General features: G+C 44.1%; 1 protein-coding gene across 1 annotated transcript; it reads right to left on the bottom strand.

The window, feature by feature from the left end:
* Nucleotides 1-23,052: 23,052 nt before the first annotated feature.
* Nucleotides 23,053-89,233, bottom strand: LOC119647106 (putative odorant receptor 92a). The gene is made up of 8 exons (XM_038047885.1): nucleotides 89,062-89,233; nucleotides 32,856-33,030; nucleotides 32,625-32,796; nucleotides 32,256-32,471; nucleotides 31,852-32,144; nucleotides 23,551-23,752; nucleotides 23,241-23,396; nucleotides 23,053-23,180 (listed from the first exon to the last, which is right to left on the bottom strand). The coding sequence occupies exons 1-8, from the start codon at nucleotides 89,231-89,233 to the stop codon at nucleotides 23,127-23,129; spliced, it is 1,440 nt and encodes a 479-aa protein (XP_037903813.1). The 3' UTR covers nucleotides 23,053-23,126.
* Nucleotides 89,234-107,820: the final 18,587 nt, after the last annotated feature.

Below are 107,820 nucleotides of genomic sequence, written 5' to 3'. Positions count from 1 at the left end.
CGTGTGGCGCAGTTCGTATTTAATGTGGAGGTCAAGAGGAAGAAGGTGTATGAGTACATTGAGAGCATCTTCCCGGCAGGACTGCGGAGCCCCGGTAGCACCCGCACACGCGTCTCTTTGGATTCTATTAAGCTTCGTTCTATTGTATAGATTGCTTAGCGCCTGCGCACATACAATAGAACCGTATGCCGGATGAAACGTACTACAGCTGTGAACATGGTTCTCCCCTCGGCGGGAGACCTCATTTCTTTACAGAAGACCTCTTGCCGACATAGAAAACTATACAGGTCTTCTTAGCTCGCAGTTCTATATTCAATCTCCAATTTAGTTCCCAGGATCACACTCAGATACTTTACATTGGAGGAAAGAACCAACTTTAGTTCATTTAGTCGCGGAAGGTTGAATTCCGATATCTTTGTTTTACCTCCATTTTGGTTGGATTTTTTACGAGTCTGCATCTTGCGGTACACCTTTCACAACGCTAGTTCCATGATGTCATTCTCAATGGAGGGAAACATCCCCGATACAAACATCTCAAAGCCATCGGTATACGCCATCATCTTCTGTTCCTCCTGTCCAATATTCGTGAAATTTCGTCCAACACAATCAACCAGAGGACCAGAGAGATGGCGTCATCCTGGTGCGTGCTTTTGCTCACAGCTCTGGCCAAGTTGCTACCTCTCAAATCAGACTGGATAATCCTGGTTCTTAGCATGGATATTGTCCAATGTGTAATATATCCCTCCGATCCAATATTGGTCAAGGTTTCTTTGATGGTGTTGCTACTAACGTTGTTGAATGTCCCTCTATAGCAATGAAGGCAAGTACAGTATAGTGCTTGTACTGTAGTGACCGTTCAACCGTGCGAATTACCTCGTGGCGAGCGGTTTCTGGCGAGAAACGGGTTCATTCCATAATCGTCCTTTAGTGGACGTCCAGAACGCGCTCTGGGGCCTTCAATGCAAGTGAAATGAGGTTAATTGGTCGAAGGTCCTTTGTGGACTCATGGCCGCCTGCTTGCTTTTGACATGAAAACCACGCTGTGGTACGCATCCCAAAGAGATACAGCTCTGGGAAATGCACGGAAAAGAATTTCTTGCTGCTTCTATTCCATGACTATGACATTATGATTTTTATGCAGAGAGATTTGGAGTCCTTGTCACTTGCTGGGAAGTGTGTCTGAACTAGCAGCTCCAGGATTTCACCAGAAGATTACGCCCAGGAGTTTTCCAACTTTTAAAGAAAGGATGAGTCCCTATATTCGTTGGGCAGCATCTTACTGAGTTTCGCAGATTCGCTAGTGCTGGCAATTTTCTGACAATGGTTCAACCAGAACCGCCTCTTGGCAGTCTTGATGGCCGACTTGTGCTTCATCAGACATGTCAATATTTGTGATGTTGAAGATCTTCTTGGCTGGACATGTCTTCATTCCACCACGGTGACAATGTCTTCTGGCGGTATTTAGCAGTGCACGAGACTTTGAAAACGGTTTCGAATGTCTTTTTTAGAGCCCCTTTGACTCCAGTTCATCTGTGTGCCAATCCTACCAATTTGCGTATTGGATAGTTTGTTCTTGATAACTTGACTAAACATTCCTCTAGTCGATCCTCCTGGAGATCTCCGAAAGATTGGTGACCTGCGGCAAGATCCTGACTAGAAAGTATCCAACTGTGGTCTAAGAAGGATCTCTGGTTCTTTATTCTCAGAATCTCTAGTTTCTCTATCCTAAGCATCCCATTGTCGGTTAGTAGGGTGTTATCACTCAACTCACAGTTCTTTGAGGCGGAAAAATGAAAGGTTGCTGCACAAATTAAGATTAATGATAAACTCAAAGAGTGGCTCAGAGTGAGTGCATTGGCATTGCAGTTTTTCAACAAGTTGGCTTTCTTTGCTGCTATGGTGGACGTCAAATGTTGCAGTTCTTTTGGCGGAGCTGGTTGGTTGTAGGCCATATAATCCGAGGAGATAAATATATATATACACTTTCTGCCTTCGCTAGCTCTAGTTTGACCACGATTAAGTCGCTGAAACTCAGATCCGGACACAGAAAATCGTACAGACTCCTCTAGATGAGGGTACATGCTCTAATTCTATTTGCTTTGGGGCATTTTGATGGTTCGGTCGCTTCCGATCCAGGGCTTTCGTATTAGGGCAACGTTGATGTTTTCCTCTAGGAGGAAGACTAGCAGATTAGCTGAGGCCAATTTCGAGTGCGATAGATTTATTTGCATTACCTTCAGCATGATGTGCTTGCATAAATAACATAAACAGCCCATTCATTCAAGTGAGGCCAAACAACTAGATGCCCTGACACATGGAGGGAAAATATGCGATGGATTGTATCCACCTTGTTACATCTTGGTCTTCCAAACAGACTGATTGGAATGTATGGGACACTTGGGTACGGCATTGTGCGTTTCTCTCAATTTGGGGGAGTAAAATGCAAATGGAGTGCATGGAAAAATTTTGGCGGGGATAGCAGCGGGACCATTTTAGTCAGAAAGACAATAAATTCTCCATTCCCTAGTTTGTTTGTTGAAGGAGTCTGCCTGGAACTTAGAAATCCCTTGAGCTGAATCGGAAAACATGATGTGTGCCTGTGCCTGTGTCTACTATAAATTACTGAGCTTGGTGCGACACTTCAATCATTAAAAGAATGCTCTTGATTACAGCCCACCTATTGTCCCGCTGGGATGGCTTAGTGGTTAGAGCATGTGCATGTGACTGGTGGTGTGGCTGGATGTCAGATACCAATCAAGTCTATAATTTTGAGTTGACTGATTGCTTCCGAACAAGTGCAGCTAGATAGAAGTCTTCCGGTTTCAGCTACGATCGAGCATTTTTATTTAATTTTTTGTTTCGATTTCAAGTTGCCGCGATAGCTTCTTAGTTTCCATTAGCAATGAATGATATTTCCGTTTCGGCGTTATTTTTTGTAGGCATCGTGTAACAAGCTGAAATGTCTCAAAGAGCATTCCACATTCTCCAATCTGGCCAAGATAGAGGCGTGGAAGTCGTGTACACAGGACATTTCAGTTGGGTTGCATTTAGTAACAGGTAGTCTTAGCTCATGGCCTGATCAGCTTTTTACTGCACTATATTGCTTTAGAAGGACAATGTTATACTAAAAAATTATTAGCTGCTACTCATTCTGGACGTACCGATCTATTTAATAAGTTCTCTAATATAGACCTTTTAATTGTATATCCGCTACCAAACCCTGTACGCGATGACCCTACTATTAACAAAATGCTACAGATCTAGATTGGGGAGTCGAAAAGCACTTCCTCAAATATAGAGTGTTATGCAAACCGTGCCCATTGGATAGTTTGCAGTCAGGGGTAACTGATTCTATTGGAAGAGAACCTTACTGATATCCGGTGCGGAGCCTACCGAGATGCTGGAATGAATTGCGGATGTCATAATGGCTAAAGGGCAAGGACCGCGCAGGAAAGTGGACCTTCTGCCGACTGAAGAGTAGAAGCTAGACAACCTAGACTTAGACCCTATATAGAACTCAAGCAGGACAGCCATAGAGCGGGAAGTCTCATGTCAGAGGAGGAGGATGATACCCCGATATTTGAGGAGAGCTCCAAGCGTTAATGGAGCCAATAGCAAAAAGCGTAATTTTCAGAATGTTCGGGAGTATTTGTATAGATGGTATAGTCATGTAATTCGGGTTAACGAGAATTCACTTTCCAAGATTGGTCTGAACATCGAAGTCGATGATAAACGACCAAAAGGCTGCCCTAAAAACGGTTGCTGGATGGGGATTTAAAAGCATCGAGATTGCATCCAGGTCAGGCATTTGATAGGGTCAAATGGCGAAACGGATCACCACGACCCGACCCCGCTTGTGAATGGGATAAAGGCTCAAGAAAAAGAAGAAGAATAAGTTTGGGTATACTGACGGATCCCTCGGAGCAGAGGGAGCAGGCGCCGGGGTCATTGGTCGTTTATACTTCAAATCAATGGGTAAGCAGACAAGTATATTCCATGCCGAAGTGTACGCCATAGATAGATGTGCCTCCCTCAACCTCGGAAAGAATTAAAAGGGGTAGAACATTGCTATTCTAACTGACAGTCAAGTGGCTTAAGGCCTTTAAGATCAACCCGATGAAACCTAAACTGGTTTGAGAATATCTTAACAGACCGAGTATGCTCATTTCGCTCAATAAGGATATCTGGATATTCTGAGTTCCAGGTCATATTGGCTTAGAAAGTAAATGCTTAGAAAGAAAGAACTGTATTGGAGAAACCTACCAGAACAGTCCATGGTTCCCTTGGGGAAGACAAACCTAACCACTCGAAGAATGGTTTAAACCTTACCAAGAAAAGCCTCCTGATCTTAACAGGAACACTCAATGATCATTGCAGGCGAAAATACCTGGGAACGCTGGGGATACCTACGAACACGGAGAGTGTGTAGTGATATCATTCATCATTCATTTAATTCATTAGTAATACGAAACCTTACCCGACCTCACACAAATAACTTACCCGACCTCACACAAATATTCAAGTTACATAAACAATAACAATCAGTCATTAACTGACCTATATTTCCTCATAAGTCACTAGAGTTCACTTTGTATCTACCGCCGAACAAAATACAAGAAATAAGATCCACTTGAGTCACAACATACCATGCATACATGACCCATATATTATACATAGCTACATAACTATGCATAAGAAATGCATACAGTCATATGACCAGCACGACCCGTATGTTTATAGATTGGTAATTTGAAAGAAAGAGAAAGTTATGACGTCACGATCATATATTGTTATGTACAGACCCAATTGGTCAAGAAATTTGCAAGTAGGTAATTAAAGGAATTTGATTGGTTAGTGCATAGAAAATAAGGAATTAACATATGTTAGAATGTAAGTAAGAATCATATAAAAAGAACTAGAGCCCCGAGGCTCGACACACTTGGTTATCTGCTTTTCATAAGGATAGATAATTGCTATACAGCGATATCTTTCCTGAGCAATTCCAGTGTCATTTAGACCAACGGCAGACTGCTGCTGATTGTAGCTTCCGCAGATTGTTGCGGAGATAGGAAATCTAAAGAAGGTTTTTATTTTAAATAAAGATATAATTCTAAAGTAACTTATGTAGCTCTTCTTATTTTAACTATCTGAATAATTTCACGATGTCGACTTCTCATCCCTACATGGCGATCCTACATCCCTACAGAGTGGCGAAAACTCCACTCTGTGACAGTGTTGGGCACTTGTGCAAAGTTGAGGCACCTATCAGTGTTGAATTATGGAACATATTAAAATTCCTGTCGGCTGTAGGCTTGATCGACTCACTATAGTTATTACGTCTACTGTAACCAGGGAATTTTTGAATAATAACGGAAGCAACGGCGACTAAAATTTGTTACAAAAAATTTTTGGAGTTTTCACCGATTTCTAGTTAACTTATATCTTCCCCCAACCCCTTTTAACTGGTGAGTACAAAATTCGTCCCTTTTCCCGAATTCTGCATAATAGTGGAGCTAGCTTACTAAGTTAATAGTATTTGTCCTTCAAACACTGTTAACAATAATACGTCGCTGACAAAAAGGCGTCATTCAAATCATTTCAGTTACGTGACCTTCGATCAATATCAAGGGGGTGAGGGATGTGTTAAGGATATTTTTCCTTTTCTTCATAATTAACTTTATTGTTTCACCATTTATACTTCGTTGGAAATAATGTAGTTTTCTACATAGCATTTAAGTAAATTCAAGTTTCTCGCTTAACTCTTTTGATTTCAGCTTCTAAGGATTATCTCCAGATTCTCAACGCTGTTTTGCCAAATTTCGACCATTAAATTTCGCAAAGTTTTTTTTTCTTGGGGAAAAATATTTCTTCATATTACTGTAAACATCGGTAGCATTACCGTGCAGGGCCAGCGAACTCCCACCCACTGTTGATGCATTCCAACGTTCGAGGTTCGATCTCTTGGACCGGAACTCTTTTGTTCCGGTATCCGGAAATTAAAGGTAGAAAAACTCGTGGCGATAGAATGGTCAAAAATTCTTTGAATCTTTTATATGCGATTCCGAGAGTAACCACGGATCGATGATTCTGCGACTCGTGTGAATATTTCGGATTAATTTCTGATTCACCAGAATAGATACGTTGACATCAACAAGCTCGTTGGGGGCGCCAGGTCGAGGGCGAGTGCATTTATGAATATGGATTTGGAGTGGAATGAATAAAATATCAGATATGATGTGGACATGGGGACATTGTCACTATCCCGGTTTATGATTCTTTGTGAATTTTTAACCCTTTTTATGACGTCTCTGGTTTGATGATTTATTCCAATGCAGTTAGGGCTCGAAAAATGTTGTGAAATGTAGTTAAAAAGGAATATCTGTTGTTAGAAGGTATTTCATCGCGACTGTATTATTTGATTTTATCCAGTGAAAATACAACACAAACAATTCTCCCAAGTCTCTCCTGGGCTATCCTCAGTAAAACATAATTTTTCCTCATTTATAAGGGTTAGTTCGTCTCCTGCCAAGTGCAACTAATAACATGCACATGGTTTGTTCCCTTGTTTTCATCTGGATAACACGCGAACTCACTTTCAATTTCCACAGGTGTCATATTTCTCCCCTAAGCGCACAGGTAAAACCACCCGCCATGCAGCAGCACTGGCTGCAGTTAATGCCCGGGAAACCACATGCAAATGACCCAACCGCGGATCTGCGGAGTACACACATGTGAACGATTCGATTTGTTCATTGGGAGATGGGCGAATGAACGTGTGCTCGTGGAAGCAAGTAATTACGGGGATCAAATTCGAAGGACAAATTAATGCATGGTTTGGTTCTTGCTAATTATTTGGTGGTATTGGCCTGAAGGTTATACGTTTTGCCAAAATTTCGGATTTTTGTCGTTCTTTGGAATCAAGTGGATGAGTATGAATAGCTGAATGATATGCAATGTGTGCCTGTTCGGAAATAAAAATCTTTTATTTCAAATCGGATGTAGGCTGATCTGTAATTATAATTCCATCTGATTATGATGAACTGCAGATAATACCCTTCATGATATGTGTTTCTACAAAAGGTTAGGCCTTCATATTGAAAATGAATAATGGCTGTTAATCCACTTAATTGCTGAAAATTTGTCAAAGCACTTTGATTAGCTACAGGTTCAAGAACATTATGGATTTGATTAATGAGTGTCAGTGACATGCTCTAATTGGGAACGTGTAATTTAGTAGGAAGGAAGAATCCAACTTTTTTTTTATAGAGATGACATCAGACTTCTTTTGTCCTTAATTTCTAATATCACATGCTCTGGATCCTCGGGTACACCACAGCATTCAGGACTATTCAATGGACCATGTAGCCCGAAACAACTTAGATATTGCTTATAGGAACTACTGCGTTCTGTGAAGAACAAAGTAATGTGGTTGTTTGTGTTTTAATAGACCCTTCGAATATTCCTCCAATCTGCGTTGCTAGAAGTAGTACGACTCTGACCTTGTTACACTCCTGCGTTCTATGTGCTCCTTCATACGTCGTATATGGTACTCTCATTTCTTTGGTTAGAATATGTACTGGGATCGAGCCTGTCACCATCAGTACTGCCTCATCTGAAGTAGTTTTAAAAGCACTGCAAACAGTCAGTGCATCAAGCGGTGAACAGAATTACCTGGTTCCTTTTCTTGCACACATTGGCGACGAGTAAAACAGAATAGATGGCTTCACTCTAGTTAGAAGCAACATACTAGCTGCCCTATGACATGCATACTCCAGGTCTTCCATAAAACTCAGTTTGACGTCAACCATTATCCTCCGGTATTTGATAACCAGCTTAGAGGTGACCGTATGTCCACCGACTTCTACTTTCATAGTGTTCTTTTTTTATGATTTTTTATACTTCATTATTAAGACTGTTTTCGTTTTCTTACTTGCCAGTGCCAGCCCGGCAATTTCCAGCCAGGACTTCACCGCTTCCACCGTCTCCGTCGCGTTGACCTCTACATCTTGTGGCTGTTTTGTTGTAACAACCATTGTCAGGTCATCGGCGAAGCCGAAAATCATAGCCTCTTCTTGGATGGGAAGAACAAGCACCCTATTATAAATCACATTCCACAGCCGAGAACTCAGTGCCAAACACTGTTGTGATTCTACTGTGATGATGTACTTTTAGAGGCCCTCATTCGGTCTCTCTGAGAGATTATTCTTAACTATGCTCCATCCGTGAGCACCTATGCCTGCCAATGCACCTTCAATTTGGTTTCAGTTAGCGGAGTTCAATGTAATGCCTCTTTCAAGCGGTCCCACAGCTTATGTACCTTCTGTCGATCGTCGCTACTGAGTTTTCCGCTGAGCCTTTGATAAAGTCTCCTTGCCCTAGAACATGACTTGCCCAAAATTTGCAAATTAATTGTTCCACCAACAGTTACATTGCCAACTGGGGACAGTCACCTTCTGGGGTACAGTAGCACCACATACTTCACACACCCATGGAGTGATTTGGGTGACTTTCTGTTTGGCCGTGCCATCTAGGTGAACCACCCGGCATTTTGCTAGCTCTTTTTCGCATTTTATTCGCTTTTGATGTGTTTGAATTCACTGAGTGTATAATCCTTACTGACCTTTCAAGCGGGGCCTATGTATGTCAGGTCCACTATAGACCCCGCGCTCCTTGCCCTTGTATGAGGTCCAGACATTCATGGGTAATATTTCGGGCTCTGCGAATACCACGGTTAAGACTGGTTACCAAACTCAATCCAAAAATTGCTAATCTGACTTTCTTAACTTTGACACTTGGAGTCCGATATGTTCGATCTGCTTTTCCAAGACCTCACGAACTTTCAACTTCATGGTGACTTCATCTATGTTCTTGCAAACGATATTAATTTCCGGATTGCAAGCCCTTGAGTCGGCTTCCTGCCCTCGTGACTTTCCGGTGTAGCCGAAGAATTTGTCCACTGCTTAAGCTGGCATCCCTTGGTACGGCGGGTCTGTCGAGAAGTAGCTGATTTCCAACGATATCACACCATTGGACCACAGGCATTACAATGTTATAATGACAATGAAGCCATCTCCAGGCGACATATCAATTAGCGCTGAGCGGTCGATTTTTGGAAATCGATTTTTGTGAATAGCATCAAACCCGTTGGTGGAATTGAGAAAACAATTCAGATGATCAAAACCAAATTGAAAGAAACTTGTAAAGTCTTTCATGTTACGGGAGACACATATAAGCCATTTCATTGATAGCAGGAAAAAGTCTATGATAAAGACAAAGTGGTCGTACCATTCAAACCTATTCCCACAGTTAAGCAGCGTTAAAAGCATTAAATAACAACATTATATCAAATTAATTGTTTTGGAGTTGCTGCCGGGTGTAGCTAACATTTGGCCGATTGAAAAAAATGTTCCTGATGTGGGTGCCAGAGCGCTCAGCCATCGCTGGTAAAGAATAGATCTTTCTTGGGATAGTACAATAGACCTAATATAACGTTGGGTTTCGGTACCTGGAGGCCTCTTCTCCCCTGTTCTCTCAAGCTTACTATGGCGCAACATATAATTACCATCTTTTCTCAAGGTATGATCTCCTCCTAAGCAGCTTATTCATGGGTATCTGAGTCGCATCCCTACCCTGCCGAGACGACGTAAGAGACCTTTCATTTGATACCCCACATGACTATATGAAAAAAAAGTTCTTGATCCGACTTCTTCCCACTCAGAGAACTGGAAGATCGATCCTTCAAATGAAGTGGAGTCAGCTCACAGTCTGCCGCATGCGGGGGGCTCGACTGTTCTTTGCTGGAAAAATCATCCCACAGCGGGTCGACTTGCCGATAATGTTGTGCCGGCTGAACATGTCAACTATTTCCAACAGACTTCTAAGCTGGTCGTCAGTACCAGCATTCTGAGCTTGATGTCATCTAAGTGCATCAAGTGTGTCAGTTCGCGCTTAGCACATAGGCCATACTTTATTGGAAAACCATGCCCTCTCGCATCACTCAGTAGTCATGAGAGGGGTTCAGTGACATGCAAAACCAAAGGAGATTCAATGAATCCCTCTGGAAGATGCCTCTCTGTACATGAATGGGCTCTGAGGTATTTGACAACCTCAAATGAAGGCACTGATAAGGTGGTGTGCCACCCTTCCATGACTGTCGCCAAGAACTTTATTATAATAATAATAATCGTTGGCGCAACAATCCATATTGGATCAGGGCCTTGAAGTGTGTTAGAGCGCTTCATTCAAGACCGTAACGGTACACTAGGAGGCAATGTGGTCAGCATTGCACTCGCCCGAGATTATTACCCTGATTTGACTCAGGTACTCATTCACAGCTGAGTCGACTGGTATCCGACGTCAAATCACGATACAAATTCCACTGCCCCCAGTGAGATTTGAACCGCGACCTTCCGTATGACAAAGAACTTTATTAGTTTCGGATAAACGTGATGCAGATGAAGGACATCGATTAGCCAAGTATGCGGGATGCTGTCGAAAGCCTTGGCATAATCGATATAGCAACTAAATAGGTTTCTTTGGCCAATAGTTGCTTATCCTAGAACTACGGAGTCGATAATGAGTTGCTCTTTGTAACACTTTGAACCGATTCGCAGTCCTTTTGCTCCTCGGACAGAATGTTGTTGGTCTCGAGGTGCGCATTGACGCTTCCGCTAATAATGGACGTTATGAGTTTGTAGAGGGTTGGCAAGCAATTAATTGGTCTTGTGTTTGTATCAGAAGTTCTGCAACCGATCCAGACCTGGGCCCCTCCAGTTCTTCGATTTGTTTGTGGCTCGTCGAACTTCCTCTTCGGTAACATCTGCAAAATTCATGCCAGGCGTATTGGAATGGCGGGTGTCTTCGGCGGCGATTCACTCAGCGTGATGACGGGTTACCCCCCAAAGTACAGCCCAATACTCTTTCGCTTCGGTTACCGAAAACTGTACTGTCTGGACGCTATGTTGGGATTTATTCAGTGATCTGAAAAAACTCCGCTGGTTCCTTTCGTAAGTTGCATTCTGAACACCTCCGGAGTGACTTTCGCCGAACCGCCATAACCGACTGCATATGCTCTAGTGTCTTTAGAATTTCAACTAAGGGCGTTTCACTGGAGATGACATAGTTCCGGTAAACCCTCTGCACTTTATTCTTCACCTGTCTGCTGGCATTGCCTGTGCCGATTTGAATCATTTGTTCTGCCTTAGTGAGTCCCGCCGACGATCCAGACGAATTACCCATGGTGGATCTTTTCGGTCGCTTAAACTAATCACGCGAAAGCGAATTTTCTGACCGTGTAATCCGACAGCCGCAACTGCACCACAGTACACAAGTTATTGTAATTACAAGAGCGACATATCAGCATAAAATCGAGATGCAATCTTATCACTGATTTGACATAGAATTCTCGGAGTTGCTGCAGATGCACAGAGCCTGGGAATACCTGGTGCACTGCGGCGTGCTGTTGTTGATGGCGCCACCTTTGCGCCATCCATCTCGGTCACCAGTTTTCGCGATGACCTAAAGTCAAACACGCTCTCTGATGATGGCCGAGATTATGTCGCTGCGAGTAATAAAGCGGTACTGGTCTGCGACTCGCTGCACAGTCACGTGGGCGAATTGCGCCCGTTGTTGGTGCAACACGGGGCGGTAAGGTGTTGTACCTGCCCCCGCCGTTATTTCGTAGTAGCATCGGATGATGAAGAGGTTCATTTCTTCAGTTCACTTCTTCCGCTGCCTATCCAAACCTGTGGAAGCGGTCGCCATAGATTGTCGCGAAATGGCTGCAGCAGGCGGAGGAACGCTCCTGGTCGTCGTGGTGCCTAGACGTCGAACCGCCCCACGACCTTCTTCTCATTTTTGGTTTTCCATTTTATACCTAACTGCCAGGTGTGGTGATAGCTTCTGAGTAATCTGCAAACCTGCAGAGTTCCTGCGCTTGCCTTACCTACCCTCTAAGACGCAACGGTGGCGTATAGCCATTCAAACTGAAGCTATCTATCCCTCCTCCTTTCATAACTGGGCTTGGGACCGGCTACGGCGGAGTTCTTTTTTATTTTTTTTTTTCTTATTTTAATTTTTATTCATTTATTTATTATTTATTTTTTTTACTGCCGTTTCCTTCTGTTTCATTATTACCTTGGCCATTTGAATATATTCCCAGTCCGACACTTTTTTTTTACATTACTTGTTTTATATTGTTTATCCTTTTTTAGGAATATAATTCTAACTATGAATTAACTCTCTCGTCAGTTTGAAGACTTCTTTCTTTTCTGCTCCTCCTTAACCCCGCAAAACTCTAACTCATGTTAAGAGAGGGGGGAAACCTCAGAGATCGCGATTCAATAATCATCTCAGGCAGAAGAAACATGGATCGAGACTGTGATTCGTCGTGGATCTCCCCCCTTGATCTCGGCACGCAGGTCCGCAGATTTACGATTCCATCCGCACAGTCGAACAATCGTTTTTTTATATTTTCATTTTTCAGATTTTAGGTTGCGTTTTGGTTGACCTCGTTAGGCTTATTTTCAAGATCGTAGCGCTCAAAGGACCCCTCACATTCCCGAACCTGGCTAGCGCAGAGGCCTGCAAGCAAGTGTCGACCGAGCGGACCTTCACCGCCAATTTCACCAGCTTTTTAGGTTTTTTTGATAGCTCTTCCCTCTAGGTTGTCTCCAGTCACTCAGGATAGTCGTTTGATCATCGAAATCCCCCGTAGTTCATTACAACATGTTCCGGGACAATGTTTGGCATTTGTGCAAAGTAGGTTGAGGTACCTGGGAGAATACTTCATACTAGTCGGCTATAGGCTTAAACGGCATACTGTAAATTACAGGTACACTGTAATCAGGCACAATAACCCTTTTAGAACGCAATGCGAATTCCGTTGATAATATTATTATATTGGGATGCTTATTTTTTTCAATTGAGTTCTTAGAGGAAGAAGGAATCAAAGGAAAAAGATAGGGTCCTAAATTTTGAGATACATGTGTATACTTACTTACATCGCACCTCCTGAGATTACTCCACTTTTCCTTCATTATTCAATACCATGCAGTTTTAGACGACATTGACAGGTCCATGGTTATCTGGCTGGTCTTCATTTGAGATTGTGTCGAGCGACTCTGTTTGCCTCCTTCTTCAAATCCCGTGACATTTGAAGAAGGTTCCCATCTCGGTGAAAGAGTAAGCAGATGTCATTATCATAGACAAGGTATTTGAGGAAAGATGTCATGATCCATTGAAGCCCTCCAAGTCCGGACAATGCAACGTTTTGCCAGTTGTTTTTAGGATGGCTCTATCTGCGATCCGCCGAAGTCAATTCGGGTGATTATTTTTTCCTTCCTTAAAATATAAGCACATAACAAGCTTGAGTACCACCTTATGACAGGCCCTAAACTCGAGAGATGCACCACTAATGACAAGATGGTGGAAGCCACATAGAGCCGTAAACTTATCGCTATTGTTGTTGTGGCCCCTAAGGCCTTGTTTTACCAGGAAGTGTTACCAGATCCGACTTTGGCATTCAGATCACCCACCGGGATTGCAGGCTTAACTAGATCGCGGTGAGTTGCTCATAGAAATTCTCCTTCTCCTTTCTATTGGAAGTTCTTACTTGATGTATAGCACTTTACTGTTGAAATTTTCCCTATTCTGATACCAATTCCTAGGATATGAAGTAGCGCTTTCCAGAGTTCCATCATCTTACTTCTCTTAACACCACAGACTGTAAATTCACAGTCGTCATCGAGGAGGGTCTTCTCGGGACGTTGTTTCAATTTTCGTTCCATTTTGAGCGCCTTCTACAACGAGCAAGGAATATTTTGAGTTTATTCCCAATCCCTAACTCACATGTAAGTCAATGAGCCGATGAAGAAAAAGTACGCGTTAATCAATGGTCCCAAGTAATACAAATGTAAATAGAGTGCAAAAATCGTTCTGGTGAGTGCCCAATGCATCCACTAAGCGCTTAATAATTAGTTTCGCGACATTTATTTTAGCAATTAAACTGGGCTCAATGGCCAGCATTGAACTGGTGTCACTTCATTGCCAAGTGAATGTAGCCAGGGGAGAAAGCAGCGGGGAACTATGGACATATTTTAAGGATTATCAAAAGGTGTCTCTATTTATCTGAAATTTTTCCGAATTTTCCGACCCAGTAATGTGCATCAACCATAAATCACTAGGAGCCAATGGAATTACGGCCGAATTGATTTAATATGGAGGCGACCAGTTACACCAAGTGGTTCATCAACTTGTGCTCAAGGTGTGGGACAGCGAATCAATGTCTGACGACTGGCAACGAGGCATTATCTGTTTCATACATAAAAAGGGAGATATCACACAGTGCAGCAATTATAGCGGTATCACGTTGCTGAGTACCATCTATAAGATATTCTCCACTATCTTGCTAGGCCGGATAGCCCCATACGCCCAGAACATCATTGGCCCATACCAAAGAGGCTTCACTCTAGGCAAATCAGCAACAAATCTGATTTTCTCTTTGCCACAAGCGATGGAAAAACTGTTGGAATATGGACATCAGTTACACCATCTTTTCATCGACTTTAAAGCCGCCTATGATAACATAGCCAGGGTAAAATTTTACATGCCCATGAGACAATTCGGTATCCCGACGAAATTGATAAGATTGTGTAGGCTCACCCTGACCAATGTGCGAGGCCAGATAAAAGCAGCAGGATCACTCTCAAGACCAATCGGCATCAACAACGGTCTACGACAAGGGGATGTCCTATCATGCGTCCTCTTTAACCTGGACCTGGAGAAAGTAATCCGTGGTGCTGATGTAAATTCAAAAGGTACGATCATTTTTAAGTACACCCAACTACTGGCCTATGCTGACGATATCCACATCATGGGAAGAACCACCCGAGACGTACAAACTGAATTCATCCAGATCGAGCAGGCGGCGCGAAATCTTGGGCTGCACATCAATGAAGGCAAGACAACGTCAGCACCGAAGACGAATCAACCAACAACATCAAACCGCACTGGTCAAACAGGAAGAATAAGGATAGGGGAATACAACTTTGAGACCGTTGACAATTTCTCCTATCTAGGATTGAAAATCACAACCGATAACAGCTACGATGATGAAATCCGCACACGGTTATTGTCAGCCAACAGAGCCTATTTCAGCTTACAAAGACTGTTCCGCTCCAAACGTCTCACAATAGGGTCAAAGTTTTTACTGTACAAGACTATGATCTTGCCAATCCTCATGTATTCCTCGGAAACTTGGGTTCTTAGCAAGAAAAAATGCGAACTCTCGAATCCTCCGAAGAATTTTTGGCTCCCTACATGAGGATGGACAATTCCGTAGCCTACATAACAACGAAATCTATGAGCGATACCATGACCGTCCTGTTGTGGATAAAATCCGGCTCAATAGGTTACGGTGGGCGGGTTACTTAATCTGTATGGAGGATGATCCAGCCCGGAAGGTCTATGACGGCGATATCTATGGTAGAAAAAGAAGACGAGGCAGACCCTGCCTGAGATGAAGCGATGGCGTAGGTCAGGAAGCCAGACAGCTTTTAGGGACATCGAATTGGTGGACCTCGGCGCAAAACCGGGATGTCTGGAGTTCCTTATTATGGCAGGCCTGGATTGGATACCGGTTGTTGCGCCCTTGATGATGATGATGAATTTATATATGGTTTTCCTCCAATGAGCTGATGATCACGAATTTGGACTCTTTCCACCGAAGTCTGCATATTAATGGTAATCTAAGCGCTTAAAGTAATTAAAAATATTTTCGATTTTTTATCCAATTTCCCGTATTTTTTATGACCCTTAACTATGTAATGCTTTGTATTAGACATTCTCGTATTTTTCACTTAGACTTTTGAATAATTTTCATTTTGTAAAATGGGCTAATGTGTCTAGACACCAATTATGCATAATTAGGAAGATTGCTGATAAGCCTTAAAAAAATATTTTAATAGATTCCCATATAATCTCTTTCAAATGATGAAGGTGTGTGGTCAGTTCTTAATTCTGATGAATGTTCTTACAAACACGTGCGGCAAGAAGTGTTAAAGTTACGGTAATGAGCCTGTCGAATAAGACGTCCACCATTAATTTGTCGTTCGGACTCATCTAGGCTTATTACTCCCCGACCATAATTTTAATAAGTTCCCATCCCATTAATAACTTCCCAGCTATTGACGTTGCCGGCTAAATTAAAAAAAAATTATTCAAACGAGCCCTCTATAAAAAATAAAAAAAAAAAAATTGGAAAGTGATACTCTCGCTTCGACTCATCAACAAAAAGATACTTTCTGCATTTCCATTCTACGTCAAATTTAAAAAAAAGCCCGCAAAGTATCTTATCAGATTCATCATATCTAACGCAATTCAATCAAATTAGCAACTATTCCTCGTCGAACTAGAGGCGTAAACTGGGCCTACTTCTGAGATGTATACCATTCGTTGGTGATGACTTTAGATACAATAAAGGAATAAATAGATAAAAATTTCAAGAAACCTTATAATGGCTTTTGTTTGGTTCGTTGACCCGTTTTAGGTCCTCTGTGAACTGTGAGTTTGGGCTGGGTCGCATAAATTGAGTGAAAACATCATTAGTCGCTGAGGCAATATCTTTTTGTTATGCTAATGGCAATTGACTTTCAAATTTATCATTTGCTTTGACCAATTAAGCTGAAATCAATATTTATTAGTTTTGTGTAAATTGGATGTGGACAGATGTGTTGGAGGACAATGGAGTACAGAAATACAAATTTGAGTTTTGGTTGAATTATGACCAAATCAACCGAAAAGGTTAATTTCTTAAAAAGTATGCATCCATTCAGATATTTTGTAATGCATATAACGGAGCTATATCATAGATTTGACTGAACAATGATTAAGTTCTCTAATATCCAAAAGCAAGCCGGGAAACCGGAAGCTGGATGGTTCAGGTATGAAGAGTTTTGTGTATTTCTTATAAAAAGACATTTGAGTGCGCATATATTCTGTGAAAGTATCCAGTAATTAGTAATTGTGCGATTTCCACCAAACTTGGTAGAATCGTGCTCTGTACTATGGCCTACATTACTGCAATTTCATGCTAATAGGATGGACTTAAGGGGGGTTTTGCTTGATTTTTTTTAGATTTTTCGGTTGGGCAGTTTCTGCGAATGGGCCCATTACAGAAATGATCACTTTCAACCCCCGCCACTTGCCACCTTTCCATCAAATGTCAAAACTAAGACCGGCTTCGGAAAGTACTAACCAAGACTTTTCATTCGATATCCCACATGACTATATTTGGCGAAAAAAAATGTATACACCCCTTTTGAAAGTATGAAGACCCCCTTAAATTCAAGGTAAAAAAATGTAACTCACTGCATGCGTGAGCGTTTACAGTTCCCACCTTTTCACTAAATAAGGTGTCAATTGCTATAACCGTTTCCGAGAAAAATGCGTGTGACAGACAGACAGACAGTAAACAGATTTTAAGAAGGTTCTGTTTTACACAAAACCTTAAAAAAGAAAATAATTATGAAAAAGAAGTACACCACAGCAAAAATTACCGGAAGTAGAAATGGAAAACAGTGTGCTAAGATAAGGCTAATCAAAATTCATAGTCATCAATGGCGCAACACCCGGTATCCGGTCTAGGCCGGCCTTAAAAAGGAACTCCAGACATCCCTGTTTTGTACCGAGGTCCACCAATTTCAAATCACAATTAGATGATATACGTACCAGGTTTATCTTCACCTGAGTTGCAAACGCAGAGCTGCATGCGAACAGGCGCGTGTCATGGGTTGCGGATAATGACCCACCGGGTCAGCTACGAATATCGCAAGTTAATCTTGTAAATAAGTAGCCGCGGACCAGCAGAACGTTTCCCTTTGTGTTCGTCCTCCCTTATCGACTCTTCCCGTTCAGGGGGAGTAAACCTCCTTAACAAATCCGTAATCCGGGGTGAAGGGATCGACGCGCCTATCGGATGAATTGAAGTGACGTTACACTGTATTTCAGCGGCTCCCCTCCAAATACCTTCCCTACCTTTGGAGGTAACCATGGGGCATTGCAACATTGGGGCTCTGTTGCAGGGTTGACTACCTCTCCAATACTCGTGGGAACAAAATTGGGGAAAACCATTCAAATTCTTTTGATGGGACCCCAGGGACACGAAGACAGTACCCAACACGGTTAGGGTCGTTCAACAACATCAGAGCGGCTTTTCGCCCTTGGATGTTTTGGCGGTTATGCCGTCAACCACCAGGGACGGGAGACCTAGGTGTCGTATGGTTTGGATGAACCAACTCAACGAATTTATCGTCCGCGCCGATTACCGTGTCACGGATTTGGAACGGAATCCATCAGGGTACAGACATCGACTACATAACGCGTTCATAACCCGATTTCCGGAGCTACGTCATGTTCCGGAACAGAACATCGTCAACCAGTACCGGGTGATAGTGAATGACAACCGAGTTGCCTTACCAACTAGGCAACAAATCTTCCAAGAGGTTTCATTTGAGCTCGGGCTGGAGTCATCAAATTACCGGACTAGTTAAAGGAGTAACACAAGTACTCCACCTGTAAGGCACTCCATGAATCCAGTAATCAGGAAAAGCTTAGTGAATGGGGATGTCGACCCAATTTATAATGAGGCTTTGACCGCATTGCAGGACGCATTCACAGAATATGGTGAGATTCTCACAGACGCTAGGCCAAAGATCCCAAAATTGAAGTTTACTTCGGCAGCTACTAACATCATTGCTGCCGTTGATAGAATTTTGGCTGATCGTTTGCTAGCGAGATTACTGCTACAGAGGTTCGCAGTCTGATATACGTTGCAGCTGCCACGGTTATTCGTCTGCATAATCAACACCTTAGAAGGAATGACAGAGGTATGCGCAAGGGAACTTTACCGTTCTGGGTATTTCGACCCAACAAAAGAGTCGAAAAGTTGAGAAAGGAGATTGGTCGTGTCACGCAAGCACTTCTTGGAAATCCGTCACCAAGAGTTCACAGATGCGTTGCGAACATCATTGGAAACTACCATCTCTCCAATGATATGCCAATCGAAGAAATCCTTGATATGCTGAAGCAGAATCTTGCGGTGTGCTCCAATTTTATCAGTTGGTATCGAAAAAGCTTTGCACAGGACAGACAACATCTTATTCTCCCAAAACCAACGGCGATTCTATAAAAATCTCACTAAATCAGGTCGTGAAAATAACCTCGATCTGAATCAGGCAGAAGAATTCTGGAGAAATATTTGGAGCGAACTCGACTTAACTGAAGTCGACGTAGAAACAACCCTTCAAAAGGTAGGTAATTGGAAGGTGCCAGGAGTTGACAAGATTCACAACTGGGGTATTTGCAAATCATTTTAATCAGATGATTGCCGATCCTGATTTAGTTCCAGAATTTTTCACCAAGGGAATAACTTCCCTCATCCCCAAGGAACAGGGTACCTCTTGTCCTTCAAAATGTCGACTAATTACTTGCCTTCCTACCATCTACAAGGTCGCCACTTTAGTTCTCTGCGCGAACATCTCAAAACATCTTGATGTTCACAAATTGATAGCTGAAGAGCTAAAAGGATGCGGAAAAGGCTCCCGAGGCTGTAGAGAACAGCTTATAATCGAAACGGTAGCTGTGAAGCAGGCTGTCCACCAAAAATGAAATATCTGGACAGCCTACATCGATTATAAATCACCTTTGACCCCATATCGCATTCATAGTTATTACAAGTGTTACGCTTGTACAAAGTCAACCCGAATGTTGTTCTTCTCCTGAGAACAATGATGAAGAATTTGAGCACGAAACTATCGGTATCCTCACAAACATCAGGAGAGATTGGTATCTCGTGGCATTTTTCAAGGCGACTCTCTAAGCTCATTGTGATTTTGTTTGGCTTTGAATCCACTATCCCATCTTTTGATCGCGAAGCTTTTAAATCCCCATCTAGTGTATCAAGCCACCGTTCTTTCGGCCTGCCTTTTGGTCATTTACCATCGACTTCGATGTTGAGACTAATCTTGGCAAGTGAATTCTCGTTAGCGCAAATTACGTGACCATACCATCGAAGATGCCTTTCTCGCAGTTTTTCCACGATCGGTGCAACCCCATATCGATCGCGGATGTTCTTATTTCGGCTGTGATCAAAATGTGTTACGTCACTAGTCCAACGCAACATCTTCTTTTCCATTAGCGCAAGACGTCTCTCACTGTCTTTTATAGTTGGCCAAACTCGGAATTATAGAGAGCGACAGCACGGACGACATTGAGATAAATTTTAAATTTGAGACGTTTGTTGATACGTCGATCACAAAGGACACCAGTTGCGCAACGCCACTTCATCCAGGTTGCGTTAATGCGTGAAGCAATTTCATAACGTAGTTCTCCATTGGCTGATAGCGTTGACCCAAGGTATTTAAATTGCTCAGTTCTGGGTTCTGTGGTTCTATGTGCGTTCGTTTCGGCTTTTGGCTAGTCTATACAGATCTCTCTCACCATCACGAGTGTCCAGTTTATAGTAAAGATTTTTGTAATGGTCCGCTTGAGTGATAGCGACTGCTTTCATTGCGGGGAGCATGAGATTCTTATAAATTTGCCAAAATCCATTAAGGTCGACGGCAATGATGTTATCAGCACTCATGTTACAAGTCTTTTTATCGAGAAGTTGCCAGAAGACATCTTTCTCAGCATCAGGTCGACCTGGCTGTGGTGCGTACGCGGTGAAGAAGTGAATAGTGCGATCAGCTGATATAATGGTGAGCTCCATCAGTCGATCATCAAATCGTTCGACTTCTTTAATGGCATGATGAAACCCTCTGATATGGCAATGCTAACACCATACTGAGTGTGTGGGCTACCAAAATAGAGAAGTTTGTAGCCATTTTTACCGCGTTCGCGTTCAATGTCGCAACTTTTCGCACCACACCATTGGGTTTCTTGCAGAGCGCAGATGTCAATGCGCCTTTTCCGAAGGGCTCTTGCGAGTTCCTCGGTCTATCCAGTTAGGGTGCTAACATTTACGGTGCAGACACATATTTGTGTTGCTCGGAATAACTTACTTTTACCGTCCATGCGTCAAGGACCCTTGCCCATTTCTCGACAGGACTGGGGCCCGTCCTGCCGCGTCGACTGAGGTGGACGCCTTAGCATTTTTCCGAGGATTGTGACTCAATCCGATCATGTTGTTTCTAATGATATTGACCTGTTGCAGGACCTGTCACCAAGAGAGATTAGGTAGGATTTAGCATAGTGTAATAACTCCAAATACACTCTATTTATCTCTTCCTCTGATCTCAGCATTTTATTTTTCTTTTATTGAAGATAGTACAAAGTACGTTGCCTCAAACCCTCCTCCTTTACCTGGGCTTGGGACCTACTATGTTAATAGCATGGCGGAGTTTGAAAATTATAAGACAGATGCCTCTGTCCTAGTCCCTACTTTTAATTGCTTGGCCCCAAACGAGGGATCCAAAAAAACGTGAGAGTAAGTTGCTCTCCATTTGATTCGGTCCAACATCAAGTGGATGTGGACCTAGGATCCCTCACTATAAGATCTTTGGTTTGATTTATCTTTCGTCAGACTCTGGATTTTGTCAAGGGTCAAGCTGGAGCAAGCAAACACGGCTCCAATTATCAGAACGAGTATGGAACGGTTTCGAAATCTTGAAAATTGTCCATTCATCGACGGTTTGGGTAAGATATAGGATTTCCCTTGAATTCAGCAGCAATTTATTTTTCGACCTCTGTTTTCTTCTAGACTTTATACTCCTTTGACTACATAACCTTCTATATCATCCGTTGTTCTAGGTACAAATCCGTAATCAGGGCACTTGGGGCACCAAGTATGGACCACGCCTTTCTGTATGTTGGAGGAAATCTGAATGACCTTTCAGTTCTTACGATCTTTGTTCCCTTGGGGATGTGTAAGCTGGAAAATTTCCATAATATGGTTAACAGCTTCGACACATTTTTTCTGATGGTGGATCTCTTAACAATTATCCATGCTAGCGAAAAACCATTTAATTTCACCTTGACTGTAATTCTTGACAGCTAACTCTGAAATGATGACGTTACCGTCAACCCAAATATTAGACACCTTGGTTTCTAAATGTTGCTCAATTCAGCTCAATTCATTTTTAGGTATGTTTTTATGACAATGATAATCTCATTCGCGAAGACCATCAACAATTTTAGGCTTAAAAAAACCAAAAAATAACTGACGGTTTCGTCCGGGGCAGAGGCAGACGCTGCCTCACCTCTGCCCTGGAAGCAGCGTGACCGAAAGTGCCAACAGGTGTAAAAACGCTGCCTTTTCTCAACGTCGTGTTTTTGCGATGATAAAAGGGAGCGTTTTTACACTTTCTGCACTTTCGGTCACGCTGCTCCCAGGGCAGAGGTGAGGCGGCGTCTGATGAGTTGCCTCTGCCCTGGACGAAACCGTCAGTCACTTTTTGGTTTTTTTAATTTTTAATGCTTGGGGTGCTATGCCCCAAACTAGGGATCCATGGACTATAAAATGTGGGAGTAAATTTCCGTCCGGTCCACCATCATGTGGATGGGGACTTAGGATCCCGGATATCATAAACACCCCAACTTTAGGCTGTTAAGCGAAAACGACCCGCAAAGCTGATTATTTTTTACTGGTATATTTGTATATAAAGGAACCTTTCCTGGCTCGTTTTTCCAAGAGCGAATGTGTCACCCTCTTTATTAACAATGAAGCTACCACATCAGCAATGAATGTATCAGACAAATTTTCAAGATCATGATGAGATTGAAGAGTCTCTGCATAGATTGTTTGCCAATCTGGATGAAAATGGCTGCTCCTTAACCATTTTTTTTTAAGCTCTCTTCTGGTCCAAGTTCAATGACGTCCCTTATTTCGGTACTTGTAGTTTGTAGTTTATTTTCCCTTTCTGAAAGAGACAATACGCGAATCGAAACCCAACGGCAGAGGTCCTAAAGTCCAAGAGAAAGGCTCCTGCCGCATTAAGTTATCGGCGTTGGATTTTTCGGAAGAGTGTGTAAAACAAAAACTGAAAGTTGTTGAAACATGGTTACTTTATAGTTATGTAATATTTTTACAATTTGTCGTGACTTTGTATGCTGCAAGGTCCTTTGTTCCTTTATTGGTTCAAAGTGCGTATCAGGGTAAAGTATGAGCAGGATGCACTCAAAATCTGCAGGATATAATGATATATTTATTATTTCCTTTTAATTTTTCTTTCCACATCGCCTACCTTGATGAATGATTCAAAATCGAAGTCATAAAATGGGTAAGCACTGATCGCCAGTGGTTTCTGACCTCTCATAATGATGAACTGCAGATCATTTATGAATCCTTTCGGACACCCTATCCACATGCAGTTATAAGCCGCCTCAGCTACTTTACTTGACTGAAAAGGGAGCATGAATATAACATAAAAATTCAAACGGCTCGGCTTAATCGTAAATTCGATCTTGGACCTAATAAAGTACAAAGTACATTGTATATATTCTCCCTTAAGTTTTACAACAGCTTCAGATCTAGTTCCTCTATTAGTCACTTACCTGATGGCTGATTCGATTTCCGTAGAAACACCAAAAGAATATTTGTAATAATGCAGAAAACATGTAGAAAATATACTTGAAATGTGACGATTTTTCGTTCGTTACTGTTACTTCATAGCCCGTCAAACATAAGAGCGATGTGCTGGAAATGACCTGGACAACTAGCATATGGTGGAAAGCTTCATTTATGTAGTTAATGAGGCTGAAACGTTAACGTATTATTTTTTTGATTCAATGAACGAAATGGTCTTTCAATGAATGCGCCTGAATTTCGACAGTTGATTGTAATTTTGTTCGAGCCGCCGCCAGAATTCAATTAAGGATTTTATCCCTTTTTGTTGAATTTAACCGCGAAGGTCTAAGGTTGCTATCCTGACCTCTACTAACCGCAGTCTAGCCAGCTAAATAGCTTAAAATAGACCCTCCCTTTACGCGATCGTGTTCTGTTCTGACGCCTAACGCAACCACAAATCTGCTTATTATTTCTAATCCAACGTTTTTATAATTTTTCGGAAAATTGGACAAATCACTGAACCCTCGATATTCACCAATAGACCTTACAATCATCCACTCAAACTTCAGCTTCATTATATTCATATTCATTTCAGAAGTACTCCCCTATATTTAACTATTAAGGTACGACATCATCTACGTTACGTGACTCAACGCGGTCCCAAACTTCACTGCCCGTCAAAATATCTTTTTATGGATTTGTAGGCAGCAATGCACACTTGAGTGACACTGCGTAACGCAACATTCAGCCGAGCGATGCGACGCAGCTAAGTTGCCTGGCGGAGAATATTTTGCAGTGTCGCGTGTCATTTCCATGTAATGAACTCAGTTGACTGCTACACTTTTCCAGTTTTGGTTTGTACCCACTTGTTAAAATGTCAAAATATGTAGTTGTTTTTAGTGCAGTGCAATATAAATATGCCGTGTCGCGGCAGTTGTACTGAATGTAGTGTCGTGGGTCGTACCTTAACTCATAAATTCTGCAAGGCTGTGGAAGGCCCTTTCACACAACGACCAAACTGTCCACAATCTCTCTTTGCTTGTCCCATAAAACTTTGATTTCCACGTTTTAACCAAAATCAGACTTTCAAAACCCCAACTAGAAACTCATCAACAAAACCAGGTGAAAACTCTGATATTGGCCCTTTTCTCCACCCAAAACAACTTTATATCACTCTCTAACAAAATCCTTGAGGGCATGAAACCTCATTGGATAGAGATAAGAGAGGAATAGGCACTCTTCATAATCGAGTCCCCTTACGGGCAAAATCCATAATTTGGACAAGTCCATTGGCATTTTCTTTCCCCAACTTCTTCCTCAAGGAAACTTCCAACATTGAACTGCATCCTAGTACATGCAGAAAGCTTCCAAAACTGACACCATTTTGGTCAAAATATCAAGCGATCCTCAACCTTTGAAACACTATTATTCGTGAGAAGAAAAACATTCTTGGAAAATATTCTCTTCAAGCTCACTGTTGTCGTCTGTGAATTCCTAATCAAAGTTTCATGGCTGTCACCTCTCTCTCTCTTTCACCTCTCTCAATGGCTAGATATATCAAATTTGCTCTTGGCATATAATTCACGGAGATGTTGCCTCCTGCAATCAGGAGGTATTCCCCGAGATCTGTGATTCACCAATGAACAGCATTCGATGTCAGACGAGACAGTTTTATCATTAACCAAATGGTTCTCAGAGTTGACTAGCTTTAAAGTGATTCAGAGAGGAGAATTGAGAGTATAGCCGCAGCATGAAAACCGCTTTGTACCTCCATCACTTCCTCCATCACTCATTGAACAACATTAACGTCTCAAATAGAAAGTTTACTACAGAACACACAACGAAATAGCGATGCCTAGTAGATGGATAGATGTCGATTTTTGAGCCACCCGATTTTTCAGATTTTTGACCGGGCAAAATGGCGCAATCAATCCAGACGAGCCGACCCCGCTTGTGGACGGAACAAAAACTAAAGCAGGTTTATATATGTTTGGCTCAATTCTAGTTTTACCTACTTAAAATCTGTGGTGTTAGTTGCTAAGAAGTGCTGTGTTGGAAACAGCGTAGGTACACTGCTACCGTCGTTGCTGGAGAGCACTTCAATCGCTCCTACGTGGTTACGTCTCTGAGAATTTACGAGACCACTCGTGGAATTAATTCCACGGCTTTCTTAAGACACGAATTCATTTTGTGACTACAATGGGAGCCTCACTCACAAGTACAACGGTGCCAGTCTATACTGAATGCATGGCTCAGCATTCGTACTGGTGGATGCAAGATCTACCTGAATCTCTATTGAACTATGGAGTACGGCACCCGTGTTGAAATGCAACACCCAATTGGACGCTCGAAGGCTGTTTGCTTGAACGTGATCGCAACTTCCATGATGCCAACCGCAACAACCGAGTTGAACGCATATGAAACAGGATTTCTCCTGGAACATGTGAATTTACGGGCGGTCTCTGTCTCCATGGTAGCAGCATACCCCTGATAAGTTTTCGTGACCTACTGCCACTCCAGACGAATTCCCATACAGACTCGAGTTCGATCGCCTAGTGCATCACCATCAAACAAAAATGATACAGCGTCTCCCGGTGCCAACAATATGGAAATTCTCCTCGGCCACTTGATTTTGGTTTGAGTGACAGGGTTGAACTTATGTGGTGAGACCATGAACACATTTATACGCAAGGGATGTCCGAAAAAGAAGTTTCTTACCCACTAGTGTAGTACCTTGTAGCGAACAGCTGGTCAGACCTTTAATGAGAAAAGTTATGCAAACGCTATCAGAGCTTATTCAGCAATCTTTGCACTTAGTGGAGAGTTAGTGTAATCCGCAAAATCTTACAAAAATTCCAGTAAAGGTGGTTCACTAGCCTATGCCAAGAAAAATAGGCTGGATGACTTCGGGTTTCCATCCTTTCTTTGGGAACCATTTCAGCTATGAAATAACGCCAAGCATCCGGGAGTGACTTGGATCACTATCTCGATGGCATAGTGCTCCGGGTTCGAATTACAACCCTGCCTAAAATCCCCTTTGACAATCAGGTGAGAGCCAATACTGAAGCCATCCACAACAAAGGCCTCCGTAACAGTTGCAAGTGGGAAATGGATGGCGCAATAACCGCAGCTAACAACTACCTGAAGAAAGTTACCATTGATGCGGTAACAAATATACTTGGCCTCAGCCGCACGAAAAGTTGGAACGGCTGGTTCCACGATGAATGTTAGCTAGCAACGGAACGGAAGAATGCCGCATACCGAGTAATGTTGCATTCTCTCACTCTCAACTTCTCATTCTCAAAAAACGCGGGCACGGGCAGAGACTTATCACGAACTGTGTCGAGCGGAGAAGCGACTTACAGACGGAAAAAAGAAACCTGGGAGAATCAATGAATCTATCAAATCGAAAAGTAGAGGCAGCAACCGCACCAAGTGCGCAAGTTTTACCAACAAATCAGCAGGATGAAGCCTTATATACCTCGATGCTCATCCTGCCGAGACAAAGAGCGCAATCTGATTTTCAACCGAATGGGCATATTGGAGCGATGGGTTGAGTATTTTGATGAACTGATCAACGACCATCGATCAACGGCTAGTTGGAGGTCCCGGACAAATGCTGCCACCACCAAGCACGGAATAAACAGTCCATGCAATTCATCGGCTTAAAACCAAAAGTCACCTGAAGCCGATAGAAATACAGCCGAATTGGTTAAAAATAGAGGCGATCAACTACACCATTTGATGCTCAAGGCGTGGGACAGCGAATCAATGCCTGGAGATTGGCAACGAGCCATTATCTGCATCATCATTATACATCAAAAGGGAGATATTACGCAGTGCAGCAATTATCACATTGCTGAGTACCATCTATAAGATATTCTCCACTATCTTGCTAGGCCGCATAGCCTCGTACGCCCAAAACATCATTGGAAAATCAGAAACAGATCAGATTTTCTCTGTGTAGCAGGCGATGGAAAAACTGTTGGAATATGGACATCAGCTGCACCTTCTTTTCATCGAGTTCCATACCGCCTATGACAGCATAGCCAGGGTAAAACTGTACACGGCCATGAAAGAATTTGGTATCCCGACGAAATTGCGTCGTCTTTAACCTGGCCCTGATAAAAGTGATTTGCAATGCAAATGTCAATGGAAGCGGCACCATCCTCTTAAAGTTCACCCAACTACTGGCTAATGCTCACGATATTGACATTTCAGGGAGAACAGCTTGAGATGTACGGTCTATCTTCATCCAGATCGATCAAGAGGCGATTGGAGCGAGATCTTAAGCTACTCATTAATGAAGGCAAGACGAAATACATGGTGGCAACGTCAGCGCCAAAGAACAAAGATTGAACAACATCGAATCGGACCGGTCAAACGAAAACAATGAAGATTGGAGACTACAAATTTGAGACCGTTGAAAATTCCTCGTATCTAAGGGCGAAAATTACAACCGATAACAGCTAAAATGAAGAAATCCGCGCATGGTTGTTGGCAATCAACAGAGTCTATCTCAGCTTTTAAAAACTGTTCCGCTCGAAATGTTTCACTATAGGGTGAAAGCTTTTACTGTACAAGACAATGATCTTACCAGTCCTCGTGTATTCCTCGTAGACCTGGGTTCTAAGCAAGAAAATTTGCGAACTATCGGCCGCGTTCCAGAGAAGAATCCTCCCGAGAATTTTTGGCTCTTTGAGGATGGACAATTCCGTAGTCTACATAACGACTAAATCTATGAGTGATACCACGACTGTTTGGTTGTGGATAAACAGGTTACGTTGGGCGACACTTAATCCGTGTGGATGAGGATCCCACCCGAAATGTCTATAAAGGCAAGATCTATAGTAGAAAAAGAAGACGAAGCAGACCCTGCCTGTGATGGACTTCGGCACAAAACCAAGATGTCTGGAGTTCCTTATTAAGGCAATCCTAGACGGGGTACCGGTTGTTGCGCCATTGGTAATGATGATGATGAGCATTTAGAACATCTTGAGTGCATTTTTCAACGACTCCTTGTGGGCGGTCTTTTACTCAACGTTGAAAAATGCAAATTCCTTCAACCGCAAGTGAAATTTTTTTTTTGCAGCAATCGCCAAGGCACTGAAGGTTGACGCAGTACTTCAGAGCCTCAGGGAGAAAATTTCGGAAGTTTCCTCATTTCGATTCAACCTCCAAAATAGTCTGCGAGGCCTCTAAAAAGAAACCTAGACCATATATTCCCGCCACTTTTCGCAAGGAATTATTCCATGCAATATACGATCTTGCACAACCAGGCATTCGGACAACAAATCGGCATGTCACTAAAAAATATTTCTGGTCCTCAATGAATAAAGATGTTAATTCTTGAGCCAGAAACGTCTACCAAGCGTTTTCAGATGATCCACATCGACATCATTTGTCCCTTGCCAGACTCGCATGGCTTCAAGTATCACCTCACAATCATCGATAGGTTCAAGCGGTGGCCTGGGTAAGACCTCTGGCCGATATTTCCGCACTATCTGCACCGAGGCTCTTTGTCGGGAATGGATCCCGCGCTTTGGAATTGCGTTTCATGATAGATAGGTTCCGTATTCGGTAGACGTCAGTTGCTAATGCGCATGGCTTAGTTCGCTCTTTTTTACGGTTCTATGATGTGGACAAGTGCCTTCAAAAAGGAGATGTATCAGAAACACAAAGCGCGAGCACAAAGACTCTTCCCCTGAGAAAGATAATGAAATGATCGCTTGTGAAGAAAAGGCTCGCACTACCAGCGCATGGCGCTAATTCTACGAAATTGAATCGTGAAGTAAATGGACCATACAATTCATCAGCAACGTGCGACAGTTGTTCAGTGAACGCCAGGATCAGATCAATTATTGTCTAATCCGGCTGCACAGTGGGTATGGGTAGTTTCGGTCATACCTGCGCAACATCGGTAAATTAAGGCTGCGTGATTTCATATACTGCCAAGAATTGGTGATGCCTATCCTACTCTGTGGTTGCACGACCACTAACAGTTTTTTGCGAGGCGGGTACCATACCGAAAAAGTGAGGTCAATCGGACCCGGGTAGCATATTGCTCTCAAGGCATTCTTAAGACGAAAAGGATGACGATATACAGAATAGACGCTGGGTATCTAAGCGTTTCTGTACTCCCAAACTTAATAGGCCTAGTTTGAAGGAAAAAGGGGGGGGGGCAGGACTCCTCATTTTACGCGTCGCCTCTCTACCCAAAAAAAGGAAGTAGAGCTCATGGTTTTGACTGCTTACCGTCGGGTGATTTTAAATATTCCTCAATTTTGTCAGATTCGGTGAATGCACATATTTATTGTTACTTATACTATGGAGGAGCTCAGTATACAATGATACCTATGCTGAAAGATTGTAAGTGTGCAGATGTTGGACAGATACAATACAGAACACCAAAGTAAAGTGGTTCTGAATCGGCATTTTTTGGTGTTGCAGGAATGAAAATTGGCCGTCATTGCTTCTCTTGAGCTGCACATACATGCCTAAACACTTTTCCATCATGCATAATCGGGAACTTTCACCGGAAACCATTGCAAATGGAGAATTGTGTCGATATATGGTTCAGATGTTTGAGACGCTGAGTTAACTGGAAGATGGAAGTAACAAAAAAGTGAAGCGATGGCGGCTTTACGGTTTCTTACCAGGGCAGAGGCAAATCGTCAGACGCTGCCTCACCTCTGCCCTGGGAGCATAATTCATAGTCATGTTGTGTTCTACGAATTATATAAAGGAGCACTCAACATCTGCGAGCCGCTACGGTCACCCTGCTCCCAGGGCAGAGGTGAGGCAGCGTCTGACGATTTGCCTCTGCCCTGGTAAGAAACCGTAAAGCCGCCATCGCTTCACTTTTTTGAAAAGTTTGGGTACAAGCCCTAAGCGAGGGGTCGGTGGACCAGGAAAGAGGGAGTAAGTTGCTTCCCATTTGGTCCGGTCCAGCATTAAGTTGATGCGGACTTAGGACCCCATCATTCTCAAAACGAATGGAAGTAACAGTCAATAGATAATTTTTTTTTTAAGATAGAACGTTCCAAAGGCTGGCTTGCGTGTGTATCAGTGGGGCAATCAGGATATGCCCAACGGCATCTCTGGAGGTCCTTCTGGGATTAAACCCTCTTCATCTGCACATACAGATGCAGGCAAGGAGATGAATGTTCAGGGTGGCCGGTAGTATGAGTGAGGCGGGGAGCTGCCTTAATTGAAGGAAGATTGTTATTCTTTCTAGGCGGTATCCCGAATTACTTTACAAACTAGGAGAGCGTGGCTGGGACATATGGCTTAAACCAGCAATTGATTACTTGATACGCTGACGGATCCCTCACAGCAGAGGGAGCGGGTGCCGGTGTCATTGGTCCAAGGAAAATGTACTTTGAGCCAATGAGCAGGTACACTAGCATATTCCAGGCGGAAATATACGCCATTGACTAATGTGCTTTTAATCTGCAAAGGAACTATAGGGGGCAGAACATAGCTATTCTCACTGATAGCCAAGCAGCGATCAAGGCACTTAGGTCCAACCAGGTGAACTCTAAACTGGTGAGGGAATGCCTTGAGAGACTGAATACACTTGGCTCGTCCAACAAGGACTGGATACTTTGGGTTGCAGGCCATGCTGGGTTGGAAGGTAACGAGGCAGCGGACGAACTAGCCAAGAACGGAGCAGGGATGCCTTTACACGGGCCACAACCCTTCTGTAGAATCGGAAACGGTTTCATGGCTATGAATCTAAGAAATGAAGAGGAACAATTGGTACTGGGCGGGCCTACCAGGGATGGAGCAGTCCAGGGTGCTTATTGGAGGATACGAACCCATACGCACAAAGGATTGCTTAAACCTTACCAAAAAGGACGTCCGAATCATAGTGGGAATTCTCACTGGTCATTGTCGGCTGAACTATCACCTAGGGAAGCTAGGGATATCCACGGACACTGCCTGCAGGTTTTGTGAGGAGGAGGACGAAACCTCTATACACGTCAAAGTAGGTCGAGGCATCTTAATCTTAATACCAGATGCAAAGCTGAAAGATCTGGAAGTAGGGAACATACTGTTCCTGATGGTTATAGACTTGCTTGAGATACTATGATCAATAGGTACACCATAACCTGGAAAAGGGGCACAATAGTTCTTTAAGGACGCGGTGCGATTTTCCCTTAACAGAATAATAATAATAAGATAGAAGCTCCAGTGAGTTTAGAAACCATTCATGTTTTTCTGGGCAATTTTTCAAATTCAACTTCAAAGAAAAGGCGCTTTCATTGAAGGACTCTGATCTTTACGAAATTATCCTTTGATGTTCATGCACAATTCTGCCAAGTACATCCTTGATTTTTGAGTGTGTGTGTCCTTGCGCTCCAAGATTTCTGAAGCTATCGCATACATATTCCAAATATAGACAGGCTTGGTTCACCATTATTATCGTACTCGTATCCATGTAATAAATTTGGAAGATTAAAATAAAACAACACACACTCTGATATAGGTAGATAAAAATGTAGGCATATGATCCAGCTTCCGTTGAAAATGGATATTTTGCACGGAACGGCAGTGCGGAAGAATGTGACAGGAGTGGCTGTAAAATATCATTTTAGGTAATACTCCAATGGATACCAGGAAAATCATTTTGGGTGGCAGAGTATAATAAATATAGTAAATACGTAGGAAAAACTTCTTCTATACATACCTGAAAGGTGAAGGCACTAGATAGAGTAAAAGCAATGATTCCAAGTAAAATAATTAATGCGTATTCTTCTTGTAAATATTCGCAATACTTTTTTCTGTTCCTTTCATTTGCACTTATAAATATAAACTGGGCCCGTTTATGAAGAATATTTATTATTTTCTCAATTTCACTTTGTTTCACATGGAACTCAATCCTTTTGTAAAGAATCATGTAAAACTGAAAAAATCACTCAGTTAGATCAATTCAAGATTCATTGCTTTGACTGTGAAAACCTAGCCGAACAGTCAATTTCGATAGATACATATAACTGGCTTCTTTTATAAATTTGATAGTAACAAAGAAAATTGTACTTCTCTCCCCAAAACTTACCGCAGTGAGAATACAAGCTCCATCCAGAAAATTTTCGTAATCTGATATTGATCCACATAGATCGCAAGTTGCCGTAATTACAAAGATATTTGTCACCGCTAAGATAACTTTATTGTATATTTTGTAAGACGAATTTTCCCTAGTTCTATCCATACACCATATTCCAAGATATCTGAAAATCATTTGAGTTTATTTCAGGAATATCCAGGAAATATGAATCTGAACAACAACCGCAGACCCTTCACTGCAAGCTCCAAGGATGTATGCTTTCCATTATGATGCAGTTGAAGTTTATTAAGAAATACATTCAAACGAATCCAAAGTGATTGGAACATGATTGACTCCTTACTGTTGAAGCAGTGATTAGGGTGGTGGGTTTTATACCATGATATGTTCGGCTCAACCCCTTTAATTGAAGGAAATTTACAAGAATGCAATGTGAATTTTCTCAAGGGCCTAATTTACGGATATTATCCAAGGATTACAAAAATGACTGGTTTGGTTAACATAGGCGGGATCAGATAATTGAGACTTACGTCAGAATAGGGTTTCTTGTTACTCAGCTTATTTCAAAATTGGTATAACCCACTTAGTCACTGTCACAGGTCTATAATTTTTAGTTTTGATAAATATTAATAAAGCAATTGCGTGGCTTTGACTGCAAAATATTGACCTATCTATCTACATATCTAAAATATCTAACTGGGTTTATGTTCTTCCTTCACTCCCTATAAAGCCATGAGGTATAAGTTCGCATTAAAGGCAATACTGTGAAAACGACATGAAGAAATCGACACCGTGTTCTAATTATGAACTCCTGAAGGTTTGTCGTCAAAAAAGCTGGAGAAAGCTAAGAGCTTAAAAAATAAATATCTTAGATTTTTTTATTGGAAAATTTAGGGTATGTCCTAAACATACAGTCAAGGCCGATTATTGAAAGATGGCTCCTATTTAGCTCTCAGCAGCCACGTAACCAGGATCGTGAAGCCTTGCAGTCATAATAACATCATGGATCTGCTACTAAGGGAACTTTGGGCATCTTTTAAGGAAAGCCACAGGTTTCCCAGTCAGGGCAGAGTATAAATCGGCAATGTTCAGCAAGGTTGTGAAACCGTATTTTCACCGACGAAATATAGCTATTTTGACTGAAAATCAAGCCTCCATCAGGTTTTTTAGAATCGGCTGGTGAGTCATTACTTGTCAGTTACTAATTATTTATGTACGATGTAGGCGGAATACCAGTGGTAAGTAGGGTAATGTTTGGATTTGTTGCGACCTGGAAACCTGAACAGCTTTGAAGTTAGACACTGTATGGAGCATTCACCGATATAGTTTGATGTTACCCAACTCGCATATTTCCTGTGAGAAGTTCGCAGATTTCCCATCAAGCGTGACCCCAGGTGGTAAATAACTGTTACGGCACGTCTGACACTGTCCAATTTCGAGGAGATGCTTGACGCAAGGGGGCGTAATCCAAGAGTGATTGCCGGTGGGGACGTAGTCTATTAGATTAGATTAGATATTAGTTCTGGGCTTTAAAGTTGGTGTAAAGTCCTTTTGGAAAGGGGGCCTGCCTCAATTGTGAACTAATTTTTTTTTTTGTTTTCTGTTTGAGCTAGGGTAGGTGAATGCATTTACGCACAGAACATTGGATTCTCGCAATGGTACGTCGTCGGATCATCTACTAAACACCTCCCTATCGACAGAGAGCTAGCTTGTATATGTTTGTCACATCACTTCGGGTTAGCCCCTGAACTCTTCCGCCCAGCGGAGCTTTCAAATCAGGGAATTCCTTTCACCAATGGAAGGGGAGAGGATAAAGGGAACTCTCTCTTGTTACATCCGGCCCGTCCACCGGTCGAGCTCTATTTTCTTTGCAACGAAAAACCCGAACAGGGCTCCACCGGTCAGCGCTTTTCAGCATCTCCTCAACAATGTTGTCCGGAGATAGATCCTCTGCGTTTAGATAGAGCTGCTGACGAATTCCATCTCACCTTCTACAAGAAGAAATTGCTTGATGGGCGTTGTCTACCACTCTATTGTAAAACACACAATCTATAGATCGTGCCTTTCCTATCTTGTGTTGGTAAGACTGAAAACCTCCATGCCTACTTAAGAACTAAGTAAGGAAATAGTCAATCTAACCCCCTTCCAATTTAACCACGCACCTAAGTTGAAAATGAACCCTGCAGACCATCTTACTCAAGTTTCATTTTGCCAAGAGAGTTGTCACTCATCTCATCTGCGTTGCCATTCTCCACCAGCAACCAGCTCCTTGGCTCTCCTCCCTTCCGCTTGTATATGGCTTGACGCTCCTTAGCAATAAGGGTAATGGTAATCACTCCCGCGATCACCATCACGGCCGGTTCAGAGATAATGAGGTACGCAAACGCCAACCGCAAAGCTCCCCGTCTCTGTACTTGCACAAGACGCATACGATATACCTCCTTGCGAAGATCGTCAGCTTTACGCCGTAGACCACGACAGACAGGATTGAACTCATCAGGAGACGTCGCCTGCATGATGTAGGACCCCCAATATTTGTAATTAGCCAACTTAAGGTCGAAACTCCAGCTGCAGCTTCGTTCGCTGCTGGTTTCATTTGCCAAAAAAGCTTATCTTTTAGTCAAGAGTCAGTCCAAGGTACTTTACCTTTGATTTTGACTCCATTATTGACTCGCCGAAAAGTAGGGGTTGCAGGGTTGGAACTCTCCTTTTAATCAGAATGACTACTTAGGTTTTCTCTACAGCAAGGTTAAAACCATGAGCAGTCATCATTCACTATTCGCCGCATCAATATGCCAAGTCTGCTTTGCGCCTGTTCGCGCGATATCATCTGCATAACCGACCAGTGTGATCCTTCTGGCATGTCAAGTTTAGGTAGACTATCATAGAAAGCGTTCTTGAGGTCCGGCCTTAGGATGGATCTTTTTGCTACCTCCGACGTGACCTTGTGTTTTGTGGAACAGGGAGCAGTACCTCAGACAGTCCCTCAATATCCTTAAGAGATGGTTGAGCATTTGGAAAGTATTGTCTACTGTGCCTAGAATATCTTTCCATCTTACGGAGTTAAAGGCATTTCTGACGTCAAGCGTTACGAGGAGCACTATCTGTCGAGCGTGGTGACTATGTATCTCTGCTCGACGAACGGCATCCACGATTTGACACGATGACAGCATCAACTGTGGATCTCCCTGCTCTAAAACCGTGCTGCCGTGGGGATAAGTCTCCGGCAGCGCGTATCGCTTCAGTAAGTCTACATCTGATGAGCTTTTCGAACAATTTTACACAAACAGCAATTTTATACAAAGTGAGAGGTATGAAGACGGCAACTCAGGGTCGTCTTTCCCTTTACTGATTAGCGCAAGCTTCGCCACCTTCCAACGTGAAGGAAAAAATCCTTCTTTCAGGCAAGCATTGGATACGCCGAGCAGTTGGTCTCAAGTTGAAACACCAGTTTGTACATCTCCGCTGGGATACCATCGGGTCCTGGCGACTTTTTGATTTTCATTGAGAGGGTTGCCTGTTCCAGTTCTTTTATAGATAAAAGTGGGCAGTCCTGAGTGGTCTCCTTGCCGACGTCATCATCCCGCACGTAGTGCACAGGAAATAGTGGCCGTACCATGCAGTCCATCTGCTCCAGTTTTCCGCAGAGCCCCGATTTTTTGGGTTACCAGTTTGTAACCGATTCCCACCTCTTCGACCAGATCAGCGAGCCTTGCTTCTGTTTATTGCGCTGTGGAGTCTTCTTTTGGCCGATCTGTACTCTGTTGTTATGGTACATACCTTCTCCCGATCGTTTAGACGCTGTGTCAAACGGCGGAGTCAGTGACACCCTTTCTGGAGCTCTGAAATTTCCGCCGTCCACCAATACGTAGAAGGTTTACCTTGTCTTGATCCCCTATTGGGCATGGAAGCTTCACAGGCCGCCGCTCAGGTTGATAACTGAATTTACGATAGTATCACTTGCAGTACCCTCCAGCGCGGCCCCACCTGTTCCAAGAGTTTCGATAAACTTCCCGGTGTTCACATTCTCGACATTCCAAGCACAGAAAGAGCGTGGGGGTAGCGCACACTGAGAGTTTGTGTCAACCACTTTGAAGGCAATGTGTTGATGATAGCTTGCCGCGAAGTCTTCCAGAACTCGCCACCCGTCCACCAGCGGCAACAGTAACTCAAGCGCGAAGGTTGCGTCTGGAATGCTTCCCTCGCAGCCTGAGCGCCAGAACGTTGGGGTGCATCCAGGGTTTAAAATTACAAGTACTGTTCTCGCTACCATTTCCAAAATTCGTTACCCTCTGGAGTCTAGGTGAGGCATATCCCATTGAAGTGCCCTGGCACTGAAGTCACCCACGACCAGCATCGCACCTTTTGTGCCCAAAATAGCAGCAAACTACTCTAGCAACTCGTGTGGGGTTGCACTCCGGTGTATATCAATTTGTAGGATGCGAATCATGTTGACCGCGTCCTAGCATACCCGTTAGGGCCTTTTAATAATATATTAATAGGATTATTATTAAATAATCCTTGACGCAATAATCCATATTGTTGTGTGTTGGAGCACATCATTCAAAACCATAACGGTACACTACAGGATTATAGTGCTCTGTAAGAAGCAATGTGGTCAGCATTGCGCTCGTCTGAGATTATTAACCTGATTTGACTCAGTCGACTGGTATCCGACGTCAAACCACGACACAAATTCCACTGCCACCAGTGAGATTTGAACCGCGACCTTCCGTACGACAGCTTTCTGCTCTAACCACTCAGCTCTCCGGACACAGATTTGCTGTAAAATCAAGACCGAACATATTTTCTAAGTTGGTCGAAGGGTGCCTCTCTGAGGAGATATTTCCTGCGGCATGGAAAGGCAGGTCGATATCGTCAGCGTAGGCCAGTAGTAGGGTGGACTTAAAGTCGATCGTACTCCTCGCATTTACCTCTGCATCACGGATCACTTTCTCGAGGACGTATGATAGGGCATCCCCTTATCATAGACCGTTGTTGATGTCGAATGGTCTTGAGAGTGATCCCGCTGCTTTTATGTGGCCTCGCACATTGGTCAGGGTCAGCCTAGTCAGTCTTATCAATTTTGTCGGGATACCGAATTCTCTCATGGCGTGTACAGTTTTACCCTGGCTATGCTATTATAGGCGGCTTTAAAGGCGATGAAGAGATGGTGCAACTGATGTCCATATTCCAACAGTTTTTCTATCGCTTGCCGCACACAGAAAATCTGATCTGTTTCTGATCTACCTGGAGTGAAACCCCTTTGGTGTGGGCCAATGATGTTCTGGGCGTATGGGTCTATCCGGCCTAGGAAGATAGCGATCTTATAGATGAGAGTCAGAAACGTCATACCTCTAAAATTGCTGCACTGTCTGATATCTGCCTTTTTATGTACGGGACAGATAATGCCCCTTTGCCAGTCGTCAGGCATTGATTCGCTGTTGTTGTTAATTGGTCGCCTCCATATTTAACCAATTCGGCTGTAATTCCATCGGCTCCTGGCGACTTATGATTTTTAAGTTGATGAATTCCACGGACTATTTCTTCTATACTTGGTGGTGGCAGTATTTGTCCGCCGTCTTCAGTTGGCGAGACTTCCAACTCGCCAATGTTCTGGTTGTTCAGTACTTTAATAAAGTACTCAACCCATCGCTCCAATATGCTCATACTGTCGGAAATGAGATCTCCCTCTTTGTTTCGGCAGGATGAACATCGAGGTGTGCAAGGCTTCATCCTGCTGACTTGTTGGTAAAACTTGCGCGCCTGGTGCGGTTATTCCCTGTACTTTTCGCAGACTTGTTGGTTCTTCCAGGCTTCCGTCTGTGAAGTCGCTTCTCCGCTCACCGGAGTTCGTGATAAATCTTCGCGCGTGCCCGCGTTCTTTGAGAATGCAACATTACTCGGTATGCAGCATTCTTCCGTTCCGTTGCTAGTTTACATTCATCGTCAAATCAGCCATTGTGACTCTTTTTGCGACCGGGGCCAAGTATGTTTGTGGTCGTATTTATGATAACGGTCTTCAGGTGATTGTGAAGATCATTTGTTGATGTTCCATCTCCAGGTCGTTTGTTGACTGCGGTTATTGCGGCATCCATTTCCCTCTTATAGGTGTCGCGGAGGACTGTGTTGTGGATGGCTTCAGTGTTCACTCTCACCTGATTGTCAGAGGGGATTCTAGGTGGTATTGTTATTCGAGCTCGGAGCACCATGTCAACGAGATTGTGATCCGAGTCTATATTGGCCCCCCCTAGATGTTCTGACATTCATCAAGGCTGAGAGGTGGCGGCGTTCGATCAACACGTGGTCAATTTGGTTGAAAGTGGTCCCATCTGGAAAGCCCCACGTATGTTTGTGGACCGCTTTCCGAGCAAACAAGGTACTTCCAACAACCATTTCGTGTGACACTGCCAATTGAATGATCCGCAGTCCGTTATCATTTGTATTTTGATGTAAGCTATGAGAGCCAACATATCGTCTGAATACGGGCTCCTTCCCTAGTTGGCTGTCCCCAAGTATGATTTTGATATCATATCTGGCATATCTAGGGTTCGTTTTACTGCCTCGTAGAAGGTATCCTTCTCGACTCTGCAGTTTCCTCGGTAGGGGCGTAAACGTGAGGCTTCTATTTCTAAACTTGCCTCGCAAGCGCAAAGTGCATAGCCGTTCGCTTATGTTTTGAAAGCCGAAAACAGCAGGCTTCATTTTTTGGTTGACTAAGAAACCTACTCCGAGCACATGATTTACTGGATGGCCACTATAATATATGGTGTAGCGACTCTTCTCCAGGAAACCGGTCCCTGTCCAACGCATCTCCTTTTGACAGGGTATCGGCTAGCTGCTCATCGGCTTCATCTCTGTACAGGGAGCGCACGTTGCATGAGAAAATGCGCAAATCATTATTCCTTTGTAGTTGTCGGCTTCGTCGTTGTGTAATCCGTCCAGTCCGAGGCTCCTGTTGTGGCTTCGTAACTTCGGTTTTCCGTGTAGGGTTGTCAGCCCTATCCAACCCCCAACCTGAAGGACCAGTTGATAAAATTTTTCCCGTTTTTAGGCGCGGGAGACTCGCCTACATCCTTCTCCGTCTGCAGCTTTTCGTCAAGAAAGAGCTCCCAGCGGTCACCACTTGGAGGCGAAGATAGGGATTGGTAGTAGAGCTGTTGGTGTTGGTTCAGCAGGCGTTTCCTAGGTTTTATGCTCTACTGTGGGTAGCAATCCACGTCGGCAATGTGTTTTGCTTTAATCCTTTTCTGTTAAAAGTATAAAACCTTAGTGTGCTGAACATTTGTCATTAGTTGTGAAGTGAAGTATCACCAAGAACATACTGGCTTTGAATGCAAGTACTGCTGTTGTAGCATGCACTCATCATGAATGAAAAGAAACTTTCCATCACTGAATTACCCACTTGGGTATTGTAGGGCATGATTGTTCCCACATCGACGATATATAATACATTCTCTGCCTTTATACTTCCACGACCCTAAAACACACTTTCAAGATCTCGCTGTTTCCCAGGCGAGGAGCAAAGTTCGTGCCTAGGTTCATGTTTTGCATTCCACAGCCACTCCTTGTGAACTGTTGGATCCACTGTAAAATGGCGAATATAAATTACTTTGACTTTCTGAGGTATTTGTACGCGACATAGACACTGCACAGTCCCAGCTGTAGTCTACGCACAATCGAAAAACCGCAAACATAAATTATGATGTTTAAAACTATTTTACATTGGAAGTGGATGTGCTTACGAGGCGACTATGCTTCTAATGGATCCTATCCCTCAAAAAACTCGTTTCCACTGTGAGTTATCATTTCCCTGAACGTAACAAAACAGTTACCATCAATCGGACTCATCTTCATCTCCATCTAAGCGTCACATTGACTCGGAGGCAAGAACCAACCATGATCTGCCAATGGAGCATTGCATTGGAATCATTTAAACAACTCCACAAGTATCTGATATCTGAACAGAGGATGCTGCGACTGCAGATGCCAGGAGAGTTGGGCCAGGCTAGTCGGGGCTGCCCGTTAGCCAAGCCATGTCGGACTCATCGTAAATCAATTAGTCATATGTACTTATAGCTGCGGTTTTCCGAATAGGGAATCTGTTCATCTTGCATGGTCCAGCGCGCATACAAGTGTCCAGTCCATTGGCTGCAAAACGAGGTAATTGAAGTCGCAACTAGACGGAGAAATTGTTATTAATGCTGGGCTTACTTGACTATATGGTCAATTTGCAATATGCAGACGCGTCATCTTCCATAGTTCCTGCAGTTTGGTTCCTGGGATGGGAGCTACGTCGGAATCATGCGCTGCAAATGGACGCTATATTTGGAGGGCCCAGGACAGGGTTGCAGGTGGGCAAAAACCTTTATGAGACATCAGATAAGTCAAAAATGGCAGGTGAATTAGGTTCCCATGGGAATCATCATATGATGATGGGCAGTAGGTGATAATTTTTTTTAATCCTACGAACCGCAAGGTGCAGGAAGCTGAGTAAGGTGCAAAAAGTTGGTCATAGTAGCTTTCAACAGACTTGTTTTCCGTGGAATATTGTTGAAACTAGACTCAAACATGGAAGCATGGAGATCCACTTGTATGGCAACTCAACAATTTTTTTTATAAATCTTTCATTAAATCCACAGCTCGCGGACTTATCACGAATTGTTTGCAATATCGACTTAACGGCCAGCTCTCCTCTGCGATGTGGTTTCGTCCAAATCGCACAATGTAGTGTTCAAAATGGAAATAGCCAAGTAAAAGACCAAAAAGTCCCAGGCAGAAGATCCGTTGCACACAAGAAGATTGTTCCGGCCAGTGGTCCAGTACAAGTTTATCATTAAAAAGAATGTCCTCGCGATGTTGCAGGCAAGCCGCTGGAAGACCAGCAAGACCGGGACACGATTTTCTGGTGAGTTCGATAGTGGTACGCTCGCGGGCCAAGGAGGCCATACTACAAACCAGATATAACAAAAATGATGAAAAATGGCTGATTTGCATATTGGAGGACGTTGCGAGTATTATCTTTATTGACAAGTTGGACGGATAATGGAAAGCCGTTGGAGTAAATTTTCCCAGCCGCTGTTTGGAGGACTAGAAAGTTTCTGGATTATTTACGTCAATTCATTATCTCTGATCGGATGATGGGTACATGCGGTGAAAAGATGATGAAAACAACTATGCAAATGGGGTGGCAAGTTAGTCGTGATCTATGGTTTCATCTAATGAAGAAAATTGGTAGATATTTGCTAATGAGTGGAAATTTTCTCTCCAGAAAGTTTTCCTAAACTACACTATCAGCGAATACTCCCTATATCGCTGTATATCCTGAAGTCCTACTAAGGAGTGGAAATAGAAAAAGTGGGCAATCAGGAGGGTGACGGTGAAAATATTAGAAAAGCTGATTCTAGTTTGATTTACCTTCATTTAAATCACCATCGCTACCCCTCTTTCCACAGGGAACACCTGGAGTATTGTTTCACAAGGCGACTCCTTTGTAAGCCAAGACATCAATGTTGCCCATGTTAGGGTTTGACCACGTTACAGTTATAGCCTCGATTGTGCGGTCATTATTGTTATATGATATTTATCCCAGTTCTCCGGACGCTCTCATCACTCTTCCCTGCTTGTCCAAATCAGCCAATGGATTAGCAGGTAATACTTCTTTTAATCACTGTACTCTATAAGGAGCTGTTTCTGAAGGAATTTTTTCTGCACCTTTGTTCAACACTTTTTCTGAAGTTATCCTACCATTGTACCGCTTTCTTATAATTCCGAGGTTGCTAAAGTTGCCAGATTTGCAGAAATCATTCACAGGATGACATGGACCGCCTTATCCGATGTTGTCCTAAATGCATTGGATATTCTCAGAGCAATTGGTAGATGTGCTGAATTCACTCTTCTTTGGCCCATGGTTTCGATGAATATATCCATCTAGATAGAAGTCGCGTATGTTACCTTATTGCCTTTTCCCATAAAAATTTCGAGTCGTTCCTGAATTTATCCTTGAGTCTGGTATCGATCAATATCCCCAGATGTTGAATGATTAACGTCGGACCGTTCGCAACTGTTGACTGGTGACGTTAGTTATTCCTTGTTTTCAGTACGCTTTAACAATTTGCAGATCTTTTACAAGGCCGACCATCGTTAACTCTTCCGGCAGTCGGAAAGTGAGTCTTTCATTATGTATTACTTTTCAACTCCTCCTGTGACGAGAACTCTCCCCGTAAGATAATTCTTGATTATTTAATAATCCAAGGTAAGTAGTAAGGAGCACCCGATTTGGCTCCATTTTACTAAAACCTGCTCCAGAAGCTTCTTTGCGGTCCAGACGTACCATAATAAAGTATAAAATGTATGACTATCTTATTGAATTCTAGGATGAGTTCACTGAATCCATTTTGCCGCTTTATTAGTAACAAGAAGCAAATGACCGATACACTTCGTGGCACATTTAGGGTCCCCGAAGCTACCGGTAGCCCTTTGCCGACGTACATGGAGTGATGTGAGCATGGCTCCGCGAAGGTGGTAGTTGTGGCGTATTTCAGAAGCCAGATACTTCGGAATTCTGGTCAGGTAGTGTGCATTTTACCGGTATTAGTAGACCGAGTTGTCCGAAGTTACGCTGATTCCACAGTGAGTTCCTGGATCAGTTAAACGTAGGTCAGGCGTCAGGAAACTTTAGTAGGGGCTTTGAATCCGTTCATATCTATTACATTCGATGTTTTGGTAAAACTTTCACGGGGAAACATCGCAAAACTGAGGGGATAGAGATGAAGACAGAGTTGGCTGCTTTTGTGCGCAGCAAGAAAATGCGCCGCTTGGCCCAGCAAAGAAGGCAAAGTGATGTGGCACCCGGGGCGGAGACAGTAACCCCAGGACCATGCAGTGCTACCGTTTCCGAAAAAGGATAAGATGATACTGCTGAAACTGGGCAGATGGCTTCGAATGGCCGATTGGGAGCTCAGTCGACTGTCCTTGCAAAAGCCGAAGAGGAAAGACTAATCAGTTATAATGCGCATGCAGTCTTTTCCTCGAGAAAAGATCAGCAAAAACATAAAATCAGGCTTATGGAATGAATCGCATTTCTTTCTATAGGCAGACATGAAGAGGAACAGGTGACAGTCGAAAAATAGCATCCACCGCATCACCCGCTGAGAGTCCCAAACGTATCGCAAATAGCCTGTAGCAGAGCGAACTGAGCAAAAAACGAAAGAAGGAAAATCTATCTGAAGGAGACTTAACCCAGATAGTCTCCTGGACTCAAAAGAAGAAGGCGGAGAAAGTTAAGAGGCAACAATACGGATCGTCTTCAGAAAACCCCCTGTGGTTTCAGTTAAGGCGGCACGAACGGTGAAGTATCAAAAGGAGGACTGGACCGCTAACTCTACTTATTAAACCAACGGAAGCCAAAATCTTTGTGAAAGCCCCCAACTAGGTCCTTTATAAGATCAAGACGGAATATAGCGGAGCAAAAAGTTTTCCATTCGGCGAATGAAAGGTGTTGGAATCGTCGTCAAATTAGAAGAGGACATCAGACGACTTGGGTTGGGGTTGAAAATATATTTAAAGTCTTCCCTGCTTGTCGTAAGTGGCGACTTATTTGTGGGCTCGCAACCCACAAATTTTGAAACTTTATTGCTATCGAAACATCAACAACGTCTCGGATAGCGACTGAAATCACGGCTATGCCCTTTGGCTATCGAAAACTGAATTTGATTGGTATCTGGAATGTGCACATGCGCCTCGACAACGGTAGCGAGGGTCCTCAGAATAGCAGTACAAGCTGAACATTCTACGCCTAAGTGATGTAAGATGGTGGGACTCTGGATTCTTGAATCACTCAGAGTAACGTGCTTTTGACTCTGGAGAGCGAAATTCTAGTAGACGCCAAGGGGACATTGTGGTCGTGATGCTTGATCTGAATGCCAAAGTGGGCTCTCTGGTCTACGCGATCGAATTTCAGAGAGATGGAAGGTTCGTGGATTTCTGCAATTTTCACCACCTCGTCATTGGCACTAAAGATAGGCACTAACATTAGCCTCGAAAGGAATCACGAGTAGCTGGTCGTTTACGTTCGCTTGGGTGTTGCGTCCGCCATTTCTCACAGGATTGGAGAGCTGGGTCTACCCTCATTCGACAGTGGCAAAGCTATCTTGTTGTTCAGTTACGGGAAGGTGAACAGATCACGGAGCAATACTTGAGCGTACTCTTCACGAAGGAATTGAAGAGAGCTAAGGAGGGTAGATGGAGTTGAAATCAGGGGAGGAGCGAATTATAAACCCTGATAATTTTGCTGCTCGATTAGTAACTTCGAGGCAATGGATGACGAAAGTGGCTCCGAGGTGTTGAGTGGAATTTAGGTATGATAAGGAATGACCGTTAAGGGAGTAGGAGTGGGAAGTGGGTGAGGATTTAAGCGAATAGTGCATAGAGTGACATATTTCTGACTATTAGTAAAGCACCAACGAACTAGAGTGTCTAGGTTGGATTGAAGGGAAACACAGTGTATAGGCGGAAAATAGCTTAAGGTCGTCGGCATAGAGTAAATAGGGTCAAGTAAGGAGGGGGAGCGGGACAAATGTCCCAGAATAGATCCCTGTAGGACGCCAGAGGAGAGGGAGAAGAAGCGAGATGTGCAGCAATAAAAAGAGACGCGGCGGGATTGGTTAGAAAGGTAAGAGGTAAGCGATAAAACAAGTGGTATGGGAACGCTTAGAGATGAGAGTTTGGATAGAAGTATCTTATGATTTGCAATATTGAAGGCTTCATCATAGTTATTGTAAATAGTATGCACAATCAGTCGCTGACCCATCTTTCGAAGATTTTGGGACAGGACGAGAGGGGTGAAATGGCACGGTAATCCTCCCAAAAGCACGATCGTCACTTTTGTGAATGGGGATGATGGGAGCCTCTTTCCACAGACTAGAAAACTAACAATGTTAAAAATAATAGATAGTGAAGGGTTTTGGAAGAAGATTCTAGCAGGGCCGACATTGGCATCAAGCTTTCCAATGAGGTACTCGACAAAGAGAGGTTTAAGGAGGGGAATGGTAGGCGATGCGGGGCAGGCTACATATGCTAAGGGGAGAGAAGAGGAACGTAGAAAGTGGCGGCAAAGTAATTCGCAAGATAGTTTGGGGGGGGGGGGGGGGGCGAGTCAGAGAATTTAATGGACTAAGAGGATAGTTGAACAGGACAGCGGGAGTTGCGAATGTGGGACCAGAAAGGTTTGAGATTTCCGCCCTCCGGTGAGCCTTCAACACTGGTCAGATATTCATTTCTGGACTTACGTATTAAGGGTTTGACCGGACAGGAAAGAAGTGGTGTAGAAGATGTTGAGTGCTCGGCCACACCTTAATGTAGAGAGGAGTTGATGGTTGTCGGGGCTGAGTTCAGACCCTCAAAGTTCGTTTGACGAAAGTTAAACTTACGCGCGACAGGAGAGCGGAGTCAGGATATCTGAGCATCAATCTCGAGGGCGGAATCATGAGTGTCAGGGACAACGTAAGAGGGGGCATGAGAGGACTGGGAAATGCAACGCACAGGAAGGTTAGAGAGGACAAGATCAAGAGTGTATCTAGAGGGGTTAAATTGGAGGGCGGCATAGGTGTGCATGAAAGTGGATAAAGGAAGGAAGGCCGGGAGTAGTAGACCAGCTGAGCATGGGAAGATTAAAGTCGCCACAGAAGATGAAAGGAAGTGAGGGGAACAAAACGATTAGTACTTCTGATAACCTGTCGAAAAAATCCTCGTACAGAAAAGGGCGGCTGGATGAGGAGGAGGGAAAAATGATTTCGGCATGGAGAGGGAACTTAACTTGCTATTAAAGCACCTTCGCCGGTTGTCTTGCCAAGCGCGGTGCAGTCTCTACCTCTACGAAAGATAGAGTAACCTTGGATGAGCTCGGAATCTAAAATCCTGTCATCCAACAAGATTTCAGAAATGCAGATGACGTGATGTTGGAATGCTAAGGCAGACAGTTGGAATTCATAAAATGATAAAATAGTGCAAAGTTGTGAAAATCATTTAAGTTCGGCGAGGCAGGCGGGTCGGCCAGAAATTTTCTCGAATTTTAGTCTTCTAATAAGGTCTGACGAAGGCGTCTGGAGCCAAAAGGAAGATTGGACGATAGCATCGAAGTCGTGGGTATGTCACTTTGAAGAAAACTATCACTCGGTTAGGAGAGCCATCCTTCGTCAGCTTTACACATGAAAGAGGTGACAAAGTTGAGTTGGCCTTGCTTCTGATATAGGCCAGAATGTTGTCGAAAGTGGTGGTGTATGTTAGCCGCGACACCAACAGTTGTTTCGGTGATGAGGTAACATTCAGCAGGGGGCCGCTCGGGCGACATGAGATCATGAAGGGTCACTGATAGCGGGTGTCGATGATGCGCATGAAAAAGGGTGCGGTGGTGCTAATGCAGCGACAGTAGAACAATCGCCAAAACTGCATAGCGGAGCAAATGCTGAATAGAGAACATGTCCCCCGGATGAAGCGCGGTTATTAAGCTGTCTTGGGAACTTGTCGAGCTGGTATGATTTTTTATAGACGGTGCGTGGCATACGTAGGCGGGGGATAAGTCTACCGGGGCAACTTAGGTGTGGCGTCAGTATTGTTGTCGTCGCCGGCAGGTTATAAGCTGAGCCAGGCAGCGACGTGTTAAAAGCGCTATGGCGCTCGATGGGCTTGAGGGAACATATTAGAAGGTGATTTTATGACTATATGTTGAAACGAATTGGTGGACCTCGGCGCAAAACCGGGATATCTGGAGTTCCTTATTAAGGCAGGCCTAGACCGGATACCGGTTGTTGCGTCGTTGATGATGATGATGTTGAAACGATGCTAAAGTCGCCATGTGTTGATGCAGCAGTTGAACTGCATCAGATAGCGTGGTACCGCAGCAGGTGTTACAACGATAGGTAACGTTTGGTGAGAATTTTATGCGAATGTTTACGAACGCAGAGGGAATCCCTAAACATTTGACGTGGAAATTTCCGAAGTTCACAGTACCCATCGCAGTCCAAAAACTTGGAGTGAATAGCATACATTGCCATAACATTTATGAAAATGGGTTAAATACATTTAGCGACGGGGAGCTAACGATGCAAAATGCTATACTGTGCAGTCACTATAGTTTATAGCTGGCAGAATGAAATAGAATTGAAGATATAAAGACGAGCAAAAATAAAAGAGAATATATATGATGTTATAAGTAAATGTTAGACTTATAAACTGTACACCGTGGGGGAGCTGACAACAGAGATGCTTACGATCATTCATTATGTGGGTGCGGAAATCCATTTACAACGATAAGAATGTTGCATTTTATTGTAAGCAATTCTAAGCATTGAGCTGATTCCAGTCAAGCCACTGGATAGTGCCTTCCCATGTACTCGAGAAGGGCGATAAGATCCGAGTCAGTAAAAGACTCATCTGAAGTGGCTCTTGCCCGAACTCCCACCAGAGTTTATTTGGTACCATAGTATATGATTCAGGAGAATTTCTGTAGAATGTGCGCTCTGCTCGGTTATTTGCGGTTGCGCCTACATCGGTGCCGCATCCACTGCTATGAATGCTAACCCTGAACTCGGCATAAACTAGCACCGCTAGTCTAGTCACGGTGGGGCCCTAATCGTCGTCGCCAAATCAATCTGTGTCCGAAGAGGACCGTGAAATGATGTCCACACGGTAGTTACTCATGTGAAACTACCATGATCTTCATAGCAGCTTTTGAGAGTCAGCCGCAATAAGAATAGCAGGCAAGGAAATCATAAATTTTTACTGCAGGATTAGCACATTGAAGGCTTTGACATAAGTGATCAAATTGGCAATTATTTCCAGAATTGAAAAAGAAAAATGAAGCAAATAGTAATTAGCAGTTTTAAATAAAAAATATTTTCCTAAAAAAATAAGGATTTAGGGTATAGGGAATAAGGAATCTCAAAGAAATTAAGTGAGTAAACTAGTTATACAGGGTGCGGCAGCATAACTTCCTTTTTTAAAATGCGCGCCACTCAGTTAGTTGATGTCATAGCGGAGCGCTAGTGGTCTCGTTCAAGAGGGGATACTGTAAAGTTTTGTCCCGACACGGTTCAGTCGCCATCATGCGTTGGAATAGTGAGGAGTATGCCTTTGCCGTTGAGGTTTACTTTTCAAGCGGATGTTCGGTTATTGCAACACAGCGTGCATTTTGGAATCGCTTTAATTTAGCCCCGTTGGCTCCCGTCCCAGACCGCAAATCAATTGTTACATCGGTCACTACATTCAGACAAACTGCAAGTGCGACGAAAAGAAGAACTGGAGTCCCTCGGCCCGTTAGATCACTTGAGAACGTTGAAGCAGTGAGAGCGTCAATGTTGCGATCGCCACGGCGTCCTGCGCGCAAACACGCATCTGCCCTTGGACTATCCGATCGTTCTGTGAGAAGAATTCTTCGTGATGATCTTCATGTTCATCCCTATAAGATGGCGATAGTGCAGGAACTTTCAGAATGTGACTTCAATTCTCGGATGAACGCGTGTGAGCTTCTTCTTGATGTCGTTCCCGAGGGTGCTATTGTTTTTTTTAGCGATGAAGCCCATTTTCATTTGTGTGGGTCGGTTAACAAACAAAACATGCGCTACTGGGCTGACACCAACCCTCGAGAATTGCATCAAAAGCCTTTGCATTCACCCAAAGTCACAGTGTGGTGTGCAATTTCCTCAGCTGGAATTATTGGTCCCTGGTTTTTTGAGGAAAATGAGGTTACAGTGACAGTGAATTCGGACCGGTATGTAAACACGCTACAGAATTTTCTTTTCCCACGGCTAGAAAATTTGGATTTGGGGGACACTTGGTTCCAACAAGACGGTGCAACAGCACACACTTCAAGAGCATCGATGGCTGTTTTGAGGGAACACTTTCCAGAGCGCCTTATCTCAATTAGAGGTGATTTGAAATGGCCGGCACCCTCTCCCGATCTGTTCCCTTGTCATTTTTTTTTGAAATCCCGTGTTTATGTGAACCGTCCAAGAACCTTACAAGATTTGAAAACCAACATCCAAGAAGAAATTGCCAACATAACACCTGCTATGCTAACAAGAGTCATGACAAACGCCAGAAATCGGTTTACGCAATGTATGGAGAATGGGGGACGTCACCTAACAGATTTGATCTTCAAAACAATGTAAATAAAAACTTTAGACATGTACCTACATTATAAAAAATAAATAAATATTTTCCGATATATACAATAGTTTTTATTGAGTTTTGAAAAAAGGAAGTTATGCTGCCGCACCCTGTATTTAATTAAAATTGGTGATGGGCGGAAAAAATCGAATGAAATTATAAGAGGGGATGGTGAGGACCGGGGTAATTCGGGATTCTGAATTGCCCAAGAAAGGCCAATCACTATATGCCTTTGGAGCGTTGCGAAAGGTGTAACTGCGGGCCGCAAGATGCGGGGTCGGCATAAACCCAACCGAAACGGAACTAATGCTATTCACCACCAAGACAAGGCTACCTGAATTCCACCTACGACGGTTGACTGAACAAAAATTGGTTCACTCTTCCAATGTAAAGTATCTGGGTGTAATCCCGGATCCAAAAATAAATTGGGGATTGAACATAGAACTCAGGGTCAAAAAGGCCTTTATAGCCTTCTACGTCTGCAAGAGAAGCTTTGCAAAGAAGTGGGGTCTCAGGCCTAGAATGGTTCTCTGAATGTGCACCGCTGTGGTGCATCCAATTCAGACCTATGACTGTATTGTATTCTGGCAGGCTTTGAGCAAAAAATACAATAGAACGACGTTTAATAGGATCCAAAGAACCGCGTGTGCGGGTGCTACTGGGGCTCTGCAGTCCTGGCTGGCAGATGCTCTCAATGCACTCTTGCATCTCCTCCCACTAGAGCACCACATTAAAAACTTTGTAGCGTGCATTGCCGTCAGACTACGTTAGTCCGGATCCTGGGCAGCATAGTCCCATGGCCTCAGTAACATCCCAGACGATGTACCTCGGGAAATATGGGCATTTCGCTTGGGCTGTACCACCCGAAAGCTGAACTTCATGACTTTGCTGTAGACTTTCCAACCAGGGCAGAGTGGGAGACCGGCTGCGTATTGCAAGGTTATGACATAGTATTCTTCATCGACGGATCAAAGATGGACCGTGGCGTTTGCGTGGGCGTCTTCTCGAATACAGTGTGTCCGAGTCGTATGGTCTCCCGGGTTTTGCCAGTGTATTTCAAGCGGAAGTACTGGCGATACCGGAAGTCTAATGACTGGAGCTTGATCCGAGCCCCAAGTGCAACATAGCAAAGTGGCTATCAAGGCCTTCTACTCAGCGACGACATCCTCCAGGCCGGTGCGGCACGCTCAAGGTCAACCTTCTTTAGGCTCCCGGGCATAGGAACATAGACGAGAATGAGCGGGCTGACGGTTCGGCCAAGCGGGACTTTGCTCTGGGCAGCCCTTCGGCGGGTGCAGTCGGTGTCTCGCTCGCTGGCGGCTGTCAAGGGCCGAATCTACTCGCTCTATTAGGCAGCCGTGGGCCTATCAACTGTATTAAGTCAAGGAGGATTTGTCCCGCTTATAACATAGCTCGATCACGGGAGCTCCTGTGCCAGACGCAGATTACGGCATTGGCCCATAGGGGACTATACTGCCAGGCTCGAGATACCTTACAATGCCCATTTCCGAAGGTGCGCAGAATGGGGGAAACCCTCAGGCATTTTCTCTGCGATTGCCATCTCTAGCTAGAGTCAGGCTAAGGACACTAGGTAAACCATTCTTTGGGAACCTCAGACAGATTCGTGAATACTCTGGATTCTGTCTCCCTGCTCTCATAACATCAGCCACGGTCTTAGGAGTTTGTGGCTTCAAAACGGCGCACCACAGCGCTAATTGGGTCCTTGGAGCGACCACTGATATCTATCTACCCTACATACCTTTAGAATGCGGAATTAGATGACTTAGTGAATGGCAGCCAATAAAAAAGTGCTTTACGAACCATTGGATCATAAGATCTTAAATCGAAGTTCGATTGACTATATTTTAGACTTTACAAAGCAAAAACTAGTACTACATTATGGCCATAAAAAGTCGAATTCTTTCTTTTAAGACCTTTCACATCCCCTTTGAATTCAACTTTATTCAATGATATCTGATATTCACCTTATCCAAGCGAACAATATGAAATAACTATGATATGCAAAATGTCTCAAACAATTCACACTTCATTGGGTACATCCTACGTCCAATCTTGAGCCATCAGCAATTTCGTGGCAAGTGCATTCCAGGCATTCTTTGCCATCGAGAAGCAAATGCTGGAAGCTTTCGAGACGATACGCGTATTATTATGGGATATTGTGCAAACATTGAACATGGCTACCTTCTAGCCAGGTCGTCGCCATTAGGCCGTAACCCAGGACAGACACCGTTTTTACTCGTTTACGGCCAATAATGATGGTATCATCAGTTCACCGTAAGGTCGCTTCCCGGGTAAGCGAATGAATGCACCATGAAACGCATCTTGATCGCTGTTGCTGGCACTTTGGTGTGCGAAGCAAATGCACACGATGCACTTATTCGTGCACCTCTGCCCGGACGCGTGATATGCACTTAATTTTCCACTGAGTGCGGAGTGAAATATGCAACAGGTTGGAAAACCACTAATGTTCGATATCTAATCAATTTGATCACTGGATGAATTGATTTTCGTGAGTCTTCTTACACTGGGGCTGAGAGCATATTAGATAGCGTCCTGATGCAGACTCTGAAGAAAATATGAAAGGTTCGTCTAAGCCTCTTAATGGGGTCGGACACCGTTTCGAGCATTTGGAAATAATGAAGTTGCGATTCTGCGGAATCTCTTCCATTGTTTGCGAAGGCTTCTGCTTCCTTGATGCTTCTACGGTACACATCCAAGCACTTCCTACAAAGTGAAGTTTTCCCAGCTTGTCTCCTGATTGCTTGACTGTACCCTCAACCACAGTTGCTTGTTCCAAGTTGCCTCTCTAAACACATGCTCGGTCACACTCTAATTTATCGATTCCTGCAATGTTGCAATCAATGGGTTGTGAATTTATGACGACAACATTCAATTTGGAACTCATGTTCCAGAGCACAGGTTAGCTGGCTTTGTGGCCTACGATTTCTGCATCTTCATAATGTAAAGTAGCTACCAGACACCGCGCAGTTAGCCCGGGTTTCATGTGGGGCTCGCGTTTTGCGGAAGAGACGTTTTCAATTTAGATTTTATGGTTCTCGTAAGTATGTGGGCTGAAGAAACCACGAATGATATAGTGTAACAGGACACCGTAGCTCATCCTCATAAAGAAAAATTGGTAATATGTCTTCTGGCATAAAAAGACGCCAGTAAACATGAACCTTTAGTAGTATCTCTTCTCAGGTAAGGCGTAATGGCTTCATAATTGCTTAACCAATGAGACTTTTGTTATGATGGTGACGCGATTTATTGCCGAAAACGATAGGCTTACTAGTAATGAAATAAATGATTATAACCCCGGAAAGAGTCAACATTTAATTCTCATTCATTAGGTAATAGGCCATGTGTGAAAGAAGCTGATGATCTCAACGCCGGAATTACATATTATACAGAGAGCACATTATGTGCTTGTAAAGCCGGTAATATATGGATTGTATGGTGGAGTTATTTTCTTCTGTAGAAGGACTTTTGTAGTTGGGAGTGTCAAATGGACTACATAATTGCAATTCTCAGCATCATAGATTTCCCTCAGAGCAAACTACTCTTCAATAAAATCTGTACATATTTTTTTTTTTATGGATGGAGGTGGAAATCTTAGAAAGATGCTGCTACCCCAGGTTGCAGCATTGTGTGGGATTCGCACCCACTGAAACCACCCCCACTCTTCCGCCCCTCCCCGCGGGACCACCGTGAAGTATTACTTCGCGAGGGAGGCTCTGGTTCGCTATACCAGCTCGTCCATGTCGCATCTCCGTCGCGCCGCCTTCCGAGCTCGATCCAACTCCAGGAGTTTCGTCTGCACTACGGCTACTGCCTCATTTACCGCCATCCAGTTTTCCTCCGACTTCAGCATCTCTTCCACCAGATTGGGAGGCTCTATGTCCGCCCTTAAGATGCTGTTCAATCTCCTTTTCTGCTGCAGAAATTTGGGACAATGGAACATAACATGCTCCGGTTCCTCGGGTGTAGCACCGCATTCAGGACAGTTGGGAGACTCGTCCAACTCGAAGCGATGCAAGTACTTCCTATAGCCATCGTGCCCCGTAAGGAACTGTGTCAGGTAGTAATTCAATTCTCCGTGCTTTCGGTCGACCCATTTCTCGATACACGGGTTCAATGTATGGGTCCTCCGGTCCTTGTCGGAGTTATCCCACCGTTGTTGCCACTTGCCACACAACTCTCTCCTGATGGCTTTTCGGAAATCCGCATTCACCTCTACTGAATTTGTCTTCCGTTTTTCGTAGAGCCAGTGTCCCTCGCTCGCTAGAAGATCTATAGCGATGATTTCTGCGATGACACACACTGTCTCCGTCGACGCCGTCCTAAATGCGCTGCACACTCTTAACGCAATTGGCCGGTATGCCGAACTTATCTTGCTCCGGTTGACAGCGTGGTTCAACGCTCCCGCCCAGACAGGGGCCGCGTATACAGGATCGACCTCACCACTCCCGCGATGAGTAGCCTGCGACTATACTTCGGCCCTCCCACGTTAGGCATCATTCTTGCAAGGGATGAGCTGGCATTTGCTGCCTTCCCTCGCGCATAATCCAAGTGTCCCTTGAAACTCAGCTTGGCATCGATCATCACCCCCAGGTATTTGACAACCAATTTAAAAACGACCTCACGATTACCAACCCGGATGGTAACCGCATTGTTCTTCCTACGGTTGGTAATGAGGACCGCCTCCGTCTTTTCGTCCGCCAGGTCCAGCTTCGCCATTCGTAACCATGGCTTGATGGTATGAATGGCTTCATTTGCATAAAGCTCCACGTCCTCGGGATGCTTTGTAATTGCAACTACCGCCAGGTCGTCCGCAAAACCAATCAGCGTTGTCTCCTCCGGCACGCGAAGGCCAAGCACTCCGTCGTACATTATGTTCCACAGCAGTGGTCCTAATACAGAACCTTGAGGCACACCTGCTGTCACAATGTACTCCTTCGGCTCGTCGTTCTTCTCGTACCAGAGAAGTCTGTCCGAAAAGTAACTCAAATCTGTACATATATATACATATGCACATGTATAATACCTCTTGACTACAAATTCACAGGATTACTACGATAGAGGAAAATCCCAAGATCACAGAATTGCCATTTGTCGAATTATGGAAATCAGTAATTAGGGCGGTTGGGGAGGCATCTGAGGGATGTGAATGAGAAGTATCAGCGAATTGGTAGGACCAGCCCTCAAATTCCGTACGGTAAATAGGATGGAAGCAAGGTAGGACAGTTGATAGCCCGGCATATGAAGAGCAAAGCCCAAAAGGAAGGTACGACTAGCGGTTTCATCGAGGGCAGAAACAACTCATCGCACTCTGCCTTACCTCTGCCCTGGGAGCAACCTGGCCGAAGAGGTTAATAGGTCCGGTTCGTTGCCTTATATGAATTCAACATGGGTCTGAATTGTATTGAGACGAAGGACCGCCAATTGGTTTAGACCTAAGCTGGCAAAAGCACAATTAGGTTTTGTTTTCGTGTTGAGCGATTTCTGGGCTCAGAAATCGAAATGGCAAAACCGAAGGAATTAGAGAAATTCACTCACTCCTAACGCGACCACGTGCTTATCGAACGTCACCACCTCTCAGCCTTAATGAATATCAGAACATATAGGGAGCCAATATAGACTCGGATCACTATCCCGTTGACATGGCGCTTCGAGCTCGAGTGACAATACCACCTCGAATCCCCTTTGACAATCAGGCACCAGCCATTCATAAAAGAGTCCTCTACAACACCTAAAAAGGCGAAATGGATGCCACAATTACCGCGGCTAACAGAGGTTCTGGAGATACACAAACATTCTTGGCTCCAGTCGCAAAAAAAGTCGGAACGATTGATTTGACGATGAATGTTAACTAGCAACGGAATGGAAAATGCCATACCGGGCAATGTTGCACCCTCAAAGAATGCGGCGGATCTATTACGAACTCCGTCAAGTGGAGTTCCCAGATAGTATAAAGAAGTCTGGAAGAACCAGTAAGTTTGTGAACTCGAAAAGTACAGGGAGCAATCTTCCACTCGGACACCACCTTGTCATGGTGGTAGTTTACTACTACACTAAGAGTGTCCAAAAACACATGAAGATGGAAACAAAGGATTATAACTCTCCAAATGGCGGGAAGGTACAGAATTCGAATGTGGAAGATAGGCTCTCCACTTCAGTGGAGTGGGATTAAGATGTTCTTCGATGAAAGATCCTCGAGACCCACGGCCTGCGTTATGATGTCAAAGTTGTTAGAGGCAACCATGCTGAGACAATTTTATTCTCAGTGCCTTGTTGCGGTCAACTTACAATACCAGGTTAACGGTAAGAGGAGAAACGTCATAGTTACCTCCGCTCACTTACCCTATGGTAAGAGGTCTAAGAGGTCTGGTAGTGTAGCAAAATCAAGGCCTTGAACGTTTAATAGGTTGTGATGTGAACGCTCAGCATGTTTGTTGGGGCAGTAACAAATGCAGTCCTAGAGGTGAGTAGCTGCTTAATTTTATCACTTCAGCTGGTCTAATGACTGCGAACGTAGAGTGCGCTCCTACATTCGTCGGGTCAAGAAGAAGTGAAGTAATTTACCTAACAATCGGCACTTCAACGTTGTTGGAATTGATTAGAAAGTGGCGAGTGCTAGATGAAGTTTCACTCTCAGATCATCGTTACTTAGAATTTAGTCTGAATACAGGCGAACAGTCTGTAACACAAAGGCGGAATCCTAGAGAAACAGGTTAGACAAAGTTCAATGAACTTCTTGCCGACAAAGTTGAGTTTCCTACGCCACTAAGGACTCTTTTGGTGGCAGAATATTAATTGGAAACTCTGAATAGTACACTTTTAGAGTGTTTTGAAGAGTTTTGTCCTATTTCCCGAGGCCAACGTGGTAAAACGGTTCCATGGTGAAACCGAGAACTGCAAAGACTCAGGAAATCAACCAGACGACTTCTAAATCGTGCTTGCCAAAGCAATAAAGATGAAGACTGGCTAAGCTTCCGGAACTTACAGCGTGAATATACATAAGAGGTTCGTAAAACGTTCGAAAAGGAACTCTTTTAGAGCATACTGTGAGGAACTGGAAAATGAAAGGGAGACTTCCAGGCTGTGCAGAGTACTTAATAGGGATGAGTCGGCCAAATTCTTTTAGAAAATCGGATGGTACTTTCACGAACTCCAAAATTGAGTCTATATAGACTCTCTTTGAAGTACACCACTTGGAAGAACAGGTCTCAGAAGTGGGAACTAGTGAAGCATCATATTCGCGAGAAGGCGCTAAGGCCGCATCCACTAAATGAAAACCAACATGCTTACCAACGTGGAAAGTCCGGTGAGTCTGCATTTTATTCTTTGGTTTCAAAAATAGAGGATGCAATTCTGAAAGGCGAGTAGGCGATGGGGGTGTTCGTGAACATTGAAGGGGCTTTTAACTGTGCGCCGTTCCAAAAGCTCTGTGATGCCGCCAGAGTGCATGGTGTTGACGAAACTCTAATAAAGTGGATCTACGCTATGCTAACCAGAGATAGTTGTGTACTGAAATGAGTGTTGACCGCTACCTAACAACGGAAGCGACGAAAGACTGCCCTCAAGGAGGTGTGCTATCGCCACTTGTGTGGAGTATGGTGATCAACTCACTACTATACCAACTGAAAAATCTGCCAATACACGTTCAAGCTTATGCGGATGACATGGCTGTGCTGGCTGCTGGTCGAGATCTCGGAATTGTGTGAATATATAGAAATATACAGCGGGCCTTTGATTTGATTGACAGTTGGTGTCTCAGATATGGACTTTCAGTAAATTCAAATAAAACCAAAATGGTATTATTTACAAAAAAGAGGAAACTGAATGGTCTTGGTTCTTTCCAGAGATGAAGAGTACCACCCTTCAACTATCCGAAGAGGTGAAATATCTGGGGGCTATTCTAGACAAAAAACTTCTTTGGAACAAACATGTAGAGATAAAGATGAAACGAACTCTCACAGTTTATGGGCTGTGTGCGCGGACCTTTGCCTCGACTTGGGGACTGAGACCTCAGGCAGTAATGTGAATATATGTTGCTGTCATTAGGGCGATGTTCGCTAATGCATGCGAAGTGTGGTGGGTTAAAGTGAAACAAATGAGTTTTCACTGTAAACTAGCCACGCTGCAAAGAACTGTCTGGGTAACACCGGTGCCATGAGGACGACATTTGGCACAGCTCTGAATGCATTACTCATTTTGTTTATTCAGAGCACTGCAATGAGAGCAGCTCATAGACTAACTCGATTAGATCTATGAGAAAACAATGGACGTAGGGGGCACAAAAGAGAAGAAGAGTCATTGGGAAAACTGAATCTAATTTTCGCAATGCCTTCCGATTTTCAGATCCCCGTACATCTGTTTGGTAGAAGATATGATGTTATCTTGGAACGAAGAGAAAACTGGGATGGACCAGAAGAATGCGTATCAGGACCTTATCTCCACCGATGGCTCAAAAACGGTGTAGGTGAGGGAAATTAAATCTCGGTTGCCTTAGCAAAAGAGGCTTCAACTTCCCCTTGTCTTTACTGGGACCAACAATTGGGGTGTGAGTAGTATTGGTTGATGCTGCTATCAAAAAACTGGGAAAACGCTTCCCATAATGACAGGTGACGGAGCCTTAATGCTGGTAGACACATCAAACTTTTCGTTTCAGAACCAAACAAACATACTGCAAACTTTATCGTGTCGAAAAGCAAGAAGACTTGGGCATTCTGACTGCCCATAATTCACAACCTGGGCATATGTTCAGAATAGGAATTATCCAAGATAATACGTGTAATGAAGAAGCACAATCCAGGGAACATTTTCTATGTGAGTGCTTCGCCTATGAACGCATCAGATATCAGATTTTTGGGGCTGATGTGCTCCAACTGCAGTGGGTAACATCACATCCACTAACGGAAATCTTGCCATTCATAAACAAACCCCCCCTGCGCAGCAGATACGGATATCTTCTACATCTTTTCTACAAACAATCGGCAAATCACTCCATCGACTCCATTTACTGGAAGGATGAGATGAATGATGCCTGTCACTTTTTCTTCCGCAGAAGATGGGAGCGCCATCGCCTGTCGGCGGAAGTGTAGCAGTTATTTCCGGACCCCATTATTATTATTATTCTGTCAAGGGAAAGTCGCACCGCGTCCTTAAAGAACTATTATGCCCCTTTTACTGGCTATGGTGTACCTATTGATCATAGTATCTTAAGCAAGCCTATAACCGTCAGTATGTTCCCTACTTCCAGATTTTCCAACTTTGCATCTGGTATTAAGTGTTCTCCTAGATCTTGACTTGCTTTGCACAAGTGCCTGACACTGTTTCGTCATACTCCTCACAACACCTGCAGGCAGTGTCCGTACGCCCTCTTCTCACAATACTTCACCAGTTTTGCGACTTGTTCCGGTGGAGCCCGGATTTCGTCTCCTGGGAAGTATCCCGATGCCACGACTTCCTCTCGAGTGCTCCTCCCGGCTTTCAATGGGACTTGGATAACCACAAGGTCCCCGGCCAGGAACTCTGAAAGACATACATATTTTAAATTACGTTTAAGAATTCTGCAAGCTCTTTTTTCACAAGAGGAGTCTCAAATTACCTGCATGTTTCCTTCTTGCAGACCGCGAATCTGCCCCCCATACACCCAGGGCTCCTGAGTCAGCACTATTCCAATATTCTTCTTGGAACTTGCTATTGTAATTACCGCAGATATAGCTTTCGCATGGCGGAGGTTTGTCTAGGCTATCATAGTTCTGGCCATTGGCTCCGTGATTGTTTGGAGCTCTTCTCCACTGTCGGAGTATCGTGCTCCTCCTCCGACATGGTGCTTTCTTGCGCATCGCTGTCCACCCTGAGCCCTAGGAGTCTTAGGTTTAGGTCGTCCAGCTTCTGCTCTTCACTCGGCAGCAGGTGGCCCTGGTTGACCCAGTCTTTTCCGCTTCTATGGCTTGCGAGACTTCTTCGAGGACCTCGGTATAATTTTCACCCGGTGTCTCCTTCGAGATGTCTTTCTTCGGCTTTTTCCTGTGCACAAGCACGGGTATGTTGCCAAATCGGTAGTTGATATGGCAATTCGGACGTTTGTTTTCCTCCAGGGATCGGTCATTTACCCCGATCGTGAGGAGTTTACCCTTGCCCTACCCTTGCTTCTGAGCGATTAGGAGGCCCATAAGGCCTTGCTTTTCTACTGTCGCGGCTTTTAGGAGAAAAACTGTCACCACGTGGGCTCCTGGTATATCATCCCCAGCATATGCTGACAGTTCCACCCCTTCCCAGCCTGGCAATCTAGAAACTATGGTTCTAATCCACTCTGCAGTGTCTTCCGTTGCGCAGTCCACCAGTATAACGCCTGGTCGAAAGCGTATCCCGGTGAATACAAGTTTTCAAGTCCATCCCTTGCACATCTGCCTGACGACAAGGTTCTCAATGATTTTCTGCTCCTCACGAGTGAGTATTTGCTCGGGAAATATTTTTGGCAGTATGGCCAGTCGAATGCCCTTGATCGCACTAGCATAGCTAATGGCGGGCTTCCTGAGTCCTACGTTCACCCCTGACCTACCCGGGTTTCCTCAAGTTTGGATTTTTTGGAAGCATTTCCTTCATGCGGGCTGATCTCTCCTGCTCCTCGCTTTCTCGGCTCCGGTACAGATGGCTTACGTCTATCCTGAGAATTCTTAATTGCCTTTTCTGAGGCGTTCCTTCAGATAGCGCAGGTACCATTTAACATCGATGCACTGAGACCTGTCTCCTTTCTAACGTCTGATATGTTTATCTCAGACTTACTTTTGATGGCCCACACAGTATACCAATGTTAAACTTGGATGCATTGCTTGACGTCTCAACTTCTCCCTTCTTGGGTGTAATCACCTGGTTCTCAGTATTTAGCAGATGTGCCCTTGCCGGATTAACCAGTTTTTGTGCGGTACGGGGTCCCGCTTTGTTGGTTTTCGTTTTTTTTACTTTATTGCTTGTACTCATTTGATTTCCACCAGTATGGTGGCTAGAGGGCCCGCCCCCCGAAACACGATAAGGTCTAACTTATTCACTGAGGCGACCTGGTATCAGTGAGGCTCCGTTCGAATACAGTCAGTTACCCCCGGCTGCAAACTATTCAATGGGCACGGTTCGCATGACACCCTGGATTGGGGAGGTGTTTTTCGATCTTCCCAATCTAGATCCGTAGCATTTTGTTAATAGTAGGGCCACCTGAGACAAGATGTGGCTATCACCACTCACTAACGGTCTTGGTAGACCCCATAATTGAAACCGTGGCGCAGAGCCAGGACACGTAGAGCAGAGTACCGCTCTGAAGGCGGTGGGTGCTTCTATAATGGGTGGACCTGTCTAGACGTCAATATGTCAAACAAAAGTGGATGGGTCCTTTAGATTCGAAAAGCCTACCGCTACATTTAATTGACTTCGAAGGTACCTATCTATAAAATTTGAAAACAATTTTCCGTATCTAACATGTGATAACTACTTAACAAATTCGTCACATCAAATGGAAGTTACATTTTCAAAGTGCTTCGAAATTTCTTGTCGCCATGGTTTCACAACTCAGTGCGAATTTCGATTCAGGCCCTATATGTGGGATAGACATGATGATATCACCTTATTGAATTATGTAATAAGTATTTGTAACAGATTCTAGATAATCCCATAGCATTCTGCGAGGGAATGTCTCTTTTGTCGAAAATGTTGAAGTTCTACTCCTCACCTGTGAATGGCTAGCAACCATGCGAAACAGTTTACAATAATAACAACTGTCGTCCTTATCAGCAAACATTTTCACAGCAATCACTTGAATTGGTTTGCAATTCGTGTCCAAGATCCCGTCGACCGTTACATTAACAGAAACTTAGATTTACTCAGCGACAACAAGACCACAGCATGCCTTGCCCAGTCGAGACGGACATCTTACACAAACCACTCGTGTATCTACAAGAACAGAACATGCTTGCAGAGATCCATCTTTTTCCAGCCAGGCGAAAAATTGTACTATTAAGAGGCATGAAATAGGGTGTCCATGGAAAATGAGCCCAATTAATTACAGGCCCGGGAAACGACTCAATAAGAACTTATCGAACCGTTCCGGACACCGTACGAATGCACCACGGTGACCGTACAGCAATCAGTACTTGAAGCACTCGAAGATCTGGAGTATCTACTTCGATGTTGTAACCGCTTTCATGATAGACTTCGAAGCTGGACCGGCGACAAATAAGGGAAAATAGAAATGGACAAGGCTTTAAATCAAGAATTGTTATTTATCTGGATCATTAGAGGTGCAAGAAGTGATACCGCCGGAGCGACAGGTGTGGCCTCGCATGTGGCATTGCGGCAATTTCCTAAAATTAACAGCAAGTACTTGCAAATTAATCTAGATTGTGGTCAGAGTACAGGTCCACAGTCACTCCTCGAACCTATTACTCAGGATGACTTGATGTTCCAGCGCGGGGAAGACATCTCATCTATCCAATGCGGTTTCAGTAGCTCAACATGGAGGCTATAAGATGAAAGTGCACAAGAAACCATTTCTCACTGTTGAGGAATTAACGAAGGAACGTTAATTGCCCCACGACAGGTGAAGATACATATTTTGCAGCCATGCCACCTGGGAGACATGGGGAATGACACGTGTGACTGTAGTTGTCGCGAGTTCTTATGATGAAGCACCCAGCGATGTCAACATCATCGTTGGGATGCTCTGGAATACTTCAGATGTTCTTGCGTGGTTAATGCGGTGATGAAAAACTTACATGCAATTAGAATGCAGTGACAGAATTAGGTGCGGATGGAGGTAATGGTCAAGATTTACTGTCTCCTGTCACTTATTAAGTCGGATTAGGTTTTTGCGAACAGTAGTCAGAGCGTTCTGCTTGTAGTGACTCCCGTTGTCAAATCAATTAACATCCCTGTCATTAGGAGACGACAAAATTGCTGTAGTTGATCTAAGGAACCTACCAGGTTGGTATGATGTGTGGTTGAGCAGCCACGCTAATGAACCCCTTTTTTGAAGACGCAGAGGGGCTACTTTTCTTGTAGAGTTCATAAGCGGCGATTTAGACGGTCTCAAGCAAAAAGTTGAAAGAATCGAAGAGATTGAGCAATAAACGATGGAATGTTAGTACTCCATATGTGTATATAATAAAGAATCCTATCTTCACCATGAGATTCCATAGGAGATACGCTCGAACTAAATTTTGTCAATCAGAAGAGCATGCCAGTAGCTCAAGATTGATTAAGTGACGAATAGTAACTATACAGGCCTCATAGCGCCTAATTGTAACTCTACAGAAGAGTACTTCGACACGCACATTGTAGAGTAGAACGCCTAGTTGGCAGTATACCTGCGTCCTATGTAGTAGCCTTGAGAAAGCCTCTCAGTGAAGAGCGAACCGCGAATCATTGGAACACGTTGGGGCACACTGGATGTCCCCGGAGCCGTTGATAGTTCTCTGTCGACGTCGATGGGGTGATGTGAGCTTAGCTCTGCCAAGGTGGTAGTTGTGACGTGCATTATGAGCCAGCTCCGTGGGGACCCTGGTCGGGTATTGCGGATTGAACCGGTGCGTTGTACCGAGCGAGCGCTGATTCTTCCGTGAATTCCGGGCTCAGCTAGGCGTAGGTTAGGCCTCAGGAAACTGGGGTAGGGACTGTGTCCCCGGGTGTATATCCGGCCCGCTCCCTTGCCAGGATGCGCTTGAGAACTTCCCATGGAGAACATACATGAACCAACAAAAAAAATTGACGAAATAGCAAGGAAGGAGGAAGAGCTGAGCATGGTTGGACGCAGCACAGAAATGCGTCGTTCACTGCAGCGATCACCGAAAGAGGCAGCGAGGGCTGACATACCCGATATGGCAACGGGAGGCCCAAATAAAGAGGAATCTTTACCAAGTGGCGCGATTGACGGTGCGGGGATGGAAACCGAGTAATGCCACTGTTCCACGAAAAAAAAAAAAAAACCGGAACAAATGGGTTCGGACACAAACCGGGTGAAGTGCAGTCGACCGTTCCAGCTAGACCCAAAGAGGAAAGGCTCATCAGGAAATGCGCAACAGTGGTAAAGCGCATTCGGTCGCAACGTTCCTCTAGAGGAACGTCAGTGTAGGTGCCAACATGGGCTGATGGAACTGGAGGAACTATTGGATCGCATATCTTACTACAAGCGAACTGAGACGAGACAAAAACACAAACAGCCACACTCCCCGCTGAGAACACAGCTTGTCTGAAACGGACCGTAGATAGTTCATTGCAAAACGAACTGGGGAAAAAGCGGAAAGAGCGTGACGTGCCTGACGTAGAGTTTATCCAAGTAGTTTTTAGGGCCCAAAAAAAGAAGGCAAAGAAGTATAAAATGAAACAACTGACTACGCCGCCAGAGACCCGCCTGTCCAAAGGCAAGGGGGCTGCTAACCAAAAACCAAAAGCAGAAAAGACAGGGAATCGAAGGAGGACTAGACCGTCGGCTTCCTTTATAAAGCCGACGGAAGGCAAGACATTTGCGGAAGTCCTTAGTGAACAACACGGAGTGTTGGTGTTAACTTCGTTGCTGACACCATCGTAAATTCAGTGATGAACCTGATAACGACGGCGTGTAAAGCTTCCATGCCTTGGAGGGCCCCACCCACAACAAGCCTTCTGTCTACTGGTGGACGGCAGAAATTGTCGACCTACGGAGGGAGGGTTATAGGCTCCGCGTTTGGCACAACGTATGCACGCCAACGAGGAGGAATGCGCCATAAAGGTACAGTATAGATCAATCAAAAGGGAGACGCCGCAGCGCTATAAATAAAAGCTCGCGGCTTGTAGAACCTGTTCAACGAGGTGAATGAGGACCCTTGGGGACTTGGCTATAAGTTTGTCACCGCGAAAATCCCTGTATACTAAGTACCGACTAGATGGAATGAATTGCAGGGGCATTATTTCCTAGACATCCTATACGGGTTGCTGTGCGTAGGGGATTGACCCCTTTTCACAGCAACTGGAGTCTCGGCTAATAGCGAATGTTGGGAGCTCTATATTTATATCTACTAGGAGACGCCTCCTTAGAGGAACAACGCAGTCGATTCTGCTCTATGGGTTGATGTCTTTGACAAGGAGGTGCATCGTAAGCGCCTTGCTCAAGTGCAGAGACGAGGAGCTTTGCGGGTGGCGTCTGCTTATCCCATTGTCTCAGGACCCGTGGTGATGGTGTTCGCGGGAGTGATGAGTATGAATGCTTACTTTATAGGATTCTTTCACTCTCCGATCAAATCTTGCTGATGGTCCTATGCCCGGTGAGTTGGGGCACAAGAACACCCTCAAAGTCTTCCCTGCTTGTGGTAAGAAGCAACTAAAAGAGATAGAAATTTGTGGGGTAGTAACCTCCAAATTCTCCAACTTAAGCGGGAATCCCAGCGATAGAAACTGGACATTTTGGGCCTAAGCAAAATAAGGTCGTGGGTCTCTGAAAAGTACTCACCTGCATCTTCCGGCAATGTGCTTGTACTCTCGGCAACAGACGCGACTCCGGGTTCTCAACAAGAAAAATTGTGAAATTGCGTGGCGTATCCTGGTACGTCAGTGAGGACTACACCCACAGCGATCAAAACAAAAGCTCAGGATGAACAGACCTTCATAGAGGTGCGGCAAGACCAACCTAATAAAGCATGCGCCTCTACGGAACGCGTGGTTCATGTGGCTCAATGCATCGCCAAAGCATGTAACGCGTCCCTGCCCAGGAGGTGATCCTTCCCCAGTAGAAGGCCAAACTACTGGTGAAATACTGAATTGGCCAGCCTTCGATCAGCTTGGAACCAAGCCAGAAGAGCGACTCAAAGGACGGTGGGCAGAATCGAAAATCATTCATGGGGTTTTCCCTGAATTTGACGGAAATATCGCAAGTCACCAGTGACGAGCTGTTGGAGATGTGCGGTAGAATAGAAGATAATAAAGCTCCGGGCCTGGATGGCGTATCGAATAGGTCCCTTAAACTTGTCGTGAAATTTAGACCGGACATGTTCGCTGAGTTGTTCGAAGCGTACATGTCCGAGAGGACATTTCCTGCAGCACGGAAGCGGCAGAAGTTGGTAGTACTTCCAAAGGTGAGTAAACTTTCAGGTGAGCCAACCTCGCACAGGGCTATATGTCTTTTGGACACTGTGGGGAAAATGCTTGAGCGGGTAATCTACAACAGATTACTACCGCTTGTTGAGAGCCAGGGAGGCCTTTCAGATCGGTAGTATGGATTCCGTAAAATCAGATGGTCGAATATGCGATTCACGGAAAGGGTAGGACTAGCAAATTGTGGTGACCCTGAACGTGAGAAATGTGCTCAATTCGGCCAGTTGGAACCTAATACGGGAATTTTTGGCAAAGATTGGTTTTTCCGCCTTTCTCGCAGCTATTGTCAACAGCTACTTACAAGAACGGAGGCTTTGGTAGGATACTGATGATAGGGTCGGTGGACATATAAGCTCATCCCTGCCATCAAGGAGTGGTTGAAGAGACGGCACGGTGAGATTAATTATAATCTTACTCAGTTTCTCACGGGGCATGGGGGATATCGCCAGTACCTGTACAGGTTTAAACTAGATACCTCACCCGATTGTCCAAACTGCAATGGGACCAGAGGGGACCCAGAGCACGTATTCTTCTACTGTCCGAGGCCTGTCGAAGAAAGGAAAAACCTAGAGGAAACTCTAGGAGAGTGCGAAGAATGCTAGCATGTCAGAAAGACTGGGATCCGATCAACTTCATGGTCGCATCTATCCACAGCAAACTGCGAAAAGCAAAGGAAACAAGAAAAGTGCGGTTATGAACGCCGCGTAGAAACGAAAGGTGACCAAGCTAAAGGGAGCTGACTCCGTCCGGTGACGTAATACCTTATGGTGGTTCCACGGAGTTTGGGGGGAGTCCGGGGTGGTTTTAGTGGGTAAAAATCTCACACGCTGGCGTGTCCAGGCCAGTGTCATTTGAAAATTTCTACCTCCACAAAAAAAGACAGACCGAAAGACAGCATTTCAACCATTGAAAGGTCAGTGATTCCGCCAGTAGCTCCCACCATCTAAGTCTAATAAGATATGGTTTTAGGAATTTGAAGGACTCTTCACTGCCGCCGCTGAACTTTATCTGCTTGGATAATTTCTAAATCATTAACTATATCTAAATGTATTTCAGGTGGTGTTGCATGATGCACTTGAATATCCATCGATGGCGGATTGATATACTCTTCTATAATATTTATGCAAAGAGTCTAGTTGACGGAGTCTTTGCCACTGTATATTCCTCAACCGTTCGCAAAACTCCAACTGTAGCCCTTGATGAACATACACCAGAGTCGACAGGTGATTTTGCCGCTCTAAATTGTTTACTTTTTGCATAAGTGAAAGTTCAAACATAAACCGAACCAATATCTTCAGCAGCATAAAGTGCAAACCAAACAATCAGAGCATGATCACCGCGACTCGAGGTAGCCATAAATCACTTTCTCAATAGAATTTCTTGCTCCGATCGCCATTACTGCTGTCCGTAATGAATTTATGTGCAAATTCGGATTGACCCAACTTCGGAACAACTTCATCAGCATCAGCAAGCCGTGATCAATTGATTGCGTTGGCACGCAGATACTTAGTCCAAGCAGCTCCTCAGGTAGTCCATGTAACTCAGGTAACGTGCCAGCAGCACTACGTGCAGAAAGGTAGTTTTCATGTTTTCGGTTATCTACCGAAATCTGCTATTTGGGCGCGCGCACTCTTTCAGAATAATTTGAATGAAAAGCAATTGTTGCGGAACAGCGAATCTACAACAAAACACCAATGGCGCGGCTACAGCAAACATCACCTTTAATTAAATGGCGGCGAGGGCCAGGTGCTGTGGTAATGTGCAGGTGATTGCATTTGGTATTCGGCCGAGTCTCCTCTGAATTGGCAGATATAGAAAAAAGATACTCCAGCATAATTTTCTCATAGTTGTTCGGCGCCCATAGAGCAGATTCTATAGAAATCGCTAATAGTTACCTTCTACGGTCCAGTTATAATTGTGTTTTGGTTTTTTGGGGCCTAATTTGTCGGACTGCTCTGAGGTTCTTTATGGAGTCTTCATTGTTGGCTAATAGGCAAGTTCATCATTGAGAAGTAGACGAAGCGAACAGTAGTTGGTCGGCTCCCTGCTGGATTCCAGACGTGGAACCGGTGCTTGCCTTGCTTGTACAAGAATGCTGAGTCCTGATACTTGTGTGCCATACATGCTCCAAATAAGGCACGCGCAATTAAAATCAAATGTTATCTTCCTGTAAACCGATGTCATGGGAAATCAAATGAGCTCAGTCTGAGATGGGTCCCATCGATTGTCTCATTATCTTGTGCAACTCCACTAAGAATCAATCAGATATCGGCTGGCTCCTCCGCTTACAGTAATCTCATCTCGTTAGGAGATGATCCCATAACTCCTTGTTTTCTCGATATCTGGACCAGTTTCACGCAGAGCCAGTGGGGCCCCGGTGCCCGTGGTCGACTCCGTCCTCAAGAGCCTCTTGAACTTCTTTACTCAACGCACACCTTCCATGAATTATTCATCATGCAAAGTTATTTACTGTTCTAATCGAGCCAATTTGAGCGTTTACAGCCCCATTGACGAGCAGTCAAGTGCACTTGTTGCACCGGCAGAGTTGCACTTTCTCGAGCACTACTCCGAATAGTAATTTTGTTTAGTTAAGATGTTTTGCGTTTTTCCTTCGCGGGTGTGCTGCATCGCTGCAGGCTGGACGTAGGAGGATGGCCTTGTAGGGAAACTTTCATGATTTATTTGCTTTCGGTGGTCTATGGGCCGATCTACATGTTTGGATTGATTGGGTGATTTGGAAATTTGTCAGAATCGAGACATTTGAGTGAAGACGAAATGAGGAAGGTTTCAGGTTGAAGAGGGTCCGTTGTTTCAATATGTTTAGATGCTATTTTGGGTGTTCATGTTTCCGACAGATTTTAGAGAAAATTCGGTCGTAGAAGGTACGAAGAGGAAGCTAAAAATGCAAGTCAGTTCCCCATGATCCAGCTGGGCTTCGACACATGAGCTTCTCGTAGGAGTTGGGAGGGAGAAAATTTGCATTCGGGTAATCTCTATTGAATTTGTCATTAGTATTTAAATGTTAAGTTGAAGGGTTAGGCACTGATCTTTCGTGTTTTCCAATTTCTACTTCATAATGCAAGAGAAATTATTGATTGCAAATTAGCGTCTTGAGTTTATTGTGGGTTTTGAGTTATCTCATAGCAATCGTCATATAAAATATATTCTGAGATACTAGGTCCCTCCTGCCTGCAATTGGATAAAATTCATTTTTAAGGTTTTGTTTGTGAAACAAAACCTTATTCACCTTGTGAAACAAAACCTTATTAAAATCGGTTCAATGTGTCTCTGTCTGTCCGTCTGTCTGTCTGTCTGTCCGTCTGTCCTTTTTCTTTTTTTTTTTGTTTGAGGAGGTGGAAATCTTCAAAAGACACTGGCCTGGACACGTCAGCGTGTGGGATTCTTACCCACTAAAACCACCCCCGACTCCCTCCAAGCCCCGTGGAACCACCGTACGGTATTACATCACAGGGCGGAGTCAGCTCATTTTAGCTTGGTCCCCTTTCGTCTCTACGCGGCGTACGTAATCGCGCTTTTCTGATCTCCTCTGCCTTTCGCAGTTTCCTCTGGATAGATACGACCATGGAGTTGATCGCATCCCAGTCTTCCTGACATGTTAGCATTCTTTGCACCAGATTCTCTGGCACAAGCACCTCTCCTAGAGTCTCCTCTAGGCTCTTCCTTTCCTCTACAAACCTTGGACAGTGGAAGAATACATGCTCTGGGTCCTCTGGGACTCCATCGCAGTTTGGACAATGGGGTGAGGTATCCAGTTTAAACCTGAACAGGTACTGGCGATATCCTCCATGTCCCGTGAGAAACTGAGTAAGATTATAATTAGTCTCACCGTGCCGTCTCTCCAACCACTCCTTGATGGCAGCGATGAGCCTGTGTGTCCACCGACCCTTTCCCGAGCGTTCCCAACGCTCTTGCCATCTATTTAACGATCTCTCCCTTTCGGCGTTCTTCGTCTGCGATAAAGGAGAGATAGACTTCGCATTATATATATTCGTCATCTCGTCTGCCAAGATGTCAATGGGCATTATTCCAGAAATGACGAATGCTGCATCATCTGAGATAGTCCTGAATGCCGAGCACACTCTTAGGGCTGTTCTTCTGTAGACTGAACTCAGTTTGTTACCGTTAAATGTAACCTGCAATCGAACTCACTACCCTAGCTATAAGCAACCTGGAAGCATGCCGTGGCCCTTCCACGTTCGGCATCATTCTTGCCAGGGCCACACTCGCAGCGGATGCTTTGTCATAGACATACTGCACATGTGCTTTATAGCTAAGCTTCCCATCTATCATCACTCCCAGGTATTTGATAGCAGGCTTAGAAGTGATGATATGATTCCCAGTTTGAATACGGGCAAAATTTCTTTTACGGCGCTTGGTGATAAGGACCGCTTCCGTTTTTTCCTCCGCAAGTGTCAGACCAGAACTCTCAAGCCAACCCTTAACAGCACTGATCGCTTCGCATGAGTATAACTCAGCATCTTCAAGATGCTTTGCGACAACAACCAGTGCTATATCATCGGCGTAGCCCATCACCGTGGCTTCCTCCGGAAGGGGAAGATTAAGAACATCGTTGTACATGATGTTCCACAGCAGTGGGCCCAGTACGGAGCCCTGTGGGACTCCCGCGGAGACAACGTACTCTTGGGGCCCGTCATCAGTGTCATACCAAAGCCTCCGTTCTTGTAAATAGCTGTTGATAATAGCTGCAAGATAAGCGGGAACACCAATCTTCGCCAGAGATTGCCGTATTAGGTTCCAATTGGCCGAATTGAATGCATTTCTCACATCCAGGGTCACCGCTATGCAATATTTGCTAGTACTGCCCCTTCCGTGGATTGCATTTTCGGCCAAGCCAGTAACCATTTTGATGGCATCAATGGTTGATCTGGCTTTACGGAACCCATCTGATCTGAGAGACCTCCCTGGCTCTCAGCAACCGGGAGTAATCTATTATAGATTACCCGCTCTAGCATTTTGCCCACAGTGTCCAAAAGACAAATAGGTCTACAGGAGGTTGGCTCACCTGGTGGTTTGCCAGCCTTAGGCAGTAGCACCAACTTCTGTCGTTTCTATGATGTAGAAAATATCCCCTCGGACATGCACGCTTCGAACAACTCAGCGAACATGTCCGGTCTGGATTTCACGGCAAGCTTAAGGGCCTTATTCGGGACGCCATCCAGACCCGGAGCTTTATTATCTCCTATCCTAGTGCAGATCTCCAGCAGCTCGTCACTGGTGACTGGCGGTATTGCCCTGTCGTTCAGAGGTCGCTGGCAGCTGCCTACGCCCTCCTCTTGCTGAGGGAATAACCCCTGGATGATTTTTAACAAGAGTGTAGGACACGTGATCCGCGGAGATGATCGGCCTCTGAATCGCCCCGTCACGATTCTATAGGCACTCCTCCACGGGTTTGCGTCCGCTTCTAAACAGAGTTCCTTAAAGCATTCCCTCTTGCTCCGTTGGATGGCGAGCTTGAGGGTTTTACGGGCTTCCTTATAGGCGCGCTCTTTTTGCCCTTGGTCGATTCTGCCTACCGCTCTTTGAGCCGCTCTTCTGGTTCGGTGACAGGCTGATCGAAGACTGGCCAGTTCACCATTCCACCAGTAGTTTGGTCTTCTACTGGGGAATGAGCACCTCCTCGGCAAGGACGCGTCACACGCTTCGGCGATGCATTGGACCACATGGGCAGCTCTTTCCGTAGAGTCGCCTGCTTTATTAGGTTGGTCTAACCACACCTCCATGAAGGTCTGCTCATCCAGAGCTTTAGCGGACCAGCCTGACATCTTTCTCGGCTTCGGGCATGATGATCTTATGCCCGGTGACCCCACCCATAGCCCAAAGAAGATTGCCTGGCGATCGCTGGGTGTAGTGGTTGCTGACACACCAAGACATACCACGTGCCAGTGCAGGGCTGACAAAAGTTAGGTCTACGATTGGGGTAGACCCCCCTTTCTGAAAGGTGTTTACACATCCTTCGTTGGCCAGAACGACTGTCCGTCTGTCTGTCTGTCTTTTTTTTTCGGCGTTGGAAGGTGGAAAGGTTCAAAACCTACTGCTGGCTCCTGCCACGCAGTTATGTGAGACTTCTACTCACTAAAACCACCTCCTTCTCATTCCACTCTCCCCACGGAACTCCTATCAAGTATTGCGTTGCGGGGCTGGATCAGCTTTTAACTGCGGCTCATTATGGTTCTCTCCCTTCCTTGTTTTCGTCGTAGTTCTTCCTGCCTAAGTTGTTGGTGAATAGCTTGCAGTTCCCTTACAACCTGATTCCAGGCATTCGTTGACTCCAGCATGAACTCCACAATGTTTTCGGGTGTTAAACGCCTGTCTTAATTCCCCATGGTTTCGTTCAAACCATCTCCGAATATCCGGACTGATGCGGTATGTCCAACGACCAGTTTGGGACTCATCCCATCGCTGTTGCCACCGTTCGATAAATTCCCACCGTGCCAGCTACCGTCGAAATGCGCTAGACTCTCCAGCTGCATACGTTTTGTCGTAGAGTCGCCGACTTTCTTTCGCCAAGATGTCTATGGGGAGCATCCCTGCTAGTACACATGCTGCTTCTCCTGATGTTCCGATATGCACTGCATACCCGGAGTGCACTTAACCGATACGCCATTGGCATTCTGTCTGTCTGTCTGTCACAGGCACTTTTCTCAGAAACGGCTGTACCGATTGATACGAAATTTGGTGAGAAGGTGGGAACTGTGGACCCCCAGATATGTAGTGATTGATATCCTCCTCTGTTGAGATTTAGGGGGGGGGTCTCCATACATGTAAAAGGGGGCTGTAAAAATTTTGTTCACCAAATATAGGCATGTGGGGTATCAAATGAAAGGTGTCGATTAGTTCTTTTCAAAGATTTGTTTAAAAGGCGGGGAGTGGGAGGGGTGCAAAGTAATGATTTCTTTAACGGAGCCATTCTCAGAAACTACTCAACCGAAAAATCTGAAAAAAATCATGAAGCTGCCACTATACGGTGCCCAGGCCTCAAAATACTCTCCATAGCGATATCTGTTTAAATTAAGTTAATAATAGTATATTACCATATTTTTGGGAAAATTGAGTAAAACCCCAGAGTTATAAAAGTTGGTAGTTGTATAAAATGTAATATGAGGCATATTACCTCCAAGTTTGATCAAAATCATGCCATTAGTAACAAAGTTTCAGTAGCTCAAAATTGTCTTTACCGTGTAAATTTACAACCCGAAGCACTAAATCTGATATGCTTAACGGGCTACGTACAAATGGGATAGTTCTTCACTGAAATATACTCACACAAGAAGCAAACAAAACCTTTCATACCTGAAGCGCCCAGCTTCCGGTTTCCCGACTTGTTTCTATTAATCACCAAAATGTGAAACCCACTTATATACATTGCATTCAGAGAAAAAATGGGGAAAATAATATTTTTGGCAAGGACAATAACCAATCCGAAACGAATTATGTATTTTCAAGGGTTGTGTCGTGGCTTGTTAAGATTAACGGGAGCTGTATCTCTTTATGGTACGTACCACAGTCATGGAGATGCGCACGAGTGAAAGCGGGCCGGCACGGCCTTAAGTCCGCGAAGGAGTTTCGACCAATCAACCAGGGCGATTATGGAGACAACGCCTTTCTCTAAGAAGAATGCGTCTCGAATTGATTGTCATTTTTTTTAAAAAGAAGCCTAACCCAATCTGGATGCCGACCGATCATATGGTTTCCAGATTCGTCTTTAAAAAGACATAAACTGTCGTAATTACCGAAAAGGAAAAATGGTCGACAAGTGGCCATGAGTCTTTTCAGATTACAGACCTAATAATCTTCACCGATGGGTCAGTCATAGAGGATGGATCGGGTGCAGGGGTGTTTTCGGAGAACCCGATTATAGAATTGGCCCGACCCCTTCGGAAAAATGACGACCATATTCCAGGGGGAGATATATGCCATTTCATTGGCAACAGAAGAATGTCTGCGACAAAAAAGGAAGGGTCGCACCATTCGAATCTGTTCCGACAGTCGGGCGGCATTATCAGCACTAAATGGCAACAACATATCAAGCCAGTTGGTGTAGAGTTGTCATCAGGTGCTGCTGAAATTTGGCCGACTGAACGAAACATTCCTGATGTGGGTGCCGGGGCACTCTAACATCGCCGGTAATGAGGAGGCTGACAGACTGGCTCACCGAAGGTCTGGATCCACAATGGTGGGGCCAGAACCAGCTCTTGGAATCCGACCATCTACTGTCAAGTCGACTCTGAAGGGTGAAATTGCAAGGATTCACGCAACCGAGTTGAGAAATTTGGATTCTTGCCGGCAAGCGAAAATCCTTGTGAAGGAGCCTCGGGCCACTAGAGCGGCATTTTTGTTGTCTCTTAAGAAGTGGGACACGAAAACCCTAGTAGGGCTTTTAACGGGACACTGCCCCTTAAACTACCATATGGAAAAGATTGGGGTAGTGGTTTCGGCTGTGTGCAACCAATCTGAGGAGGAGGAGGAGACGGCCCTGCACTTTTTATGCAGCTGCCCGGCATGTTCAGATCTCAGACGAAGACACCTTGGCAAGGTTTTCTTCAATGAAGAATTTGCACACTCTCTGCCTTTTGAGAATGTTCTCAGATTCGCTAAAGCCTGCGAACACCGTAGGCGGGAAGCCATTGAATAGGCAACTTACGGGGATAGTACAATGGGCCTAATAATGGCCTGGGTGCTCGGAGCTGCGGCTCCCCCCAGTTAACAAAACTAAAAAAAAACTAACCCAATCTGGAAGGATTCAAAGAAAGCATTAGGCAAATTGGACCCTTCCAAAATAAGGATTTGATCTTGAGCAAGCTTTTCAATAAGACTACGGAGAAATGTTTCTAAAACGTGTAGAATTTCTTAGACCCCAGGCCGAAGTAAAGGCTGAAATGCAGAAGATTGCTTCACAATATAAAGGCATTGAAGAAGTCAAAATGAAGAATCATATTCGCTTAATCCATGGTTTTCTTGGACTACTTAACTCAGATGCAGGTCAAATAATCATTCTTCCCCTGATGTCTTACCTTTAGCTGCTTTCAATAATATCGCGAAGATAATAACATCATCATCATCATCAACGGCGCAACAACCGGTATCCGGTCTAGGCCTGCCTTAATAAGGAACTCCAGACGTCCCGGTTTTGCGCCGAGGTCCACCAATTCGATATCCCTAAAAGCTGTCTGGCGTCCTGGCCCACGCCATCGCTCCATCTTAGGCAGGGTCTGCCTCGTCTTCTTTTCCTACCATAGATATTGCCCTTATAGACTTTCCGGGTGGGATCATCCTCATCCATACGGATTAAGTGACCCGCCCACCGTAACCTATTGGGTCGGATTTTATCCACAACCGGACGGTCATGGTATCGCTCATAGATTTCATCATTGTGTAGGCTACGGAATCGTCCATCCTCATGTAGGGGGCCAAAAATTCTTCGTAGGATTCTTCTCTCGAACGCGGCCAAGAGTTTGCAATTTTTCTTGCTAAGAACCCAGGTTTCCGAGGAATACATGAGGACTGGCAAGATCATAGTCTTGTACAGTAAGAGCTTTGACCCTATGGTGAGACGTTTCGAGCGGAACAGTCTTTGTAAGCTGAAATAGGCTCTGTTGGCTGACAACAACTGTGCGCGGATTTCATCATCGTAGTTATTATCGGTTGTGATTTTCGACCCTAGATAGGAGAAATTGTCAACGGTCAACGGAAGATAATAACGTGTGCGTAAATGAAACAATCAGGGTCATAAAAGCATAACTGGCGATGGACCAACTTGACGATATGAGGGATGGAGATAGCCTCGATTAGCAAACATAGAAAAAAAACAATATTGCCACCCACATCCCCACTTTAAAGTTCGATTTCAACTTCAAAGCAAATTTACCTTACATCTTCGAGAAAGCGACAAACCTTGGCGTATCGTTAGTATAAATGATGCCAAAAATTGGGAGTACGCAAAGCAGTGGTTGAAGGAGACGGGCGAATTAAAGGCGCAGAATAATGAAGAATAGTTAGAAATATGTCAACGAAAAGGAGGCGTCTAGAGCAGAAAAATTCGCAAAACTGTCACTGAACCTAAACACTTTAAAAATGGATTCGAATATGACACCGCGCGTGAACTTCGACCTGATGAAAAACCTTCGTTGTCAGTTTTGAGAGCATTCCTCAGCTACCGCTCGAAAAGCCTGCATTCTTCCTAGGATGGTATACACCATTTCGATCTACTGATCCCCTTTCTTTGTCTTGTACAGTCAGCATTACAAAATTTTTTTATTTATGTATGATCTATTCACTGCCACTTCCGCCTTTTAGTCTACAAACACGCAGGTATGCGCCTTGTCTATCGACAAAAATTTTAATTCAAGGTTTTATAACGAGCACCTTCATTGCCATTTGTGGTGAAGGTTTGGAGCTTTCCAGGAAGGCAGACACTTGCCATATGCTGTTTTCATTTAACACCACAGCAAAGAATCAATATTTCACGACTTTAGACAAAATTAATTACAGACACATCCTTCTTGGAAATGATTTCTTTCCTTGTCCATGCTTCCTTTAAGGAGGGTGTTATAATCGGCAATGAGCTTTTCATAGAAAACTTTTCCTTCTTTATCGGCTGCATGGGACCGAATTGCTACTCGTTCGTAGTGCTAATAGCGTGAGATTTACGGTAGCCACTTAAAGCTACCTATGTTTCTACCTTAAATTATTCATCTATGTTTTCTTTCTTTGCCGGATGGGCTGGTCTCTTTTACAATCCAACCTAGATAACTCCTCCTTGGGAGCCCTTACTTTAAAGGTTCGCCGCGAGTTTAGATGAGACTGGATTGGCGAAACTTTCCTTTTCTTCGTGCATAGCTTACTTCCCACTCCGATGCTGATGCTACGCCTTTTGAAGCGTCATAATTTTTCAAAAGTTGTGGCTGACGCGATTTTGTAACACGTTTAGCGAGCGAGGACAGTTTGTTTCTCCCTCCGTATCCTGGGGTTCAAAATTAAACCATGCTGCTTTGAAATAAAAATATCGTCACTTTAAGACGGTATAATTTTTTGTGGGGGATTGGCCACCACACGTTTTTATCGGGGTAGGAGAGGGCTTCGGTGAATTCTATTCATTCATTTAGATGTCATCAAGTAAATTGTTGCCTGCTCTATCACATTTTATAGATGCATATGTACCATGTAAGCAAACATGCTGGGGTTTGTCTACTTTTTCCGAGAAATTTTTTAATTCGGTTCAGGTGAACCATACAAATCTTCACTGTTGCGGTTTTTTTTGTTAATTAAAACGAAATTAAGAACTTGGTATCCAGCCGGATTCCTATGGTAGAAAGTAATTCGAATCTGCATTTTATGGAAAAATGAATTGGATTCGTATAAAGTCAAATGAGAGCAGAATAAATACCAAGAACCAATCTACAAAGTTAGGCTAATTAGCATTACTGATCGGATGTTAAGAGACCCCAATGAGTTGGCCCTAATATTCGTTAATTTACCAAACATTAGTTTCTGATCAAAAGTTATGTAATTTACAGCGTTCGGCCAAATATTTAATTTGTGCCGAATCGTATAAAATAATTGGCATTTTCGAAATGTGAATGGTTCCAATAAAATTAGTAACAGACATTTTACGATAATCTGATTCGACATGTAGATATCGCTGGATCCTTGGAAGTTTAGATGGTATTCGATAATTGGCTTAATTTCATTTTAATTAAAAGGGAACCGAAGATATTTGCGCTGCTTTTCACCCAATCATCAGGGAGATGCTGGGCTCAACAACTTAATGGTCAATAGGGTTTAACTGCTTTTCTTGGAATTGTGATTGAATTCTTTTTAGTAGAAAATAAGTATATTTAAATCCTGAAATAGAAATTTACCAATGGAATTCACTTGAGACCTCAAGATCCTAAATATAGACGGAGCTATACCTGAAAATTGGTGAAAATTAAAGGTTGGGTTCATCTTCGTGATCATGGGCATTTGCAGACAACTTTCCAAACTGGCGGATGGACAAAAAGTTGAATAATGGATACGGGCTGTCGAGTTAAACAAGCGGGAGTGGGTTTTACTGTTCCTTCAACATCCATAAGCATTTTTCCGTTTGCAAACTCGTCACAAATCATCACTGCAAGCTAGACTACTTTTGTCACTATTTTTGAGTGTTTTCTCCCTTCATCTTGAATGGACAAACATTTATCACTCTCACACAGCAGCGATAATTACAGCCTGTCTTTTGACCGCTTCTAAATGTTGTTAGGCGTGGCAGTAATAAAAGTACAGGCTCTGCACTGCAAATATTGCGACGCGCAGTAACCAGCATCAAAACCCGATCTATTTTAGTCGAAAATATCCGCACCTACAGGATTACAGTACCCTGTAGGAAGCAATGTGGTCAGCACTGCGCTCGCCCGTAATTATTAATCTAATTTGATTTAGATACTTTTTCACAGCTGAGTCGGCTGGTATCCGACATCCAGTCACGGTATATATCATGCTGCTCTGCCATCATCAATAGCGCACCGGTCTAGGCCTGCCTTAATAAGAAACTTCAGATATCCCGGCTTTGCGCCGAGGTCCACCAATTCGATATCGAAAGGTGTCTGGCGTCCTGACCTACGCCATCGCTCCATCTCAGGCAGGGTCTGCCCAGTCTTATTTTCCCTGCCACCAATGAGGTTTAAACCGCGACCTTCCCTACGTCATTCTAGTAAATTAAGAACTGAGCCATCCGGAAAATTTCTTTATTATCTGCATCAATCCGTTAGGCAAAATTTCAACTGCCGAGCACCATCCGCAACACCGAACATATTTGCAGAATGGTGCACTTCTGCATGGTGTGAACCAGATTGTAGCGGTGAGGGATTTTTAGTAGGTACAATACCTGTAGCTGACAATATTATGGGAACTACAACCGCCCTTTCGAGACATCAAATTTCCTTGACATATCGAGTCGATAGCTAATAGTTCACCTTCTTCTCAACCTAGTTCCCTTCAATGTTGCTGTTATGAGAGATGCCAGCAGCAATAATATGCGCGCAGAGACTCATCTAGTCAACTAACATACCAGTCCCAATACATGCTGTAAGCAGAACTATCGAGTACTACCTGTTGTTCCTTTGGTAAACCGGACATGTTTCCGTGATCAACATATGCTTATATACAATGTTCTCAAGAATCTCCTTAACTTACATGCATGATCATATATTGTACCGGCGCGCGGCATAACAGTGCAGCCAGAAATGAAGAGGTTCAAAGTCTCTAATGCAACACTGGTCGTTTTACACTGCTCTTTTATTACAAGCTTTTTATAAACCCGGGTGGTGATTGGTTTTGAATGTCATGTATAAATCGCTTGATCTTTACGAAGACCTTCCCAGCACCAGCCTTTCAACATTAACGAGAGAGGATCGAGACTACTGGAGTACCTGGTTGGAACCGAATTGCAGATCCTCAATTTGTGTAATGAACCCACTTTCTTCAATGTGGTGAAGCAAGAGGTCATCGACATCATGGCGACACCCCCTGACATTGCTGCCCTTGTCGGAGAGTATCGAACGATATCAAGCTCTCGAATTACAGGCGTATTAATTTCATAATGGGCATAGGTTCACCTCTATCCATTCCATCTACGTAAGACAGATTGGTGACGTACAAAATAGAACTAAGCACCCGAGTTACGATCCTTTGGAGACGCATCAGATCCATTGTTGAAACTGAGAAAACAACCTAGATGATCACAACTAGAATGGAAGAAGCTTTCGCACTTATGATGCCAAAGAAGGGTAAAACACCATGGTGGAACTCGGATTTGGCGAAACAGAAAGGAACGACTCTTCAACCGAGCTCTAAAGTCTGATTCAGCCGCTTGCTGGATTCGTTACAAAGAGGATCAAATTGCTCTAAAGATGACCATAAGGTTGGCCAAACGAGCATCATAAAGACTCTTTTGCGACCCTCAACCGGAAGCTTAGTCTCTGGCATGTAAAATAGTTTCACTGGAACGAGTGAAATCAGCATTCCATAGATACAAGTCTGCGGGTTTGGATGACATTATTCCTGCTCTAGAGAAAATGGATGCTCTGGGTCTACACATTTGGAATATATAGAACACGCTTATATTCCAACCAACTGGCTTGATGTGAAGGTAATAGTTATTCCCAAACTAGGGAAACTCCCAAAAAGCTTCCGACCGATCAGTTTAACTTCCTTTCTGCTAAAAGGGAAAACTTGAAGATTGGTTCAAAAGGTATATATGCTATAGGTGACCACTTCACTGTAGGGAACATGCCTACTAGGAAGGCAAATCTACGAAGACTGCACTCCATGAACTCATGGCAAAAACTGAGAAGGCGTCATTTGTGATAATTTGAAACGCGGCAAGACAGTTAGTCTGTTGGATCCGTCAAATGCTAAAGTGGAGAAAGATCCACATTTTGGTTGAACAGAAGTCTATTTAGGGGTTTTATCTCTTCTGTTGTGTTCTTGCTATTTTTCTTGGAGGACACAAAGGTCTTCGCAGAAGTATTTGGGGACGATCTAGCCGTAATAATTATCTTCAAGTTTGCGGGTACAGTATGTGACCGCCTGAATGCAACACTGCATTAATCGACAGTTGGTGCCTCTATAATAGACTCACGGTGAACGCTAGGAAGATTGGACTAGTTACCTTTACTAGGAACCTCGGGTAGAGCAGCAGGGGCGGCGATCCGGAAATGGTGCAAACAGTCAAATATTTAGGAATGCATTTCGACTCCAAATTAACGTGGAAGCACCATACCCCAGAAACATATCTGAAATCCTGCAGATTGCTCTGGTGTTACATGACTGCGATAGGTAAGACCTGGGGACTTCTACCAAAACGACTTTCTTGGATGTATACATTCCTAATAAAACCCATTTTGATGAATGTATGCATCGTATGTTGGCGGAGACTGAACTCTACTAACAGAATAAAGCTGGTGACGCAAATTCAGAGGCTCGGTTGTAGAATTCAACCGGCTTAGATCTTTAGAGTTAACCCGTGGCATTTTTTAAAGATAGCATTTTCGCTACCCTGCAGCCAGACATTGTCCGTATACTGGTTTTATCCATTGCTGGGCAATCGTAAAGAAAAAGCCTGAAGGTCTCTCCCTCCTCTCCGTAACTTTGACAAAGCAAATTGTACGACATGCTGAGTCTGTGGGCATGGTCCTTTATAGGTCAATATTCTGTGCAAACTGCCGTAATTCTGTTGTCTCATGTCGAGGTTAAACTCAAAGCTCTCGTGATCGGGTCTTGGTATAGAGGGGCAAAATCCTCCTTAACTTGATACCTGGGTCGGGCTCCGGTAATGTTCAACATGACATTGAAACCGCCAATCGCAAAGATACTCGGCATCTAGGCGCTACCATAACCAGAAACAGGTTTCAACTGCTTCGCCACAATCTATGAGCCTTTGCCGTCTGATTCCGCCTTTCTTACGCCGACAGTGCCCAACGAGAGACTATCAAGAGCAAAGCCCCGCCTGCGAATTCGCCGGCGCGTTCATTACCATCTGTGTTCTTATGACCGGAAATCTTTAGGAAGATAACTTTGAGCGTGCCACCCAATTTACTCAACTAGACCTTGCAGTACTCCATCGGTCTGGAGGATGTTGCCACTAAGTATAAAGTCTTAATTGGCGCTTGGTTGTCGGATCATGGCCTAGCCAATGGAAGGCTATTAGTATCGACAGTACTTTCGCCTGGAATACACGATTAAATTTTGAAAGACTGTACCTATCAGCTACATTGTGTGTATCCAAGAAAACCCAGCAACAAATTCACAACATATTACAACATATTACTTCGCTGTCCAGCATCCGGACCCATGTAATGCGGCAGCACTGCACTCTACAACGTATTTAAAATGAATGTCCAAGGGGAAAGTGTGCCACTCGGGATTATAGAGCCCCATGATCACTTGCACACGAAATCCTTTGAATATTATTAAACTTCATTCTATTATATTTCGTGCTCAGCACCTCTCACTACACAGAGAGTTGTCGTCGGCTGAACACCTCCTTTCCATGTAAAGGTCTTCCTGCCGGCGTAGAACTCACGAATTTGCCAATTTTTATCCATTCAGTCGTGGGAGGGGAAATTCGGGTGACCTTGACTTGATGATAGCTCCATTTTCTTTGGATTTTTGCCAAGTTGCCATTTTGCAGCCCCCTGGTAGACCCCAATGCTGTTTCCAAGATTTCACTTACAATGGCGGGGAGAATCCCGGTCACCAATATCACCAAATTGCTGGGATGCACTCACCTTCACCTCGCTTCAGTTCAATATATCATACGTAGAATTTCATCCATCACTATCCATTAGAGCACCGGAGAGGTGGCGCCCTGGAATCTTCTTCTGGTTTAAGAGAAGAACTAGTTTTTTTCCAGATTCTGCTAATTCCTTTTCCTTAAAACTCTGGTCAAGGGATCTCCCAGGTCCGATTGACCCATTGTGGTTCCTAGAATGGATACTATTTAATGCGTAAGACACCTCTTATTCTGGTTAGAACCTCCTTGTTGGCTTCAGTACTAAAGTTGCAGAATTCTTCCTCTTATCCAGGAAGTAAGGGTGTATTATTTGTAGTATTACCTGGTGAAGAGCGGTTTCTGTAGATTTTCCTTTCAGGTAGGCGTGCTGAGATTTGGAGAAGGGAATGCTCTCCATATTCTGCTTTAAGTGATTGTCCAGAATGTATTCTAGGGTCTTCAATACGAAAGAAGTAAGGCTAATTGGCCGCAAGTCTTTCGCGGATTGATGACCCTGGCTACCTGCTCACGGTATGAAAACCACGCATGCGCATCTCAGCTCAAGTAAATCTGTACAAATCACGACACAACCCTTTTTTGCTGTTTGAAACTTCCAACTTTTTATAAAGAAGCATAGGTTACTATGTTCCTTTGCCAAAATCTAACTGACTCTCGCTGACTCACTGGTGCTTTCAAACGAATTTTCAATGGTGGATCTTTTTGGTCACTGACAACAATACACCTGAAAGCGTTTATGATTTCATAGCAGGTGCCGATGATAGAAGTTCATTTCAACAGTCCGCTTCATGCGTTGGCTTTGTGAACCTGTACAGATTGTGCGCCTGGCCATAGTGGCACCTAGACGTCGAATCTCCCCGCAATTACCAGTTTGCATAGAATGCTGTCCATAAAGGAGGCTCAACCCAGCCACCAAAGCAAACGGCTGCCGCCGCATTTTATTTTTAAATACCAAATTTGGTGGTAGCCCTCTCAGTGGACAATCTGCAAGATCATTAAGCTCCTGGACTTTCCTCTGCTACCTCCAGAAATGCGGCGGTGACCTAAAGTTTTCATCCCTTTTCCATTGACAATCCGGTCTGGGGCCGGTTGCGGCGGAGTTTTTTCGTTATTATTTATTTATTATTGCTAGACCAAGACCAAATTCCGGGAAATTAGGGAAAAGAATTATGGAACTGGAACTACTGTAAATAATCAAATAAATCACTGCTATGCGTAAGAAAATAGGGAAACAAAATGCTTGGCACGCCGTGAAACCCGGGAGTACTATAGAAGCGTGGTTGGAAGAAGCCAAGGCAGCGAGGGGACCCTAAAGGGCGCGCTCATTAAGATCTAGGAAAGGTATTAGATGAGGTCCTTCTCATCCGATCATGGCCTTTGCCTCGCGAGTTCAACGGGTCTACGTGCCCAATTGAGCCGTTTTGGTATTCCTGTTTAGCATTTCAAGGTCTGACTCTTTTTAAGGCACTGTACACATGGAACGCGAAATTTTACTAATGACAAGAAAGGGGTAGGGGTAGTTTCAAAAAGGATCCATATTACTAAGCCTGACTAGCATAGAGTCATGCAAGTACGTGTCAGTGGGTGCTGCATTTTTGCTGGGAGACCTTCATGGTCAGCTTCGTCAATTATTTTTAAGCTTTGGGATAGTTTTACCCTCGTAGTTGACCATGGTTAACCCGGATGCTCACTTTCGTATTTATAGTTCATTCCAAGTTATTCCCAATTTCCCTATTCAACCTTCTGCTCCTGCTAAGCTAGCTCTTCGTAATGCTTGGTATCAAGTGGGTGAACACTGATAAGCGTAAATTAATGCTAAGTAGAAATGCATTGTGCTGCAAATTAAGAGAGATGACATCAGTGTGAGATGAAATCGGTGACGAATATCTGTTAGGCCAGGGAATGATCGAACGTCAATTAACTGCATCAAAAGTTGGGTAAACAGTTTTCTAATTATCATCTGCTTAAAAATTTAGATGAAATGAAGTAATTTCGGAATAATTTCAGGCCATTATTTTATATTTCTATTTTATGAAATTATTCCCCTAAATTTCATGGTCTATTTTTCGTTGGACCGCTAACTTCTCAGCTCATTCAATCAATTTTATATAAAGCACACATTTTTAATGATATTCCAATGAATACTTCATCGAATAACCTTTTTTTCGTCAGTGGAAATTGTTAACAAATTTATTTACCTTAGAGTTTATTATCACTATATAATTATGCCCACATTGCGGTTCTGCCATTGACGAAGAGGTTTTTTTGTTGATTGAAAAGAACTTGATACCTCACTTTTGTGGGCTAATCTGAAATAAAAGTCGACGCTTTTCTGAACTGTAATTGAAAACCTGTTCTGGAATTTTACTGGATTTTCACAAAGAAAATAAAAGCATCATTATCTACACATTATGCACGACACGAGCTATAATAAATTATGCTTTAGTTTTGAATATTTTGATTACGCAGAAAGTCTAAATTGGGCGATATATTTATATCTTCTTATGGGAGTGGATATGCAATACAGGGTGGAGTGGAAAAAAGAGATAACTTTTGCATGGCTTTCTGATTTCTTCACTACTACTGTTAAGGGCTTAATTAACGCGTGCTCTATATGGAATGTGTAAGCAACGCTAGTAACTAAATCTGTAAATATGGAATTAATAACTTCTAATGTCAATAGGAAATCCGTCCCATTGGAGGTACATATTTATGGAGTCCGTCCACTATTCAAGGTTTTGTTTAAAATAAAACCTTATTCAAAATGGTTTACTGTCTGTGTGTCTGCCCGTTTGTTTTTTTTCACGGATGGAGTTGGAAAGAATTTCAGAAAGACACTATCGCACCTGGTTGCAGCAGTGTGTGGGATTCTCACCCACTAAAACCACCCCCACTTTCATGTTGTGCCCTAAAAGGAGTTGAGTCCGGTCCTCGTGCCTTCGCGAAATCCATTCCTTAATATAAGGAATCAGAGTGTGGATCCAGCGACCCTTCTGCGAATAATCCCGCCGCCGCCTTTCTGTATTCTGCATCCTTTTCAGGTAGATTTATCCTCATTTTCTCGTACAGACAGCGTGTTTTACTTGCTAGAATGTGTAATGATAAGAGTGGAATAGGAGATCAGATCGATCATCCTGAGTGGTCGATAACGACCTAGAGGGCAGAGCTATCCCAAAAATCTAAACAAATTGGCAAAATTGACCGTGAAGGTCCGCCCACAAAGATTGAAGCTCTATCAAAGTGCTCGGTCGACACGTTCTTGCACGCCTCTGTGCTAGCCAGGCTCGGGAATGTGGGGGGGTCCTTTGAGCGCTTTGATCCCTAACGCTTCATTACTCAAAACAACGTGCCTTTTCCGATGCGTGGGTCCGCACCGGATTTTAAATTCGACTCTAAGTAGGATTTCGCGACGGCCTATCGAATGAAAACCAGAACGCGAGCTAATGTTGGAAATTAGAAAAAAGAAAAGAAAAAAAAAACCGGCTCGACCGCGCGCGTGGAGCCGTAAGTCTTCGGACCCGAGTGCCGCGATCAAGGAGGGGAAGATCCACGACGGATCACCGTCTCAACGGCTGTCTCTTCCGCCTCAGATCTTATATGAGGCGCGGCCTCTGAGGTTCCCACCCTTCCTCGACATCCTCCGGCTAGTTATTCATTTAGAGGATGTCCCTTTCTTTGTCTTCCACCAAGCACCAAAAAACCACTCTCCTCCAGACCAAAACTCTTCCACCGTTCTTTCTTCCTCGATTTCCAAGAAAAACCCTCCTTCCTTTCTTAGTCTTCCACCAAGCACCAAAAAACCACTCTCCTCCAGACCAAAACTCTTCCACCGTTCTTTCTTCACTTGTCCACCCCGCAACCTTCTCGCTGTGCTTTGTTCGTGCACCGCTTCTATTCCCGCTACATAGCCTTTCTCACTCGGCAATGTTGCGGCAACATGCGCATGCGCCTGCAGATGCGGCAAATCATTCGCCTCCTGTCAAGATCAATTCGCTCGAATGCATTGAATAATGTGCAATCTGCGGCGAACATTAAGGCAATTGCACACTATTAAATGCATTGTTTAAGCAAATTAATTAAGAAAGAGCCGAATGAAATTCCGCTCCCGTCGCGCAGCCGCGGTTACTACAAATGTCCATCGTGATCATTCCTGCAATGATACACGCCGCCTCGCCTGAGATTGTCCTGAAGGCGTTGCACACCCTTAGCGCCACTAAGCACTAGGTTGTGTTTACCCCCTCTCCGATTGCTCTCATAAGCCCATACTTCCTCGCAGACCGATGTCACATATGGCAAGGTGAAGCGAATCTCTTCTGCCACAAGTATGCTGCGGATATATCTTGGACTCTGCTGTGCTAACGATATGCTGGTAAGTGCCGCTTTCGCACTGACATAACCCAGGTATCCCTTGAAATTGATGTTCGCGTCAATCATCACTCCCAGGTATTTGATAACCGGCTTTGAAGTGATGATGTGACCGCCAACACGAATAGTAATCGTATTCCTTTTCTTACGGATGAATCAAGGCTGCGTCCTTATTTTGTCCCAAAAGGCCAAACTAGACCATCTCCAGCTACACTTTTATGGCGCCTATGATTTCCCTAGCGTACACTTCAACTTCAACTTCAGATATTTTAGCGAGGGCAACCACGGCTAGGTCATCTGCGAAGCCGATTAACGTCGCCTCCTTTGGCACGGGAAGGACAAGGAACCCGGTGTACATCACGTTTCTCAAAAGACTCTGGCTGTGACGGTGCACTGTCTAGCTCTTTCATAACTAACTTTCGAAGAGCTTAGTCAAATAACTAGGGACGCCCGCTTTAGGCAATGAGGTTTTTATCGACTCCCAGCTGGCTGAATTGAACGCATTTTCGACATCCAATCTTATCACAGTACATTTATTAGATGGCATCGTGACTCAATCCAGGTTCAAAGCCATGACTACGGCGTCGATCGTTTTCTGAGAATGACGAAAACCAGACTTTTGCTAGGTCCCTATATTTTATGATAGGGAGAAGTATATTGTAGAGCACCCTTTCGAGCATCTTTCCTACCGTCCCAGTTTACCTTGGGCGATATGATTATGGGCTTCGGGTGTAAAACTAGTTTTTGCTATTTCCGTCTATCCGGGAAAACGCATTCTATCATGCATGCCTTAAATACGCACAGTCGGGTCTAGTCTTAAAAGCGAGTTTAAGGGCTAGCGTCCAAACTGGGAGCTTTGTTATCACCGATTGTCTGGCAATCTCCGCAAATTCCTTCTCCGTTGCCGCAGGTATAGTGAAGACCTCAACACTTGTTTATATTTTTTGTGCTCCTTTTTATGTGAGAGAAAGAGCGCTATCAATATATTGAGAAGAAGATGCGGGTAGGCCGGTTGTGGTGTTCGCTCTCATATCTTCTTCATAACAAAGTTTTGGTCTACCTCGACGGTTCGCGTATACTTCCCGTTTTTCGACGAAGTTTGTTCTTCCTCTAGATCGTTGGTAAATACTCCTTGTCGGAAGTATGCAGGCCGCGCCACTCCGCGAATTCGTTGTTCCATCAATAGTTTGACCGTTTATGGGTGAGGATTTGCCATTCGGTATGGTAGCATCGTATGCTCTCGTTATGTGTTACCTTTTCTGAGGTCATTCCATCTTTATGAATGATTTTCAACTCCGCGGGAACGCACCTCGTTGCGTTGCCCATTTTCGATCTAGAAGAAAATTGCCTGCCGATTGTCATGAGTAAAGTGTTCACTGACGAATCAGAAAATTTTTCTCGCCATTGTGATGCTTCCATATGCCAAATCCATTCTTGAGCCCGAGACTGTTCCAGGAAAAGTAGGTACATTTCCGGTGTTTTCAAGTGCCAAACCCAGTTGCGCTAAAGCCTGGAGCAAAATAGATGATCTGTGAAAGTAGGAATTGCGCTGAATTGCAATGCTGGAAGTTGATTTGTATCAAATTTTTTCTAAATACCGGCTTTTTCTCCTTGTAAAATATATGCTCAGGGTTAGCTTTACACTGCTCGAATGTACGGTCTCCTCCTTCACATTTTCTCCCCCTTTTTGACCTATTGCAATCGCCGCAGCATTTCTCCTCCATATGGCCAAATTCAAGGCTACTGAACCAGGGCTTGAAAAGCACCTGCTCTCTGAGTTGGCAAATGACCTAAACTATTTTAACTCTACCAGCCACCAACAGTGTTAACGTCGCTTCACTCGGTAAGCTTATAGTTGCCGTTGGCGTGCCTCCATCTGCCTTCCTGTGGACTTGTTCAAACCGACTGGTCCGAAATATTTTTCTAGAGTCTGCTGGATGTCCTCCTTGGTAGTGATTTCACCATTTCTTTACATTATTTCCCAATCCTCTTCTGTTGATTCAGTACTTGTGCCTCTTCTCCTAAAAAATTTTCAACCTTCCCGAGGAAATTTTCAGCCATTTTTCCCAAAGGTTTCTTAAGCTCTGGCATCAAATTTCCTTTTTGGGGACGTCTGATTTTCCTGGTGTTTTTTCCAGGGTCCATCAGTTCCGAGTCGTGTTTGACCTTTCTAAGAATATCGCCATAAGTTAAATCTCCTTTTTGTAGAAGGGTCAATTCGGACTGTTATTTTCTTTTGCGTGTCGCGTTCTTCTTTCTGCCAACCTTGGTCCACTCTTCTCCGGTTTCTTTCTGGGGCTCTGTCACTCTTAGGTGCATTGAAGTCGTTGCAATGTTTTCACGATTTTGGACACTTTGTTGGCTTTGCTTTTTTTGGTGAAAGTCCTTTTTGGGTCCTGCGATGTTCAAAAGAATCGTTCAATCTTTCTCTACTCCTGTTTTCAATTTTACCGCTGTTTGTATTCTGATTCCGTGCACTTCCGCATTTATTAACTTTTCGGAAGCGTCCCTGATTTGCAGCCTTCAACGACGTTGATTTCGAAGAAGATCGTAGGATTGTCGAACTTCTCCCAAATGGATCAGGCACTAGTTCCTGTGAGATTTCCTGACTAGGTATAGTCATTTTACTATGAGCCGACGAACGTCCAGTCTGCGAAGCATCTTTCCGCGGCTTTAGAACATGCGTGTTCGGGAGTTATGTACTCGTTTTGAACGCTTCCTTCCCCAGCATACTTTTGTATTAGATGCAACGGTGGCCAAGTAATCCACCACCGAAGTACTGAAGACGAGGGATGGCGACGACCGGGAGCCTCCTTGCCCAACTTCCAAAGCCACCGCTTATGGCGTTCCGAGCCCTGCACCGTAACTTTTACTCTCTTTTCTTCCTCGATATTGGCTTCTTGTTTTGGGGGTCCTTTCCATTTTGGTCCACGGGCAGGTGTTTTTCTCCCATGGCCATGAACGCTCAACTCAAAATACGAACAAGTATATGTTCGTAGGCATTCGCCGAACATTCCTCTATCCGCACAAAGGAACGTGATTGATGGGTGATCGGACAACTCCTTATAGGTCCGTCTATCAGTCTGTCACACGCACTTTTCTCAGAAATGGTTGTACCGAGTGACACCGAATTTGGTGGGAAAGTGGAAACTGTAAACACCCATGCATGCAGTAAGTTACATCGTTCCACGTGGAACCTGACGGGGGGTCGCTATATATTTAAAAGGCGCTGACCTTGTTTTCTCCGATTTTATTGAACCATAAATACAATTTGGGTCTGAAGTATATCAACTGCCGTTCAGGCCTTAACTGGCCTAAACCTAAACAAACATTTTTGTTTCAGGATTGGAATTGGACCTTTCTCCTTGTACTTGCACAAAGCTAGTGGTCTGTGCACTGGAAGATAGAAGACACGTCGTACTAACTTCAAGTACGGCCCGTCATCAAGCGGATGAGGATTCAGTACCAACTAAAATTCCTTCTCTCTCATTCAAAGTAAGACCTGGGGGAAATCAAAAACTACAGCTGACATAACTACTCCGGTTTGCTAGCTACCACCCTGTATTTCACAAGAACAGATGTGCCTATTATTAGTCTGCTAGATTCACCTGGCCAGCTAACAGTCTGGAATTCTATAAAAAGCACATAGATGCGAACTGTCTTTTTTGTGACCATTGATGATCTTACCGAATATAAGTTTTAAAAGTAAAGTTAAAAGAAGTTCGAATACGAAATTATCTAACCAGTTTCAGATGAAAAACAACGTCAACTAAGGGATATCGGTACTCATATGGTTCACGGACATCACAGGTTCCATGTTGGTTGATTTTCAGTGCGTTTTAAAATTTTATTACGGATATAAACTGAAATTGTTAGACTTTATATCTAGATCGGCAAATGAATAGATTTGTATCTATCTGGTATCATAAACAATCTATTCATGTTAACAACAAATTCGTTACGATGACATCAAGTGTTCTAGAAATAGAATCATCAACTTCCTCTAATAAAACATTACCAACTTTTTTAAATTGTTTGGAAAACTCCTGGGAGCATCATATTCGGAAGCATAGAGGATAGTGCCGCGCTTAATATTGGAAAGCTTCGTGGAAATCCGTCTATCAGTATCAAAGTTATAGTAAACTCCGTCATTCTATTAACATAGTATGCTGGTTCCAAGCCCTGGAAAAGAAAGGGAATTTGAGGCAACGTACTTTGTACTATCCTCAGTAAAACAAAAATAGAATGCTGAGATCAGGGAATGAGATGAATAAAATATAGTTGGAGTTATTGGACTACGCTAAATCCTACCTACTCTCTCTTGATGACTGGTCCTGTGACAGGCCGACCAAGAAAATGCATCCAATGTCATTAGAAACAAGATGATCGGATCGAGTAACAAGCCTCGGAAAATGCTAGGGCTTCCACCTTAGTCGACGCGGCAGGACGGGCCCCATTCCTGTTGAGAAATGGGCAAGCGCTCTTGACGCATGGACGGCGGTCAGGACGTAAGTGAGTTAGTCCGAGCAAAACAAATGCGTGTCTGCACGTTAAATGTTGTCACCCTAACTTGAAAGACCGAGGAAATTGCAACAGCCCTTCGGAAAAGGCACATTGATATCTGCGCTCTGCAAGAAACCCGATGGTCTGGTGCCAAAAGCTGCGACATAGAACGCGAATGCGCGGTGGCTATAAACTTCTCTATTTTGATAGATCGCACACTCAATACAGTGTTGGCATTGCCATCTCAGAGAGTTTCCGTGATACCATTAAAGAGTCAAACGATTTGATGATCGGCTGATGAAGCTCACCATTATGTTAACTGATCGCACTTTATATTTCTTCATTGTATGCGCACCACAGACAGGCCGACCTGATGCCAAGAAGGATGCCTTCTGGCAACTTCTCGATGAAAAGGCTTGCAACGTGCCTGCTGACGACTATATCATCATTGCCGCTGACCTTAATGGTGATGTGGGTGAAAAGGTAGACGGTTACCGACGGTGCCATGGGGAAGAGGGTTTGGAGCGCGCAATGAGGGTGGCGAGCGTATAATCGTTTTTGCGGACACCCATGATTTTGTAGTTATAAATAAATATTGTAGTGAGAACAGTGAAGCGCAAATCGATGATATTCCCATAAAACGCCGACATTTTACCACCGTCATTGATCGCAAAACCGTTTCCTATGAGACCATCGCACCCCAATATTGGCCGTTGATTGCCGTCCTGCGAATTGGTACACTGCTCATTAAATGGTGGCGATTTTGTGAGAAGAAAGAAGAAATGATCTCACTTACGCGATTGCCAACCATTATGAATGTGGAAAAATCGTGGAACCAAATTAAAGACACGATCCACAAAACGGCTTCTGCAAACCTCGGGGTCAGCAAGCTAGGTGAGCCGTAAATCAATCGAGATACATGGCTACAAAATGACGATGTTGCAATGAAGGTCCGCGAAAAGAAACGCCACTACCACAAGTTTCTCAACGATAAAACGCTCACCAATTGGCAAATTTATAAGAATGTCAACTGGGAACCAAAGAAAGTGGTCGCTGTCCCCCAGCGGTCCATTAAAAAAGTCTTTACGATAAACTGGACACTCGGGATGGCGAGAGAGTTCTACATCGACCTGCTAAAAGCGATAATGAACGTACACAGGATATCGAACACTTCTCTTGCGTTAATGCCAAGAACGGTACTTTGCTTATCAACAGTCGAGTCGCAACGGATAGATGGCGAGAATATTTTCAGCAGATTTCAACTAAAGGATTTGCTCATTCTCCAGCGATTCTCTGCGGCGAGGAAGATGGGGCGGCAACCCTACCGGCCAAACCAAAACCAAGTGGCCGAGGAGAACCTCCATAGTGGTGGCACCAGGAGACGTTGTAATCACTTTAGTTTGCCGTCCGTGATTCAGTAGGCGAATGCTCCAAAGGCCTAATCAGGGCGATCAGACCCGAGTCTGCACAGGGACTCATCTGAAGTGGCAAATTGGTCACGAAACCTTACCAGGGGTATATTGGTACCATGGGAACCGGGGAAGCCCCTGGACTCACATACTTCGGGTGAACTCCTGTTGTATGTGAGGACAGCTCGGTTATTTGCGGTTGGCCCCCCTAGTGGGAGTTTCATGGTGGTTGTGGTGGTGCTCAAGCGAGAACAGACCTTCGGGCCTCGACGTGGTGTTGCGTATCAACACGGGTGCCGTACTCCATAGTTCGGTAGAGATTTAGGTAATTCTTGCATCCACCAGTATGAATGCTAAGCCATGCATTTGGTATAGACTGGTACCGTTGTTACTTGTCTCAGCGGGGCTCTGATTGTGGTCACAAAATCAATCCGTGTCTGAAGAGGACCGTAGGATTAAGTCTCACGACAGGTGCCTACGTAAAACACTATGGGTTTCACTGTCAGCGCAACTGGTGCTTAGAGGTGGCGGGGAGGAAGATGGGGTGGCAACCCTGTCGGCCGAACCAAAACCAAGTGGCCGAGGAGAACCCCCATAGTGGTGGTATCGGGAGACGCTGTATCGCATTGGCTTGCCGGCCGTGATGCAGTAGGTGAATGCTCCAAAGGCCTAATTAGGACAATCAGATCCGAGTCTGCACGGGGACTCATCTGAAGTGGCAAATTGGTCACGAAACCTTACCAGGGGTATACTGGTACCATTTGAACCGGGATAGCCCCCGAACTCACATACTTCAGGAGAATTTCTGTTGTATGTGCGTTCAGCTCGGTTGTTTGCGGTTGGCCCCCTAGGAGAGCTTCATGGTGGGTGGGGTTGCGTTCAGGCGAACAGAGACCTTCGGGTCTCAGTGTGGTGTTGCGTTTCAACACAGGTGCCGTACTGGTTAGTTCACTAGAGATTTAGGTAGGTCTTGAGCCACGCACTCGGCATAGACTGGTACCGTCGTAGCTTGCTTCGGCGGGGCTCTGATTGTGGTCACAAAATCTTGCTCTTGTTATAGACACCGCCACAGGGGGCATCCAACATCCAACGCCCTATACACTGCTTTATGTATATGATGTTTTCCTAGCGTCTAAATGCAAAAATGATCTCAAGCAACTTGTCCAAAAATTAAATGATCACCTCATGCCACACGGTCTCAAATTGAATTTGAATAAGACTGAATTTTTAACCTCCGATCTCTATGAAACAGACACAATCACTGTCAGTGGCAGTGACCTGCCTAGAACTGAGCGATTTAAATATCTCGGGTCAACGCTATTAGCCAATGGAGAACTGCGTTATGAAGTTGTTTCACGCATTAACGCGACCTCGATGAAGTGGCGTTCCACAATTGGTGTTCTCTGTGATCGACATATCAATGAACGTCCAAATCTAAAATTTACCACAATGTCGTCCGTCCTGTCGCTCTCTATGGTTCTGAGTGTTGGCCGAATATAAGAGACAATGAACTGCGTCTTGCGGTAATGGAGACGAAGATGTTGCGTTGGACTAGTGGCGTGACACGTTTTGATCACATCCAAAATGAGGATATCCGACGAAAAGGCAGGCCGAAACAACGGTGGCTTGATACGCTGGATGGGGATTTAAAAGCCTCGAGGTTGCATCCAGATCAGGCATTTGATAGAGCCAAATGGCGAAATCGATCACACCTGTGAACGGGACAAAGGTTGAAGAAATAGAAGAAGAATATCCGTTTTCACGTGATACTGAATTTGTACAGAAGCGATAAATTTGACCTATATATAGCAATGGTGCGATTTCCACCAAACTTGGCAGCTGCGTGCTGTGTGTTATAGAATACATTGCTGCGGTGTGTTTCTGGGGTGAACTTAAGGGCGGTTTTGGAGTCAATTACTAAAAATTATAGTAATATACTATTATAGTAATATAATATTATTATTAACTTTATTTGAAAAGATATCGTGCGGATGATTTTTCGGGGCCTTGGCACCATCTACATCTAGTGGCTGTCTCTTGACTTTTTTTTCAGATTTTTCGGTTGGGCAGTTTCTGAGAATGGGTCTGTGAAGAAAATGATCACTTTCGACCCCCAACACTCCTCACTTTTCGAACAAATTGGCATTGGAGTTTTGGAAAGTAGTAACAGAGACATTTCATTTGATACCCCACATGACTATACTTGGTTAAAAAAAATGTACACACCCCCTTTCGCATGTATGGAGGCCCCCTTATATTTGACGTAAAATGATGTATGTGTCAGCGTTCACAGTTCTCACCTTTTCATCAAATTTGGTGGCAATTGTTATAACCATTTCTGGGAAAAATGCGTGCGGCACACAGACACGAAACCTTTAAACTGCCCACCTAATAGCAGCAAAAGGTGAAAGGGCTGGGGAGAAGTAATTTCTTTATATTGTATATGGGACTTTAATATTTCACTAGAGTGTCAATTATTCTTGATAATTATGATGTCAGCGTCTTATTTGCATGGCTTCAGATGCAGTAAATTCACTCAAAATTGATAAGTTTGACTTGTTATAATTTTAACACCGGTGACGGGTATTCATACGATGAACTTAAGGGAGGTTTTCCAGTCAATTTCTAAAAGTTGGTAATATACCATTAGTAAGTTTATTTGTGCAGATATAGAAATGGGACCTATTTTGAGGCTTAGATTTTATTTAAGCGCACCATTCTGATTTTTTTGAGTTTTTTGGGTTGGGTAGTTTCCAAAAATGAATCCTGCCTCACTTTAAGTGTGCAGATTTTGACTCTTTATTCACGCACTTTACAGTCCACATCAGTTTCGGATCATTTGATACCATACATGACTATATTCAGTGAAAACTTCACGTAAATTGATGTCGCTCATTGCATTCGTGGGATTTCATAGCTCCCATATATCCACCAAATTTCGTTTAGATCGGTTTAGCTGTTTTGCAGAAGAGGGTGTTTGGTAGACAGGCAGACATTGGATCGATTTTAATAAGGCCTTGTTTTACACAAAACTTTAAAAAGGAGGAAATATTTGGGAATATCACTAATTCACCTCAAACAAAAACTAAATAAAAATACATATAAATGAAGTTTTTTGTGAATATTCAGGGAGACTCCTTTTCATTACCGTCTCAGCTCAAACTATCAAAGAAACATTAATAAGTCTTTGTTATTAATGTGAAAATAACTATATCTGCGGCACCTTTTCCAGGTGCAATTACGTTATCGAATGGTAGGTTGAGTTTAAGAGGGGGCCCCCATTTATTCAAAAGGTTCGAACAAGAAGAAGGTCGCCTTTCCGCATTTTATTTGAGCTTCCTTTCCTATGAGTGGCTGACTGAGTACATATTACTTCATCTTCGATTAGAGGACATGCAGATAGTCATTCATGGAAACGCATGCACTAAGATTGGATATGAATAATGCAGTCGAGAGTATTGGAAAAAACATTCAATTCTACAGAAGCTATTTGGGACCTCGACATCAGAAGGTTTTTACAGTAAATCATTTTGATTTAGGGTTCAATTTATAAAAACATTGATTGAAACTAAGGAAAAAGGAGATTCACAGTAAAACAGTAAAATAGCCAATGCTTGCTGAACACAAGGAGAACTTCTTACTGAATGGAATAAATTTGATGTAATATCTAAGAATTTTATGATAACTCCCGTGTCATAAAAACAAATGATTACCCAACATTGCGTTCATAAATCTATGTTTGCCTTTTTCTTTTTATTTTCTAATGGAAGAGTACTATCAATAAATGTGAGGTATTTCCATTGACACGGAATTCAATCTAGCATCAGTAGCTAAACCCTATGCCAAGCGCCTAGAAGATACCGGACGACTCAGTATAGCTCATAATATTCCTCTGCAAGCGCTGAGCCGTGGCGTATGTGCATTTTAATGGTCGCACTCTAAAGTCCTCTGACCCATTGAGTCGGGCACGTGGAAAAGACGCTCCCTCAGCATATGCTAGTAACCAGCGAAAAGAAACAGAATCCAATTCCAATTCTATGGGAGGGTCAACATGTCAAGTAGTTCCTCAGTGGATTTACGAGTATGCCTTCAAATTTTGCCCACTTATGCTGACCATCATAACTGATTAGACTATCGTTACCTAGCGCCACGGCGATGGACTCTTTGGCATGTTATCAACGATATCGCTCCGAAAGCTATACTACGTTTAGGTGTCTCATAAAAGTGTTGAGGAGGACGACGTAAATGAAGATAATTTGTTAAAAGTAAACGAAGAGATTTTTCGAAGTATATTGTACTTTTGACATTGTTTGTATAAATTGATAGTGTGGACTTACATAGTAATTGGCAGACTTAATTCAAAGACACATTCTTAGACACTACTCAACTGAACGATTTTAAAAGTATCTTCTCAAATAAACTTATTAATGGTAATGGTTCATTCATTGTAGTGTCCGCAGCTTCGTGGCATGTGCAAAGTTTCATTCGCTTTGACCAGTGGCAAGCAAACGGAAAGATTCATTGCTAACCTATCTAATATACTCCTTCTAATTTACAATTTCCTATCCACATTCACCTATAAAAAAAATAATTCCTAAGATGATCATTTATTTTCTTTTCGACAATTTTATGCATAAAACCCATATTTTAATATAGAAATTCTCTAAAATAGCAAAACGATCATTAACATTTTTTTGTTGTTGCTTCACCTTGCATTTTTAGTATCTGTTATCTATTGGGGCGAAAGGTCTCACATGCAAGTCATGATGTAGACCGCTGGTGTTGCAGAATTATTGTTGCAGTGAAAATTTTTCATGGGAAGTTGAGCTGATGGGTTTATTGAGGCTGCTGGATATTTGGCTGTTGGGGGAATCGATTGGTTGGAATTCCTCATATTCCTCATAGACAGGGTAGGGGGGAGTGTCTCATTGACAGCGAGATTTCAACATTGCGGAACCCTGGTATGGATGGAAAAGTACGTCTGTCTGCAATGGTGTTTTTTTTTGGTACCGTCAACACCCCTAGTAGAAAGTAATTAGGCTATATAGGTGAGTTTTTGGCCCCCTACATGAGGATGGACGATTCCGTAGCCTACACAATGACGAAATCTATGAGGGATACCATGACCGTCCGGTTGTGGATAAAATCCGGCTGAATAGGTTACGGTGGGCGACGAGACAGACCCTGCCTAAGATGGAGCGATGGCGTAGGTCAGGACGCCAGACAGCTTTTAAGGATATCAAATTGGTGGACATCGACGCAAAACCGGGATGTCTAGAGTTCCTTATTAAGGCAGGCCTAGACCGGATACCGGTTGTTGCGCCGTTGATGATGATGATGAGTGAAAAAAGTGTGATTTACACTGAAAAATGTTATCCCTGAGCACCGAATCGAGACAAAGCCATCCTCTTGGTTTTGGGTAAGAACCCTAAAGGGGGTGCTGTCCCGAACCCATATGGCGGCGGTATCTAATATGTATTCATTGATGAATACTAAATCAGCTTTGGTTTCCCCAGCGAACTGCGCTAGCAACTCGTAAGCGGTTGCACTCCATTGCATATTGATTTGTAGGATGCGAATCATGTTGACCGCGTCCTAGCTCTTTCCAGTACTGCTCTGAAGACTGGACACCGGCCCGAGGCCGCAGTGTGCGCAGCGTTCTCATCAGACACGCCGTGGCCCCCACAGCTTTTCTTTTCATCGCAGGTGTTCGCTTTATGTCCTGAATGACCGCATTTACGGCATGATGCCCTTTAGTCAGATCCCGACAAGTTGCAGATGTGTGTCCATAATACCTCTATAACATTTGGTTGGAGGGGCTCGGGTTCGTATCCTACACACTTCCCACCCAATTCTGATTTTCCTGATGTTTAGAAGGTTCCTCGCGTATTGCTCGGCAAGATCCACCACAGCAAGTTTTTGGCTTCGGGGGTTCGCAGTGGTGATACCAATGCGGACATTGGTTACCTCCGGACATTCGCTTTTGATTGCCTTTTCTACCTTGTTCTTTTCTGTGGGGCTGGATGGGGATTTAAAGCCCTTGAGATTGGACCCAGATCAGGCATTCAATACAGCTAAATGGCGAAACTGATCACGACGAGCCGACCCCGCTTGTGAACGGGACAAATAATAATAATAATAATTGTTGGCGCAACAATCCATGTTGGATCAGGGCCTTGAAGTGCGTTAGAGCACTTCATTCAAGACCGTAACGGTACACTAGGAGACAATGTGGTCAGCATTGCGCTTGTCCGAAATTATTACCCTGATTTGACTCAGATACTCATTCACAGCTGAGTCAACTGGTATCCGACGTCATATCACGATACAAATTCCACTGCCACCAGTGAGATTTGAACCGCGACTTTCCGTACGACGGCCTTGCGCTCTAACCACTATCTGGACAGCCGGGACAAAAGCTGAAGAAAAAGAAGAAGACCTTTTGACTACTTCACAGAACGTAACTTTATTTGTTATCCTTGGACCTAGTTCGACTAGGACTCCACCATACTTCGTTTAACGAATGAAAGACACTTCTGCTCCGCTATCTTCGGGTTTGATTTTGTAACGGATTTTATTGAGTACTTCCGCAAAAGTCTTACCCTCGGTCGGTTTAGTAAGCGGAGCTGGCGGTCTAGCCTTCCTTCGTCTCCCTACCTTTTCTTTTGGTGGTTCGCTCTTCGTGTCCGCCTTAGTTTTAAGCAGAGGTTTTCCTGATAACGCGGCGTGCTGTTGTCTCTTGTCCCCTCTTCTTCCTTTGAGCCCTGGAGAGTACGTGAGTGAAGTCTGCTTCAGATGTCCCTACTTCCTTTCGTTTTTTCCTCAGTTCGCTCTGCAATGGGCTGTTTGCAATCCGTCTGGTATTCGTGGTGTAATCATCGGGAGGCGCGGTTGTTTCTGCTTCCCACAGATATTCTCTTACTCTCTATAATAATAATAATAATCGTTGAGGCAACAATCCATATTGGATCAGGGCCTTGAAGTGTGTTAGAGCACTTCATTCAAGATCGTAACGGTACACTACAGTACACTGTAGGAGACAATATGGTCAGCATTGCGCTCACCTGAGATTATTATCCTCATGTGACTCAGGTACTCATTCACAGTTGAGTCGACTGGTATCCGACGTCAAACCACGATACAAATTCCTCTGCTACCAGTGAGATTTAAACTGCGACTTTCCATACGACTCTACTGCTCTAACCACTCAACTATCCGGACACACTCTTCATGTCCGCCTATAATATGAAATTCTGTCCAGGAGCTCCTCCAGTTCCATCAACCCGTTTTTCATCCCTTTGCTGAGGTTTTTCTGGAGGAACGTCGTAGATCGCATGCACTTCACAATTGCCGCGCATTTCTTATTAAGCCTTTCCTTACCAGCTTGCGTCAGAGTAGCCAACAGCCCTCCCACTAGAATAAATTTGGAATTATTTGGTTATTTTCAGCAGCTTCCACTGTACCCCTTTCTACAACTATACCACTGCGCAATACTGTCTGGGTTTCCGTCTCCGTTGCAGGTGCCGCATCACTTTGCGAGTTCTCATCTCCGTCTGTGTATCCCGATGTCAGGTCGGGCATTTCAACCGTTGCTACGTCCTTCGCTGGGAGTTGGGGTGAGAGACGCATTTTCGTGCTGCATATAAACGCATTTCCACTATCTCCTCGTTAGTTTGTTTTTGCTGGCCATTTAAATTTTTTAACTGCGTATCATGTGCAAGATCCTTAGCTGGCACAATACCTGCATCCTAGGTAGTAGCCTCGGTGAAGAGCGAACTGCTAATGACCGATGCATGCCGGGACACACTGGGAGTCCCCGGAGTCGTCGAAAACTTTTTGTCGTCGAGGGTGTAATATGAGCCTAGCTCTGCCAAGGTGGTAGTTGTGGTGTGTATTAGGAGCTAACCTCTTCGGGAACCTTGTCGGGTAGTCTACATTGAACCGGTATTATTAGACAGGGTTGCCCCGAGCGAACGCTGATCCGTGCATGAGTTCCGGGATAAGCTAATCACAGGGGTTACGTCCCTGAGGGTATACCCGTACCTGGGTGTTGCGGCCCGCTCTCTTGCACATGATACGCTGTTAAAAAACTTAAATGGCGAACAAAAACAAAACAAACGAGGAGATAGTGGAAATGGAGAGTGAGCTGGCTGCATTTATACGCAGCACGATAATGCGCCGCTCGCCTCAGCGCCCAGCGAAAGAGGCTGAAATACCCGATGAGACATCGGCATGCGCAGAAGAAGAGGAGGGCTCGTAAAGTGATGCGGCACTTGCAATGGAGACTGTAGTCTTATAATATATAATTATAATATATATATAATATATACATAAATGGTTTCGGACATAAGCCGAGTGGGAGGGCTGTCGACTACTATGACTCAAGCTGAAGAGAAAAGGCTCATTGGGAAATGCGCTGGAGTTGTGAAGCGCATGCAATCTGCGACGTTCCTCCAGAAAAACGTCAGCAAAGGGGTGAAGAATGGCCTATTGGAGCTGATGGAGCTCCTGGACAGAATATCATATTATAGGCGGTCTTCGAGAGTAACAGAAAATCTGCGGGAAGTAAAGTGCTCTAACAATCCAACATGGATTGTTGTGTTAACGATTATTATTATATTAAAACTAAGCGGACACAAAGAATGGAGTACCAAAAGAAAAGGTGGGGAGACGAAGGAGGACTAGATATTATGGCGACGAACGGCAAGACTTTTGCGAAAGTCCCCAGTAAAGTCCGTTACAAGATCAAACCCAAAGATAACGGAGCAGAAATGTCTTCCATTCATAAAACGAAGGTTGATGGAGTCCTAGTCGAACTAGGCCCGAGGATGATAAATAAAGTTACGCTCTGTGAAGCAGTCAAGGTGCTTCTGGTAGAGAAAGCTTTGGATTCCAGCCTGGAACCCACGTGTTCTCCGGAAATCCGAGACCTTGACTGCCTCACAGAAAAGAACGAGGTAGAAGAAGCAATCAAACGCAAATGTCCGGAGGTAACCAATGTCCTGTTTGGTAGCACCTCTGCGAAGTGCCGAGGCCAAAAACTCGCTGTGGTGGAAGTTGCCGAGCAATACGCGAGGAAGCTTCTAAACAGCAGAAAAACCAGAATTGGTTGGGTTGTGTGTAGGATACGAATCCGGGCCGCCCCAACCAAATCTTGCAGATGTTTGGATTATGGGCACACGCCTGCAACCTGTCGAGGATCTGGCAAAAGGGGAACATGCCGAAAATGCGGTCAGTCAAGCCATAGAGTGAACACCTGCAATGAAAAGTAAAGCTGCGCCCAATGCAGGGATCGCGATGTGTCTCACGAGAACGCTGCGCACATTGCGGGCTCGGGGCTCGGTATCCAGTCTTCAGAGCAAAACTGGAAAGAGCTAGGGCGCGGTCAACATGATTCGCATCCTACAAATCAATATGCACCGGAGTGCAACCGCATACGAATTGTTGGCGCAATTCATTGGGTAGACTGCTGATTTAGTATCGAAACATGAACATAGCACGTACCGCCGCCATATGGGTTCGGGACAGCACCCTCTTTAGGGTAAGAAGCCAAGTCTGGGGGGATGGCTTTGTCTAGATTCTGTGCTGAGGGTAACGTTTTTCAACGTCTATCTTACTACGAAGGAGATGACGTCGGCGCGGAGGACTGTCCACTTTCCTCTATAAAAGAGTTGGAACAGGCAGTCCTCTCTACGAAAAACAAGAAGGCGCCACGACCCCATGGTATTCCAGTAGAGGCATACAGACTGGTATTCCAACCTCCGCCAGACCTACTGATCGGCGCATTCAATGCTTGCTTGAAAGAGGGCATTTTTCCTGCTTCTTGAAAGGTGGCGAGGCTTACGCTGGTCAGCAAAAAGAAGTAGACTCGCTCAAGCGATACGCGCTGCCGGATATTTAAGGGGATTCATAGTCGCCGCACTCGAAGTTTGGTGCTCCTCGCTTGGCGTCAGAAATGCCTTTAGTTCCGTAAGATGAAAATATATTCTAGGCACACTGGTCAATACTTTCTACGTGCCGAATTGTCTCTTACGGATATTGAGGGACTATATGAGGAAGCTCTCCCTGGTCTATGAAGCGCTAGAGGTTCAGAGAAGGATGGAGGTCACGTCGGGGGTAGTACAGGGAACGATCCTAGGGCAGGACCTCTGGAACGCTACCTATGATAGTCCACTTAAACTCAACATGCAGAAGAGCCGCTCCTGGTAGCGGTGCTTGTTGCTGGACGCACTGTCGAACAGGTGCAAAGCAGCCTCGATATAGTGGTGCGACGGGTAAGCGGATGGATGACTACTCAAGCGCAAGGGAGAAGAGCTAAAGGAGGTAGTTGCTCCTAAAGAACGGCAACGCACCCTAGATGAGTAACAACTCTTGGCAAAATGAAACGAGAAGCAAATAGACTGCGTGGCTCATCGCCAACTTAGATCCGTGGCTGAATCGGAAACATGGTGAGACTATTTCTTTACCCAGTTCTTAAGTGGGTATGGAGGATTTCAGTCTTATTTGCACAAGATTGGAAAGGCACGATCTCCAGATTGTGTGTTTTGCAATGGAGTTGTGGACGACGCCCATCACACTTTTTGTTCTCGTGAAAGATGGGATGGGATTCATCAGCAGCTCTATTTAAACACAGGGGATCTCTCTCCAGACAACATTGTCGAGGAGATGTTGAGGAGTCCTGACAGGTGGAGGCGTGTTGCCAATTACGTTCGAGTCCTTCGCGTTGCAAAGAAGATAGAGCTCGGCCGGTGGAGGAGCCGGATGGCAGGGGTTCCTTGAACTGACAGTTCCCTTCATCCTCTCTCCTACCGTTGGTGAGAGGGATTCCCTGATTTGAAGGCTACGCAAGGCGGAAGAGTTCGGGGACTAGCCCGAAGTAATGTGACAAACGGTCCCAGACTAGCTCTCTGACGATGGGGTGGTGTTTAGTTGGTATCCCGATGACGTGCCGATCAGGGAGTCTGTGCGTAAATGCATTCACATACCCTGCCCAAAAAAATGATATTGTAAGTACTGCACGTGCAGCCTATCCTCCTATCAGTCTTGTCCCATCTCAATAACAAACTTCTCAATAAGCTTTACACCCACATGATACCGCAAAAAATTTGGAAGATCAGATCAAAATATACAAATGTTTGCAGTTACTTTATAAATATGTTCCCAAAGAATATGACTTGGGAATCATATTTACATGCACCCAATCTCAACTGGACCCTACCTGAATAAGAAAATCCCGTAAAGCTATTAACGCACCTCCAAGCTACACACCAAACTTTAATGATCTCGTTATTGTTTGCTGCCTTTATCATAATGGACGAGTAGCCGGAAGGCAATAATGAAGACCTCTTGGAGTTCGGAGCCGATAAAGAAAGAAACTGACGCTGTCCTACCCAGGTGTACTCTTATCTTCTTGGCCGGCCCACGATCAGGTCTTTCCGGGCTCTTGATTGAGGCATCAGGTGTAGGGCGGAACGAATCGAAATTTCGCGCAGTTTTCAATAGAAAAATTGTATCTGCGTCAGGAACTCAACGGCTGGCCACAAGTTAGCCAATATATATTTTTGGAAGAATGGATAATGGAGCAGGGTTTGGATTGAATTATTGCAGATCTTTATTCATTGGCAACAACGGCCTTTGGATGGATGGGCTCCGGTGAAGATGATGAGTTGCGCGTGGTTTACTACACTTTTGGGGGCTTAGGCTGCATAATTAAGTTGGAATTGGTGAGTTCTTTCCGTTAGAGTTGCTCCAGGTTATTAACGTGGATAGACTGACGAATGTACCTAAAATCTCCCCCAATGGAGACTAGATAGTTAATGAAATTTTCTGCAGAAGATGGCTTAAAAAATACTGTCTATGCTATTACTAATTAATTTTATAATGGAAAATTAAAACCCCATAAATATCGGAGAAATGTTGTAAAACAGAAGTTATAGCCACGCGGGACGTCTATCTATCAAAGTTTCTCAGTCATTAACGCGTCGCAATGAAATCGGAGGAGACGATTTTTTTCAATTTAATATTTCAGAAACTGTCTACTTGGCCTGTGAATAAATATGCAGACATATATACGCCTATTAAATAGAAAAGCGAGAACGTCATTAGGTATTCTCAGATGCCACAAATCTAAATACATTATTTAGTAAAAATATACATTTCTCCGAAGTGGTTCCCGAAATAACTGTGAAACGGAAAGTGTATTTTTCCAGGATGCTGAAAATAGACTTGATTTGATCAAGTCTATTGTTCCGTTCAAATCTACATCTCCTAATTTCATAATTTCAATCTAAATCTTCTCATCTGACCCAAAAATGAATCTATGCTAAATATGCATATTCTATCTGGTATAAAAGAGAAAAGCATGAATATCTGATTTTCTTTGAGTTCTATGCCACAAACACGTTCTAGATCAATTAGAATTTCAAATACTAATCATGGTGTGCATAAAGTGACGCGAACTAACGGTCAAAATTCCAACCCCATTCAATAAATAATACGGGAATGCGTAGGTTTCCACGCAGCCATTCAAGAATAGACCAGGCATCACCAAGTTATTGCCAAAACGAAACCAAATTTACGACCCCAAATTAGAATATTATCTTTGAAGTAGACGCGTGCATTCCATGCGGGATAACTCGTCATTGATACATATCAACCAGTTGTGAATGAACTTTAGCCATCATCCCAGCCTTGGTTGACTGCGGATTTAACGCACAAAGTACGAATAAGGCTTTTGATTGGGTGGTCGAGGAGAAACCTTCACCATTTCACATCGCATCTGGAGAAGTATCCTATAATGAAAGTATCTATTATGTCATTGCATTCGCTAGAGAGGAAAGACCAACTGACCTGTGCTTCGATGGGTCCCAAGACTTTTCCCTAAAGAATTCGGTATAAAATGCCACATTATTATTCTGTTAAGGAAAAGTCGCACCGGGTTCTTCAAGAACTGCTGTACCCTTTTACTGGTTATAGTGTTCTTATTGATCATAGTATCTCAAGTAGGCCTATAACCGTTAGGAACTTTAGTATGTTCCCTACTTCTAGATCTTTCAGCTTTACATCTGGCATTAAGTGCTCTCCCAGATGCCTCGACGTACTTGAGCGACAGTGACAGTGAGAATTCCCACTATGATTCGGAGGTTCTTTTTGGTGAGATTTAAGCAATCCTTTGTGCGTATGGGTTCGTATCCCCAAATAAGCACCCCGGACTGCCACATCCCTGGTAGGCCCGCCCAGTATAGTTCCCTCAACCGTTCCTCTTCATTTCTTAGATTCATAGCCATGAAACCGGGAAGAAGGGTTCTGGCCCTCCGTCCTCCCTCCTGGGCGTCCCTGCTCCCTTCTTGGCTAGTTCGTCCGCTGCCTCGTTGCCTTCCAACCCAGTGTGGCCAGGAACCCAAAGTATCCAGACCTTGTTGGACGAGTCGAGTGTATTCAGTCTTTCAAGGTGATCCCACACCAGTTTAGAGTTCACCTGGTTGGACCCAAGTGCCTTGATCGCAGCTGCGTGAGAATAACTATGTTCTGCCCCCTGTAGTTCCTTTGCAGATTAAAGGAGACACATCTGTCTAGGGAATATATTTCCTCCGGAATATGCTAGTGTACCTGCCCATCGGCTCAAAGTACATTTTCCTTGGACCAATGGCACCGGCACCCGCTCCCTCTGCTGTGAGCGATCCGTCAGTGTACCAAGTAATCAGTTGCTGGTTTAAGCCGTATGTCACAGCCACGTTCTACCAGTTTGCCTTGTTACTTCAACGTGTTTCAAACTTCTTATCGAAGTGAAACCTCGTTATCATGCTATCCCTTGGTATCAGTAATTCGGGATACCGCCTAGAAAGAATATCAATCTTCCTCCGATTTAGCCAGCTCCCCGCCTCACTCATTAGTATGAATCCTGAATGTTGCCCTCCTTGCCTACATCTGTATGTGCAGATGGAGAGGGGTTAATCCCAGAAGGACCTCCGGGGATGCCGTTGGGCATGTCCTCATTGCCCTACTGATACACATGCAAGCCAGCCTTTGGAGCTTATGTAATTCCCTGGCTTGTGTCTGAGTTCGGTTCTTTCTGCCCAGATTACGCTCCATAGGTAATCTTTGGCCTTACTATTGCAGTATATATCCAAAGTAGTATTTTTTTCCTGCTAAGGATCTGCAAGTTATCAGATCCCTCGTGACTTTCCGACAAGTGTTTCCGACATGTGTCTTCCAGAGTAATTTTTTTGGTCTAGCGTAATCCTCAAATATTTGACCTTTGTTTCTCGTTTCACCTCCATATCATGTCATGTTATGGCTCCCAGGTGATCAAGCTTACGCCTCCTAGTGAATGCTGCTATGGTGGTTTTGGCTGGGTTGAACCGTAGTCCCAGCTTCCTGAACCAGGCACTAGTAACACTTAATCCAGTTTGGATTCTATCACATAGGGTGTCTTCATATTTGCCCCTACAGATTAAAACAAAGTCGTCGGCGTAACCCTGGACTTCCAGTCTTTGTTAACACATCCAGGAGTTCATCCACTACCATACTCCACATCAGCGGCGATAGTACCCCACCCCGTGCATAGCCTTGAGTGGTGTTCATGACAATAGAATTTGTACCTGTCGGTACTTCTATTTGCCTCTAGCATTTTGCCCATCCAGAATGCCAGGATGTTTCCCACTCCCTAGCGGCTCACGGCATCTTGTATCTCTGTGTGCGATGTGCTGTCGAATACTCCTTCGATATCCAAAAACGCGCACAGTGCAATTTCTTTTGTTTCTATGGCATCCCGTAATACATCTGCCAGCTGATACAGAGCAGTTTCAGTCGACCGTCCTGAACGGTAAGCGTGTTGACAGTGATGTAGGGGATTACGCTTTAGAACGTTAGTTCTAATATAGTTGTCTATGACCTTCTCCACCGTTTTGAGTACGAACGATGTTAGGCAAATTGGTCTGAAAGATTTATGCTGAAGAGGATCCTTTTTACCCGCTTTCGGAGTAAAGACCACTTTTGTCCGTGTCCATGCCGTTGGTATGTATCCCAGTGCTATTCTCCCCCTTACCAGCCTCAGAAAAGACTCTAAGGCTCTGGATTAGTGCTGGGAAAATGCCATCTACTCCGGGAGATTTCAATGGTTTAAAAGTCGCCACTGCCCATCTTAGCCTAGCTTCTGAGCATACCTCTTTTGCTAGTTTCCAGCTCTCTTTCCTTGCCCTTTTATTCGTTGTTGGGGTGTCAGGCGGAATGTTGTCGCCCGCCACCGTGGAGTAGGACCCCGAGAAATGAGTTCTGAGAAACAGGTGTACCGTGTCCT

The sequence above is a fragment of the Hermetia illucens genome, chromosome 1, assembly GCF_905115235.1.
Source record: "Hermetia illucens chromosome 1, iHerIll2.2.curated.20191125, whole genome shotgun sequence".
In the NCBI taxonomy this organism is placed as follows: Eukaryota; Metazoa; Arthropoda; class Insecta; order Diptera; family Stratiomyidae; genus Hermetia; species Hermetia illucens.
Note: the sequence above shows the minus strand (reverse complement) of the source record. Positions and strands in the feature narration are given on the sequence as shown.

Excerpts from the sequence above, each read along its gene's own strand:
- LOC119647106 (XM_038047885.1), bottom strand. The coding sequence starts at position 89,233 with ATGACTATACCTAGTCAGGAAATCTCACAGGAACTAGTGCCTGATCCA. Across the intron at positions 32,797-32,855 it reads CTTGCAGTGAAGGGTCTGCG|ATATCTTGGAATATGGTGTA; the intron begins GTTGTTGTTCAG and ends AATGATTTTCAG. Across the intron at positions 23,753-31,851 it reads GAACATCAAAGGATAATTTC|CCTCATTAACTACATAAATG; the intron begins GTAAAGATCAGA and ends TTAACGTTTCAG.